The sequence below is a fragment of the Selaginella moellendorffii genome, unplaced genomic scaffold (genome assembly GCF_000143415.4).
Source record: "Selaginella moellendorffii unplaced genomic scaffold, v1.0 SELMOscaffold_37, whole genome shotgun sequence".
NCBI lineage: Eukaryota > Viridiplantae > Streptophyta > Lycopodiopsida > Selaginellales > Selaginellaceae > Selaginella > Selaginella moellendorffii.
The window spans coordinates 981,967-1,083,026 of NW_003314298.1; the positions used below are offsets into that span (position 1 = coordinate 981,967).

At 43.9% G+C, this 101,060-nt stretch overlaps 13 protein-coding genes, 1 long non-coding RNA gene and 1 pseudogene across 23 annotated transcripts; 6 read left to right on the plus strand and 9 right to left on the minus strand.

Annotated features, from left to right (window-relative positions):
- Positions 1-31,633: 31,633 nt before the first annotated feature.
- Positions 31,634-33,067, minus strand: LOC9653714 (probable sarcosine oxidase). The gene has a single exon (XM_024683278.1). The coding sequence runs from the start codon at positions 33,041-33,043 to the stop codon at positions 31,781-31,783; it is 1,263 nt and encodes a 420-aa protein (XP_024539046.1). The 5' UTR covers positions 33,044-33,067; the 3' UTR covers positions 31,634-31,780.
- Positions 33,068-42,820: 9,753 nt separating this feature from the next.
- Positions 42,821-43,517, minus strand: LOC112349285. The gene is made up of 2 exons (XR_002993341.1): positions 43,468-43,517; positions 42,821-43,104 (listed from the first exon to the last, which is right to left on the minus strand). It is a non-coding gene; the product is annotated as an uncharacterized LOC112349285 (long non-coding RNA).
- Positions 43,518-43,928: 411 nt separating this feature from the next.
- LOC9653715 (probable cysteine protease RD19B) lies at positions 43,929-45,996 on the minus strand. The gene is made up of 6 exons (XM_002978516.2): positions 45,977-45,996; positions 45,598-45,648; positions 44,691-44,991; positions 44,504-44,623; positions 44,220-44,454; positions 43,929-44,167 (listed from the first exon to the last, which is right to left on the minus strand). Exons 1-6 carry the CDS (start codon positions 45,994-45,996, stop codon positions 43,929-43,931), a joined length of 966 nt encoding a protein of 321 aa, XP_002978562.2.
- A 112-nt stretch (positions 45,997-46,108) lies between these two features.
- Positions 46,109-47,412, minus strand: LOC112349258 (annotated as a pseudogene).
- Positions 47,413-47,446: 34 nt separating this feature from the next.
- LOC9653716 lies at positions 47,447-48,416 on the minus strand. The gene is made up of 4 exons (XM_024683459.1): positions 48,374-48,416; positions 48,243-48,290; positions 48,120-48,176; positions 47,447-47,739 (listed from the first exon to the last, which is right to left on the minus strand). The coding sequence occupies exons 1-4, from the start codon at positions 48,396-48,398 to the stop codon at positions 47,519-47,521; spliced, it is 351 nt and encodes a 116-aa protein (XP_024539227.1). The 5' UTR covers positions 48,399-48,416; the 3' UTR covers positions 47,447-47,518.
- A 1,162-nt stretch (positions 48,417-49,578) lies between these two features.
- LOC9653717 (cytochrome P450 77A1) lies at positions 49,579-51,268 on the minus strand. Its single transcript, XM_024683277.1, has one exon. The coding sequence runs from the start codon at positions 51,263-51,265 to the stop codon at positions 49,658-49,660; it is 1,608 nt and encodes a 535-aa protein (XP_024539045.1). The 5' UTR covers positions 51,266-51,268; the 3' UTR covers positions 49,579-49,657.
- Positions 51,269-51,311: 43 nt separating this feature from the next.
- On the plus strand, positions 51,312-54,492 carry LOC9653718 (protein KINESIN LIGHT CHAIN-RELATED 3). Of its 2 annotated transcripts, XM_024683387.1 has the most exons (3): positions 51,312-54,043; positions 54,117-54,274; positions 54,379-54,492. In XM_024683387.1, the coding sequence occupies exons 1-2, from the start codon at positions 51,330-51,332 to the stop codon at positions 54,265-54,267; spliced, it is 2,865 nt and encodes a 954-aa protein (XP_024539155.1). In that variant the 5' UTR covers positions 51,312-51,329; the 3' UTR covers positions 54,268-54,274; positions 54,379-54,492. The 2 variants fall into 2 exon arrangements, with proteins under 2 accessions (XP_024539155.1, XP_002978401.2); XM_002978355.2 differs by lacking the exon at positions 54,379-54,492 and having other exon boundaries at positions 54,117-54,337.
- On the plus strand, positions 54,382-55,578 carry LOC9653525 (glutamic acid-rich protein). 2 transcript variants are annotated; one of them, XM_024683390.1, is made up of 3 exons: positions 54,382-54,494; positions 54,554-54,778; positions 54,882-55,578. In XM_024683390.1, the coding sequence occupies exons 2-3, from the start codon at positions 54,614-54,616 to the stop codon at positions 55,476-55,478; spliced, it is 762 nt and encodes a 253-aa protein (XP_024539158.1). In that variant the 5' UTR covers positions 54,382-54,494; positions 54,554-54,613; the 3' UTR covers positions 55,479-55,578. The 2 variants fall into 2 exon arrangements, with proteins under 2 accessions (XP_024539158.1, XP_002978402.1); XM_002978356.2 differs by having other exon boundaries at positions 54,429-54,778.
- LOC9653526 (AP-5 complex subunit zeta-1) lies at positions 54,780-58,222 on the minus strand. Of its 2 annotated transcripts, none has more exons than XM_002978519.2 (16): positions 58,005-58,222; positions 57,793-57,930; positions 57,638-57,729; positions 57,460-57,556; positions 57,354-57,397; positions 57,204-57,292; positions 57,054-57,142; positions 56,855-57,004; positions 56,656-56,803; positions 56,522-56,598; positions 56,403-56,474; positions 56,298-56,345; positions 56,118-56,245; positions 55,944-56,064; positions 55,680-55,872; positions 54,780-55,616 (listed from the first exon to the last, which is right to left on the minus strand). In XM_002978519.2, exons 1-16 carry the CDS (start codon positions 58,104-58,106, stop codon positions 55,558-55,560), a joined length of 1,647 nt encoding a protein of 548 aa, XP_002978565.1. In that variant the 5' UTR covers positions 58,107-58,222; the 3' UTR covers positions 54,780-55,557. The 2 variants fall into 2 exon arrangements, with proteins under 2 accessions (XP_002978565.1, XP_024539156.1); XM_024683388.1 differs by having other exon boundaries at positions 57,354-57,411; positions 58,005-58,102.
- On the minus strand, positions 58,126-58,878 carry LOC9653719 (ubiquitin-conjugating enzyme E2 E3). The gene is made up of 4 exons (XM_002978520.2): positions 58,668-58,878; positions 58,532-58,605; positions 58,328-58,475; positions 58,126-58,269 (listed from the first exon to the last, which is right to left on the minus strand). The coding sequence occupies exons 1-4, from the start codon at positions 58,858-58,860 to the stop codon at positions 58,172-58,174; spliced, it is 513 nt and encodes a 170-aa protein (XP_002978566.1). The 5' UTR covers positions 58,861-58,878; the 3' UTR covers positions 58,126-58,171.
- A 2,903-nt stretch (positions 58,879-61,781) lies between these two features.
- On the plus strand, positions 61,782-66,423 carry LOC9653720. 4 transcript variants are annotated; one of them, XM_024683422.1, is made up of 10 exons: positions 61,782-61,916; positions 62,778-63,107; positions 63,401-63,928; positions 63,998-64,066; positions 64,137-64,303; positions 64,363-64,561; positions 64,621-64,813; positions 64,874-65,364; positions 65,554-65,658; positions 65,730-66,423. In XM_024683422.1, the coding sequence occupies exons 2-10, from the start codon at positions 62,976-62,978 to the stop codon at positions 66,261-66,263; spliced, it is 2,418 nt and encodes an 805-aa protein (XP_024539190.1). In that variant the 5' UTR covers positions 61,782-61,916; positions 62,778-62,975; the 3' UTR covers positions 66,264-66,423. The 4 variants fall into 4 exon arrangements, with proteins under 4 accessions (XP_024539190.1, XP_024539192.1, XP_024539189.1 ...); XM_024683424.1 differs by having other exon boundaries at positions 62,781-63,107; XM_024683421.1 differs by lacking the exon at positions 61,782-61,916 and adding an exon at positions 62,124-62,587.
- Positions 66,424-66,527: 104 nt separating this feature from the next.
- On the plus strand, positions 66,528-68,198 carry LOC9653527 (probable WRKY transcription factor 11). 2 transcript variants are annotated; one of them, XM_002978358.2, is made up of 4 exons: positions 66,528-66,768; positions 67,021-67,645; positions 67,747-67,872; positions 67,951-68,198. In XM_002978358.2, the coding sequence occupies exons 2-4, from the start codon at positions 67,026-67,028 to the stop codon at positions 68,078-68,080; spliced, it is 876 nt and encodes a 291-aa protein (XP_002978404.1). In that variant the 5' UTR covers positions 66,528-66,768; positions 67,021-67,025; the 3' UTR covers positions 68,081-68,198. The 2 variants fall into 2 exon arrangements, with proteins under 2 accessions (XP_002978404.1, XP_024539193.1); XM_024683425.1 differs by having other exon boundaries at positions 66,528-66,750.
- Positions 68,199-76,753: 8,555 nt separating this feature from the next.
- Positions 76,754-79,111, plus strand: LOC9653528 (DNA (cytosine-5)-methyltransferase DRM1A). 2 transcript variants are annotated; one of them, XM_002978359.2, is made up of 7 exons: positions 76,754-76,880; positions 76,937-77,042; positions 77,088-77,134; positions 77,190-77,265; positions 77,364-77,434; positions 77,487-77,571; positions 77,620-79,111. In XM_002978359.2, exons 1-7 carry the CDS (start codon positions 76,791-76,793, stop codon positions 78,885-78,887), a joined length of 1,743 nt encoding a protein of 580 aa, XP_002978405.2. In that variant the 5' UTR covers positions 76,754-76,790; the 3' UTR covers positions 78,888-79,111. The 2 variants fall into 2 exon arrangements, with proteins under 2 accessions (XP_002978405.2, XP_024539212.1); XM_024683444.1 differs by having other exon boundaries at positions 76,776-76,880; positions 76,960-77,042.
- Positions 79,112-79,486: 375 nt separating this feature from the next.
- LOC9653529 (uncharacterized alpha-1,2-galactosyltransferase C1289.13c) lies at positions 79,487-81,856 on the minus strand. The gene is made up of 5 exons (XM_002978521.2): positions 80,953-81,856; positions 80,813-80,845; positions 80,596-80,686; positions 80,192-80,455; positions 79,487-80,132 (listed from the first exon to the last, which is right to left on the minus strand). The coding sequence occupies exons 1-5, from the start codon at positions 81,538-81,540 to the stop codon at positions 79,996-79,998; spliced, it is 1,113 nt and encodes a 370-aa protein (XP_002978567.1). The 5' UTR covers positions 81,541-81,856; the 3' UTR covers positions 79,487-79,995.
- A 581-nt stretch (positions 81,857-82,437) lies between these two features.
- LOC9653721 (2-methoxy-6-polyprenyl-1,4-benzoquinol methylase, mitochondrial) lies at positions 82,438-83,897 on the plus strand. 2 transcript variants are annotated; one of them, XM_024683464.1, is made up of 7 exons: positions 82,438-82,548; positions 82,655-82,781; positions 82,829-82,890; positions 82,958-83,122; positions 83,183-83,399; positions 83,453-83,561; positions 83,617-83,897. In XM_024683464.1, exons 1-7 carry the CDS (start codon positions 82,455-82,457, stop codon positions 83,716-83,718), a joined length of 876 nt encoding a protein of 291 aa, XP_024539232.1. In that variant the 5' UTR covers positions 82,438-82,454; the 3' UTR covers positions 83,719-83,897. The 2 variants fall into 2 exon arrangements, with proteins under 2 accessions (XP_024539232.1, XP_002978406.1); XM_002978360.2 differs by having other exon boundaries at positions 82,958-83,399.
- Positions 83,898-101,060: the final 17,163 nt, after the last annotated feature.

Consider the following 101,060-nt stretch of genomic DNA (forward strand, 5'->3'; position numbering starts at 1 on the left):
CAAAAGTATAGTAAGGGGGAGGACTGCAGTGGAGCCAGTTTGGCCAGGAAAGGCCAGTTTGGCCCAGAAAAGGCTAGCTTGGCCCAAGAAGGCCATACCTAGTGTTGGGTGAATACGAACCCGACAAGCAGGGTAGCTTGGTGCAGTGTTCAAGAGCCGGCTCTAGTTCCCCCGGGAGATCGACTGGCCGATGCTCCCAGTCTAAGTGTGGGTGGCACTACCTACTTGATACTAGGCGTGGCTCAACGGAATCTCGCTCATAGCCCATGGCTAGAGCACCCAAAGGCGGAAGGCAGGGAGAGTACCCAGGAGGCCCGCATAGGGCCACGGTGTTCTGAAATGTTGCCCCAAAGTCCCAAATTGTGAAAAGGAAGAGGAGCCATCCTCTAGTGTAGAGACCAAGGATACGGTCCTGTGAGGAGGAAGTCCCAGAGGACTGTGGGACTTAGTGGTCAAGCTTGTGGGCCTTGATCTAGTGGCAATGTTGGCAAGCATAGCCATGAACAGAAAGGGACTTGGTGGGGACTGGAAAAGGGATATTGGGGAAGGCTAATCCCCATGTCTGTGGGCATCCTAAGGATGCTAAGGAGTGGATCTGGAATGATCACTCATGGACGGATGGCCCAGTCCTTGAGAGACAGGACTGTGATGCAGGTGGTGTTAGACCACTAGTGTGACCAAGGTGAAGGGGCATGGCCTTAGCGTAACAGGCTGATATGTCAATGGTACCTTGAGGTGTCGGTCATGGGATTGGACACGTGGAGCACTTAGACCAAGTGCAAAGGTTGAGTGGCGGGGATGCCCTTCTTAGGGCTAGCAAGCCCAAGTCCGAAATAAAACTTATGGAGGTTGTGAGTGAGACTCCTCCAAGTGGTTAGAGGTGTGGTTAAGTGACTAAAGTAGAATGGAAAATTTAGTCGTTTACAGTTAATTTATTGCTTGTGTTGACATCATGCAATCAAGAGTCCCTATCTTGATGCATATTAGTTATGATGGTCTTATAAGTAGTGAGTCATGGGATGGATAGTAGTGAAGCACTAAATCATTTTGTTTAGGCTTGCTATTTGAAGACTTAGGTTATAATGTTTAATTCTTTTCTAGGGAACCTTGCTATTGCTCCTTAAGTAGCTTGGTGTTGGCTTACTTTTGAGTTTGGTTGAAAAAAGTGTGGCATGAGCTTGTTTGTGTTGTGAAAAAAAGTTAATGGTGTTAGGTGTTATAAATCTCTATCGGTGGGGTATGGCATTTATGTTGCATTTTGTTGAATAAAGTTGGCATTTGATACTCATGTAAACTTTTGAAGTAATAATGTAAGCTTGTTCGTAGTGTTGCTTGATTGATGATCAAGTCATTGTGATTTTTATATTATATCAATGCAATAGTGAGCAATGTGTTTACAAAATTGCTTGATTAAACGATGGTCAACTCTAAAGTGGTTGATAGTGAAATTAGTCTACTTGCAAAAAGTAGCATTGAAATAGCTTTAACTAAGTTCTTGATAGTGATCCATTGTGCTAATTTTAAATTGGTACCTTATTTCCTTGAGGGTTTGCCCATAAAATGATGTAAAAAGTTATAACATTCATTTGCTATGGCTTATTGGTTGATCTATTAGCACTTGGAGTAGATTATTGAATGGAAAAGGTGTGAGGTGGAGGCATTGACATTGCTAGCATTTGTGTTAGTGGAAGTGGCATTATAGTTTCAAGTGATGAAAAATGTTCCTTAGAGCTTAATTTTTAATATCATTTTTTTGTTAGTGTTTTGGCTTTATATCTTGAAGGTGATTGAAGAAAAGTGTTAATGCAATGTAGATATCTAAAGATAAGGCTTTCATGATCGAATCTTGGGTATGCATTTGCATTTTGTAGGTGTCAGTGTTGGATGTCAAAAATATGGGCATAATGTTCAATGCTTAAGCATAATATTGGATCATAACAATTTGTGTTAAGGTGAACTTATATGAAGTTGTAATTAGAAGGAAGTTGGTTAAGTCTTAAAGAATTTATATTCCTAGATTAAGAATCATTCTCTTTCTAAAATCACAAATTTTCTTAAACTTTTCCAATGGCTGATTTGTTGATCATTTTGCCTTTCATATTCATGAGCCAATACAAACTAGTGAAGGGGTTAAAGTTTCCTTTGATAGGTTTAGACCTTAATATCTAGTTTGTATAATACGATTTGAAAAGGATGTTGACTTTTGGGGTTAATGAAATTGAGTTGAATAGAGTTTGGAGATTGTGTAGAAAAATGGTTGTTGCGCTTTTCTAGAAATATGACCCTTGTGCCTTTCTTTTGTAGTATTATGCTTGGTGGCAGGTGGCATTTTGCATTTCATTAAACTCTATGAGAGTAGTGAGCTTTCATTAATCTTGACTTAGTTATAGTAGCTTTGCATCTTTGCTGAGGATGGTGATGTTTAACTTATTTATTTGATATTAAGGTGTTAGTATTTGTATTATAACTTTGTTTATAAGGAGGTTATGTACCAAAATGAGTCCATCTCATAGTCTTTACTTTAGTTTTGGTTAAGTGTTAGTTATGTATAAATAGCCTCTTCAAGGCATACTCAGAGTTGTTGACTAAATGTATTAGTGAGCTTATTGCAATTTGATAAATTCGAGTGGTCATTTAATCTATACTTATCCATGTTCATATATCTTATACCTGGGGTATTACTTTCATATTGGACAAATATATAACTTAATAACAAGAGTTTAGTGTTTAAGTTTTGTAAAGGCAAGTTGACAAATGATTACTGGTTGCTTTACAACTAGTGATTGCTTTATAGACTTCGTCAAAGATTGTTAACACTTATTTCGCTCGATGATGATTTAGCAGTGATGGGCTTACTTTATTGGATAGTGTTACGGAGGATTATATTATAGGTTTACATAGTTTTTCTATATTGGCATATTGATTTTTCCTTTGTTGATATCATTTAGTTGTGTTTAGTTCATAGTGTTGGATTTTATTGAGTTTTGGATATGGTGAATCACTTATCTATAAATGAGTATTATTGAAGGATTAATCTTAGATACTGACTAAAGTATCTTTGACCTTGATTAGTTTGGTTGCTAAAGAGTTTTGAGTGGTGATTTACTCTTGCTTTCTTTTAGCTTTGTTCTAATGTTGATAGTATTGAAGTGATGTTTTATTGTTGATATTGTTGATGTTGAGATTCAAGTGAAATGAAATGTCTCTTCGAGGATTGATATAAAATTTCATTAGTCTTGATATAGATAGTGTTGATGATTTTGCTGTATCTTTATGTTATTGGTATTCGTGCATTTGCTAGTTAACAATTATGTTAACATTCAAATGAGTTAAATGGCAAGTTAAGTTAATTATGTTCTAGATGAGATTATTTAGTAGGGGTTAAGCTTTGGCTTTTTTTTAAAAAGTGATTTAATCGTAGGCTATGCTAGCTTTATGAGAAAAGGAATTAGTGTTTGGTTTTCAAGTTATTAGTTCCTTATTGGATTTGAATTAGAGATTATTGATCATTGATTATTCTTTTTATACTTGTTATGAAGTGAGTGATGTCTTGACATAGAAAATGGATTCATAAAGGATCGTTTGATAATCATTTATTGAATATATCTTTATTTGGCTTGGCTTTTGGATTGATATAGATATGTTCTTCATCAACTTTTGCATTATAAAATTTAGCTTTTAGATATGCCAAGAAGAATATTATGGGTTGTACCATGATTTCCTCTTTAGTATTAAAATTAATTCATGTAAAACTCATAATCATTGTTAGGTGAGACTTAATTATAAACTTCTTCAAATCTTTTGGTTCTTTGAGTTTTATGCTCAATAGTCCATTTGTTAGGAGTTGTTAGGGAAGGCATTTTGGCTCATTAGCTTTGATGTTGAAGTAAATATTTGCATCTAGCAATCATTGCTAATAATTAATTATTATCTAGAATAGTTGATTGTCCTTGTCAAAAGTTTTGCTTGATTGTTGTTAATATAGAATAATTATTCTTTTTTCATTGATGATTATATATCTCTCTATTGATGGGATGATTGATGATATTTTATGATGGTTAATTATTATCTTAATAGCTTTTGGTTTCATGTGTTATCACAAGTTCTTTGTGGTTCACTTTGGATTAGTATCTTAGGTTTGAGATATTGGTAAGATATTGCTAATGCTTGATGAGTAACCATAGTTCCTTGGTATTATTGATCGGGATCTATTCAAATTGGCTAGTGCAATAGTTGGTATAAATAAGTGTTTGTTTACTTTACAATATTTATTTTGTTTTGTTGATTATTGTTATTGCTGGTTCTAATAGATTGAATGTTATTTCCTTTAAGTGATACATTTATGAGCATTTTTCTTGCCAATCAATAATACTTTATGTTCTTTTAGTTGTTTTTTATAAGTTGTTTGGCATGTTGTCTGCAATCTTTGACAATTAAGTTTTATCATTGAGTTTTCCTAATGATTTACTTGCTATTGACTTTTGTTGGATAGTTAATTTTATAACCTTAACCTTTAATGATCTTGATGGTTCCTATACTCTAATATTAGTTTATCAAATAATAACTTGGAATACTTTTATATTCTAATCTAAGATTTATTCACTAATAATTAAGTTTCTAAGATATTATTGTCTATGACTCTAATGTTGTCCATTTATTGATCTTTGAGTTTTGGCTAGTATAGGCAGATTGGCTTTGGCACTTTGTGTGCATAATGAAATCTTTAATCATGGGGTAATTACTATCGACTAGTCACATCACCCACCTCTCTTTCGATATTCTTTATTTCTTTTAAAAGGGAGTGACTATGTAAATAACTCTAACTACTTGTTTATAGTAGATAAACCTCTCTTTCGATATTCTTTATTTCTTTTAAAAAGGAGTGACTATGTAAATAACTCTAACTACTTGTTTATAGTGGTTTATTTAGTGGGTTTAGTTTCCTTACTTAAGATGGTTGGAGCCTTTAGTTTCTCTCTCTATATCCCTGCAAGTAAGAGCATATCACACTTTTGTAAGTTGGGTGAAACCTAGAGTAGCAAGGTGTAAGCTCCTGAATTTGGACTTCCCAGGATGTCACCCATCCTAGTACTATTCAAACCGAAGGACGCTTAACCCTAAATATCCCACGACCCTTAACCGATTGGAAAAGGGGGTGCACTCTTGTTCATGGGCCCTTTCCCTCTATATTTGAACCCTTATAAATCGCCTCTTGAGTCATTTTCTTTGGTTGCTTACATAAGGGTGGCTAACTTCATTGGTCATTTCCTTGTCGGCAATAGCCGGAAGGTATTTGAGTTGTAGCACATTTGCATTAGCTGGAGACGTTACCTTAACTCATGTAAGTTGATGCATTTCTCACATAGTGTGATCACCGTGAACTTTTTTTAGGTTTGTTTCTTTGGCGGTGGTCTAAATTAGAGTGTGTATCGACGAGGATATTGATTTTCTATAAGAGAGGGAGAGTATTGCGAATGTGACTGCAGGTATTGAAAGTTACTTATTGGCTAGTTCTTTCGGATATTCTTTCCTTACTGCTACGATGATAGGATGTCAATATTGCTAAAACCTTTATCAATCCCTCTTGTTTAGTGTTAGTAAACCTGACTTAGCATCTATACTTAGCCAACATAAGGTAGGGACTCCTATGTGTTTCTTATTGAGCATACTCAACTTGGCTCTTAGTTCTCTTTTGCTCTATCCTACACTGGCTTGACAAGAACCTTCGCATATTAAGACTAGTCCCTTAATATTGCCAGATGATAGCTTACCATGTTTGCCAAACACCTTTGGTATTATACCCTTTGTGTTAGTTCTGTGTGGTTTTAATTGCTATTTATGAAAAGTGTCTAGATCTGCTAATTTGGCATATCTATGGAATGTAGAAATTGTCTTGAACACAATGGTATTGGTCTCCTGACCAAATTCAAAATTTAACACTATTCCATATTTAATAAGTTTTGTGACTGTCCCAAAAATTAACTCTTGGTACTAAAGGAGACTAGGGGTGAATAAAGCATACATTCCTCAAGGGGGTGGAGGGATGTAAGGGGTTCTAAATATATAATAGGGATAGTGAGTAGGTTGAGTATAGTTGACCAACTTGAGGTATAGTTTAACTCCCGCTTATGTGCTTATCTTTATTCTTTGGGTTTAAGTCTAAGTTCCACACCAAGCTAACTAGTGGAGTACTTATATCCTTGCAGACCACTAATATGCTGAAATAGCACTAAACTTTGTTTGGCTCCGTTTTACGTATTGATTCTGGAAATGGGATATTGGATGCTTTAGGACTATTCCAACATTGCATTATGCTCCTGTCCTTTTACTCTTTGAGCAGAATGCTTAAAAGTCATTATGTGCTCCAATTCTTTTGCTCCTTGGTTGCAAGCTTGGGAGTTTGGCTAGGTTTCTTCATTCAATGGCCCAAGGCCCTAAAACTTAGGTTCCACTCCACTATTATAGTACACATGGCATATGACACGTGGCACATGGAAAGTTTAGGTTCTGGTTCGTGGTTATCCTATGGTAAATCACCATAGAATAAAGGGTGAAAACCATGTGTGCTACATAAAGTCACATTTAGCAAGATTGTGTTGCAACCAATCCATACCAAGAATGAGGTCAAAAGCTTAAATCAGCACCACCTGCAATGATTACAACTCAAACTCGAGATCACCCCATTTATTGGTGTTATTGGTGTTTTCTAGATTGACAACCTTTATTTTTTGGGTGGAGACCCTAATGTTAACAACATCCTATTTGTGGTACTGCAATGGAAGATTTAGAGACCAAGATATTATTGGGAAATGAGGAGTTGCATAAGTAACAAAGGCTTTTGTTTGAATAAACTAGTGATCTTTCCATCTTTCTTTCAAAAGTATCATCAAGGGATTCACTTGGCACCAGTTCATCCAATGTTTACTTTCTAAGTTCATTTTTATAACAAAAGGTTTTCTATTATTTTCTCTATAATAGTTGATATAAACTCAAGTTTATCTTTTATTGCTTGATCTATTGCCTCACATTTCTGTCTATATTTGTGTTGTGCTACAGAGCTAATTTTCATTCTTTATAGCAATGGCCATACACATGTATATGCATAGGGTAAGGCAAACCTAGTTGTATGTGTTGACTAACTTCATCACACACCTAGCAACAAACATCATATCTACAACCACATGATCACCCTTATCTTTCAACTCAAGCAGTAACCATTAATCTCCATTGGAACAAAATTATCTCTTATAGGAAGTGGAGCTGAAGGACATGTGGCAAGAAGTGGAAGAAGTGATATCTTATAATGTTGTGCCAAAAGAAGAACATCATTAAGGATGGCTAAAGCAAATGTATATACAAGTCCTACAAATCTTGATGAAATGTTGGCCACAACATTCTCAACTTGATTTGCTTTGACATATTTAGCTCCGCACAAAACAAGAGGCTTCAGAAACAAACGTCAAATAGCATCATCAACTTAGATGGCCTTTGATGAAGACGATACAATTGTTAAAAGGCATTATCACAATCATCAGCATGTCCAAATGGGTGTTCGAAGACATCTAAGAAAATGCTCCAATCCTCACAAGTGGCTGCACTTAGACCATTATACCATTATCATACCGTCATTTGAAGATACGTGGGAAATTCATACAAACACTAAACATCATCCCAAGAATAATATATAATAATCACTATAAAATAATCAAACCAATAATACATATCATCCCAAGGACTCCCACAAAAAAACTCCAACCAAACGCAAGGATTAACAGTAAGAGCAAAATAAGCTCTATTTCGTTAAAGTGTGATTTATTCAATAAAATGGGACTAGGTACAAATTTTCAAGTATTTGAAAATGATGTGAAATTATATGTTTTTTGTCCAGGGGCTAGACATATCTGGGGCATGGTGACTAGCACGGTGACTTTGTGTCCAGACTGAGTCTATCTGGTTGTATAATAAATCTCATTATCAAGGTGAACAAGCCGAATCTGAAGCTAAAGAAGAGCGATGGCATGCGCGCACACACTATTTGTTTGTTCATTGAGCGTGTGGTGAGCTTTCCAAGATGAACGTCATTCCTATTAGCCAGACATATAACTTAATGGTGAGAACATTTAGATATTATTCAATGTTATCTTTTTCTAAAATTTTATGCTGAAATGAAACTGAAGAGGCTTGGAGTGGCCAATCAGCGTTTCGGATCCGTCCCTGATGTAGCCTCTTACAAACCTCTTAAAGTCTGGAACCTCTGTCACAAGTGCAGCTTCAACAGTGCCTTTGATGCAATTTTGGAATTCATCGTAGAGTTGTGGGAGGGTGAGGACATTGGATCACCGGAGGGACTCTGCCAGGTGACTGAACATGGCATCGACGTCTTCATGAGTGTGCCCAACCATGAGAAAGCCAAGTGTAACCATTTCAAATATGCCTTTGGCAACAAGCATCGCCAAGTACGCGAAGACGTACATGTTTTTGTTCTCACTGCTAGCATTGTCTGTTTGGAGCAGAAGATGGGGTGGAAGGCCACATCAGCCGCAAGAACTTCCTTGAGATTCTGCTTCGTTTGGATGAGGCTGTGCATTCACCGGGCGACCAGCCTCGTCAGAATGGCATGAGGCCTCACGTGATAACCCTACAATCTGACGGCCAACATATTCACTGGGATGGCATGGGGCCCCACGCGATACTGCAAGCCTTTGCTCCTCCTCCAGCTGAACCCTGTATGGGGTTCGATCGACAAGGGCCTTATGCAAGGGTTGGCCGTTCAACTCAGTCTGCGCACTTTGCAAAGACCTTAAGTGTTTTGCTAAGGACGCAATCATCATATTTGCACCCCTACCACCCCATAGAGGTACAAAGAAGTTCCCATAGTTCTGGGCACCATGCCCATGAGCGATTATGCCAAACAGAGACATAGGCAGCTGCATGGATGAAGAGATTGCCTTGGGGGCAGGATTGAGTTGAGGTAAGCACGTCTTTTTCTGGTCCATTTTGTCGTGGATGATGCAAAGGTAAGAGTCAGGTCTCTCCATGGAGAGAATCCTGTTATGATAATATGCAGTCCTGCAGCTTCTCTGCTCGATGTTGTGGTCGAGCCGCCTTCTAACCAACGTCTCTCGCTCTTGAGCGCTGCAAGAATTCTTCGACAAAGCCATTTTGATAGCAGTGCACTCGTCACACTTTGAAAAGCTGGAGTACTTTCCTATACTCACATCCCTGAACCTGTTGCTCCACAATCTACTAAATCTAGATTGGCTCAGCTTCCTGTAGCCATTACTCTGGAGTTCCCGATTCACATCTTCCAATATGGCCCCCTTGGTATACATGGAAGGGAGAACTCGTTGGGTGTCTCGTGTTCCATCTTCCAAGAGGCGGGTTTTATGTGGTTGCTGCTCGCTACATGTCTCGACAAACCTCTTGAAGATTGCCTCTCCATATACAACATGACCCCTAGTTTTGTGCGTACCGTCGTTCACATGGACTGCCTGTTGAACCCTTTGTTCCTCGAACTCAGTTTTGATTCTGTAGAATGTGGTTCGAGGGACTCCATAAATGATTCTCCATGCCTTCATGCAGACCAAACCCCTCTGGAAGACCATGCCCCCCACCTGATGTTCTGAAGCATCAACAGATGACCGTAATGCCTCATACACAAAATTGCGAGCTACCTTCCAGGACAATGTCTTGTATCTTGCTCTCTCCTCTTCAATAGCATCCCAATCAGCATGTTGACAACACCTCCTCTTGCAACAAGCAACTGTCGAGACCATTCGAACCTCCATCGCCATTTTCTGCCTTTTCGGTTCGTTGCTCAGATCCCTTTGGCTGCACTTTAGGAAGATGTACTTTCTTTTCCCATGAAGAGATGTTCTGTCATCAGTTGTAGTGGTGTTTGATTGTGAATTCTTCACATTCTCAAACACTAAGTGCCTCAATTTCCACCGCATAATGCTTCCAATAGTCAGATTGTTTTCTTCTGTGTCAACAACCTCTAAAATCGCAACTCCAATATTATCCCAGCCCAATTCTTGATTAGCAACCGCATCTCTTGGATCGACAACTGTGGCTAAGCCCTCAGCTACCACCTCCCCCTCGGGGTTGTTTAGAAACACCTTTGCCTGAATCCATGTAGCACGGATCTTAAGATCCACGGAGGGAACATGCGTCGCACTTGCGCTGTCCCCAACATCTGCTTTCTTTTGAAGATTTTTCAAGGCAACAACAACATTTACCCCGACGACCATCTCTCCTCGTTCAATAGTGACCACATTCCCATCAAAGATAGTCTCTACTGATACAGCAGCATTGCCTTCCCCAAGCCTTTGACAGTGTATAACAAAGTTCCGATCCATAGACACAAGGGTCCCTTTTGCAACTCTCTTCCCACCATTCAAAATGTAAACCTTTTCCCCAACCTTGAAGGCCATTCTGAAAGTGCAGAAAAGAAGTTAAGACCATACAAAAAATGATTGGAGAATGGCCTAAATCATAACATACCAAACAACCTCAATAGCATGAGGCCACATGCCATTATTCAAACATGCTATTGACACCCACGTGAAATTTCGCATTCACAAAATTGGTATGAGCCCTTATGCCATTAGTGGTACCACTAATGGCATGAGGCCTCACGCTATCTTTGGCCCCTGCTAGCCTGTTGCTATATTCCTTTTGCCTTGCTGCAACTGTATATATTTTTGTGTGCGTGACTAGTCACCCATACAAAAATATATACAGTTGCAGCAAGGCAAAAGGAATATGGCAATAGGCTAGCAGGGGCCAAAGATGGCATGAGGCCTCATGCCATCTTGATATACACACAGCTGCAGGCAAGTAAAAACATAAATGACAATACGCTAGCCATGAAATTGCAAGGGCCCAAGATGGCATGTGGCCTAAGATGGCATGTGGCCTCATGCCATTTCTAAATGTGGTCCTAAGCCATTCCATGGTGAATATACCAGGAAGCACAAGTGCCGAATATCAAGAGGAAGCGGTAGCCACACCAAAGACAGTGCCGCTCGCAACACCGCAACTACTGGTAGTGCCGCTCGCAACACCGCAACTGCTTGTAGCGCCGCTCGCACAAACTGCCACTCGCATAAACTGCCGCTCGCAATGGCGCTCGCAATGCCGCAACCGCTTGTAAACGCATAAACCACAGCTCACAACGCTGCTTACACAAGCAGCGCTCATTGCGCTCAGCAGAACCAAGAACACGGCACACAAAAATGATAAACCTAGGAATGAGTTCGAGAATTCAAAAATAACACATGCTTGAACGTCACATCAAATCCTCTGACAAACCAGATCTTATGATTCCTCTAACAAATTTCAAACTGAGTAGCTTCTAGACTTTGCTGTGGGAGGTTAAACTTTGTCACATCATGTCCTTGCCTCGATCCAGCTGTGCCATGTCAGTGATTCGAACTTTGCCAACCACTCTCATCTCAAACACTTCATTTGGTGAGGCATTCCTCTTCTCTTCTTTTTCTTTTTCTTTTTCTTTTTCTTCCTTTCTTTCACTTTACTTTCATGGCTCTTTTGCTTACTTTCAGGGGGTGTTTCTCCATTGGACCATGGCCCTTGCCTTGGATTTCGTGCTCAGGCTGTATTGCCGTTTTTATGGAGGTTCCTCACTTGACTCAATCTCTATTCCAGGTTCTTTGGCCCTTCCCTTACCATTACTACACCCCACACATTCCCTTCACTCATTCCATATCATCTACACTTACAGTTCCATCACCACTCATTTCCAGCAGCGTTGCCCGCACTTATCTCTAGATGCCCGTCTTGCATCTTTCATTCTTTCACCATCATTCACATCTCCACTTGAGGTCACATTTACACCATACCATGGACACACATACATGCACCAGCAGCAAAAGACACCACCTCATTTGGACGTCCTGTTTCCAAGATGTCCTTAGGACCATTTGCCGACGACGCACTAGCTTTTTTGGAGCGACTTTCTTCCAACCGGGTGAGCCTGTTCACTCAAGGCACCTAGGTGGATCTTTAGGTGAGGCCACAGAAGCCGAAGCCACTTTCTTCTACTCCAGCACTCAGTGGACACATGCCACCTCCCTTTACCGACAACCCAACGACCATGCCGTCCTTTTCAGCTTCTACCTTCTTCGGTTACTCTTGTTTTAGAGACGGCCACCTTCTCAAAGTGCCACCACCATCTCGGCACTCCACCATATCACTCCATATCGGTGCTGGAGCAAGCGCAAGAGTAGGAGCGAGAGCAAGTGGTTACCGGTTACAAGTCCCTAGTTACTAGTTATCAGTTACTGGCTACTCTGAGTGGTCAGCACTTACTCTATAGGCCAACGGTTATCAATGGCCACCTTTTCAGAGTGCCACCACCATCTTGGTGCTCCACCATATTACTCCATCTTTCATCATTTCCACACTTACCACCCTTGGGCAACACATCCCTTATTCTACCTCCCTTTCTTTCTCGATTTCAGCCAATCCTTGGAGCATACCGGAAGTCATCAAGAGGCTGCATTTGCATATTACACTTTCCTGAGCCGAAATCCAGGTACAAATTAAATTCTTTGGGTGCTCACTCTTTTTTCCTCTATTTTCCTCCTCTTTTCAGACTTTTTCTACACTTTTCTTCTTCAACTTCAGGGTCTAGTTTAACTATAGGGTTTCCCACTGGGTTTTCCTCCCTATCTCCAAACTTCACACCTACCTCTTTTCTTTCCTTTCCACTTTGTTTTTTAGAGTTTCTACTATTTCATGCAGCTACCAGCACTTGGCATCAGTAGCAGAGGTACACTCTAGACTCTTCGGAGGGTTCTCGCGCATTTGGAGCCAGCAGGATCCACTATGGTTGCATATTAGGGCATGGCCATTGAGAGAAAGGGGGAATATTTTGGTTAGAATATTCCCCATCTTGCTTGTATAAAACCCTTGCCCCACAAGGGCAAGGGGGCATTTTGTGGAGAGCATTCAAGCATTTCTCATGTTTGAGCGAGCGTTGGGGGAGGCCCCTTCCTTGCCCCAACACTATTGGCCAAAGATGCAATGTGATGTTATCCGGTATGTGCATATCTGCGTTCGGTGCCAAGCCCGTAATACTCCCTCTTGTGCCTCGAAAGGACGGTTAGAGTCAATTGCAGTTTCTAGTTTGTTTGAGTTGGTGGCGTTTGATCTTATAGAACCTTTTTCACGATCAACTGTTGGCAATGAGTATGTTATTATTACTTTTGAATATTTGACTCGTTAGGTGGAAGTTGGTACTCTTGCTAGTGCGTTTGCAACTGCTATTGGATACTTCCTCCTTAATCAAGTGGTATTCTAGCATTCTTGTCTGGAGCGGATTCTTTAGGATAATGGTCTCACATTTATAACTGAGGCATTTCATGTTTTGATGTCTCAGTTGGGGATACACCACACTTTCACAAGTGCTTATCATCCATAGTCAAATGATTTGGTGGAATGGCTCATGCGGACATTCAAAGGAATGATCACGAAGTACATGAACTTTCAGCATTTGGATTGGGTGTAAGCAACTAAATTTTCCATTCTACTTTAGTCACTTAACCACACCTTCAACCACTTGGAGGAATCTCACGAACAACCTCCATAAATCCTATTATGGACTTAGGGACTTACTAGCCCCAAGAAAGGCATCTATGCCACTCAACCATTGCACTTGGTCCAAGTGCTCCACATGTCCGATCCCATGATCGACACTCCAAGGTACCACCAACATACCAGCCCATTATGGCCATGCCAATTCCCCTTGGTCACACCGGTGGTCCAACACCACCTGCATCGCAGTCCCGTCTCTCAAAGACTGGGCCATCCATCTGTGAGTGACCATCTTTGGTCCACTCTTTAGCATCCTTAAGATGCCTGTAGACATAGGGAACAACCTTCCCCAATATCCCTTTTATTGTCCCCACTAAGTCCCTTTTTTGTCCATGGCCATGTTCGCCAACACTACCACTGAGACAAGGCCCACAAGCCCGACCACTAAATCCCATTATCCTTTGGGACTTCCTCACCACATGACCGTATTATTGGTCACTACTCCAGAGGACCACTCCTCTTCCTTTCCATAGTCTGGGACTTTGGGACAACATTTCGAAACACCGTGGCCCTACACGAGTCTCATGGGTACTCTCCCCACCTTCCGCCTTTGGGTGCTCTAGCCATGGGCTTAGAGCAAGGTTCCATTGAGCCACACCAGGTATCCAAGTAGGTAGTGCCACCCACACTTAGACTAGGAGCATTGGCCATTCGATCTCCCGGGGGAACTAAAGCCAGCTCTTGAACACTTCACCAAGCTACCCCATTTATCGGTCCGTATTCACTCTAACCTTGGACTTCTTAGTGGTTATCCCATCACCCAACACCTGGGTACGGCCTTCCTGGGCCAAACTGACCTTTCCTGGCCAAACTGGCTCCACTGGAGTCCTCCCCCCTACTATACTTTTGGAGCTCACCAAACCCCTAGAGTCTAGGATACGAACACTTTGGGCTTTCACCCTCTTAGACTCAAACTTGGACTTGGACTTAGACTCAGACTCGGACTTAGACTCGGACTCGGACTCGGACTCGGACTCGGCCTCGGCCCCGGCCTTGGTCCCAGTCCCAATCCCGGTCCTGGTCTCAATCTTGGTCTTGGTTTTGATCTCAGTCACGGTCTTGACCTCAAACTCTATCTTGGATTCCATCTCAGGTCCATCTCGAAGCCCATCTCGGACTCCATCTTAGTCCATCTCAAACTCCATCTCGGACCCCTCTCGGACTCCATCTTGGGTCCATCTCGGACGCCATCTCAGTCTATCTTAGACTCCATCTCGGGTCCATCTCGGAATCCATCTTGGGTCCATCTCAAACTCTATCTCATGTCCATCTCGGACTCCATCTCATGTCCATCTCAGACTCCATCTCGGGTCCATCTCAGGTCCATCTCAGTCACTTCCACGTATCATGTGTTGGTCCTCTTGTGTCCCTTTCTAGAGACTCACTTATTGCTCGCTTCATGCTTGTTCCTTGAGCATTTCATTAGCAGTTCCACTCCCGCTCTTGACCTTTCAAGTCAGAGCTTTTAGTCCAAACGTATTATGCTCATTTGGCTTTCGCTTCAGCCACTACCACGTGGCACCCTTTCGGCTCCATTTTGGGGCTTAGGGATTTGTGTCTCACAACTCCACCACCCATAGACGAAGTTTGATGTCCTCATCAAACAATAAACTATTTTGTAAAGTAATACCAACATGTATTACCCTTCCCATCCTTGGCACTTAGTCAATATTTGTCAAGGGTTGGACACCGAAGGCTCACCTTGCATTGTCCATCCTCTATAGAGCATAGTCTCTCCAACATAAAGATTCGATTGACCACTTAGGGTGGTTCTTTCCCTTTTATTAGTTTAGCTCTTGCTAAACCCATTAGAGACACCTTCTCTATCTCAATCCCACTATTCATTCTCAAGTAGTCTCAACTTCTATCGATATAACCATTCCTTTTTGGAACTTTTAGTCTTGACTTCTTGAAATTAAATTCCTAAGTGTGTTCGACACCTTTCATTACATATATTGTGTAAACTCCACTTCCCCATCCTAAGAAGTTCTCTACTTAAAAGCACCATTCTCTTCTTTTCTATTTTGTGCCACCTTTAGCATTAAATTCCAATTATCATAAGTTGTGCTAAGGCTGTCCACGGCCCTATCATTTGGCTACCTTACCATTCCCTCCCTTGGAGCTTTCACTTTTGCTAAATTGGAGTATTTGGGAATTCATCCTTAGAAATATACTTCTTTTCCCATAATCCGTTAGTATTTAACACATTAGTGTTTCTTGCTTAACTTTCCCATTTGGATTCCTTCCAATAAATTCCATGGCCCACACTTGACCACTAGTGTTTTGCTTCTATCCATTAATTGTTGCACCAAGCAATATAGAATCACTACCTCCATTCTCGAGATATCTTTTTGGTTCCATGGCAAAAGCTCTACTTTGCTGAGTCCAAAAGGTGCTCACCCCTAATAGGCCTCTTTAGCATTTTCTGCTACAGGCTCCATCCACGGCTCAACTTTGTGACCCTCCTATGGGTCTTTCCTAGAGACTACTTTCTTGGACTCATTATACCATTGTTTTGGCACAATTAATTTCCATTTAGGTGTCCTTCCCACTTGGTAACCTTGACTAACCACACCATTATCAATAGTTCAAGTTAACACTTGAACTAGGAATTATATTCCTTAACCCAAACAAAGACTTTGTCCTTGTTTAGCCATAAGATCACCTAGTGATCTCATCTTGACCCCTTAACAAGTCTACCAATAGGAACTAGGTCTTCCAAACCTTTTAAATTGTTGACTATGACCCTAGGGGCATCCCCCACACATGGCGATGTGCCCAAGCCAGCTCTTCCAACCAAGGATCCATAGCCACTGAGACTGAGTGTCCCCATCTCATTCACCAACCTTGGTGCTACTTTGCACAAAAGTGTTCAAGTTAGATATACCGAGCTTTCACACTAGGCAATCTAACCGTACATCACGACTCTGAGGCATCCCTCGCTTGGCAGTGTGCCCAAACCAGTCTCCTCACTGAGAGTCCATGACCACCGAAAAATGAGTGTCTTTATATTCCAAACCATCACCACGCCCTAGTGATTTGGGACTCGAACCCAAACACTAGAGGGTCAGGACTCAAACCCAACCTCTGTATATGCATCTACAGACGGCATCACACATGATGCCTGATGTGACTCCCCACACCGATGCATCAACTTATACTCAAAGCATGCTACAGATCACAACTTAGGAACCTAGTTCCTCCATACTACCAAGTCCCCTCACTTGACACGTCTGTGATCATGCATAGACTCCTCCATGCTTAGCCCCATGGGCCACCCCTTTTGAAGTTAGCACTTTCAACTAGGGTATTTGTTCCCCCAACTTGCCAATCTCACCTAGCAAGTCATCCGGCCACCATAACATGGTTTATATGCAAGCGTGAAAGTCCTTAACCAACAACTTTCATATAAAGCCCTCTCTTTGAACACTTAGGAACTACTTTCCTAACCTTGATAGCCTCGCCTCGTGGCAAGCTTCAAGACCATACTTCTGTTGTGCCATTCTGATTTCGCACGCTCTATGAACCGTTTACACTTGGCTTTTTAGGTACTAAGCTGCCTAAATTTATCTTTGGGAACCTTGAAGGAACTTTATCCCTTAGCTTGCTAAGGCTTCTCCTTTCACAAGCTTTCTAATTGCCATATGGTCTAACATGGATAATTCTATGCTTTAGACTCTTTATGGCCTCCCGCTTGCTAGCAACAACAAGCTTGAGCACCCTTTTAATTCTCCACTCCCAACTTGCATAACCACCCTTGGTTATGCCCTTCAATTTAAATGGTTCGATTCTATCCCTTTACTACTTGCTTTTGGCCTCACACATTTCTTTCGGTTATTCTCCTTTGGACTAGGAGGATAGCTTTGCACTTTCTACCATGCCTTAGTAAGTATTCATAGGGATGAACCTACCTAATAGTCTAGGGAGTGGTTCCTCAATCCAAGTATTCTCACTTTATAATCCCACACACCGGGATTAATGTTGCTACTTATGGGCCTTTGTATGCCTATAACTAGCCTTGCCAAAATCCCAATTTTGGCTTTGTCCAATTTGAGTAGATGGAATTCTCCTATCTCTGTAACCTTGGACATTTGGATAGCACCTCCTATCCATCATTCACTAGAGACTTAGTCCCTTGGGCCTTATCTATTACCCTCACAATACTGAACATTACCTATTGGTGTTCTAGAATGTTTGGGTGTCTCAATGATGGCATTTTTTACAATGAGTATTTCCTTTATAACATTGACTTACTATATCGCAACATAAGCAATTTATCCCCCCATATGGGTATAATTAACTTTCTTATCCCAAAAGAAGTCTTGGGTAGTCACCTTCTACCAGTTTAACTAATCATTTTACATCTTTTGCTTAGTTGCCTCATAGTTGTCAAGTCCTACAACTCATTGTTGGTGCTTCCACACCTCCATCATTGTTTAGGTCCCCACACTCTACCACACGCCTTCTAAGTTAGGCTATGCTATTTCCATTTCCATTGGGATTCCCTTGGTAAGGGGTTCTCATGAACCCACTAACATAACTTCAAGGTATCACACCTTAGCACATTTGGTGTCTCCACACCATCGGCTCCACAAGCCTACCTTTATGACACTACTTATTAGTGTCTAAGTGTTTGCCAAGACCAATATAATGTTTCTCATGCCAACTATCCGTTAGCACTACACTATAATGTTCACACACAACTCTGAACCAAAGTTGTTTTCTTCTGGGAACACCTTTCCCATGACTTTAGTATGGCACTTTCTGTCATCAATAAAATACACACTGTTCCCATACTTGGACCTTATGATCCTCCCCATCCTCATGGGGCACAATACACCTCAGTCCAAATCCTTTCACCAGTCCTCTAAGACCATTCCTTGACTCCCCTCGAGTCATCCAACTCTTTGGACTTTGTTAATTTTACAACCCATAAAGTTCTACTTTTGAGGTGTTAGCTTGTTAGAATACAACTACTTGTATTCATGTCCTACCTATAAAGACCATTCATGTAAGTGTTACTCTGAAACTTGATTATTTTCCGTTTCTTGTGGGTTGCTTCTGCCCCTTATGACTACTTGTCCATGTGATGAGAATACGAACTCATCCTCTAAGTACACCCCCAACTCTTTGGGTTATTCCAGCATTTATTAAAGGTAGCCTCGGCTACCATTTCAAGGATTTGTGTCCTCTTCCATATTTGACCTCCCACGGTCATTAATTCTGGTCTTAAATGCATGAGCACTAACTTTAACTTTATGAGGATATTCTTGTGACTCCTTTATTGTTTAAGAGTCTCTATCTTTCCCGTGATCCCCATTATAGTTGTTTACCACAACTACATTAGCCAGTTTGCTAAGTCAAATGCTCATCTGGATCATATCCTCAACTTTCTGAGGAAAACTTTATACTGTTCCCAAAATCCCAAAGTCGTTCCATTATTGGCCCTTTTCTATCCACCACCTTACCTACAAGTTCACACATGAACTGTAGTGGAGAGCCATGTTTTCCCAACTTGTTACTTCCCAAGGATAGGCCCACTTCTAGGACCTTCCGATGCCAACACTAGTGGTGATATACTTGAGCACCAATAAAAGTCGGATTAAGGAACAACTCTGATACCAAATTGTAAGCGACTAAATTTTCCATTCTACTTTAGTCACTTAACCACACCTTCGACCACTTGGAAAAGTCTCACTCATAACCTCCGTAAATCCTGTTCTGAACTTAGGGACTAGCCCCAAGAAGCGCATCCATGCCACTCAACCATTGCACTTGGTCCAAGTGCTCCACATGTCCGATCCCATGATCGATACCCCAAGGTACCATTGATATACCAGCCCGTTACGCTAAGGCCATGCCCATTCACCTTGGTCACACCGGTGGTCCAACACCACATGCATCGCAATCCCGTCTCTCAAAGACTGGGCCATCCATCTGTAAGTGACCATCCTTGGTCCACTCCTTAGCATCCTTAAGATGCCCGTAGACATGGGGAACAGCCTTCCCCAATATCCCTTTTACTATTCCCACCAAGTCCCTTTTTTGTTCACGGCTATTGCCACTGAAACAAGGCCCACAAGCTCGACCACTAAATCCCATTGTCCTTTAGGACTTCTTCACCACATGACCGTATCATTAGTCATTACTCCAGAGGACCACTCCTCTTCCTTTCCATGGTCTGGGACTTTGGGACAACATTTCGAAACACCATAGCCCTACGCGAGTATCATAGATACTCTCCCCACCTTGTACTTTTGGGTGCTCTAGCCATGGGCTTAGAGCGAGGTTCCACTAAGCCATGCCAGGTATCCAAGTAGGTAGTGCCACCCACACTTGGATTGAGAGCATTGGCCATTCGATCTCCTAGGAGAACTAGAGTGAACTCCTGAACACTTCACTAAGTTACCCTGCTTGTCAATCCGTATTTACTCTAGCCTTGGAATTCCCAGTGGTTATCCCATCATCCAACACCTAAATACGGCCTTCCTGGGCCAAACTAGCCTATCCTAGCCAAACTAGCTCTACTGGAGTCCTCCCCCCTACTATACTTTTGGAGCTCACCAAACCCCTAGGGTCTGGGAGACAAATGCTTTGGGCTTTCACCCTCTTAGACTCAAACTCGGACTCTGCCTCGGCCTCAATCTCGGTCCCGGTCTCGGTCCCGGTCCCAGTCTCGGTCTTGGTCTCAGTCTCGGTTTCGGTCTCGGTCTTAGTCTCGGTCTCGGTCTCAACCTCGAACTCCATCTCGAGTCCTTCTCGGACTCCATCTTGGATTCCATCTCAAGTCCATCTCGAACACCATCTCGGACTCCATCTCAGTCCATCTAAGACTCCATCTTGGACCCATCTCAGACTCCATCTCGGGTCCATCTCGGACTCCATCTTGGTCCATCTCGGACTCCATCTCGGGTCCATCTCAGACTCCATCTCGGACTCCATCTCGGGTCCATCTCAGACTCCATCTCGGACTCCATCTCGGGTCCATCTTGGGTCCATCTCGGTCACTTCCACATGTCATGTGTTAGTCCTCTTGTGTCCCTTTTTTAAAGACTCACTTATTACTTGCTTCGTGCTTGTTTCTCAAGCATTTCATTGGGAGTTCTACTCCCGCTCTCAACCTTTCAAGTCGGAGCTTTTAGTCCAAACGTGTTATGCTTGTTTGGCTTTTGCTTCGACCACTACCACGTGGCACCCTTTCGGCTCCATTTTGGGGCTTAGGGATTTGTGTCTCACATTGGGATGGTTATTTACTGTCTCTTCGGTATGCATATGTCACAAGGGTGTAGAGTTTTCTTGGTGCTTCACCATATAAACTTTTATATGGCCATGATCCAATATTACCAACGAAGTTGGGTTTACCTTCGCAATTGCCACGAACTACTGATGCTAGGTCATGGGATCAGTATTTGATGAGCATTCTTCCAATTATCTGCTAAACACTTAGGCTGCATACAAGTGGAACAACAATGGCATTACAACTCCCATCATCGTCCACCTGTAGAGTATAAAGTAGATAACTTGGTGTTAATCAATTTCCCCATCTTACAGTACGTGGTTTATCTAAGGGGCTCCTTGCTCAGTGGAAAGGACCGTATCAAGTGTTGTAGCAAGTTGGACTGCAATGTAAGTAACCAAAGGGAATGATTTAAGAGACGATCCATGGGGCTCAAATATAAAGGGAAAGGGCTTATGAATAAGAGTGCACCTCTTTTCCAATTGGTTAAGGGTCTTGGGATATTTAGGGTTAATTGTGTTTGGGTTTGAATAGTATTGGGTTGGGTGACCTCTCAAGAAGTCCAAACTCAGGAGCTTATATTTGGTATCAGAGGGGTCTTGGGTCTGACTCTATTGGTTGGTTAAAGGAATCACACCACATATTAATTAACATCCGGTAGATCTAGTTTGCTTCCACTAAGCTCGACCCGAGGGGTAGCGTGTCAAGAGAGTGGGGCTCTTGGGAAAGTTGTAGCTCTCAACTTCTGTTCATGAAGGCATGAACTTACAGGGAAGTGTGATGGATTATAAGCAACTAAAGGGAATGATTTGAGAAATAATCTATACAACTCAAATATATAAGGAAATGGCCCATGAATAAGAGTGCAACCCCCTTTTCAAATCGGTTAAGGGTCTTAGGATATTTAGGGTTAAATATCCTTGGGTTTGAATAGTATTGGGTTAGGTGACCTCTCGGGAAGTCCAAACTCAAAAGTTTATATGCAAGTTTATGAGGTTTGGCATGACGTCTAGTAGGCCAATCCTCCAGAGATTGTGCATGTGCAGTGGTTGAAACGCTTCATACTGGGCTGGGTGACCTTTCAGGAAGTCCAAACTTAGAAGCTTACATGCAAGTTTATGAGGTTCGGCATGACGTCCAACAGGCCAATCCTCCAGAGATTGTGCATGTGCAGTGGTTAAAACACTTCATACCAAGGGATCAGGAGCAATTAATACCACCTATAGATCTGCCAATGCCTCCTCCCGATCCCGGCCCATCTACAAAAGAACCCTGATATTCTGAGAGGAGGGGAAGTATACGGCTACGATGTTGTATACTAATATAAGTGTAATAGGATTTTAGTAGCCGTCGGATTGGTTTCAATTTAGCACTCCTATATATAAGTTAAAGCTTTTAGGCTAATTGATAGGCATATTTTCTATATTCCCTTTCCATATTCCACACACTCACATGTTTATTTTTTAAAGACATGATAAGTACTTCTTAAATAATTTTTAAAATTTCTAGTTTACTTAAAAATATTTTAACTTAAATGAATAATGTTATATAAATTAAAAAAGTCAAGTCAAATCTATTACAACTTAAATTTTTTATAGGTTATATTTAGAAATAGATCACACAATTACAGTGTTTAAAATAGTTAATCAGTAATATAAATTGGTAGTAGTTTAATATGAAAATAAAATTATTAATCATATTCATTATTATGTGTTTAAAATTATTTAAATTTTAAAATCATATTCATTTTATATATTAATATGTTTATCTAAAAATATTAAATTATAACTATAAGTGTATGGAATATGAAAATGAAATACAGAAATGTGCATATCAATCAGCCCAAAAACCCTAGTTTATATACAGGAGTGAGTGGTCCAAATTGAAATCAATTCAATAACTATTAAAATCCCACTATGCTAATATTAGTATACAACATCACAGCCATACACTTAGACCTCATATACCTAATTTTAAAGAATAGTTTAAAATAATAATTATTACTCTAAAAGACTTCTAAAAACGAAACTAAATAGCTTATAAGAAGAATACTGGGAAAGTTTTAGTTAAATAATTTCAATTTTATGTTATTGCTAAAAAATTAATTATACATTATAGCACACCTAAATTTTAGAGCTGAACTTTAAGTCCATTACACTACAAAATAAAGGTCTAACAAGAACTTAATATCCCCTACAAATATTAACTCCTCATATTCAATTTTTATATCCAAAATAATGTTAGACGGCATTTAGCACACTTTTGATGTACCAATGGCCTAATGCAAGGACATGAGTACCCTATTGACTAGAGCAGTATGGAACTTATATTTAAACCCAAATTAGATGCAAAACAAAAAATGACATAACTTAATAGATGTTAAATTAGTGTCTCAAGTGGTTGGCTATGCTTTCAACAACTATCTCTACTACACATTTAAAACCCCCATAACAGCTTTGGATTTGGTGTCTGTGGATAAAGCCTCTGAGATACATTAATGGATTAGTGCTTGTATTGATTGCAAAAAAATCTTGAGGAAAATAACTCATTTTTCCTTCCTCATCGTTCACATTAACTAACTTATCAACCACATCAACTTTACTACCACCATCCTCCCTCATGAGGGTAATTTTGCACTTTCTACCATACATAAATCTACCTAATAGCCTAGGGAGTGATTCCTCAATTTGCATATACTCACTTTGTAATCCCACACACTAATATTAACATTTACTACTCATAGGCTCTTACATACTTGTTATTAATTGTGCCAAAAGCCTTTTGGTTTTATCCTCTTTAGATAGATAGATTTACCTTGTCTTTAGCTTTTATCAACTTTGATGCTTTATTATTGTCACAAATGTGATTGTAGGTATAAAAAGTTATTTGTCAGTGAGTCCTTTTGGATATTCTTTCCTTACTACTATAACGGTATGAGGTTAGTGACATTGGATAGCACCTTTTATCTATTATTCTTTAGAAACTTAGTCCCTTGGGCCTTATTTAATACCTTTATGATACTAAACACAATTTCTTTGGTGTTTTAAAGTGTTTATATATTTTGGTGATGGACTTCCAAAACAATAAGCATTTCTTGTTATCACATTAACTCACTATATTGCAACATAAACACATTATCTCTTAAGGGATATATTTAACTTCCTTTTTATCCCGACAAAAGTCTTATGAAGTTAGCTCTTAACCAATTACTCCAAAACTTTGCTTAGTTACCTTATAATTATCATGTCTTACAACTCATTATTGATGCTTCCACACCTCCCATCAATATTTAGTTCAAGCACATAAATCCCATGCTTTTTAGTTTATGCTAAGCCAATCCCATTTCTATTGAGGTTTATTTGGCAAGGGGTTTTCATGAATTAGCTAACTTGACTTCAAAGCACCTTCCCTTGAGATACTTGGTGTCTCCACATTATCAGCTTTACAAGGTTATCCATATGACATATTCCACTTGTGTCTATATTTTCGGCCAAGACTATACTTATCATTTCTTATATGCTAACCAATAGTTGGCATAAAAAATGACGAATACTATCATATTCACACACAACTATTTTCAAAAATTATTTTCTTTAGTAAACACTTTTTTTATGGCATTTTTTGCCATTGATAAGACACTTACTATTCTCATACTTGGATCTTATGATCCTCCTAGTGCATGATAGGGCATAACACATCTCACTCCTCACTCTAAATGTGTTTCATTCAAGCCTTTTGGACCATTCTTTGACTTTATAGAGTCATCCAACTTTTAAAATTTGCTTAGTCTCATGACCCCTAAGGTTTTAGCCTTTTAATGTGCCATTACACTTGAATATAACTTTTTATATTCATATATTATTCATAAGGACCATTCTCACATATGTTATTTCAACACTTGATTACCTTTTGTTCCATATAAATTACATTTGCCTCTTAGAACTTCTTTCAACTACACCCTCAATTCCTTGGGTTATTCTAGCATTTATTATAAGTAACCCCAACTACCACTTCAAGGATATATGTCCTCATCCATATTTAACCATCCACAATCATCACCTCCAATATCAAATTTATGAGTCATATCCTTGACTATATAAAGGTAATCTTATGACTCCTTCATTGTCTAAAAGTTTCTATCGTTTCCATGGTCCCAACTATGGTTGTTTACCACAACCACATTAGCTAATTTGTCAAGTTAAACATTTATATAGATCACTTTCTCAGCTTTTTAAGGAAAATTTTCTACTATTCCCAAGGTCCTAAAATCATTCTCTTATTAAGCACTTTTTATCCACCACATTACCTACATATTCATATATGAACTAAAGTGGAGAGCTATGTGTAAACAACCAAAGAGAACGACTCGAAAGATGGTCTATGGGATTCAAATATAGAGGGAAAAGGGCCCATGAATAAAAGTGCACCCCCTTTTCCAATCAGTTAATGGTCTTGGGATATTTGGGGTTAAGCGTCCTTGGGTTTGAATAGTATTGGGCTGGGTGACCTCTCGGGAAGTCCAAACTCAGGAGCTGACATTTGGTATCAGAGAGGTCTTGGGTCCGACTCTTGGGTCTGACTCTATTGGTTGGCTAGGGGAATCATACCACAAATTGATTGACATCTGGCTGGTCCAGTTTGCTCCCACTGGGCTCAACATGAGGGGTAGGGTGTCAAGAGAGCGGGGCTCTCAAGAGAGCTGCGGCTCTCAACTTCCGTTCACGATGGTGTGAACTTGCAGGGAAGCGTGGTGGATTATAAGCAACCAAAAAAATCATACCACAAATTGATTGACATCTAGCTGGTCCAGTTTGCTCCCACTGGGCTCGACCTGAGGGGTAGGGTGTCAAGAGAGTGGGGCTCTCAGGAGAGCTGCGGCTCTCAACTTCCATTCACGAGGGCGTGAACTTCCAGGGAAGCGTGGTGGATTGCAAGCAACCAAAGAGAACGACTCGAGAGACGGTCCATGGGGTTCAAATATAGAGGGAAAAGGGCCCATGAATAAGAGTGCACCCCCTTTTTCAATAGGTTAAAGGTCTTGGGATATTTGGGGTTAAGCATCCTTGGGTTTGAATAGTACTGGGCTGGGTGACCTCCCAGGGAGTCCAAACTCAGGAGCTTACACTATACCCTTTCTACAAGCTACTCCTCGAGGGTAGATCCACTTCTGGGGCATTCCAATATTAATCCTCGAGGGTAGATCCACTTCTGGGGCATTCCAATATTAATATTAAGTGGTGATATATTTTACCACTAATAATAGCTTGACTAAGGAACAAGTTGTAAGTGATTATATTTTTCATTTAACATTAATCACTTAACCATACATTTGACCACTTGGAGGAGTCTCACTCATAACCTCTGTAGGTCCTCATCTATCTTAGGGTACTTGCTTAGGCCCAAATGTAATCTTGAGACCACATCAACCTCACATTTAGTCCAAGTGTTTCGCATATTTAGTCTCACTTCCGACACCCAAAGATACCATAGTGTAGCGCATGTGATCATGGGATGAGATTTGGATATACTATCACTGTGGATCCTTGGAACCTTGGGGGATAAATGGGGATAAAATAGCCATTAAGAGCTCTCTCATCAAGCAATTGCCCTTTTTCCAGTTGGCTTAAGAGGAGAGAGATAAAGTGTGCTATAGTTAGTATTGGAGCAAATGGCACGGGTTCGATTCCCATTGATTAGTGGCTACTTAAAAATATAATATACCCTTGAGCAAGATATATTCCTACCCCTAAATTTAAAATTGTACATATTGAGCATCCATGTGTACGTCCTTCCTCTTGTGTGAAGTATCCATGGACGAAGGTATCCACCGTAGGACTGCGGTACAGGTGGATGACTAGTTGTCTCACATGGAATAGCTGGTCTACACAATGGAAGGATTAGTAGATTCAGTTCCTCTTGTGTGAAGTATCCATGGACGAAGGTATCCACCGTAGGACTGCAATACAGGTGGATGACTAGTTGTCTCACATAGAATAGCTGGTCTACACAATGGAAGGATTAGTAGATTCAGTGCGGGAATGGAGGTGCTGGTTCCCCTTGGCTCAGTAGAGGTTGTTAGTCAATAGTCAATGAGGACATTGACATCTCTGAAGGGGGGTGAGTGTAGCACATGGGATGAGATTTGGATATACTGTCACCGTGGAATAGCTAGTTTACACAATGGAAGGATTAGTAGATTCAGTGCGGGAATGGAGATTCAGTGCGGGAGGACATTGACATCTCTGAAGGGGGGTGAGTGTAGCACATGGGATGAGATTTGGATATACTGTCACCGTGGAATAGCTAGTCTACACAATGGAAGGATTAGTAGATTCAGTGCGGGAATGGAGATTCAGTGCGGGAATGGAGGTGCTGGTTCCCCTTGGCTTAGTAGAGGTTGTTAGTCAATAGTCAATGAAGACATTGACATCTCTGAAGGGGGGTGAGTGTAGCACATGGGATGAGATTTGGATATACTGTCACCGTGGAATAGCTGGTCTACACAATGGAAGGATTAGTAGATTCAGTGCGGGAATGGAGATTCAGTGCGGGAATGGAGGTGCTGGTTCCCCTTGGCTCAGTAGAGGTTGTTAGTCAATAGTCAATGAGGACATTGACATCTCTGAAGGGGATAAATAGGGGATAAAATAGCCACTAAGTGCTCTCTCATCAAGCAATTGCCCCTTTTTCAGTTGGCTTAAAAGGAGAAAGATAATGTGTGCTACACATAGATATCTCAACCTATTTCACTCTTGTCTCATTAATAGTCTAAGACTATCTGCAACACAATCTTGTTTTTATAAAACTAGGCCATCTATCCATGAGTGGTCTGTAAGCTTTTGAATTTAGACTTCCTGGGACGTCACCTAATGCAGTACCATTCAAACCCAAGAATGCTTAACCTTAAGTATTTCAAGATCCTTAATGAATTGAAATAGGGGGTGCACTCTTATTCATGGGCCATTTTCTTTTATATTTGAACCTTTATAAATTGTCTCTCGAGTCGTTCCCTTAGTTACTTACATAGCCATCCCATAACCACACTTTAGCATCTTTAAGATGCCCCAAGATATAAGGAACACCATCCTTCAATATCCCTACTTCAGTCTCCACCAAATCCCCTCCATCTATAGTAGTGCTTACAAACACCATTACCAATCTAGGGCTCGAAGGCTCATCCATTATACCCCATTAACCTTTAGGACTTCTTCACCACATAAACATACTCTTGGTTACTAAGTGAGAGGACCACTCCTTTTTCTTTCCATAGTTTAAGATTTTGGGACGACATTTTAAAACACCACAACCCAATGTGAGCCTCGTAGGTACTCCCCTCACCTTCCACCACTAAAGTGCCCTAACTATATAGCTAGAGCAAGGTTCTAATGAGCCACAGAAGGTATCCAAGTAAGTAGTACCACTCACATTTGGATTAAAAGCATTGATTATCTTATTTCCTAAAGGAGCTAAAGTCGACTCTTGAACAATTCACCCACTTGTCCATTTGTGTTCACTTTAACTTTGGACTCTACAATAGTTATATCATTATCCACCACATGAGTGTAACCTTCCTTAGTTATACTAACCTTTCTTAGCCAAATTAGTTCCATTGGAGTCCTTCCCCTCACTATCCCACAAGAACTCACTAAACCCCTTAAGCTTTGGGAGATGATTGCTTTGGGCTTTCACCTCCAGATGGACTCGGGCTTCAGATTCGGACTTGGACTTAAACTTGATCTCACGGTCTCAAACTCAATTTTGGTTTCGAACTCGGTCTCAATCTTAGTCTTGGTCTCAGTCTTAATCTTAGTCTTGGACTCCTTCTCAGACTCCATCTCGACTCCATCTCAGATTCCATCTGAGACTCCTTCTTGAACTTCATTTTAAACTTAGTCCCGATATTTTCATGTGTCACGACACTTACCATGTGTTAGTTTCTTTTATGTCCCTTTCTAGAGACTCACTTATTGATCACTTCGTGCTCTTTCCTTGAACACTTCATTAAAAATTTCACTTGACTTTTTGAATTAAAGCTTTTAGTCTAAACATATTGGACTTCCACTTTAGCCATTAGCATATGGCACCCTTTTAGCCACTTTGGGGCTTAGGGATTTATGGTTTACACTCAACTAGTTCAAGTGGGAAATATAAAGGGAATTAGTAGTATCAATCTCTTGCCATTATAGCAATAATGAGAAAGTGTTTGTAAGAATTAGCAAACAAATATTTTTCAATACCCAAGATCATATTGATTAATGATTGCTTGTCATGATGGCTTGCTCCTTTCAATAGAAGATTTGATTCCCAAATACAAGGTTTTCATGGGTTTTTTCAGAAAAGGGATTGATGTTGTTGGATACATGCTCAAATCCTCAAAGAGCGTGTTAGCTAGAATTCATGAAATAGCCATACATGCCACCCTTAAATTTGAGCTATAGCATAAGTTAGGTACATTGCTTGATTCAAAGTATTTTGTGCCAGATCTTGATGAATATCTTGAAGGTACTGAGCACTAACTAACCTCTAGGAATTTTGACAGTCTTTGTGCGCTAAAGTTCTATGGATTGGTTGCTCTATTGTGGGATTTATCAATACTAAATGGTAATACACTTTAGTTATTTTAATGTTCATTCGTTTCCTTTCATTGTGGGAGATTTACACAGTTCTTAAAAGGATGTGTGCCAACTTTGAAGAGCATTTACAAAATGAGATATACAATTTCTTTTCTATTGCATATTGATTGCTTTGTACCTTCTATCATGCTAAGATAACTTTTCTTATATTCAAGTGATTCATATTATTTTCATTGATTTGATCATTACTATCAAGTTTTATTCCATTCATATATTGTGCAAATTCAGAGTCATTTGGAATGACATTTGTGATCCCTTTCCAAATTCACTTCTATAACACGTGTTACCATTCTATTAATCCAAACAATGTCATAACCACTGTGACAACTATTGCATACACAACTGAAGCATACAAATGGGCATTAGATGTGCAATTGCAAAGCACTGCATGCCATATCATTGCCACATTTGCCAGATCACTATTGCCATGTCAGCCAATTAACATGTTTTGATACATAAGCAAAATTTAGTTTTAATGTTTAGCTAGGGAAAGGGTGGGTGATTGGCAAAACTATTGCTACTGTGAGGTAGAGGACAGTGAGATGCCATGGAGGAAGCTCTACATGCAATGGGGATGCCCACACATGAGAATGTGATAATGCTTAATGGCTAAAAGTGGGCAATTTCATTGCTGCAATTGGTGTGGATCAGAGTAGATTCGATTGGCATTTCAAGAGCATATGAAAGAGTGTATCTAATCGAGAGTGTAAAAAAATATCTAGGGAAGATGATGAAATTACTAAAATACTAAGCAATTAGAGACGAAAAAAAATTTATATTAAATATAAAACCTTATTTTTAGTCTAGAGCTCACTAAAGGATGAAAAACAATTGATTGAGGGTCCATCTGGGGGGATCCACGGCTTGACACTTGATCAATTAAACAGAAGTAGTGCTAGACACTTAGTGCAATGCCAAACTCAGCCATGTCCTGGAAATACCCATGCCACTGGTCGATCTCTCTGGTGTGGCTGCAAGCTGAGAGGATCCGCTGGCTCGGGCTTACAAGCTCTCGCCCCTCATTCTCTGGATCGAACTTCTTGAGACTCCAGTTGAGCTTTTCCGGTTTGACACTGAGTGAAGCAGTGGATCTTCTGGAGACTCTACAGCAGTAGTGCGACCAGTGCGGTCTTCAGCTCGTCCAGCAGTATCATTATATCAATGCAGGGGGAGTATCTTTAGGATGGATCAGATCGAGGGGGGAATCCAGGTGAAACTCACAGTGTTCATATATATGTAAGAATAGTGAGCAATACACAGTGTGTTTTTCGTATACAGTGGCTAGGTTCATCATTCTTGACTGTCGAGAAAGAGAGTGATAAAGTGGAGACGAGGTCATGACCGAGAGAGACATCGATAAACTCGTCTATAGTCAATTAAAGGTTTACAAAGTGCTTTTTCCTGGTTCTCTTCTCGTCCCCGCTGCCAGCTGAGTTACACGAAAAAAAATTCTTCAAGAATATAGGAGGCAATGCTTCATGTCCGCATATAACTTCAAAAAGATGCTCGAGATCATAATGCACCATCCCCTACCTTCGCATATGATCCAGGATTTTGAGGAAAATCTTGTATGCCGTGCTTTACCTTAGCGAGATCTTGGAGCGCTGGAGTGGATCTTATCTGGCACCCTTCTCAAACCTCACACCAACTTTTCTTATTTTCTAGATTGCTTAAATATTTGTTTTGGAAATGATTAGTTTGCATTTTAATCTTTTTCTTAGTTTGCATTATTGTTAAAATAATTTGGCAGATCGTAAAACATATATAGATCAACATTGTGAACCTGCTCGCGAGTGGCGGCTTATGCCTGGAATGACATATGGTCTTGATGGAGATGATGCTGCCACGGATGGAGATCCAAAACTTTGTGTTATAAAACATGCTCTGGATCAAAAAAGAACTTTCAGAAGATGTCGCAGCTCTGCCTCGACCTTATTGCGGCATTTGCCAGTGGAGGTATTTGGATAGATCTGGGATCCCGTGCCACAAGGCTGGGACCAATGGCTAGATAGAAGAAGTCGAAGTGTCTGTTTGAACGCGATGATCACTGCCTAGCAAGGCTTGATGTTGATCTCCTGGAACGTCTTGATTGGAGGGAGAGATCGATCAAACTGACACGGAGAGGAACACAATTTCACGAGCGATCTCTCCAACTTTCGCTTTATTGTCGGTCTTTAGTTGATTGGAACATCTATTGTTCTTATGTAAATAAGAACCTGAAAAAAAAAAAAAAAAAGAGGACAAATTAATACATTAGAAGGTTTACAAAGTTTACAAAGTAGGATAGCTTTGATCAGAGGCTCAAAGTCGACAGCTCTTTCACCGGATCAAAGCTCTTCTCGTTGCCAAAGGCGCTCCTCTGGAAACGCTGCAGCGAGAAGAGCTCGAGAGGCACTTCCGGCGACGCCCCACTCTCGGCCAGATCCGCCATCACCTTTCCAACCAACGGAGCCATCTTGAATCCATGCCCGGAGAACCCCGCCGCCACCAGCACTTGCTCCTGGGTTCCCGGAAGAACATCCAGGATGAAGTCCTGATCCGGGGTCATCGAGTACATGCAAGCCTCCGCCATGGCTGGAGCATCGCACCTCACATTCTTCCCGAAGGCCCTCTCCATCCATGGCGACATGATCCTCTTGAGCTCCTCCACGTCCGGGATGTAGCAGCGATCGTCGGCATCGCAAGGAGTTCCACCATGAATGGAGGCCTTGATCAATCCCGGGAACTCCAGCGATGGAGTTCCATAGAAGTACTTCTCGTTGTAGAAGGCAAAGGTTGGAAAGCCATTCCCTGCCAGGAACTCTGCGTGCTTGGATCGATCACTTACTTCCCAGTAGGCGATCGTCGTGTGTAGAGGCTGGACCGGAAGAACCAGCCCAAAGTTCTCCTCCACGATCCTTGGAACCCATGCACCACTCGCGATGATACACTTCTTTGCCAGCACTGATCCCTTGCCTGTCGCGACCAGCACCGATTTCTCCCCGCGCGAGTCCTTCCATCCGGGGGAGATCTTCGTGACCCTGGCATTGTCGCGGACGATCGCCCCGTGCCTGGTAGCCAGCGCCAAGAACATCGCGCACGCCTTGGTGGCGCGCAAAACCCCAGCTTCTTCCGTCCACACTCCGATGCAGCCCTCTGGAAGATCGAGAATCCCTGCGATCCGGGGCTGCTTCTGGCGAAATCCCTCGCGGCCGAAGACCTGGTGGTGGATCCCGTGCTCCCGGCACGCCGCGATTAGCTGCTGGAGCCCTGGATGGTCGGCGGCACCGAAATCTAGCTGCCCTGTGCGCTTGTAGACCTCAAATCCGGCCTCCCGCTGAGCGGATTTCCAGAGATCCAACGCCGATCGGGCCATGAGCGTGTAGTAGCTCTCCGGATAGGTGAGGCGCAGCGTGCGCGACTCGCCGTGTGACGAGCCCCTGCGGTGCAGCAGATCGAATTGCTCCAGTATGATCACGCTCTTACCTCTCCGGGCGAGCTCGTAGGCGGTGCACAGCCCCATGATCCCAGCTCCAACAATCGCAGCGTCGAAACATCCCTCTAACGCTTCCTCCATTGCTCTCTAGAACCCTTACGAACGAAGGATTAGGGTTCTTTCATATCATTACGTCTCACTAGAGCTCTTAAGCGGCCACATTTCTGTCTACCAATGGCCATGCACACGTCCAAGCAGCAGTATTGAATTAAGTTTCTGGTGTCACTAAATTTGAAATTTTTAAGATGGCTTCACACAATCAGATATTCTGAATGTCAACAGTATTGGATTTTGGGTTGAGTTTCTGTTGTTGCCAAATTTGGATATTTTTAAAGAAGTTGCAGATGGGTATCAGTTGGAGAGAAGATTAGATATTTTGAATGTTAACAGTTTTCCTCTTGCTATGATGTTGTAAATGCTTGAGCTAGTGGCCATCGGAATGCCTCCCTTGTGACACTGGATGATGTGGGGATCCAACCATCTTAGTGCAAACTTGGATGAAGGTGTGAAATCCTTGAGAAAAACTAAGTCATCTTAATGGTGTTAAAAAAGCCTGACAATCTCATTGAACCTTGAGTTAGACCTTTTGTGCATAGATGTTCTCCAAAGCTACAAGACATTATTCATCCAGCTCCAAAAGCTCCCAAGCTTATGCCTGGAGCCACTCCACCTTTCTACCACATATCATGACACAAAGTGGATGGACAGGATTTAAATCTCCACTAAAAAGATAGCCTCTCTCCCATAGACCAGAAAGTGGAAAGCCAATGGTAAGGTCAAAATATGCATGGACTTTAGATGATTAAACAATGTTTAATCATGGTGGATCCACTGGATAGAGATAAGAGAGCATTTTGCAATCTTTGGGGTATACACTAAATCTAATTATGCAGTTTAAACTCGTCCTTGAACGACTTTACTTTATAATGCTCCTTTTGAGTGGACTTACCACCACTAGACTGTTGAGTTGCTCAAACAAGCTATTCAATTGGCATCAATCTTGTGGCCATCAATATACACAAGACTATTTGAGATCTTTGTCATAATTGAGGAGGCTAGCATCAACACAACAAACTGGCACAATGCTGGACACCCAGTTTGAATGAGCCACGAGAGGGATCACAAAAAGCTTTTGAATATCCATGAGATAAAAAGCTGAGTTATATTGCCATAAACATTAACAAACAGGCCTTGTGTTGTCAAGGAGTTTAATCTTGTGCATAAGAGTGTCCACTTAGGAGCTGGTTGTAATCCCGCATGAACACATGAAGCTCTAGAGCAAAGAAATTATCGCAAATGTAATTACAGGTATCAAAAGTTACCTGTTAATGAGTCTTTTCATATATTTTTTTATTACTGCTATAATAGTAGAAGATTGATATTGTTAGACCCTTTATTAATTTCCACCTAAGCTAAGAAACTAGTCTTTGTATGTGCAATTGGTTAGAAGAGCATAAGAACGAAATTTCTAATGCTATTAATTGGTCTTCAAAATGTTGTTCCATGGACACTACCTACTGCCACAAGTCTCTGAAGTGCCTTGCCAAACTTAATATTCACCATTGAGTTGGCAAGTCATTAGTTGCAAATCTCTCGTGAATTAGACATGCCAAGGCTTGAGTTCTTTTGGCAATTGCATAGCACTGATCATGGTCAAGTACTCAACCTCATTCCTAGATGAAGCTGGCAAATATATGGAGAGCTTGACAACTTACTTCTCTTGATCATTGATGATCCATACACCAATGTTGCCTTGTCAATATCACAGACACTAGGCTCCATCAAAACCATAAAATGATGAGTGTAAACTTCTCTAAACAAAGGAGAAAGGTCCTTAATGTTGTCCTTTACCAAGCTCAATTAGATCTCTTAGTACTCTATATCCAAAGTCATAGGAGGCAAGGTTGGGAGAGTTGGTGTTGGCTCTTGGGCTGGATCTTCATTGTAAAAGCACGTGCCCACTGAAGGGAGGTCTTTTAGCATGTTAAGTTTTTGATCTTTCACTATGCTAAACTTTTGATCTTCTTGAACCAACGCTCCAAAAATTGTTTAGCCTAAAAAGGTGGCAACGTGGAAAGATAAATTATAGGTGATGATGGCAAGTTTGTATGATCCAGAAACTTATTATGGAGGTCTAGATGCTTAAGAGATCCAAGGGAGAGTAGTCAAAGATGCTACCCTCCAAAACCTCCAACTTGAAGCAGCTCTAGAAAAATGATTAGGTCAACTGTCCTTGATGAATAGGGATGGACTCTTTCTAAACAGCCCAAGGCTATGAATATAGTGCAGACTCAAGTCAATTGTAAAGGTCTTGCCATCCAAAATTGTTGTAGTGCACAGTGCCAACATATTTATAATCCATCACCTCATGCCAAATGTGACCAAGGATGATGCGGTCATTCCTTTGAGGTGCCCAATTGATCATAACTTTTATGCTCAAAATTCATGCAAGGAAATGATATTGCTCTCAAAACTAGAGTTTAAAAGCAGTCCATCTATCGCAGTCCTAATGATCATGATTGACATGACCAAGGCACTTAAATCTAGCTAAATTGAACAATCCACCAACTCTTTATGTTCACTATGAGAAGCTGGGGGAGCTTGCAAGTGAGAAAACTGGTCCAGCTGGTTGGCCAAGCCTGGGACACACTCAAGCAAGTCACAAAGAAAAACCTAGAGCTGAAGTGTCAAAATTTACTCCAACAAGTGTGTTAGAAGTGTAGGTATAATATCTTTAAAAATATGTCAAGACTCCTCCTAGTTGAAAAGTAATAGCTAGAACTTAAGATGCCACCACAAATACTAGTAGAAAGGGGAATTGTACTATTGCTAAAGTAAATGTAGTTTTTGAGCTTGGCTGAGTCTATGTTTGCTCCATGTCAACTATGGTAGGGATTTGCTTCTTCATCCTACCTTGTATGATCGTTACAATGGTGGTTATCATGTTAACCCTTGCGATCACCTTGTGACGTCAAGGGAGCCTCAAGAGCTTTCTGCTAAAGCACAGTTTAGTAACCATTTAAGTAGAGACTTGTGTTGTCTGTAAGTGGTTATGTCATAGCTTGCTATTGCTTCCTAGAATGTTGCTCTAGATTTAACTTTTGGCAATAATCATTATCATAAGTTTGGGAATTGCAATGTGCTAATGAGAAGAGGCTTATATCCTGAAAGTGCAAAGCTCCTCTAAAAGAAACTCTTCTTGTTGTTGCTAGAGTAAGGTTTTACTCCAATACTTGATACATAAAATGGGTTTAATAATAATAAAAGTTGATGAATCACATTTTTTTGGAGTCCTCACTTTCAAACTCTATCAAATCATACTAAGCAACCTCATCTTTTGTTGATGATGGCATACCATTTACTTCTCTTCTAACACCCTTCGGTGTTGCTAGAGAAGGTATACTATTAGAGCACTTAAAAGTGGTGGTTGCTATCACTCTTATTACTTTACAGGACTTCAAATTTCTACAAAGAAATGGTGTTGTGCTAAAATCTATACACACATCACGGCCCCTTATATTGTCTCCAAGTCTACAAAGATCTCTCCCCTTGGTTAATTCTACCCTAAGGAAAATCTAGTTTTTTACCTTAAAAGGATGGGTTTTAAAGGTGTATTATTTTTATGCCCAGCTCCCTGGAGTGGAGAAGATTTCTTGGATCATTAGAGATGACATCAATATTGGCTATGTGATTGATTTCCTAGAGCAAATGCACCACCACACCATGATCATGAGCTTCAACAAAGGATCATTGGAGAGGGGTGGAGGAATTATTCTTGCAAGAGGGAGATCACTGCCTTCCAAAAGAGTGAGTTTGTGATGGAGAGGGAGGAGGTATCCAATCAATTGGTGATCTGTTATGTCTCTCTTGAGATATAAAAGTAGTAGAATATTTATTTTTCTACTATAGTAATAAAGCGTTATATTGTTGAAGCTCTAGTATGACTATGTCCATAACAAGAATACAAGAATGGAAGAGCTCACAACTAGTATCAATGATGGCATCTGAGATACTTCTTCAAAGTAGTTGTTCTTTTAATCATTGGTATTGTGAGCTTGATATTACTAGTGAAGATGGGTGCACTCTAGGCACAAAGGGAGAATCTCCCTTTATGACCCATTTGTGTATAAATAATAATTTATTTAGATTTATGTGATGCTATGAATTATTACTTAAGGGATAAACTCACTATAAACCTTCTAGAATAACTTATAAATGAAACTTGATGTATGAAAACCAAGGAGAAAAACTAAGATAGTAAGATAGCTATAGAAACAAAGATGGAAAGATGTATATAGGGATGCAAACAAATGTAGGCTAAAAAACTTTTATTGTCCCAAATGCATATGTTTACACTATCTTGGCTTTTTTTTTTCATTTTTTGGCTCCTAATATAGCAAGTTAAATCTAGACAATCTTAGAGAAGGAATCCATTAAGAAGTGGCTCCAGACAATTTGAAAGAAGGAATTCATTAAGAAATGGCTAACACTTAGGGTTCTTGGGAGGTTTTTGATACAGAAAAACATGCTTAAGTAGGACCCAATAAGAGTTGGTATGGTAAGAGTGGACCTTGGCAAAAGGAACTTGATTAAAGCCAAGGTAAAAATACTTGTGGCAAATTGTAAAAAGAACATTTATAACTTACACTATATTCCCAACTGAAATCATATGTGACCACATACCATTGCATCTACCTAATGGACACTTCAAGCCTTGGGTGAGTTTACCTTTAATTCTGAAAAAAAAAGTGGGGTTTCTAAGTAAGAGATGCACTCAAGGCTTGGGATTTAGAGGGGACAATCCCAACTGTGTGGCTTTTGGTGAGGTTCACTTCATACTCCCAGGTGAGTTCTTTCCTATAAAGAAAAGAAAAGAAATGCTACACAAAGATCTTACCTAATTTACTTTTCTTTGGTTTTGTTCTTTTGTTCTTTTGTAATGTTGGAAAGGATTCCAAATGTCACCACTATTGCCAAGCCAATTGTGCTCATTGAGAAGATCATCAAGATGGACAAACTATTATCACCCTTTATTGCTATTGCAATTGGCTTGTTAGAACCATCCTCTATAATTAATCTTGTCATAGTTTATCAGCCACTTTAAAAGGTTATACCTGACTTTTCTATGTCCTTTGTTCGCACTAGTGTGGCTTGCTCTTGACTACCATCACTCCCCCAGAAAGCAATGGTCACACATTAGTCAAAGTAACAAATTTACATTAGTCACATAGGACGGAGCTTGGGCTTTTTGTGTAAGTGGGAGTATGGGCATCCATGATGTGTAGAAATACACTTATAATTTTGGAAATGCTGTAAAAAGAGTTGAGAGTGAAAATTGTCTTCAAGATCATCCTAGTGCAGGATTACTATATGAATGCTATGATATGAGGGTAAGCCAAGCTAGGTATTGTGGTGTTGTATTGGATTTTTGCCTTATGGCTGAGTCTTTTGAATGTCCAGCTCCACAATGAGAGCATCACAAACATTAGTGAAGATGGTGCTGTTCTAAAGGTCTACAAGAGCATGGGATGCTACAAGAAAGTGACTAGCAAGGTGCTAGCAAGTGCCATCTTTGACACCAAGTTCCTTTGCATGGACTGGCTCAAGAAAAACTTGTATCAGACTAGCTACCATTGTATTCTATCTGGAATTTGTGAGCTGGGGGATTCAAACCGATCCTATGTGCTGAGGTATGACTAGTTAGGCTGTGTGGAGATTGATCTACTAAAGGTTAGTCCCAACAATACACTACTCACAAAACAATCTCTACATTCAAAAATTAAGCCCATACCAAGGATAAGGTTAAAAGCTTGATTTGACACCACCAACAATAATTGCAACCCAAGCTCAAGATCGCCCACATGCACAACCAGGTCCACCTCATCCCATGCACATGCATATGTATGGCCATTGCCATAAAGAATGAAAACGGGTTCTGCCGCACGACACAAGTGTAACGGCAACGTATGGCAATAGGTCGAGCAATAGAAGATAAACTCGAACTTGTATCAACCAACACAGAGAGAATAATAAGAGACCTCTTGTTATAAAAACGAGCTTGGAAAGTAAACACTGCATGAACTGGTCCCAAGTGAACCCCTTGATAATACTCCTGAAAGAAAGATGAAGGGGTCACTGACTTATTCGCGCAAGGTCTCTCTATTACTCGCGTGACTCCTCATTTCCCAGATGCATCTCAGTGTCCAAACCTTCCACTACAACAGCACCAACAGGACATTGTTGACACCAAGGTCTCCACCCAGGAAATGGAGGTCGCCAATCCGAAAAACGCCAACAATGCCGATAAATGTGACCAACTTCATCATATGCCTAACAATGAACATCATGGCCACGACCACATCCTCATCCTTGTCCTTGGACTCAAGCAGCAGCAACATCAACCTCCATTGGAACATGACCATCGCTCACAGGAAGTAGAGCGGAAGGATGTGCAGCAAGAAGTGGAAGAGGCGACGTCTCATAACATTATGCCAAGCAAAGAGCATCGTCAAGGGTGGCTGGAGCAACTACATGCACAAGTCCAACAAGATCTTGACGAAGTGCTGGCCATAACATTCTTAGCTTGATCCGCTCCGAGGCTCTGCACGAAGCAAAGGGCTTTGGAAACGAATGCCAGATTGCATCACTGACTCAAATGGCCCTTGACGAAGATGATGCAATTGCTAAAAGGCATTATTACAATCGTCAGCATGTCCAAATACATGTTTGAAGACATCCAGGAGAACACTCCAATCCCCACGAGTGGCTACACTCAAATCATTGTACCACTGCAGCACCGTCCCTTAGAAACACGTAAGAAACTCACACAAATGTCAAACATCATCCCAAAAATGATATGTGGCAGATCAAACTAATGGTACATATCATCCCTAGGATTCCCACGAAAGAACTCCGGCCGAACGCAAGGATTGGTACCAAGAGCAAGAGAAGTTGGACCACGTGTCTTGAATACTGCCATCAATTGAGTTTGATTATTCAATTGCAAGCGCATAGCATCAAATAATTGTACCAACTACTACTCCATAGTCAAAGGAAAAGATTGCTAATCTACCATGAATATGAATGAAAAGGAAAGAGTAAATGAAGAGAAATGACAAAAAGCTAGAAGGAAAAGGAGATCTAAACAATGTAAAAAGCTAAATCAAAACCAAACTTCTGAAAGGAAAGAATAAAAGAAAGGAAATAGAAAAAGCTAAATCTAGACGATACAAAAACTAAATTTAAACCAAAATCCCAAATCTAAACACTATTTAAGATAATTAAAAGGTGCCTTTCACCTCCACCAATGTGAGTGCATGGAATATAGAAAAGGGAATACAGAAAATATGCTTATCAATTAGCCCAAAAGCCTTAGATTATATATAGGAGTGAATGGTCCAGATTGAAACCAATCTAACTACTACCAAAATCCCACTATACTAATATTAGTATATGGCATCGTATCCATACACTTGCCTCTCACAAACATTTATATATTAAACATATAATGAGAATAATGTTTATCCCTTAGCACAGTTTGTAATACTAAATAAAATTGTTAATATTTTTTAATAGACATGTCACTTTTGACTAAAGATGATTGCTATTGGAGCAAAATTCTTGGGTTTGCATTTGGAGCAAATTTTGGTTCTTTGGTTCTAAAAGAACAAGAAAATCCATTTCTTGGATATATGTTCTACTCGATCTCCCCCACAAATCATTGACAAGCTCCTCTAGGAAAGATCCACAAAGTGAAAGTAGGAGACATCGAGCCAATTGCATCGTGGAAACCACAAAGAAGTGTTCCTCTCCGGCATGGAGTTAAAGATCTTGCAGCTCTACTCCGCGGTTGTAAACACCAATAAAGACGCTCATAGCATGGATTGTGTTCAAACAGACACTTCGACCTCTTCTATCTATCTTGGCTTAAAAACGCTCAACAACGCAGAATAATCGAAGATCTCAAGCGCGGCATTCGATCAAAGATGGTCAAAAGCTTTCTTGGCTAGCCATCACCTGGAAGATCGAGTGGCTCTCTTCTACGAGCCCGAGCAATGAGCAGGAAGGAGCCAGAGGACGATCCCTCAAGCAGCATCGCGTGCAGCAGTGCCACGGAATCAACTCCATTGCGGAATTGTGTGTATGTGGCGATGATCACGTTCCAGGCCAGGAGATTGGAAGAAATGCATAATACAGCCTCACTCTTCTTTGCCACGCTCACTTCTCGCTTCCTCCGTGGCGCGCTTAGTCACGCCCAGCTCTACACCCTAAATGTTTAATGACTAACTCTAAATTAGTGATGTTAAACTTTAATTAGTAGATGTTGTTAATGGATATGTTAACGACTATAATTTTATAATTAGCCAGTGAATGAACAGCTATAATTTATAAGTATATAACCTACGATTGGTTTAGGTTTTTCCTCATTGTGTTTTATGTTTGTGCTCCTTATATTTTCTTTCTTATTTTATTCATTCTCTTTAATATTATGGCTAGATTGGAATATGTAGATCATGCTCAAGATAGTATTCTTTCTTTTTCTAATCTTATTGAGAGAATTAATAGTAAAGTAAATTCTTTTACTTTTTGTATTATAGTTGGTCTTCTTCCACAAGAGAGAGAATGTGAAAGATGCCATCAACCAATGAGATATTGATCTGATAATCTAGGTTGTAAAAATGGTTTAAAGTGGAATTGTAAAAATTGTAATACCACAAGATCTCTTAGAACTAATACATGATTTACAAATAGTAATCTCACATTTGCTCAAATGCTTAAAGTGATGTATTGTTGGTGCATTAAAATGCCACAAGATCAAGCTTGTATTGAGTGTAGTATTAAAAGTGAGCATACGACAACAAATTGGTATAACGTTTGTCGTGATATTTGTGTTATCACATTACAATAAGGTAGTCAAAAGATTGGTGGTCCAAGAAGAATTGTGGAAATTGATGAAAGTAAATTTGGTAAGCAGAAATATAATCGTGGTAGAAGAGTAGGTCAATGGGTCTTTGGAGGAATTGAATGTGATTCAGATCAAATGTTTATGGTTCTGATGGCCAATCGTACTGCACAAACTTTAACTGATATATTATATACACATGTTGAACTAGGTAAGTTCTATTTCTATTATTATTCTTAACTAATAATTATAATTAATTTTTTAGGAATAATTATATATAGTGATTGTTGGGCTGGTTATGATTCAGAGTGGTTGAATCAATTGAACTTCACTCATTATACAGTCAACCACTCCCAGAATTTTGTTGATCCCGTGACTGGAGTTCATATAAATCGTTTTGAATTAACATGGAATGCAGTGAAAAGATCCCTTCCTCGCTATAGTACAACAAAAAGATTATACAACTCTTACTTTCAAGAATATATTTGGCAAAAAATATATATTGAAAGAAAGGAAGCTGCATTTAATATTCTATGCAGTCATATTAAGCTATACAATCAAGATAATGCTGTTATAGTAGAATAAATAATATATTTGATTTTTTACTTTAAAATACTTTAAAATAGTTGAAAATAATATACTAGAACAATCTTTAATTTATAGTAATGAGGTGGCATGAGCAATGAGGTGGCATGCAAATCCAATAAGCAAATGGGGCCCACCCTAAATAAGGGGGGGTGCTCTACCCGGGAGATTTCGGTGGTTCTTGGCTCTGTGGCGCTTGGCAAGATCATTGTCCGCGAAATGATTCGAGGACTGGAGGAGAGTCTGAGCTCCACTCCACCACATCTCTTCCGGGCATTTGATCAAAAGCTTTTCTTCCTGATGATTGCCCAGGCATCCGAGCCGGCATGAGCGGATCTGTCCAGCGGCGACCACTGATCACTGCCTGGATCATGGCGCAAAAAAAAATTTATTCATGGAACAAAACAAACGATTGAGAAACAAAGAGCCTCCAGCTCAAAGGGATTTAGTGGAGAGGAGCTCCACCTTCCCCCCTTGTGATCAACGAAGAACGTGTCACAGACTGGATTTGCGCCACGGATCTGCTCACGCACGACGATGACAGAGCTGGTGAGCTCCATGAGCTCCCACGCAGAGACGACCAGAGATGGAGTGCATGCGCCGAGAAGGGCTCTCAGCTCGCCCTCAGTGATCCGGTTGAAACCGCCGCAAACTCCTGAGCAGGCAAGAAAGATAGTGAGCGACGATCGGGCGCAGAGAAAGAGGAGAGATCTGCAAAAACAGACAGAAAGATCCAGGCTCCAGAGATAATTTGCAAAACAAGAAGATTGAGCAAGACCGGCACGGCGCGGGAGAGAAATATTGCCAGACTGAACAAGAGAAAGGGCAGGACGCGAAGAGATGAAGGCGAGGAAGAGACGAAGAGACGATCGCGCGCGAGCATGAGAGAGAGAGAGAAAGAGAGAGAGAGATGACCCTGAAGAACATTGTCCGCCAGAACCCGCTAGAGCTGTGCTACAACAAAGAGGTGTGAGGGCAAGTCGAGAGAGAGAGAGAGAGAGAGAGAGAGAGAGGAAACCTTTCTCCTCGATCGATGTTCGCCATATCTCGTGTGAGACTTGGTGTGAGACGGGGGAGAAAGCCTTCGTGCTCTAGCTAATATATATAGGCCTTCATGTAGCAGCTGGATCGGCCCGGTGGGAGAATCTGAGAATCTTCATAGTAATTACGAGATTACCATTGAGCGTGATGGTGCGTCTTGCGAGCGAGACAACCGTGGGTCGCTATCCCGCTCGATGGTTACTTGATACGGTGCCACATCATCCCTCACGCGTAAATTTTAATAAAAAAATGTATAGCCGGACTCAAGAAATTATCTAATTATGTTTTCTTGATTTCATCATTCTACCTTCTCATCTACTTATTTGAAAAAGACCCGTAATATAATATTTTAAAAAGATTAGGCTGGACATTGAGATTACTTTATCAAACTAGAGACTAGTGATTTACAAGATTAAAGACCATATAATGATCTTTAAACTATGTAGAGACAGTGCCAACTTCAGAGGTCATGTCACAAACACCAACACCTCTACATAGCCTAAAGTAGCCATTTTCACCAAATTCATCAGTCCAAGAATTCTTGAAGGTCCAATAACGCAAACCATTCTCTACGCCATAGCCAACAAGCAGCACACCATGGTTTATCTCCCCAGGGCAAATGCGCGGGCAAGCAACCCCACCCTCGTAAGTAAATAAAACATTTCCTCTTAAAGCAACTGCAAAAACACCTGATTGTCAGCCTTTTTCTAGACCACAAAAGGTACTTACTTGACAATGGCCCATTTTTCACCAGATTGGCAGCGATTTGGTCCTCATCCTCAGACACCCTTGAGTAGTTTGCAATGGTGGCAACCACCTTGCTTGGCTGGTAACGGCACGGACCACGGACGGGTTTGTGTCTGTAGCCAAGTTCTTCATAAGGGTAATCTTCGTCAGCCTCAAGACCCCTGGCTTTTACATACTCGTATGCACTTAGCATGTCGCCACCCTCGCAGCCGTTATCCTGCAGGACAAATATTATATAACATCAACCTCAAGGGACCGTCACGTACCTTGTAATCACAATCTATCAACTGCTCCTCACTAAGGCTAATGAGTTTTCCAGTCTTTAGAAAGTTGGCGCCTTCCACTACTCCGGTGGTGCTAAAAGTCCAACAAGATCCGCAGCGTCCCTACAAGTAAGTTTCAAGCTTGTTTAATGAAAACCTATGATCAAATCGACATGAGCTAAGAGAAAACCTGGAACTTGACAGGGGTCACTGCACCATGCTCCCTCCAATCAAACGCCTCCGGCAAGTTGTCTGTGGGAAGAAGAGGAGCCTGGTTTACAACCCTATTGGAGTATGCCTTACGGAATCCCAGGAATCGCGATAACTCTTCAGGGGTGAGGTCTGCGAAGCTTGTGATCCCATGTATGGCAGTGGGATCCTGCTTCTTGAGGCTCATGACATGCACAAGATTTGCTTGAAACACCTTCAGCCGGTGGACATACTCCTCTGTAGTCCCGTAAACCTTACCAAACTTTTGCATAAAGTGTTTGAAGTGGCCCTCCACATCGTCTACTTCTAAATTGTCTGTCACCTGTCGAATTTTACCAATATCCAATCTGTTTGATGAAGAGCAGCAAATCACGAGAATGAGCAAGCCGACCAAGATGATCGCTAGAGCCTTTGCCATCTTTCTACTTATTAATTAGGGCTAGAAACCCTGCACAATATAGAAGTTCCTTTCCTTTTTGTTACACGCAAAGTATATTCTCTTTCAGAAGTGATCGAGATTTTGAACGGCTTCTAAGAAAAGTGGATGCCACGTCACTTTTCTCTTGTTCAGGTACGTGTGTAGAATGATGTATCGGATCACAATCCAATTTTCTCTGAAACTTCAAATAAATGGTCCTCCGTCAAGTTTTCACCTGATAAACTTGGAGTACCTGTTTCCATTTCTATTTCTTTTTTATCTTCTAACCTTTTTATGAAAGCAAGCAGAAAAGCCTGTAGAATCGGTGAGCAATTTTTTGCATGATAAAGTCCCTGATACGATAGCAAGCTAGTCGATCTAAACGCTGTATTCTAGTAGTGACTTCTCGTTCTCTTACTTTGTTGCAAGAAGAGCTGTCGTGAGGAGATTAGTACACATTAAGAATCAATGCTTTGCAGATATTGCGTGGCCCTTTTTCGCCTTGGCAGCAACATCAGCTCTTGCGTCTTACGATCATTCCGACACGCTCAATCGCGTTGTTAAGCTTTCTCGTTTTTGCGTAAAGTTTAGTGTTTGTCTCCTCTTTTTTACCAGTGCCTTCTTTATTTGAGCTTGTTTCTTCCTATAATTTCTTTCGGTTTTCTGTGAGTTTCAGTTTTGTTCTTTGTTGTTATTCCTCTCTTGAGACTTGGGAGCTCATCGTTTTACTGTTTTCTTCACATGTCGATCTTCTATTATGGATATCAAATTACAAATGGATAGATACTTCAGCTAAATACTATATATACATGGCAAAAAGGTGTTCTTTGCAGGTGGAAATGGAGTGCCTGGCCAGGAGTTGGGTCATGATTTGGAAACATAGTTGTATGCTTCTTGACTATAATATATATTAGAGGAGGCGGCTCAACACGGGCTCCATAGTTTAAATTGTCGGATTAAATACCTATTACCTCTTGAAACTATACAGAAACAGTAGAGACTCTGGTGTTCATGCCACAGACACCAAACCCTTAACACAGCCTAAGATATCCATCTTCACCAGACCAGGGCAAATGTGAGGGCAAGAAACTCCACCCATGTAGTCTTTTATGTAATCTGCATTGAGAGCAACTGCAAAAACCACAAACCACATTGTCTCGTCAACTTTTGCCAAAGAACAACATGCTACTTACTTGAAAGAGGCCCATTTTTCACAAGATTTGCAGCAATCTGGTTCTCATCCTCAGGCACTGTGGAGTAGTTCGCAATGATGGCAGCCACCCGGAAGTGGCATTGGTGACGGGGAAACATATACTTCTATAGCCTTCTTCATTGTAAGAATAATTTTCCTCAGCTTCAAGACCCTTGGCTTTAATTTACTTCTACACATTTAACATGTCACCACCTTTGCAGCAACCAATCAGCATTGCCATATATAATTCAAATCAAGAAAGAAATTACCATGTGATCACAGTCAATCAGCTGCTCCTCGATAGGCTACTGAGCTCTCCAGTCTTTAGAAAGTGGGCACCTTCCACTGCTCCTGTGCTGCTAAAAGTCCAGCAAGAGCCGCAACTTCCCTGGAACTTTAAAAGGTGAGACCTTAAGATCATCCAGAAAACTAACTTACCTGGTTTTTCACGGGGGTCACTGCACCATCCCAAACTCTCTGGCAAGTTATCTGTTGCAAGAAGTGGAGCCTGATCTACGGAAGGTACCCTTGTATGGAAACCCAAAAAAACTGTGGTGTGAGGTCCGAGAAGTGCGTGATCCCATGTACCGTGGTGGGATCTTGCTTCTGGTGCCTCAAAGCACGTACAGGATTTTTCTCAAGACCTGGAGCTTATACTCTTCATCTGTCAAGTAAACTTTGATAAAATGTTTGAAGTGGCTCTCCACGTTCTCCAATGCTGTTGCCACATCCACTTCCACATGATCTATCACTTGTCGGATTCCAGGCTCAAAATTGTTGCAACAACCAGTATCAAAAGACTTAGAACATAAATATATAACCGTAAAGAATATTCCTCTAAAATTTTGAGCCTGGAATCCGACAAGTGATATATATATATATATAAAATGCACGTTTTAACAACGCTTAAAATATAAATAGTCCATTTTATGATTAAAATGAGAACTAAATAACGCAACTCTTAAAAGTAGAATAAGCGTGAAAGCTTGTTCTACGAGCGGAGGACGATCTCGAGCAGCATCGCGTCGACTCCATTGCGGAATTGCGTTTGCGCGGCGATGATCGCGTTCCAGGCCGGGAGATTGTGGTCATTCCACGGGGACCACTGCCTGGATCACGCTGCTGCTTTCCAAAGGCAAAAAGAATGTTTATTCATCGATCAAACAGCAAAGAACATTCACTTCGAAAAGAATTCAGCTTAGAGGGATGTAGTGGAGACAAGCGCCACCTTCCCCCCGTTGGGATCAACCACGAACTTGTCACAGACAGGATTCGCACCAGGGATCTTCTCGCGCACCACGATGACATGGCCGGTCATCTCGAATTGACCCCAAGCAGCGACGACCAGAGACGGAGTGCATGCGCCGAGAATGGCCTTCAGCTCGCCCTCGCGCATCCTGTTAAATCCGCCACAAATTCCTAAGCAGCAAGAAAGATTGTAAGAACGAAGATCGTGCGCGCGCGAGAGAGAGAGAGAGAGAGAGAGAGAGAGAGAAGAGAGATCTGCGAAAGAAAGATACATGCTCCAGAGAAGATCTGCAAAACAAACGAATTGAGCAAGACCGCGGCGGCGCGCGATCTGCAAAACAAGCAGGACGAGAGACGCGCGCGCGCGAGAGAGAGAGAGATCTGCAAACAGAAAGAAAGATACATGCTCCAGAGAAGATCTGCAAAACAAACGGATTGAGCAAGACCGGGGCGGCGCGCAATCTGCAAAACAAGCAGGACGAGAGACTATCACCGCGCGCGCGCGCGCGAGAGAGAGAGAGAGAGAGAGAGAGAGAGAGAGAGAGCAAGACCCTGGAGCTGCGGATCACTCACGCCTCCCACTGCCACCAGAGCTTCTCCCGCAAGAGCTGCAAGACAGAAAGTGTGAGATTGAGAGAGCCGAAAAAGAGAGAGAGGGAGAGAGAGTAGCAAACCGTGGAGCTGAGGATCGCTCACTCCCGCCAGAGCTTCTCCCGTCAGAGCTGCAAGAAGAAAGTGTGAGATTGAGAGAGCCGAGAGAGAGAGAGAGAGAGAGAGAGATCCGAGAGAGAGAGAGAGGAGAAACCTTTCTCCTGCATGCTTGCCGCCATAGCCTAGCCGTAACTGCGTCGGAGGAGAAAGGGCAGTGCTAGCCGGGGCTGGGCTTAGGCCGCGTTTATATACACCATTACAGCTGAATCCGGACAAACCAGTAGCTTTCGCTCCATCATCATTACTCGTAGAGCGTAGAGAGCGTACTCCATCCATTTGAGAAGATTCTCACTAAAGTCGTATATTTTGTAAACCGCTTGAGATTATGTCAACGTCAACATTGGTAATGTGTGAAACGGCCACACCATATGGTTAGCCTAAAGTACCCATCTTTACCAAATTCATCAGTCCAAGAATTCTTCATGGTCCATTCTCTATGCACAGGGCAAATGCGCGGGCAAGCAAACACTTGACTGTTGTGACAATGGCCCGTTCTTCACCAGATTGGCAGCGATTTGCATCTCAGACACCCTTCAGTAGTTTGCAATGGTGGCAGCCACCTTGCTGGGCTGGTAAACAGTGTCTGTAGCCAAGTTCCTCACAGAGTTGCTGCAGCGAGGACGCATTATCCACTGAGATAATCTTCCTCAGCTTCCAGACCCCTGGCTTTGACATGTACTTAGCATGTCGCCTCTCTCGCAGCCGTTATCCTGGAGAATAAATATCATATGATATCACTGTAATCACAATCTATCAGCTGGTGGCTAATGAGAAAGTTGGCGCCTGCAAGACCAGCAGAAGTTTCAGGCTTGTTTAATAAAACCCTATGATCAAATCAACATGAGCTTATTGGAGTATGCCTTAGGGAATCCCATCGCGATAACACTTCAGGTGTGAGGTCTGAGAAGCATGCATATACTCCCCGTAAACCTTTAAGTGAGAGCAACATAATATCCCTTTTTGTTATTACTCGTATATTCTCTTTCAGAAGTGGCTCGTACAACTCTTTCTGTGCTGGACAAGAATAGCCACATCACTATCTGAATCAGATGCAATCACCACCCAGATCGTCCAGTATAAAGGCTCTATCATTGTACCACCATCTTGGCCAAAAGCTCCTCCAAAAAACTTCGATCCGCTTACTCTAGACAATGCAGAGATCCAGAAACTTTTTCCTAGCCTTGCCGTCAACCTTGGAAACCCGCTGCAAGCTCATCCACGCGGCTTGAAAGCTTGCAAAGAAGTCCGCCAGAGGTGATTTTTGGCTTCGGTAGCTTTTGATTGCATAAATGAGAAACCTTGAAGTATGATCTGCCCGTTTCAAATTAAAACCTACATACTATAAAACATAGGAAGCACTTACTATATACATGTTTCTTCACAGTCTTCTAGCTTTGAGAGTTGCTCTCAGTGGTTGTTTCATCACCACAGTAAACTCTTGTATGGGAGTTAGATCCACTGCTGTGTCGCCGGGCACTGTGTTCCACTCGAACTCTTGCACGAGACGAGCAAGGACGAGATGGACGTGGAGAGTCGCTAGGCCGAGCCCGGGACAGATCCTCCGCCCGGCTCCAAACGGGATCAAGTTTAGCACCCCGGACGAGGCCGTGAAGTCGGCACTGGCACCCGGCCCCTCAAGAAACCTCTCGGGCTTGTACTCGTCAGGATTCGTCCACAGCTCCGGATCGTTGTTGATGGCGTAGATGTTGAAGAGCAGCGTTGCATGGACCGGGATATCGTAGCCTCCGAGCTTGCAAGGCTCGGTCACTGCGTGAGGAAGAGTGGTGTAGCCCGGTGGATGCTTGCGTAGAGTTTCCTTGACGACGGCCTTGAGGTAGACGAGCTTGTCGATGTCTTTCTCGGTCACTGGCTTGTCTCCAACGCTGGAATGGATCTCCTCCAGGAGCTTCTTCTGGACGGCCGGGTGCTTGATCACGTTGGCGAGCGACCACTCGAGAGTGTTGGCGGTGGTGTCGGCTCCGGCGTTGAGAAACTCGGAGCACAGCACGATCAAGTCCTCGTCCGTGAGCTTGAGCTGATGATCCTCTTGCCGCTGGAGCGAGAACAGCGAGCTCAGGTAGGAGTTTTGATCGAGCTTGTCCTCGGCTGCCAGGAGCTTGGCCCTCTGGATCAGAGGCAGCAGGAGCTCCCTCCTCTCTCCGACGAGTTCCTCCAGCTTCAAATCCCTCGGCGATCGCTGGACAATCTTGAGAAGCGGGACAAAGTCGCTCATCCTCCCACCGCGTCCAGCACTGGTGATCAAGTGCCGCAGCATTCGTTCCACACCATTCACGGCATCCTTGTCCAGCCACTGCCCAAAGCACATGTAGGAAAGAAGCGAGAAGACGGTGAACCTGAGCGTTGCAAGAACCGGTACCGCGCTGCATGACGTGCTGTCCGCGCGGCACTCCTTATCTACGCGGTACACAGGACTATCCGCGCTGTACTCCTTGTCTACCGTGCGGTACGACGGGCCGTCCGGGCTGTCCGCGCGTTGTGACGTCTGGCGAAGCTTCTCCACGAGCTCACTGATAACGCGCTGCCTGGCGGGCTCAAAGGCGTGGACGCGGTGTGGGCTCAAGACGTGGCTTACCATGTTGCGCCGCACGGTACGCCAGTGATGACCATAGGGCGCCGCGTTGATACTGCGGCGGTCGTTGCTCAGCCGGACCTGCCGCTCGGACAAGGATGGCCGCGACGAGAAAATGGAGCCCTTCTCGATCAGGGCCTCGTGCGCGAGCTGCGAGCTCGAGATAACCACCAGGGGCACCGATCCAACGCGAAGTGTCATGATCGCGCCGTGCTGTCGGGCCAGATTTTGGAGATTCATGGGGCTCCCCAGCACCGATCGCATCTGGAGGAGATTGCCGAGGAGTGGGAAACCCCTTGGCCCCGGAGGGAGATGGGTTCGCCGCCTGGAGAGGAGAAGAAGCGAGGCGGCCAGGATCGCCACCGCCACAGCCAGGAATGCCACCATAAACGCCATAGTGACAAGATGCCCTAGCTAAGAGCCCTAAAAACAGAGGCCAAGAGGGTTTAGGGTTTTAGCGATGGTCGCTACACGCTTGCTGCTTCTGGCCAGGAATTCCTTCGCGGCTAGACGATCGCTCTGTTGTCACAGCAGTGCCGCATTCTTGGAGCACGAGATTTGGGAGATTTGTAGCCGGCGAAGCTCGGGATTTCCATCGCTGCTGCCTTCCAGGTATTTTGGTAGCAATGCCGGTGCTGGCAGCGGTAAGAAAGTGGCGAAGGAGGAGAAATCCGTGATCCCGGCCGCAGGTAATTCTCGTGCTTCGAGAAAAGGGGAAGATCACTCGAAAGCAAATGAGAATATGGAGGACAAGCCAAAGCGAACGAAGAAAGTGGAAGAACCGACGTTGCCGGCTTCGAGAAAAGGAGATGTCGAGGAGGTGGCCGATGGAGCGAAGGCTAAACCCAAGAAAACGAAGGTGGTGGAGACCGAGGCAAAGCTTTTAGCTGCCAGGAAAGGTCTTGGCAGTAACGAAGCGATCGAGGGAGCCAAACCAAAGCCAAAGCGATCGAGAAAAGTGAAGGGCGAGGAAGAAAAAGACTCCAGTGTTTCAGGAAATGGCAAAGAGGTGACTAAAGCGAAGTCGAAAGGGACGAAGAAAGTGCCAGTAGAGGAAGGAATGGAGTCCGAGCTATCAGCTCCAGGCCAGAGGAAAACATCTAAGCCAAGGACACAGTCTGCAAAGAAGGTGGAGGAAACTGTGAAGGCTGTCGGGACAGTTGGTTTAGTAGCAGAGAATAGTATGGAGTTGGAAAAGAAAGTTGAGAAGAGACCACCAAAGCCAGGGAGGCAAGCTGCAAAAAAGATGGAGCTACTGGATGAAGCTGCGAGGATTGCCGGGACAGATGGTTTAGTAGCAGAGGATTCAGAGAAAAGTATAGAGCTAGAAATGAAGGAACCGGATCGGGTCGTGGTGGTAGAATCATCGCCGCAAAGTTTGGACGTTCAAGGCAAGAGAGATACTAGTGGGACTAAAAGTCCAGAGTTCGTGGAAAACAATCTAGATTCGGAAATAAGCGTACCACTTGTGGAAGAGTCCGGGGCGTCGCAGCAAGCTTCGGACGATGCAGCGAAGCCAGAGACAACAGAGACTGTGAAGGTTGCTGAGACAGACAACGTGGTTGTAGAAAAAGATTCAAAGGTGGCAGAACCATCGCCAAATCAAGCGAAGACGCAGTATGAAAATGTGGTCACAGCGGGAGCAAAACAGGATGACTTTCTTGAGGTGGATGACGAGCTCAAGGAGTTTCTCATGGACAGAAAGCTACAGCAGGAGCAAGCCGAGGAGGACGAGGACGACGAAGGCGACCACGACTACGTATGGGACTACAGGGACATCAGGCAGCTGCCAAGCTCTGTGAAGCACCTCGAGAAGAAGCTCAAGGAGCTCTCCAGCACCGCTCCTTCAGACGACCGAAGGATCGCGGTGGTAAAGCTCAAACTTGGTCAGGAGCTGTGCTCGAGTGAGCACCTGTCGCCACAGAGAGCAGTGGACCTTGCGAACGAAGCTCTCAAAGTTCTCGGAGTTGGTGGCGATGGTTCCATCGAGCAGGGAATGTGCCTCGCGGTGCTGGGAGCTGGATACCGGGGGCTCGAGCAGTACGAGAAGAGTTTCTCTTACCTGAAACGAGCCTCGACGTGTTTCGACGAGATGAACGAGAAGGGCCAGGAAGTTGTCCGCGAGATGCAGTTCACTACGAACCAGCTCGGCGTCACGTACTTGTCTCTGGGCCGGATCAAGCAAGGCGTGGAGTCTCTGATAGAGGCGCTGGATCTCCAAGAGACGGTGCTACCATGCGACGATCCCGACCTCGGCAGCGACTTCCGCAAGGCCGCGGAGCACTTGTGTGACGTAGAGCAGTGGGAGGAGGCCAAGAAGCTGTGCGAGAAAGCCATTCGTATCCACAGCAAGATCAAAGGCTTTGACAACGAGGAAGTTGGCCACGACAGGAAAATCATGGCACGGATTTACAGGGGCTTGAGCCAGCACGAGAAGGCGCTGGAACAGTTTAGAATCGCGAGGCAGATCTTCAACGAGGACGAGGAGAACACCTACTGGGCCAACATGGGAATAGCGGACTCGCAGATGTGCATGGAGAGCTACAGCGAAGCCATCGCGACGATAGAAGGGGCGATGGAGTCGATTCCAAAGAAGCCAGTGACTTACAGAGGGACTGCTTATCTCAAGCTCGCCAAGGCGTTCTATCTCAAGAAGGACTTTAACGAAGGACTCAAGAGGTTGATGGCTGCTCTCGAGTTCTACAAAGCGAACCTTGGTGCCGGCTCCATGGACGAGACTGCCAGCCAGCTCCACGAGATCGCGGCGCTGTTTGACGCGATGGGAGACGTCAAAGGCTCCATCAGGACGCTGAAGATCGCCATCGCCGCCTACGACTGCGTCCCTGGAGCGGAGAAGCTAGTGATGAACGCAAAGATGGACCTTGGCTCGCAGCTTATACGGCACAAGAAGCCCGAGAGCGCGCTGCATTACTACGAGGAGGCCATGGAACTGTCCAGGAAGCTCGAGTTGCCGAGCCTCAACCTTCTCACCTTGACGGGGATAGCACACATGGAACTCTCGAATCACCAGGCCGCGCTGGAGGTGCTGCAAGAGGCTAAAGCTTTGCTCGAGAGCCCGGAACAGATGAAGCGCTCGGACCTGTCCAAGAAGATTTGCTTCCCGAAGCTCCCCGTCTATCACAACTTGGTCACGTGCTACCAGCATTTCGAAAGGTATGTCTTGCTTTTCTCGCTTTCTATCATTCTTTTCCATCTTTGCTAATGCTCGAGCGATCGCTTGGCGCAGATATGACGACGCTCTCGACTGCCAAAAGCTTTTGGTGGCGGAGCTGCGCATCGCCGGACGCGAAGCCGAGGAAAAGCTCCCCGACGCGACGCGAGTGCTCGAGGAACTCATGGAGAGGAGCAGCAAACTCCCCGTCCAAGCTCAAGCGTGACTCTCGGGTACCTTGTCCTCTTTTCACGATCACGAGAAGTTGATAAATAGATAGAGATGGTTTTAAAGCTTCGTGTGGAATTCTTACTGTTTTCTTCCATCGCGAATGCAGGCTTGAGTCTCGGGAGTCGTACTAACAAGCGCAAAAGTCCGTACGGGGGAGTTTACATTGTGGAAGATCCTTTGAGCAAAGAAACGAGGCGTTTTGGCACGTTATAGCGATTCCAGGTGGGCTTTTTGCTGTTTGGATCACGCATCCGGCTAGAGCGAGAGCTTGTGGGTCACAGGGTAGAGAGAGAGAGAGAGGCTTTCCTTTTAGGGAAGTGGAAAGAAGTGAGAGCCAAGAAATGGCGAGCTCCAGGAGCAAGATTCCGGCTTACACGCCGGCGCTCGTCATCGGCTTGGTGGTGGTGGCGCTCTTGGGTTTCCAGACGCTCCGGGAACGCAATTCCACCAGTGCTGCGCTATACCAGAAGGAGAGCGAGATCGTCAAGCTCCATCTAGAGCTCCAAGTAAGTGGTCTTTCTTTCTTTCGCTCTATCTTCTCTTAAGGACTTGATTAGTCGTCGAGGACGAACTTACACGAGTTTTTTCTTTTCCTTTTGCTCTTGGCAGGAGGTTCTCAAGTCGTCCGAGCAGCTGCAAAGAACAGTGTCTAGCCTCCGAGCCGAGAAGAGCAAGCTTGCGACTGATACCAGTAGCTTGAACTCGCAGCTTGCCCAGCTCGAGAAGTACCGGGGTTCCACCGAGGACAGGAAGAGGAACTTGGAGGAGACCGTGCAAAGCAAGGAGGAGGAGATCGAGGAGCTCAAGGAGCAGTTGGGGAAGATGCAGCACAGCGCCGAGGAGCTGCGGGAGCTCAAGCAGCAGATTCGTGAGCTCGAGGAGAAGCTGAAGTTGGCTCAAACGGGTGGTGGCGCTGGGGTGAAGAAACCGGAAGCGAAGGAATTCGTGTCGGGTCTGGAGGATGAGGATCCCAAGGCCCGAAACTCGACAGCTCTGGAAGACGAGAAAGAAGACGAGGAGGCGAGGACGACTGAGGAGTCTTCGAAAGATGAAGATGATTCAAAAGAGGAGGACGAGAAGAATTTGGAGGAAGGAGTCGAAGAGGACAACGAGCAGGATAAGTTGGACGAAGATAGCAAGTCTGCGGAGTTGGATCTGGAAGAAGGAAGTTTGGGTGGAGATAACAACCAGGAGGCCGCAGAATAGTTTGTTTGTTGGAAAAAGTTCCAACTCGAGAGCTTAGCTTCTCTTTTACCTTGAAGTCTGTAAAGAGTTTTTGCGTGTTTTAAGAAGCTACACTTTGGCCGATGATGTCTGAGAAGGAGAAGTCGTGGAATGGCAAACCTGACAAAATAAGACCAAGGAGCTTGAAACTTTTCTGAAAAGACGAGCTAAACCGAATCTTACCTTCTCGTTCGTCGAGGAGATAAAACGGGATGTTGGCGACTGCCAGTGTTTGAGCTTTGCTCCATTCCACCGTTCCAGGCCTGTGCTGGCCACCCAAGATTGACGAGCAAATCGCGTGGTCGTGCATCAGACCTAGGTAGTCACGAGCTCTTCTCCAGACGATCTTATCGAGTAGCTGATGTGATCGTGCCACCTTCGAAGCAATCAAGAACAGCAACTTAAACTCCCTCAGAGAAGGAGAAAAAATAAAAAAAAGAAACAAACCTTGGCAAGGCACACTCGAGCTCTAGGTGAGAGCTCTCGATGGCACGTTGCAAGCTTTGCTATGGCGGTTATGACAAAACATAGCAGCCGGGACTGGGCCGGGACGGCAGAAGTTTTACGCCTGGATGTTTGTAAAGATTAGACACAACGTAAGCTGTGAGAAACTTCAATTACCTTGACGAGAGGTTTTCGTAGAGAACCAGCTCCAGAGTTTCAAAGAGCTCTCTTGCAGCATCCTTAAAATGCGTACCACCACCTCCATGTTCTCCAATCGCCCAGCATAGTTGCAAAGCAAGCTCAGTCTAGCAAATGCAATGTAAGTTTAGCGCTCAAACATTGCGAAATCCATCTTACTTTGCCGTCACTTGTTTGAGGTTGACTGACGCTGTCCGTGATGGGCTTCTGCGATGTTTTTACTTCTTTTGGAATAACGATTTCAAATAGATAAGAAAGGCTTACCTTCAAAAGAGCAATGAATTGAGGAGATTTCTTAAAGCAAGCGTGAATAAACTGAAAACACGTTTGTTGGACCTGATTTAAGACACGAGTCAGCTTATGAGTTAACTAATCTTGCTTACCTCGATTGAAAATGCCTTATCCGGAAACATGGCATCGATTCTGAAGAATACCATAGGTAAAAGAGCGCAGAGTAGTGCTAAACATACAAAGAGCAGCGGGGATTAAATGCAAAAACCAAAGGCTTGGAACTTACAATCGCTCACGTCTCGCAATGCGATGTCGAAATAGACTTGCAAAAGCTGCGGGCTAAATTTCAGAGCGTGTTTAAGCTTGTTGGATTGTACAGACCCCATTGCTGCTTCCAACGTGGCCTTCATTCCAGGATACGACCAATGACGTTCCTGCAAGATGAACCTTCTTAACCTCAAAGCAATAGAGTCACTTCTTGTTACCGCTAAGCCTTCGTTTTCATCTTTCAAGAGGTCCGAAAACAGATCATCTGCCTCGTAATGCGAATTTCTTCCAGAGCCTTCTTTGCTGGAATCGTCGCCCCCATCAATGAAAGTTCCTGTGTAAGCTTCGTCCATCAATGCCAGAAGTGCCTGAGAAACGAATAAACAAATCGCACAACTTAATGAGCATGTATATCACCTCGGGTGCCGGGTTCTTTCGAATGTTTCCCATGTTTCCGTGTAGAGATCCAGTGCGTTGTTCTAGACTCTCCAGAGCCAGGACCAAAGCTGCATAAAAACTTCACACGCTTCAACTTCAGAAATCGACTCATAGCTCGGAGATACTCACTCGGCAGGTCCAGAAGAGCCAAGAACAGCTGCAAAAATGACGGCGGCCCCATGAGCGCGGGAAACAGCTGCAAAAATGGTGTGTCGAGGCTATAAAGCAACAGAAAATCAGAAGATGGAGATAAACTACCGCAAAAAAAAATTCACTCACGTTTCATCTCTCCAAGCAATCACCTTGAGGAGCAAAGGAAAGAACTGCGCAGTCAAAACTATAGCACATGAGATAGATGCGACAGCAATGAAAGTTCGATACCAACCTGAGGAAGAACACTCGAATAGGAAAGCAAAAGCTTCATCTTGTTGTGATTTAGGAAAGCCACAGTCGCAGCTGCTACAGCAGGATCTGCATATTGCCTGGAAAAAACAAAAATGCTCATCAAATAAAAGAAAAGAAAGAATGAATGAAAGAAAGAACAAAGAAACTCTAACACTTACTTGACGAGGCATGAGCGAAAAAAAGCTCGCAAACTTGGATCCGCATCGTGAAGAACAGTCTCTCCATGATCCAGAAAAAACTGTAATATAGCCTGTTGTGTGCAAGAAAATAAAAAGCTAAGAACTTTCCCAACCAAAAAATTCCAAGCTCGTACCAGCGCAACTAGAGCGGTGCTGGGACGTTGTGTCGACGAAGAACAGCATCGCTGGAAGAGCTTCGTCATGGCGGGATAAACTCTCGTCACCAAATCCTCGTTCCCTTCACTCTTACACATCGCATTGAGCCTTTCCACCTGAGAAACAGAAACACCCCATCTCCTCTTTAGAAATCACAGCAAAAGAAAAATCCAGCATCCTCGTTACTAACCGCATCGCGAACCGAGGTGTCGGCCGTGTCGATCGCCGAGGAATCCCGGCCGGCACCGAGCGAGAGAATCCGGAGACAAATCGCCCACTCCCTCTCCTCCATATCTCCTCAGTGCAAGAGATTTTAGGGCTCCTCCCGAAGCTTTTTAAAGATTTTTAAACTGTTAATCAGTGCGCGAATCTTCGAGTCCATTCCATGGCGGATTTGTCGTGGAGGTGACGATCGGACAAATATTCGTGGGCGATACTTCCCACCAAAGGATCGACTGCAAGGAAGAAAAAAAATAAAGAAATAAGTTCAAGAAAAACGAAGAGAAAACTCACAAGGATCTGGCTCGCCCAGCAATGCACAAATCGAAACAAGAACTTTGGAGATTGTAAGAGCTGGACTCCAATTCTCCTCGAGAATTTTCAGGAAGATCTGTCCGCTGGGATGAACGTTGCAGTGATAGATTCGCGTTCTAAACACCACCTACATTTTTCCAGCGAGAGATAGGATCATCGAATTTTTCCTCCTTTCCACATTACCTTGGGAGGCTTGAATGGATAATCGCTGGGGAAGCTAATGTCGAGGAAAAAAATCCCACCTTGATAAGGCGATCCTGCGACAAGAAGAAGATTTCCTTCAAAAGATGAAAGCATTTGCTTGATCTAAGAAGTGTACCAGAAGGACCAACGATTGTGGAGACCCACTCGTAGAGATTATCGCCCTTTGGACCGGCAGAGCAATTCTCTGGTGGATCAGCGCTAATCTCTGCGAGCTCCTTCTGGATCCGCTTGGCAGAGGCGGTGAGCGAAGTAGTGGAGTTCCAAGGCCGCCCCGCCGTGCCACTGCTTGTTGCCGCGCTGGCGCTCATCCCCAAACCCCTGTTTCTATGAAGAACCCTAAAAGTGTAAACTGAAGAACCCTAAAAATTTGATTAACGGTTTCATCAGCAAAGCTCACAAACCTTTGCATTTTTCATCCATCATTCTCATGCTTCAAGTTGGGCACTGCAAGACTATCAAAATAGCATATAGAGGATAAATTCTTTTTTTGAAATTTGAGAGATCGAGATTCTTGTGTGATTTGGTAGGGACCAAAGAACATGTTATGTTTGTGTGCTACATCATGTTTGGGTCCTTGTTTCTACAGGCAAGGGAAAAGGGTGGATGCAACACAGCCATCAGCATTGTAAGGAGAGCAAATAAATTATAACATCTTTGAAGAAATTTGGGAGGTCCTCTCCTGTCTGTGTGGGAGACACAAGACCATCCATCTACAATACCTGGAAACAAATTTGACATCCCTCCCTCCACTTCTTGCTTTTGAACATGGGTAGCACAATTTTTATGATAAAGGGATTGATCCAACCCTTTCAACAAACACATTTGTTTTCTCTCATTCTTTTATTTTTTATTTTGACCACTGGCCTATCAACTCCCTCCCTTTTCTTGGGCCACTTGAAGGACCAAACTCCCTCATTGTTGTGATAGTGTTCTCTTGGTTCCATGTACTAGAGATTTCTCTCCTTTTTATTTCTGCTCCTTTTTCTGATTATTTTAGGATTAAATTGCCTTTCCTCGTGAGGTGAGGCGATCCATCGCCAGCTAGTGTACAGACAAATCAAATAAAAAAGCTCATCCAATTTGATAGATATACGTATATGTATGCAATTATAAATACTATTAAGATATACCCGAATTTATGAATTACATATGCCTGAGTTCCTGCAAGCATTCTTTTCCAAGTGAAAACGACACTACCATGCTTATTTTTTGTATAAATCGATCAAAACGCACACCGAGCAGCGAGCCAACTTTATGGTTTTTATCAAAAGCCGAGGTGATCGAGAGGATCACTTTCACTTCACGGAGACGAAGTTAGGGAAGGACTCGATCCAGGATCTGACGCCCAATTTAAAACGCTGAGGCCCATGCTACCGCAATTCGTACGCTCTACGTATAACTCCTTTCTATATGTTTCTTAGCAGGGGTTCCTTGTTTCCCAAGAGAGGCGTAAGATTAGACACGGGGTCGCCATCTATCCAATCTCTTCCGGCCACCGAGCTGGCATTTTCATGGAATACTCTATCGCCATTGTCTTCATTAAAGCTTGTTTTTGAGATCTCAATCTCAGAAAATTGATGGGATTGGATTGAATTGATTGATTGGTGCAAGATGTTTTGATGGCTGAGTTGTGCTCCTCCTCTACTTTTGGTTCTTTTTCTTTTGTTCTTCCTGTGTGTTAGGTCTTAGCTTCCTCCTCCTCACCTTTTGCCTTCTCCTTTCATTCGCTGAAATTCAGACAAGTATCCAGATTATTTCATGAAATTCTCAAAGGAGAAGATCAACGAGGGTCGTTGTCCCAGAAAATATAGAAAGATTCTGTCTCACTCCATCTCTCTGGTGGTATTCAAGCTGGCATTCGTGTTGTAGGTGGTAGACATTTCAACTGTTTTTACCAAGCATGCTCAAAAGGGGTTTAAAACGACGTCAAAATCTTTTTCCGGTAAAAAGATGACATGTATTTCCCACGTATTCTTGTGGCGTACATACACGTCAACATATGCGCAGTCGAGTTGGTGAAAGATCGGGATGGGACATCGTTCCCTCCCCACTAACTAACTTAAGACTCTTTAGCGAAAACAAAAGGTGGCGGAGTGTAAAGAAAGGTGGTAAACTCAGTGGACTATGAGAGGCTACTTGCTGGGTTCAGAAAAAAGAATTGCACCACCTTTTGCCCCTCCCCATGTGCATGCGTTCAGAGGATCAAAGCTAAGGATCCAAAGACCCGAAAGCGCTAGGGTTTGAGGATTTTACAGTGACATTCCAACCTACCAGCCACCACCGCCACCTTCCAAAAGAAAGAAACAACAAGTTGGCGGCGCAAAAGAAGAAAAAAGTTTGGCCGCCTTTAAAAACTGGGGGAATTTAACGTAAAGGGTGGAATGAAACAGAGCGTTAACGGGATATGTAGCTCGCTTTCTAGGGTTTGTTTGTTCTGGCAGCCATTTTCTTTTTTTTTCTGGCGCTTTATATTTTACTATTATGATCGTGAAATAAAGAAATATTTGTTGGAAGTTTGTGCGTGTTGAGAGAGGGTAAAAAATCATCAGATGTTCTTGTCGTTGATGTTGGGGTGTTGGGAAGCATGCATGTTAGATTTGCCCGTTTGAATCCAACGGAGGGTTTTGTGTTTTTATTTTATGTTTTCCAAGACTTTTCAATCTTTTTTCCTGTTGTGTCACGGTTTTTGATCAAAGGAAAGCAGAGCTTACGAGAGCATTCATTTCATAGTTTTTTTGCATTCCATTCGATGCATTCCAAAAACCCTGTCCCCCTTTCGAGGTAAAGAACAAACAAAGAGAAGCAACAAAAACAACGCGGTGGGTGTTGGTGGCCTCTCGACGTCGATGGCTTCTTCGACCTTCAAACTTGCAAGAAGAAAAAAATCAACAGTAAATTGCTTTTCCTTTTCTTTCCAGCTTTCTTTTCTAGCTTTTCCTATATGGTGGTGTTGGTCCTCCAAAGTCCTTCACCACATTCAAGGCAGAGTATCGAGAAGGAAAAAAAAAATGCAGCAGGAGGAGAAGATGGTGACGATGACGAACTTCTTCTTGGCGATGGTGACCAATACGAGCGAGTACTCTTGCCTTAACACCCGTTAAGCTGGATCCATCCGTGCGTTTAAAGCTGAGATTTGTGGGGCATGGAGTGCGAGTACTCGAAGATCTCCCTGGATTTGTAACCATTTCAGGCAAATCTCCTCGATAAAAATCACACTTTTCTTTGTGTTCCATCTCACCAAGTTGGCACAAACACCATTTCTTTTTTGTTAGGTCAAAGGCAAGAGGCAATGAGAAGCGCAGCGATGCTCGTCTTGTTGGGTGGAGCTGGCATGGATTCCCAAGCAACTTTCGGTGCTCCATAGGTAAAGCTCTCATCTTTTCCTCCATAGTTTTGCCCAGCAGCAGTGTGGAAATGCGGGCTTAGCTTAGTGCTCATCACAAAGCCCCTCTTTCTTTTTGAGCTTGTGTAAGCTCCTGTTAGCACTATAACTCCACGAACAAAGCAAGCAAGCCACTGTGTCTCCGTGTGTGTCTTTGTGTCTTTGTGTCTGTGGTTTGAAAGCGAGACTTGATCTTCCTCCAGCTTTTTTTTTTCTTTGAGTTGAGGGAACTTTGGTTTTCTCTTTTTGTGTATGTGTGTAGCGGCTAGGATTGACAAATTCCCTTCACCAAATCCCTGGCACCCTGCCGCTCTGCTGGTTTGTTGGGTGCCCTTTCGTTCTCACCAGTTTTTAGAGCGTCTATGAGAGAGAGAGGAGTTCTTCCTCGTCATGGAGGACGGCGAGCAAAGCTTGCGAGCTTAAAACTGTGTTACGAGGGGTGAGAGCCGTCATATCCATCGCCACCGGCCTCTTTTGCCCTCTTGCTGTCTTCTAAATCGCTCTCTCTTTCCTCTCTCTCTTTCTCTTTGCATATAAGCCCAGCTTCTTTCCATTCCAAACTTGCAACTCAAAAACTCAGGGAGAGAGAACAAGAGGACGGAGAAGTTTTTGTGTCTCGGTTTCTTCTCTTCGATTTCGTGAGAGGCACGGAGGTAACTTTTCTTCTTTAGCTTCTTGGTTTCGACAAGTCCCTGTTTCTAGCATGAGTAATGTCTGTGTCTCTGTTCTTCTCTGGATGATATGATCCAATTTGGAGTTTTTTTTCTTTCTTTCAAAGTCGAGCGTGTGTTCTTGTAAACATTCCGTGCAATCTTTCATACTCTTTTTCTTGGTTCCTTGCAGCAGGCAGGCACGCTGGTAGAATGTTCCTTAGTGAAAACTAAATTCATTCGCAACTGAACCGAGTTTGGGAGAATTCATGATGACAGCTTGCAAGCATTTGCTCTAGAGGAGGAGCTCTCAAAGTACTTCCCAAAGGCCATCATTTTGTGTTTTGGTTCCCTTTGGCTTTGGAGCAAGCCAGATCGCCGCTCGCTCGCAATGGCCGCTCTCAAATTGGAAAATGTGGGGAAGAAAGCTGCTTGGGTGTATCCGGAAGTCCAAGGTGCAAATCCTCCCGAGAGATGGGGACACTCAGCTTGCTTCTCTCAAGGAATGCTCTACGTTTTCGGGGTAAGTCACAGTTTTCTCTTCGTTTTTTTTTCTTTCGTTGCTGAATTCGAGTTCTCACTGCTCACTTCTCGCTCATCCAAAAAGAACTCGTTTTTTTATCCATCCAGCTCAAACTCACTAGACTTGTTCCGAATTCCACCACTAGAGGAGCTGTTTTACTTTGTCCTTGCGTTCTTTTTTTCTTCCTCCAGCCGAATCGAAATTCGAAATCTCAGTGCTTGCTTCATATTTCGCTCTAAAAACGCGATTTTTTTCCTCGTTTCTAAAATAATTTACGTGCTTTTCTTTGACAGGGATGCCGAGGAGGCCTACATTTCAGTGACGTGATGAGCCTCGACTTGACGACCATGTCCTGGAGCTCTTTCGCTTGCACTGGCCAGCAGCCCGGCACCCGAGACAGCCACTCGGCCGTCCTCCACGGCCGCAAGATGGTCATCTTTGGCGGCACCAATGGCTCCAACAAGATCAACGACGTCCATATCCTCGACCTCGACACGCACGTCTGGTCGTGTCCCACGGTCGAAGGCCAGGCGCCTCCTCCTCGGGAAAGCCACAGCGCCACGCTCGTCGATGGCAACAGGGTGGTCATCTTTGGCGGAACCGGCGAAGGCGATGGAAACTATCTCAACGACATCCACATCCTGGAGCTGGACAGGATGCGCTGGGTTTCTCCGGCGGTGAACGGTGAGCTCCCGGTTTGTAGAGACAGCCACACCGCGGTGGCTGTCAAGGACCAGCTTGTTGTCTACGGTGGTGACTGTGGCGATCGCTATCTCAGTGAAGTTGATGTCTTCAATCTCAAAACCTTCACGTGGTCAAAGGTAATGCGCTTGTTTTGCTCGTCGACAATGACAGAAAAATCGTTTTTTTTTTTTTGTTTTTTGGCTCAGATAGATACTGCTGGGTCTCTACAGCCGGCTGTTCGAGCAGGCCATGTAGCTGTTGCTGCAGAGAACAAGGTAGGATTCTTGTGATTTCCTTGCTTTGTTTTTGTTGCTCTTCCTTGTTCTTACGAGATGGAGGTGACAGGTTTATGTTTTCGGAGGTGTTGGAGATAGAGCTTACTACAACGATGTTTGGGTTTTGGATCTTAGCTCTTGGAAGTGGTCGCAGGCTGAAGTTGCCGGACTCCAGCCGCAAGGACGTTTCTCTCACGTCGCTGTTCTGAGAGACGATGATATTGCGATTTATGGAGGGTACGTGTTTCTGTCTAGCGTTCTTTGGTCTAACTAAAGAATTGGTTTTTTATATGTAGATGTGGTGAAGATGAGAGACCTCTAGACGAGGTTCTAGTCCTCCACCTTGGAATCGAGCAACTCAATCCTGATTTTCCCAAATGCAAGTTCATCCAGACTGTCTACGACATGGAGCGGCGAAAGCCTTCGGTGGAAGTTATCAACGACGATGGTCTCTGCGATAGCGAGACCAAAGTCTCCAAAAAGGATCTAAACCTCGTAAGAATGGCTCTTCTCTTTCTCATTACAAACGCTGAGAGATTGTTCGTTTTTCACAGAACAAGACAACTTCTTTGCCCCCGTGCAAAGAAGATTTTCTCAAGCTCTCCAGCCCGAAGGTCCAAGGAGGTGGCTTCCCATTTCCTCGGAACCTCAACGACATGGCTGATAAATCCGGAGGAGCTTCAAGTATGAGGGCCAGAGCAAGAAAGTTGCCGTTCCAGTACATGGAGCATCTCACCAGCCTTGAAAGTAAGTAAACTTCTTCTATGTTCACAACTTTGGTTTCTTACAAACATCGGTCTCCACCAGATGGTTTTCACGCGAAGAAGCGAAAAACAACAAATCTCATGGGAAGAATGGAGGGCGGTGTCGAGTCGGAGCAAGACGAAGCATCACCGACGATGTCACAGCATCCATCTCCAACGCTGTCGGACCAAGATAAAGCTTGTCCAGTCCCGGTGATGGCGAAGCCATCGACGAGGCCACCAGCGATCTTTCTCCAGCACCAGCAGCACCAGCAGCAGCAACAAGATCACCACAATCAAGCTCACAAGAATCACCACCACCAAGACCAGCAGCAACAACACACTGTAAGGTTTCCAACTTTGCAGCTCCAGCTCCATCTCCCCGGCCACCCCCAGACAATCTCTCTCCCGGTTCACGAGTCATCTCACTTGCAACAGTCGTCCCATCATCTCGCCGAGCATTTCACGCAAAAGTCCATGCAGCACCTTCAGCAGCAGCAGCAGCAATCCAGTGACAAAGTTTCGAGAACCGCGACCGTGGGAGTGCCTAACATCGTAAGTTACCACACCCATTTCATCAAAATCCAGTTTTTCTTCGTTTGCTTGCATCAAAATCCACTTTTCTTCGTTTGCTTGCATCAAACTCCAGTTTTTCTTCGTTTGCTTGCATCAAAGACAAGTTTTTCATTGGTTTTCGCAGAGTATCAACCAAGACCCGGTTTTTTTTTCGTGTTTTTCTCGCAGGTGGGATCCGAAGTACGAGGAATCGTTGACGGTGCATTCGATTCTGGTTATCTTATGACTGCTCAAATCAACGGACAAGTCTTTCGTGGCGTTTTGTTCTGTCCTGTAAGTTCTTCCAAACCATTGTTCTTCGTTCTTTCTTTGTTCTCGAGTTTTTTCATCACTGTGTCACGCAGGGTCCAAGCCATGCTGCCGTCCATCGACCACCGCTCTGCAATTCCCACCCAAAACCAAGCTCTTCCACAGTCGTGATGGCCGCTCCCCAGAGCGCAAGCTCCACCCCTCCAAGCCCGGTAAGCGCCACTCTCGTCGGCTACCCCGTCCATTTCTCCAACGCAGTCGCGGTGGACTCGCCCAATCGGCCCAATTTCCCGGAGCCGCCCAAGAGCTTCCACCATCCTCCTCCTCCCGACACATCGCTATCAGTCCGCCCCGTCCAGATCATGGGCGGCTTCCCAGCGATCGTGGGCAATCAATCCGGGCGATGGGTGTGGCAGCCAGGATTCCCCCCCCAGCAGCAGCCAGAGAATGGATCGAATTTGAGCATCATCTCAGTCCCAGTTGCAGTCCCAGTTCCAGCAGCCTCCCCCAATGTCCCGCCCTTCCCCAGCAATCTCGTAACAAAGAACCCCGCGGCCCGCGAGCCCGATTCGTCGCAGCCGGCCGTGACGCTCAGCCTGGGCCAGTCGACGCACGCGCACAAGATCTAGGCAGGTCCCCTGTTTCTAGGGCTCTTGCTCCCTGTTTTTAGGGTTCCTGGGCAAGGTCAAAATTAGGGCAACGGTGGGACCCATTGGACCAGGACTGGTGGAAAGTTCCACATGTCAGAAAAACAAAATGGTAGTCAATGGCGCGCTTTGACATTTCTTTCGTCTTTGTTGACTTGGGCTTGTTTTTCCACGCTTCTCTCTACCACGTGTCACGCCGGTATTCGCAAAGCCCCCATTTTAATGTGAGGTTTTACCCTGCGCGTGGGTTGTTGTTTGGCAGAAAATGCGGGCAGTGGAGTGAGGGTCAAGGCGCCGCGTTTACTTCGCTCTTCCTCTCCTAGGTCGGGATTGCCCCTCGCCTCGCCCCAAGATCTCTGCGCGAGAGAGGGATCGCGGGACTGGCGCGCGGATCCGCGGCTGGAGTTTGGGATTCTTGGCGATTCTTGGCGATTTCTCGGCGGTTCTTGGCGGTTCTTAGCGATCCCTGGTGGATAATCTCTCTCCGGTGAGTGATCCTTGTGATCTAGGCCGCGGTAGCTCGATATTTCGGTGTGTGCTGAGAGATCTGGAGTGTTCTCGCCTGGCGTGTGTGTTTTGGGGGATTCTTGGCGTGTTCTTGGTCTTCTCTCGTATGTTTCCTCGCATTCTTGGGGATTTCGAAGCGCCGGAAATTTCTATAGCTTTTGGATGCTTGTTGACATTCCTGGGTTGGAAGTCTTGGCGATTAAGTCCACTTATTAACTTAAATTCCTTGCAGAAACCATGGATGTGGATGTTTTACACTATGGAGGCGGCAGCCATAGCCATACCAGGGATCACTATGTCCAAGTAGCGGCAAAAGCTGGCCTGGAGAACGTCCATCGATTGATCGACATTCTCTCCAGAGACAAGCCTCCGGTGTTACAGGAAGACAGCAGCCTCGCAGCGTCCTCGGCAATGTTGCAGTTCAAAAAGGTGAATTCGCTCTTGAGTCGGACTGGGCACGCTCGTTTCAGGAAAGGGCCAACACAACCCAACGCAATGACCACCTCGGTTTTCCTGGTGAATCACTCCTCCAAGGACGAGCAGCCGGAGAGCATTCAGAAACTCGCCAAAGAAGAGCCAGCAGCTGGGACGGAGCTCGCTCTTGGATCGATGTGCTTCAGCTCCGATAATTCCATGAGCTCCAGCCCGCCACCTTCGTCGTCCAGATCGTTCATCTCGTCCCTGAGCCTCGAGGGGAGCGTCACAAACGGCGGGCTCTTCGAGAACAGCGTCACCAATGGGACCATTTTCAAGCCGGTTCCTCCCAAGAGCAGCCATCCCGTTGAAAAATGCTCGGCCGCGAGCATTCTCGACAAGTGTCGAAGCGTTGGCAAGTGCCATTGCTTCAAGCGCACCAGGTCAGTAGCATCTCTCAAAAAGTCCACCCTCCGTAGGAAAAAAAAATGTTTTTAGGTGGTGGCAGAGTTGACTAACGCACATCTCTTGCTCGTGCTTCCAGAAAGCTTAGAGTCAAGCGAGTGATCAGCGTGCCTGCCGTCAGCAACAAGATCGCTGACATTCCCCAGGACGAGTACTCTTGGAGAAAATATGGTCAGAAGCCGATCAAAGGCTCTCCACATCCAAGGTAAGCTCTTGGAGGACGAGATTCTCTCGTTTTCTCTTTTCCTTTAGTGAAGAACAAGTATAAACAAGCTTCTTGCAGGGGCTACTACAAATGCAGCAGCTTGAGAGGCTGTCCCGCGCGAAAGCACGTAGAGCGGTGCCTGGACGATCCGACAATGCTGCGTGTGACGTACGAGGGAGAGCACAGTCATGGCGTGCAACCACGGTAGACTTTAATTTCTTTTTTTTTCGTTCTTCTCGGAAGCGAGCTTCACTTGGTTGAGTTCTCTTCTGGGATGTACATAACATACAAATCAACTTATTGGCCACAGCATTTACAGCGAAAAACTTACAACACTATTCTAAATGAATTAGAGTCTGAGCGACGCTTCTATCAGCAGTGACTCGCGATTGGAATGCCACCACGCGGCAACTCCATCGCCATCTTCCAGATGATGGACGAGATCACATTCACGGGAATTCTCTCGTCGTGCACCGCTTGGATGACTTCGCTGCGATCTTGCAGCACTCATGGTGATGCTCACTACACCGAGATAGCGGCGGATCGAGCAGCGATGCTAGACTCAACTCTTAAGCGATGCCTCGTCAGGCATCACACCGCAGAGAAGCGTCTCGTGGTAAAGGCCTCGAAGCCGTCAGTTTGGACCATAGCATTCCATGAAACAATCTCCCCCTTTGGAAGAGATTCGAACATCTCACGTGCTTTTCCATGAATCCTTGACCTGGCCATCCAGCCATGGAGCTGCACCATACATTTGGTGCTATGGTGCAATTTATCCTTCATTGTTTTTTAAAATAATGAACAACAAGTTCCTACTTTTGGACTAAAAATCGCAATCTGAGTATATCTTTTAAGCTAAATCCCTAAGAGAAATTTAGATTGCAAGTATATATATATAGAAAAAATAGAAGCTTCATCGTGCATCCTCGTGGTCCACTTGAACAAGAAACTGGCGCGTCTTCCGAAAATACTGCATTTCGTTTCCCATATACTCCATCTTTATTATTCTTGTATTGCTGCCATGGAAACGTCTCTTTTGGAACACACGACCACAACCTGTAGCTTGATCTCGTCAACACAGTATCCACCATTTCTAAGACACTCGCTTTAAAGACTTTAAAACCGTGTTTTCCATCCAGTCTCTTGGGAAGTCTCAGCACCAGAGGTTCCGTTGTTGCAAACTTGCTTGAAAATAAAATCACCACCCTCCAACAACAGCCTATCATAAAGCTTCCACCCAAGAGCAGCTGAATGTTTCTTTCAGGAATTCCACCACAAGCACAGCTCCAGCAAGCATATACTGATTCCCAAGCAAAACCTCACTTGCAAACTGAAATTACAACCACAAAGATGGCCGTGATTGTAGTGCAAGGTATATTCGTGGATTTTTTATAGTAATACTTAACTTATCACCGTTTTTTTTAAGGCTCGAAATTAAGGTACAAATTATTTAAGCTATTTGTAAATGAGTTATGCTAGATCAATAGACATAGAGACATTGCAGTCCAAAGTTTACAATGGATGTCAGAAATCAATAATCAATGGCTCATGAGATCATCAAAACATGGACAACAATTTCAACAGCTTTCATGAAGCCAGGTCATCAGTATTATGCTACAACTTACTATAATCTGTTGGTCTTATGCTTCATGGTGGGTGTCATGAAACCTTATAAACAGTTAATGAATGAATGAATGAATGAATAATACTCTAAAATGTAAATACCTTAATACTCTAAATTTATGGGTGAGCAGCACATGCTCATTCATTAAATTGACAAGTTGAAGGTTTCATTTTCCTAGCTAGTAAACAATAGAGAGGCTCACTGCTGACTGATTAGGGGTGGGTCAATCACCATAGACCATATGGAATGACCCACCCCCAATTGGACAGTTGCAATGACCCACCCACAATTGTAGGGACTTTCAAAACAAAAGTATATATTTGCAATTTTGATTATATTTTAATCATTTTGTGAGGTTGAAGTGTACAGTTATAATGTTGTATATTAATATTAGTGTAGTAGGATTTCAAATAGGATTAGTTTCAAACCAGACCACTCACTGTTATATATAAATTATAATTTTTGGGTTAATTTATATGCACATTTCTGTATTCTATTTTCATATTTCATGCATTAACATTGGTGGAGGTGAAGAGCTTGAGGAGTGCTTGAATTTAGGATTTTAATTTAGATTTAGCTTTTGCATTGTCTAGATCTTCCTCTCCTTATATCTTTTTTAATTTCTTCTCTTTTTCCTTTTCTTTTTCATTTATCTTCATAGTAGAGCAACAACTTTTTCTTCTTTTGACTTTAGAGCAGTAATTGGTGCATTTACTCAATGTTATGTGGTTGCAATTAAATAATTAAATTGAAGTTGATAATAAAATTTATAATCTATAGTATAACTCCTCTTACTCTTGTTGCCAATCCTCATGTTTAGTAGGAGTTATTTTGTGGGAGTTTTGGGGATGATATGCATTATTAATTTGATCACTTTATATTGATTGTAATATATCATTCTTAGAATGATACTTGGTATTTATATGAATTTCCCACATGTCTCCAAGGGATTACAATGATACAATAGTTTAAGTGCAACCACTTGTAAAGATTAGAGCATTCTTTTGGAAGTCTTTAAATATACATTTGGATATGTTGATAATTATAATGATACCTTCTAACAATTTCATCATTTTCATCAAAAACCATCTAAATCCGTGATGCAATTTGGCATTTTTTTTTCAAAGCTTCCTACTTTGTATAGAGCTAAATATGTTAGAGTGGATCAAGTTGGGAGTATTGTGGCTAATGCTTTATCAAAATTATGTAGGACTTTTGCATACATTTGCTCTAACCACTTTTAACAATGCATTCAATCTTCTATTTCTATGTTCCTATCATCCTTGTCCATTTTCTTGGTTATAAGCCATTAATTTTTCCACTTTTTGTTGCACGTCTTTCAACTCCCTTTTCTATGAGAGATGTGTGAGACACAAATCCCTAAACCCCAAAATGAAGCTGAAAATGTGCCATATAACAATGGTTAAAGTAGAAGTCTAACAAGAGTATCAAATTAGTCAATAGTAAATATAGTCAGATTGAAGTGCAGTACCAATATGCAAAAGTCAACTTGTTTCCCTTTGCCATAGTAGTGCTTTCTCAACAGCTGGCCTGAGTACCAAGGTGTGCTTCTTTGTTACAGTTACTTGATATATACTTCCATTGACAATGAAATCCCACTCCACATTCCTAGTTGAGAAAGGCTTGAAGAGTGCATTCTTATGGTCTAACAGAATATGTTGTGGAAAGACAACCTGATGTCCACCTCCTCTATGTTCCAGATGAAACCTTGGAACAACCTTAAGGGCGTCCAAATTTCCCATCTTGTTGCAACTCCTTGTACTGTAGCTTGCCACCCATGGGAATGAGTATGTTGCAAAATAAATTCTCTAGCAGCTTTCCCTGGATATCCCGGATACCATCTGGTTGCTCCACCGACAAAAAATGCTTCAATCCTGGTATTAGGAGATTTGACAACAGTTGCTCTTCGACATAGGCACTGGCGGGAACCAAACGGAAAGACGTGAACGTGTTCTCATCAACAACCATATGAAATGCCTTGTGAGTTGGATCTGGCAGTGCCTGAAGATTTCTAATCTTGTCAAAATCTCTGACCAGTACCATGGCATGGCTTATCTTTGCCTAGGCCTCCGGCCCCACCTTCGGCAGCACGTACCAAGGCGTACCACCCCACTTCAGGAAGTGTTTCCCCACTTCCTCTTGTCCGAAGTTCTGCTCGTTGAGGGCCAGAAGCTCATCTTCTGTCCAGATGGGATCGAACAGCATGTGCACGTTGCCAGCATTTGCAAACTCGTTGTAATTGCCCTCATTCAGTGAGCATGTGAGCAAAAACCTGCAGTACAAACTCCAATCACAGCTCGGTATGAACATATCGGCCAGATACCACCAGGGTGCCCCTTCACCACCGTCACTTAATGTATTCAGGACCTCCCTGTGCTCTTCCACTTTAAGTTGGTCGTTCTTCCAAGTGACAAATACGTAGTCATCCATGAGCTTTATGATGATGTTGTGCCTCTTGGCTAGTAGTTTCCACAGTGACAGCCACAAAAACCCCGTCTATGCTTTATTTCGTTAAAGTGGAATTTTTCATTATCCCACTTATGGTGTGTGGCCACATGCCATTTTTATAACAACAATAAAAAATTGAAGTTTTAGCTTTATAATTTATAAATTAAAAACTTTTCATATGATTTTGTGTTATAATATTGTGAAATATAAAAAATAAATTAAAAAACTGATAGAAATATTAATAAATATTAATTAAGCATTAGGAAATAGCATGTGGACACATGCTAATTAATGTCCCACTTTATTGAATAAGTTCCACTTTAACGAAATAAAGCATGTCTTCCCTATCCCTGGATTCCCCAGCAAGACTACTCCTGCCTTACGAGCATTTATGTTCTTCGCCTCAACCTCATTGTGCACCCACACGAGATTAAAGATGGGATCGTAGCAGCTGCGGACTAGAAGTTTCCGGTTCAGTTTCCCCACAGACCACCAGCCTTCACTAAGAGCGTCAGGCAGATCCAAAAACTTGGCCTGTGCAAGGGAACCTTGACTTGACTGCAAACTTCGACCTTAAGCTGGGTGCTTATAACTCTTACCAGATCCCGTTTAAAATGGTGCGGCTGTACATTTCTCCAAATTAATCTAGGGTTACAGGGGATTTTCTAATGATGCCCGGAGGGATCTGTGAACGGGCATTTGCAGTTGGGATCAGAATTCCTTGGGTAAGCTTGGTTGGGCAAAGCACTACAAAATCCCATACTACACAATATTATAAAATAACCTTACTGGATAAATTGATTTTTAGCCAGCTGCAATCTTTCATGAAAAATATATAAAGATTGATAATACGATGGAAGAACCAGATACATCTTTTCTTCCTTAACAATAATAATGTTAATATATGTGTTTAAATATGTTGGCTTTGGTCTCTATTGAAGACCAAGCAAACGATTTTAGCTGCGTTTTAATTATAGAATCGGATTTAGTTACCCTCCATCCAATGACCGCCCACAAAGTTAGGCAACCATCACAACAAAAAAAAAAATCACTTTCACGATTGCTATGGAGGGCAAGGCGCAAGTGTGGCTATGGATAGAGGTCACCCCTAGCAAGAGCATGACTCTCACCTAAGCTCACTTTCCACCGCCTAAGCCCTAAGACATTAAAAAATGTGGCGATGGTGCCGACGCGCTCCGCGAAGAGAAAGCTTCTAATCCGCAGCTGCTAGGATCCCATCTTTAATCTCGTTTGGGAGCACAATGAGGTGGAAGCGGAGAGCTTGGACGTTCCTAATGCAGGAGTAGTCTTGCTGGGGAATCCAGGGATAGGGAAGACGGGTGGCTGTCACTGTGGAAACTGCTGGCCAAGAGGTGCAACATCATCATAAAGCTCCCTACTATGGTATTTGTCACTTGGAAGGACGACCAGCTTAAAGTGGAAGGGCACAGTGAGGTCCCGAATACATTAAATGATGTGGTATGGTGGTACCTGGCTGATACGTTCATACCGAAAAGGGACTGGAGTTTGTACTGCAGGTTTTTGGTCACGTGCTCACCGAAGAAGGCCAATTACTACGAGTTTGCTAAGACCGGCAACGTGCGCATGCTGTTCGATCCCGTCTGGACAGAAGATGAGCTTCAACGAGCACAACTTCGGACGTGATCCAGAGGAAGTGCGGAAACGCTTCCTCAAATGGGGTGGTATGCCTCGGTACGCGCTGGAGAAGGTGTGGCCGGAAGCGCAGGCAGAGATAAGCGGAAATTGACAAGATTATAAAGCTCCAGGCACTGCCAGACGATCCAGCTCGCAGGGCGTTTCATACAGTTGTTGACGAGACGTTCACATTTTCCCGTTTGGCTCCTGCCAGTGCATACGTTGAAGAGCAACTGCTGTCAAATCTCCCATTACCCGGATTGAAGCGTTTCTTGTCAGTGGAGCAACCAGATGGTATCCGGAATATCCAGGCAAAGCTCCTAGAGTGCTTTGTTTGCAACGTACTCATTCCCAGGGGTGGCACAGTACAGGGAGCTGCAACAAGATGGGGAATTTGAACCTGTTTTGGCAGGGAGCTTCCCTAAGGTTGTTCCAAGGTATCATCTGGAACGTAGAGGAGGTGGACACGAGGCTGTCTTTCTGATGCAGATTCTATTAGACCATAAGAATGTGCTCTTCAAGCCTTCTTCAGCCAGGAATGCGGAGTGGGATTTCATCGTCAATGGAAGTATATATCAGGTAATTGTAACAAAGAAGCACGCCTTGGTACTCAGGCCAGCTGTTGAGAAAGCACTGGACTTCCTCCATGTTTACTATGGCAAAGGGAAACAAGTGGACTTCTGCATACTGGTACCGCACTTCAATTGGACATTGACTGGTTCGATACCATCAAGCTGGAAAAGAGACAGAACAAACCTTAATAATAAGAACGAAGGGCCCAGACCCAAGCAGCCATCCGATCCCGGGCCTGGGGCAACCTTGGAAGCCATGGTTCTCTGGGAGGGGAGTCCACCCCAGGCCCGGGCCAAGGTTGGTGGCCATGGTTAGCTGAAATATGGGCTCAATGTTGTGGCGGCTAATGGGCAGGATGCACGTGTGGTTGGGAAGAGAAGAGGGCATGGTGACAGGTGTTACACCATGCACTCCTAAGGCTCCATAGCTGCTCTGCTTGCTCGTGGTGCACAGCATTTGCTAGGCAAGTACTCGTGGTTGATGAAATGATGTACAGAATCAAGAAGCTGAACGTCAAGGTGAAGTTAGTGTTGCTAGACATTGGTGGCATTTGCCCGGCTTGCATAGGGACAGGTGTCACTGTTAAAGGAGACCACCAGGATGATATCATGTCTTTTATGTGCATGTCTAGGACTTAATACTCAAAGGCTATGTAGGACATCCATCCGGGCATGCACGATGATAATGGATGAGACATATGCGATTCAATGAGATGGTTTTCAGACTGTGGTATTGTGCCCGGGATTGAGCAATTGCATGATTAGGAAAGAACTTATCGAGACCATGCCCTATGAGCAGGAAGCAAGAATTTGGATGACTTTTTTCTCTTCCTGCAGGAAGCATATAAATGCTGAACACGGAAAATACGCTGCAGAGCAGATATTTACCATTGACCTAAATAATGGCACCCCGTACATTATCCTTCTAGAGATATATGGGAAAAGTGGAAGGATAGATGAAATTGCTAGGCTGAGAAAGATGGTGAAAGAGAAGGGCTTGAAGAAGCTTGGAGCTGTCCAAGTTGGTGGAAAGATGCACCCATTTCGTGTGGGGGATTGGTCTCATCCTAATATAAAAGAAATACAAGGTGAGCTCACGAGGTTGGTTGTGAAAGAACTTTTGGCACGCCAATTGCAACAAAGAGAAGGTTGCAATTGCCTATCATTGCTTCAAGAATCTCACAAACCGAATGTTCTTGTCAGTAATAACATATGGATGTGCAGAGTGATTGCCATGCCTCAGCAAAAGTGATTTCTGAAAAGAAAGAGGATCTTGGTCAAGATGGTCAGCAACTTCACTGTTTCAAAGGAGGTTGTTCAGCAACTTCACTGTTCTTGTGATGCATGGTAATTTTTGCTGTTTTATGTTCCACAATATATTTTAAATTTTATAAAGTTCAGTTTTGACAATCAAATGCTAAATTTGCCCAGTGGGTGGCTGTCGTAAACAGCAGATTGTAGCCAGGTCTCGAGAATTTTTACTCTCTGCGACCTATAATATTGAGAATAAGTGACAAAACACGTCACGGACTCCATTCTCGGTTGTTGCAGCATCCGACTCCTTACTCTCACCTCAATTCACTGGCCAGGTGCTCAATGGCGAGCACTTGCATTTGTTCAGAACTGGTGATGATCCTTGACATGGACCTCGACACTGGGCCTGGACTTACGTGAAATTCTCAAGACAACTTGGAATTCTGAACATGGAAAGCACTCCAGTGGTGCTTCATGTGCACCACTGAAAACGTCTTCTACAACATCCACATTTGCCACTGTCAACTTGCGGTTTTAAAGTATACAACCGCCAAGGAACAGGAGGATCCTTGGAACTTGCTGCATAGGCCGTCATCGCCTCCTCGTTGAACTTGGCTGGCAGGTTAAACCCCACTTTTGCCCGACGTGTCTCGAGAAAGTCAAAGATGTCGACCATGTTATCAACATGTGCCCCACATACAATCACACGCCAGTGCAATGGGGGTCAAATTTGCATGTCTGTGCTCTGTGCCAGGGCAACCATCATCCAGTTTGCACACCATAACCCCACTGCTCTAATGTGGGAGGGGGTGCGGCAAAACCATGTAAACATGAATGAATGAATAATTGGGTAGAATCACTATTTATCTGCTAGAGCTTGATGGGGGTCGGATAAATTTTGGTTGCAAAACCACATATGCAAAGATCTACTAATTTATGTAAACCTAGTTGACAATATAAACTTTGAGAAGCTGAGCAAATTAAATATATAATATATATCTCTTTTCTCTTTTCTTGTGTGGCACCTAGCTCTCCACTTCTTTTCAACCTGTCGGAAAGAAGTGTAAAATTAGGTGTCACATAGGAGAGAGAGAAAAGAGATATGTATTAAATTTTAAAGATACGGCGAAATAATACAATTTATTATTACAATTAATTAAGAGGGACTGAAGTGCAGGAAAAAATTAAAACGTGGTGTAAATTTGTAATTTTAATCATGTAATATTTTTTTGTAATGCAAGCCTAAATCAAAATTATTAACATTTGCACACTCGTTTGCGGTTCGAATCTCCCGCGACACCTCTTACTGGGAGCCGAGAGGTTTTGTTTTCGTCGCTCCAGCCATGCTTGTCGAGTATGGCTCCTCCTCCGAATCCGAGGACGAGTACGATGACTCGCTATCCTTCTCTTTCGATGTTGAGGACGGTTACAAGGTATTGGATTCTCCCTTGTATTCTTGCCCTCTTTTCAATCTCTTTTTCACGATCAGATGGCTGACGACACCGCGAGCAGCGCGATCCCTCGATCCAGCAGAAACGAGCTGCGGGCGATGGGGTTCTCATCATCGCTCATCGATCGCGCCATGGAGATTTCGGGTAATCCTCAGCTTTTTTTCTTCCTGGAGCTTGACTCTTCTCTAGATTGCGGCAGTGTGGAGGATCTCGCGTCAAAGATCCTCGCAATGCAGGTAGGCTCCAGAGTGTTTTTTCCTTCCTTTTCGATGGACAAGGTGATCATCGCAGGAGCACACCTCTCTCGAAGATATTTTCAGGGGCAAACTTTCGGAAGAGATGATCGCGAACGCTCGCAAGGAATGTGGTAAGCGAGCTTTTCTCTTACGTTGTTCTTTCTTTTCTTGTGCTTTGCAAGCGAAGCTTATGACTTACAGTCTTTTCCTCTATCTGTCTTTTTCATAGGTGCCAATGCCCAAGACTCAGCCATAGCTGATTACATTTTTTCGCAGCATCCAGATCTGCTTCGAGCAGAGGTAAGTTCGCGACAACGTTTTAGTCGTTCTTCATTTTTGTTTTTTTGCGTAGGAGGCATCGGACAAACATCTACATGGTAGACTCAAATCCATGGGCTTTTCAGACGAGCAGATAGCTAATGCGCTCGGATTGTTCGGTAACCGATGATTATGCTTGCTACTTTTGCATTCATTGATTTCTGTAGGAAACGATGCGAAGCTCGAGGACGTCGTCGAGCATATCTTCGCCAAGGAAGCCGCACCACGGCTTGAAGAAAAACCAGACCTTGCAAGGATCTACCGAGAGTGGGACGAAGAATCAAGGCCAGGAAGCAGCAGCCGGAGAGTTGACACCACGGACGGGAAAAGGAAACGAGAAGACGATACCTTCTTCGCCAACTTCGACGACTTGGAGGACAACTTCGATGGCTTCCTGCCGGAGCAGCGAAACCAAGGCGATGGGATGGGCTTTGGCATACCGGGGCAGCCACCAAGATCAAGAACGCTGCCATCTTCTAGTCTCCCTCCACCGTTCTTCTACTTCGAGAACGTAGCGATCATGCCTCGCGGGAGCTGGGAGGACATCACCAGGTTTCTCGACGGCATCGAGCCAGAGCTCGTCAACTCCAAATGGTTTTGCGCTGCGTCCAGGCCGCGAGGCTACGTCCACAACCTCCCCGTCAAAGGAAGAAGAGCGCTGCCTCCGGGACCGATGACGATCCAGGAGCTCGTCCCAGGGATGGAGAACGTCCGGCCGCCGTGGGACAAGCGCGTCAAGCTCAACTGCATCACCACCTCGAGCGACCGAGCTGCTCGCGTTCAGGCCAGCGCCGAGGCGTTCTACAACGACGACGACGTCGATCCTCAAGTCTTCCTCGACATGAAGAGAGCCAACCTCGTCTGGCGCGGCCGGGGGATCCTGGCGCCGCTCGAAGTCCAGGAGCTGGAAGTAGTGCAAGGCTTCGACGTCGGGCACACGAGCTCCGGCCAGTCACCGGCCGAGCGGATCAAAGCTCTCGGGAACGCCATGCAAGTCCACACGGTGGCATGGCATCTCTCGGTGCTGGCGGCGCTCTTCCCAACCGGTATCCGCGTCCTCTCGCTCTTCTCGGGGATCGGCGGCATCGAGGTGGCGTTGGAGAAGCTCGGTATTCCAATCAAGTTCCTCGTAAGCGTCGAAACCAACGCGGACTGCCACCGAGTTCTTCGCAGCTGGTGGCATAGAACCAGGCAGCGAGGAACACATATCGTCTTGGGCGACGTGACGGAGCTGTCTCGAGAGAGGATCGAGGAGCTCGCTGCTCGAGCCGGGGGTGGCTTCGATCTGGTGGCCGGTGGAAGCCCGTGCAACAACTTCTCGGGTAACAACAGGACTTCTCGGACTGGGATCACTGGCGATAAGTCGCGGCTCTTCTTCGACTACGTGAGGATTCTCACCACGGTGAGAAGCATCATGGCCAAGTCGGCGTCGTGATCGAATCCACCAGGCAAGTTCTTTTTTGGTCGTGGTCTTTGCTACAAGATTTTCCTTTTTTCAGCATGGCTGCAAAATCGTTTTTTGATCTAACTTTGACAGATTTTCCGGCTTTGTGGCAATACTTTGATAACAAGATCTTTTCTTTGGTTTGATCTTCGAGATTCGGATTGATCTGATCACAGAGACGCATAGAAAAGTCGTGTTTTCGTCCAGGCCGACTCTTTGACGAAATTTTCTTTTTTTTTCATCATGTGATCTTTGCAAAATCGTTTTATGATCATAGCGAATTTGACGCAATTTTCGCACTGAATCTTTTCTTTGGTTTGATCTTCAAGAATTTGATTGATGTGATCATAGAGACGCATGGACAAGTCGTGGGTTTTGCGAATCCAAGCGGTTCTTGACGAGATTTTCTTTTTCTCACCACGGCAAAGTCGCGATCCCTTCAGAAAAATCGTTTTTTGATCACTAGTAAACTAACATTAATTTTCGAGCTTGGTGACAAACTTTGATCACTAAATCAAAGAATTTTCTTGAGTGGAACCATGTGAAGCACAGCTACGAACTTCTTGTACTTTGCTCTGTCAATCAATCAATCATGCGAATCGATCCAAGCGCTTTTTATCATTGTTTTCTTCAGTGTGCTCCAATTCATCTATAACTTTACAAAAGAAAGAGAGGAAAAGAGAGTAATAAAACAAACGAGCAGCCACTGCACGCTTCTTCTTCTCCTACAACATGAATGAATCAAAAATGGAACCTGGGTGGATCAAACTGTCGCGTATCTTCGTCTTCACCATCTTCTCGCTGAGAGAAATCTCTCCACCAAGCTCAGTAGCTGCTCAGCGTAATCGCTCGTCATTGTTCGTAGTCGTCATCATCGTACAAATCCCTGGCCCTGTCGTCCCCGGCAGCTCTGCGAGCGAAGAAATCCACCATAGAATAGTGTGAGCTATGCCGCAAAACGAAATGGCCCGACCGAAAAGAAAGAAAGGAGAAGAAAAGAAAAAAAGAATAGTATGTGCCTCGAATCCAAAATGCTTTCCCGTGCTCTGTACTGTGTGTGGGTGTGTGTAGTTTTGGCCATGCGCTGCCTGTTCGAAGTTTAAGGAGGACCTGCTCGACGATTTCCTGTGCTCCAAATTCTCTCTTCGTCCAGTTCTTTGAGAATCTTCTTCATCCAAGTCTTCTTGTCGCTTAAACCTGCTAGATGGACCATGAAGTCCCCCTTGGCATAAACTCCTGGACGAAGAAAGTGTCATGAGAATCTCGCAATGAAAGAAAAGAGAGAAAGCTCTTACCATGCCAGACCGACTTTGTCCACGAGATCAAGCGATGGCCGTTCTTCCAGGAAGGTCTCCACAAGTTGGAGTTGAAGAGGCACTGCATAGGCGCTACGCGTACGTGAGTCCTTTTCTCTGCTGCATCCATGCTCCGGATTAAATGCTTCAGGGCGTCGTTGTCGCCGCTTTTACTGTGGCCGAAGGGCTTAATAAACGACGTCTGGTTCCACCACAGTTCCAGAAACTGTTGACTCCACTCCGAGTTGCGGAAGAAAAACATGCCTGCACGGGAAGAAACAGTGAGCTTCAGGACACGGTCTTCGAGAAAAGAGGCAGCGTAAGAACAGTGCAGAAGGTAAAACAATAAAAGGAAAGTGGTGTGATGCTACTATCGCGACGAGACATAAAGGAAACAATTTTACCTGCATTGACGCCAGTAACGTCTTCCGTAACGATGAAATCTGGCATGTCTTGAAACTCCACGTCGCCAACGACCGAATTCACAATATCCTCCTGGTAAGTTACGCAGAAAGGTCAGTTAAGTTTCTTAGCAAGCCAGAAAAAAAAAAAAAGCTAGCGCGTTGTGCTTGCTTGATCACACTAAAACAAAGACTTGAGTTGCGAGATCATGATGCTTACCAGAGAAATCGTCGGATTAGTCACTAGAGAATCCTGGAAGAAATCCATCACCAGCACGGCAGCGAGCACGAAGAAAAAAAAGAAAACATTAATATCAGTAAGACACGAGTCGCGAGAGATAAAGCAAGAATCATTCTCACCGCGTCATTCCAGAAGACCCACTCATAGCTCGCCAAGTGCTTGCGTACTGCGAGGATCTTGCTCCAGCTGGGAGGCCGGCTCCTGTCCAGGCAATCGCTCGCATCGATGAAGTCATAACCGTGAAGATCCACATACGCCCTCTTGTTTGGCGTCACCAGCTCCATGAGCCCCTCGAACGATCTGTGCGGGACGCTGGAGGAGCCATCGGAGCACGTCACCATGGCGAACCTATACGTGCGTGAAGAAGGAGGAATCATCGAGGACGAGGAAGCGGCGACGCACTGGCGCCCCAGATCGTTGGCCCTGAGCAGCAGCACGCCCGATCCATAGATGAAGGCCGAGGAGAGGAGGAAGGCCACGGCGGCGAAGAGCAGCAGCAGGCGCGCAAAATTGAGCGACGAGACGAACCAGCTATGCCGGAAATCCGCGTCTTGGAGGAGGAGCCTCTTGGTGTCGGCGTCGGTGTAGCGCGTGCTGGCGCAGTCCTTGAGGACCTTCTTCTGGAAGAAGATCGTGGATTCCCCCGGGGAGTCGGATTCATTCCCTGTGACATTCCTCCGCTGGGGGCAAATCCCACTCACGCCCATTCCAGGAAGAGCCCAAAAAGGCCCAAAATATTTCCACCAGGAAGGGGGGGAGAAATCACTGCCGCGCTGCTGCCCGGCCGCGCAATCGATGCCGCCGCCGCTCCTCCTGTGCAATCTTTGCCCCGCTAGGAACCATAAATCGCGAAATCGAGCAGGAAATCCCGATGAACAATGCCCCCCGGGAGCTGCGAATGCTAGATCCAATGTGGAAGCGATGGAGCTGCTTATAGGCGGATAGACGCCAAAAATCACACCTTGGAGACTCCGAGCTATGGCGGAAGCGTCGATCCTGTCGCTGGGATCCCGGAAAACCCTATAGCCCTAAAGGGGAAATAAGAGAAGGCAAGGAAAATAAAGATGGAAGAAATATTCGTCTGGGCGTGGCCGAATATGCTCCAATACCACGTTGGCACGCTGACGCGGCATAGCGCCCAACGGTAGGATCCAATTAGGGCGTGACTAGGTCAAGAAAGAACAGGCTCACGACATGGATTTACACGCAGTCTCGTCTATGTTGTAGGCGAAGACCAAGCAAAAGCTTTGGGAATTTTCAAAGCTTTTAAAAGTTTTACGCAACCATTTCCACGAGGCTAGGAAGAAGAGAAGATTCAACGCGTGTCTGACAGACACGTGGCCGGTAAATAGTCCGCGCCGTATACGTCAGCGTGTCCACTACGCCGGGCTAACAAAACAAGGAGAAATCTGTATTGTTTGGGGATTGTTTTGTTTATTAGCGCGCTCATGCATGGTTTCTTTGGATTGCCCGCCAATGAATGTGAGTTGGAGGAAGATGCCAAAGGCATGCTAGGCTGGGACAGCCAAGAGCATATTCCTGGCATTGTCCACCTGGCGTTTTAGGGCAATTCCGTGGTCTAGGGTTTAAGCCCGGGATTTTAGTGTTCTTGGACAGGGGCATGAGGGGGGCGCTCCTGCGAGCTGCCGCCGGGAAGGCGTTGCGCGGTCGCTGGATCCACAGCGAGAGATCCAGCTCTGGCGTCGCGAATTTCGGTGAGCGCCGTGTTTTTCAGGTGGATTTTTCTGTCGCGCTTTTGCTTCTTGTTCTTGCGTTGGTTTCGTTGCTGTTGTAACGAGGAATGGAAATGGTGGTGTGTAGGATTTAGGGAAGTTCCAGAGGATGAGAAGGCGGGGATGGTTGGGGCGGTTTTCAGCAGCGTAGCTTCCAATTATGATCTCATGAATGATATCATGAGTGGAGGGCTTCATCGGCTCTGGAAGGACAGGTTTGCTCGAAGATTTTCCTGTCTATCCTTCACGTTTTCTCGTGTAGATTAGTCTCGGAGCTTCAACCATTTCCGGGCATGCAACACCTCGATGTTGCTGGTGGAACAGGTAAACGCAGTTTGGTTTTGTTTTCTTTTTGTCTTGCGCGACTGATTTTCTGTGCCTGGATTTGTAGGAGACATTGCGTTTCGCGTCTTAGACACGATTTATTCCAAGGAACAACGCAGTCCACAGAAAAAGGAAGTAAACGAGAAAGAAGTGGTCGACGAAACGCGAGTCTACGTGTGTGATATCAATGCATCGATGCTCGATGTGGGAAGGCAGCGAGCCAAAACAAGGGGTGAGCCAGGAATTTCCGTTTGTGGACAAATCCGATTTAAGTTCTTGATGGTGAAAGCAGGCCTTGGAGAGCTGCCATCGCTTGTATGGGTCGAAGGCGATGCGGAGGCTCTCACTTTCGCTGACGACTCCATGGATGGCTACACCATCGCATTCGGTATTAGAAACGTGACTCACATTGACAAGGCTCTCAGGGAAGCTCATAGGGTGCTAAAACGCGGTGGAAGATTTCTCTGCCTGGAGCTCAGCCATGTCGAGACGCCAATCTTCAAACAAATGTAAGACTGCAAGAGCTTCGCTTTCCTGTTTCTTACCTCTCGATCTTTCGCAGCTACGACTTCTACTCGTTCTCAGTAATACCGGCAATCGGGCAAATGGTTGCGAAGGACCGGAACTCGTATCAATACCTGGTTGAGAGCATTAGAAGGTTCCCAAAACAGGTAAAATGGAAGACTTTTTCTTTTTCTTCTTTCATCTTATAGCAAGGCCTTGCAGGATGACTTTGCGAGAATGATCATCAACGCGGGCTTCTCCAACGTGCAATACGAGAACTTAGTGCAGGGAGTTGTGGCAATACACTCTGGATTCAAGCTTTGATATTTTCTAGACAAAGTTTTGGAATAGTCGGTTAGATTTCATTTACGTTAGAGACGACTGTTAAGGGACAAAATTTCGTGGGTCTCGAGAAATTCTCTGACTGGTCTCCAATTCTTGGAGAGCTGCTGGAGTGATGGCTGCTCTACCTTGTTTTACATACAACAATTGTTGTTGAAGAAGACACAATGTAGAGGAGCATGAAATATTTGAACTAGTGATATAGTTGAGTAAGTTAGCATCTATTGACAAGTTATGCCGCTCCACAATAGCATCGCTCATGGTTAACTGCCAGACAAAGTCATAGTCAATAAAAGTCAAGGTGTTGAATTCAACTGAGCTACAAGCCTTGTAGCAAGTGGCTCCATAATCGGGGATAACCATCACTTTGTCAAATGGAGAATGAGCCCCAACAGGCGCTGTGGTGAGTGCTCCATCTTTTCGAGTCAGTGTTGGATCTGTTTGTTTGTCGCGCTTAAAAGGGGTGAGTATGCAGATCATCCGGGACGTGCTCTTGAGAGATTCCGAGGCTGGCCAGGTTGTGGGAGTGAGAACACACTTGAGGGCGCTAAACCAAAGTAAGTCTTCTTCATAAGGATGCGAGTCATGACGTTGTTCAACATCATGGATCACATCCTTATGAAGAAGACTGACATTGGATCCAAGGCCTTGGTTTTCATTGCAGTGGTTGATGAGTTCCTCGAGGTGAGAGCGCATTCTTGATCACTGACTACTTGAGCTAGCTCGATTTGGTTGCCCACGGGAAAGGATGCACAGTTTTTTGCAAAAATTTCCTAATTTCGTGGAGATCACAAGGTCTCACATTGAGTTTTGCTCCTGGTATGTACGGGAACTTCGAGACTTCGTATTTTTCTATGAACTTGTGATTCTTTTGTGATCCTAAGGATCTACCTGTTGCTGGATCTGAACATCACCACAGTGATCGAGTGGGCTTTGGCTGAACTTCTTCACCACCCAGATTGGATTATCAAAGCTCGTCGTTGGACGCAAACACATGGTCGAAGAGGCATACATGATGTTTTAAATGCCATCATTAACTTCCTTATTTTCTTGCTCATCATGACGCATCAATCGACGCCTACAAAGTTGCCCGGCTATGTGAATGCCTATGCAAGACTCAAGTTTGAGTTTGGAGTGACCATATGGAGTTCTCGCCCCATAGATTCAGACTGCGAGCTGTTTCCATTCCTCCGGGTCTTTGTTTTTTCTTGGAAAGTTGGAAATAAAAGATTCGAATTAGAAGACCGCCCTCGGGTGATTCCGATAAACTCATGCTTTTTCAGGTGGATTTTTCTGTCGCGCTTTTGCTTCTCTCCCGTTTCTTTGTTCGTTTCGTTGCTGTTGTGACGAGAAATGCTGGTGTATAGGATTCAAGGAAATGAGAAGGCGGGAATGGTCGGTGCGGTTTTCAGCGCCATAGATCTGATGAGAGTGGACAAGTTTGTTGTAAGATTTTGTTCTACTTTTCACGTTTTCTCGTGTAGATTAGTTTTGGGCATGCAACAATGTTGGTGGTGGATTTTTCTTGCGTAGACTGGTTTTCTACCTGGATTTGTAGGAGACATTGCGTTTCGCGTCTTAGACGCGATCTATTCCAAGCAACAGCGCAGTCCGCAGGAAAAGGAAGTGAACGAGAAGAAGTGGTCATCGAAACTCGAGGTTTCGTGTGTGATGCATAATGCAATATGAGAACTTGGCAATACACTCTGAACCTTTGATCTTTGGAAGTTCCTTTTTAATTTCCTTTTTAATGGGGAGACAATAATTTTCTTAAGCATTAATTCAGTGCAAGTAGGCCGACAATGACAATGACTCTCGACAGGAGAGAGAAACACCAAAGCAACACGCCTTTATTTCTTACTAGCACTTGCCCAGTATATGCTGTCCTATTAGCAAAATACTGTTTTGATTATAAAAAATTATATTCCACTTTGAAATAAGAATTGAGGGAATTATGTGAACACAAAAATCAATTCTTGTAAACTTAATAATATAAATACTTAGAACAAAATATATTCTTAGGCAAAAGTAAGAATAAATATTCATTAATACAAATATTAGATACAAATTATTATTTGGAAATATGAATATATTTTAAAAAACCAACCCAGGAAAAAGTAAAAATAAAAATTCCATATTAATAATATGTTATATTTAAATTATATTTTTACTTGGGATAAAATTATATTAAGATTTTATTTAAAAAAAGATAATAATTACTACTCATTTTTATTAGCAAGACATTATTTAATTATGTGGTTTACTTAGAATATAAAACAAAAAGTTTTTAGGAACATTAATATATTACTACCCAGATTTAGTCAAGAAAATAATTACTAACAAAATCTTTTGTAAATATATTTGTTGTAGAAACTGTAATTCTATAGTATTTTGTACTAATAAACTATATTTACAGTTAGGAAAAAGATTTTAAAATATTACTGCTTAATCAAATATTGCATACATTATTTTAGTATTCCTGCCACCTATAAGCCCCAAGGTGGCGGGATTGGGAAATGCCCTTTGTCTTGTGGCTCACTATGCAATTGCTAAATTCGTCCACCACCTTGTTCTTGAAAATGTCTCCATATTTTATTTGAAAGTATTAATGAATCACAACAATCGATTGATCCAAAAGAAGTTTTACACAAAATCTCGAGACTTACCTGGCACTTGGTCTTGTCAAGTCGATCATTACAAGTTTGCAAGCACAAAGGATCTAGAATGCATTGAGCAAGCTCTAATCTAGAGGGAAAAAAAAACACTCATCTTTCTTGAAGGACAAAAGAGAAGAATAAAATTACCAACATTCTTTCAGAAGACAGGACCATGTCTTGAGAGCATGGGTTGCAAATGTAGGAGTTGTGAGCAAATCATGCCAACAAAAACCATAGTTATATATGTTTTTGTCATGAATGTGACTTCGGGTATTGAAAGTTACTTGTCGGCCAGTCCTTATAGACACTCTTTCCTTACTGCCATGATGGCAAGAGGTCGATATTGCTAGTTCCCTTTATCAGCCCCTCTTGTTCAAGTGTTAGTAAACTGGGCTTAGCACCTGTACTTAGCCAAATGGACATAAGGTAAGAACTCCTATGTGTTTCTAGCTAAGCATACTTGATCTGGCTCTTAGTTCTCTTCTGCTTTGTCTTGCACTAGCTTGACAAAAACCCTTGCATATTGAGATTGGTCCCTTAATGCTCACCGTGTCTGCCAAACACCCTCACTATCATGCCCTTTGTGTTAGTCTCATTTCGGTTCTAAATGTTATTTATGGAAAGTGTCTAAATTTGCTCATTTGGCATATCTACGGAATGTAGAGATTGTTCTGAACATAATGGTGTTCGTCCTGTGTCCAAAATCACAATCTAACACCATTCCATATTTAATAAAATTTGAGCTTGTCCTAGATACTAACTCCTGATACTAAAGGAGGCTTAGGGTGAAAGCCCAAAGCGTGTGTTCCTCAAAGGGGGGGCTGTGGGGGGTTCCAAATATATAGTATGGATAGTGGGTATGTCGGGCATGGCCGACTAACTTGAGGCATAGTCTAGCTCCCGCTTGCGTGCCTATCTTTGTTTTGCATCTGGCTTAGATCTAAGCCCAAGTTCCATTCCATGTTAGCTAGTGGAGTACTCATATCCTTGCATTAGGCCACCGATATGCGTAAATAGCACCATACTCCATTTGGCTCCGTTTTGCGTGCTAGTCTTGGTATTGGGATGTTAGTTGTTCTAGGATTGTTCCAAGTCGCTCCAGGCTCCTGTCCCTTCACTCCTTGGGCTGTATACTCGGGAGTTGCTCCGTGGTTTGATTCTATTGCTTCTAGGCTTCATGCTTGGGAGTTTGGCACTGTTCCTTCCTTCAGTGGCCCAAGGCTCTGAACCTCGGGTTTCGCAACAGTCCTTTGGACACGTGTCATGTGACATGTGGCATGTGTCATGTGGCACAAGGAGGGTTAGGTTTTGCTTCGTGGTGTTATCCTATGGTAAATCATTATAGGATAAAGGGTCAAAACCACGTGTGCTACATTTGGTATCAGAGGATGAGTCTCGGTGAGTACTATCCAATGAGATTGGGCAATTAGTCTCATTGCATATACAGAGTGAAAACGATGATCCGAGTGGGTATACGTTTGGGTGCAAAGGCTTCGCAATTGTTCCTTGGGTATGGATTTGGTTACCTTGTTGTACCTTATGATGTGAGCTTGCTCTTGGGCTCATAAGATGGATTGAGGTGTACCATTTTGCATGAGTTTTCGCTTGGGCTCATGAGTGAGGTGCATTAGCAACTCAAGGTTGCATTTTGAGTTGGCAAGACTAATGTTTGCCTATTGGTAGTTCCATGAGTTATTCCAATGGTTCCATGAGTTGTTCCTTGTACCATGGGTAAAAGTAAACCTTCCCTGGGTTTGTTATGAGTGGCAAACAGGCTTGTTCATAGCTGTTTAGCACGGTGCTAGTGGATCCTTCCTAGGTATGATTATAAGTGGATCAATCAAGATTGTAGGGAAGAGTCTATTGATTTAAGTAATCATTGCTGTGCTCTCTCATAAATTTTTCTTGGATTGGACTGAAAGTAGTGTGAACGCAAGCTTGAGGTTTAGTCAAAGATGAGGCCAAAAAGAGGGTTGTCAGGGACGAAGAATCAAACACGTAAATCATCTTCTCTTCTTGGAGAGATGATCTGCAACGAGGTGTTAACTCATTGTTTGTGTTCACAATATGCAATCAAGAGTCCCTACCTTGATGCATGTTGGAAATGATAGTCTTGCAAATGGTGAGTCATGGGATGGATAGTAATGAAGTGTTATACCATTTTGTCTAGACTTGCTATTGAAAGACTTAGGTTATAATTCTCAATTCTTTTGCGGGGAACTTTGCTATTGTTTCTTAAATAGCTTGGTGTTGGATTAATGTTGAGTTTGGTTGGAAAGAGAGTGGCATGAGTTTGTCCATGTTGTGAACAAAAGTTAGTGGTGTTAAGTGTTGTAAATTGCTATCAGTGGGGTGTGGTATTTATGTTGCATTTTGTTGAATTGAGTTAGCACTTGATAATCACATAAACCTTTGAAATAGTGATATAAGCATTGCTCGTGGTGTTGCTCAATTGATGATCAAGTCATTGTGATTATTGTATCATATCCATGTGATAATGAGTAATGTGTTTACGAAGTTACTTAGTCAAATGATGATCAACCCCAAAGTGGTTGATGGTGAAGCTAGTCTACTTGCACGAAGTAGCATTGTAGTAGCTTTGACTGGATTCTCGATGGTGGTCCATTATGCTAAGCTTGAGTGGTATGTTGTTTCCTTGAGAGTTTGCCCATAAAATGTTGGGAAAAAGGGTTGTAACATTCATTTGTTATAGCTCATTGATTGATCCGTTAACACTTGGAGTAGATTGTTGGATAGAGAAGGTGTGTAATTGATGCATTGACATCACTAGCACTTGTGTTAGTGGAAGTGGCATTATTGTTCAAGTGATGAGGGATTTTCCTTAGAGTTTAATTTTCCATATCATTTTTCGTGTTAGTGTTTTGGCTTCACATTAATCTTGAAGATGGTTGAAGAAGAGTGTTAATGCAATATGGATATCTGAAGATATAGTCTTCATGATCAAGCCTTGGATGTTCATTTTGCATTTACGGATGTCGGTGTTGAATTTAGAGATATGGGCAAAGATGTTCGATGCTTAAACATACTATGGGTCATGAGAATTTGTGTTGAAGTGAACCTATGTGAAGTTGTTTGTAGGAGAAAGTTGGTTGAGTTTTGAAACTTTGCAATCCTGGATTGAGAGTCATTCTTTCTCTAGGATGGAAAATTTTTCCACAATTTTTTTTAGACTTTTCCAATGGCTGATCTGTTGATCACTTTACCCGAAAACCATTATATTTTCGTAAGCCAATACAAACTAATGAAGGGGTTAAAGTTGACTTTGGTTACTTTAATAGGTAGTTTGTATGATGTGTCATGGAAAAGATGCTAACTTTTAGGCTAAGGCAATTGAGTTGGATAGAGTCTAGAGTTGGTGTAAAAGAGTGGCCGTTGCACTTTTCTAAAAAGGGTGACCCTTGTACCTTTCTTCTATAGCATTTTGCTTGGTGGTAGGTTGCACTTTGCATTTCATTAGACTTTATGAGAGTAGTGAGCTCTCACTAATCTTGACTTAGTTTTGGTGGCCCTGTGCTTTGGTTGAGGATAGTGATGTCCAACTTAGTTGTTTGAGGTTGAAATATTGGTACCGTACTATAGATTGAGGTTGTGTACCAATATGAGTTCATCTCATAGTCTTCACTTTAGTTTCGGCTGAGTGTTAGTCATGCATGGTTAGCCTCTTCAAGGCATGCTCAAAGCTGTTGGATAAACGCATTGATGAGCTTATTGCAGTTAAGTTGGATTCGAGTGGTCATTTAGTTTGTGATTGTCCATAAACCTTTATCTCATACTTGGGGTATTACATTCATGTTGGAGAAGTATATGACTTGATGGCATGAGTTTAGTGTTGGGTCTGGTGAAGGCAAGTTGAAGAGTGATTGTTAGCTACTTTGCGACTAGTGATTACTTGCAAACTTAGTCAAGAACTATTGACACTTGCTTCACTCAATGATGATTTAGCAATGATGGGTTTGCTTTGCCAGATAGTGTTGCAAAGGATTGTGTCATTAAACTTACATGGGTTTTCCATGTTGGCATGTCAACTTTACCTTTGTCAATATCATTTGGTTGCGTTTAGTTTGTAGTGTTAGATTTCATTGAGTCTTGGATGTGGTGATTCACTCATAAGGAAGTGTTATCTGTAACTAAGTTTTGCTGAAGGATTAGTTTCAGATACTGAGTATAATATCTTTGACTTTGGTTAGCTTGGTTGCTAGAGAGTTTTGAGTGGTGATTCACTCTTGCTTTTTTTTAGATTTGTTATGGTGTTGATGGCATTGAAGTGATGCTTTGTCGTTGACATTATTGATGTTGAGATTTGAGTGAAATGAGATGTCTCTTCGAAATATTGATATTGAGTTTCATTAGTTTTGATGAAGATAGTGTTGATGGTTTGGCTATGGCTTTGTGTTATTGGCATTCGTGCATTTGCTAATTAGTAACTAATATATTGACGTTCAAATGAACTGAGTGACAAATTGAGTTAGTTGTGTTCTAGATTAGGTTATTTAGTAGGGGTCTGTAAGCCACAAATTTTTCCTTTCAATTTGCCAGCTACCTCGTCTATCCGACCAACACTGCCTTGGTTTGTGCTAAGTTCCCTCGGCAAGGTTCTCGCCTATTGTACCAGCTTCTACTTGGTCCTACTTGGTTTCAGCTACTCACTGCACGAGCAATGGAGCGTTAGCCTTCCATCCACGGATTCCCAAATCTCTCCCAATCCCCCTCCCCGGGTTAGACTGGACTTAAGGTTCGGCTACACTCCCCACAGGCACAAGCAGCCAAGCACACCAAGCCTCCAAGTTTTTAACACCCCTTGGTACAACAAGACTTGATCATGGGACCCTCTAAATCCCAAGCCTTGGGTGCAACACTTGCTTCGGGATATCGAGGTGAAACACCGTGGCCTAACGGCCCGATATGGGTACCTCTACCCCCCCACTTCCATCCTGAAGGGAAGGCCCAAGCCCCTAGGAAGGGCGAGGACCATGAGCCACGAGGTACTCAAGTGGGGCACCACTCCACATGAGCCGGGAGCACCGCAGTTGGTTTCCCTTTTGGGAGTGGGAGCTGCTCTTGAGCACTTCTCTGGGTGGCCCCTTTGGCACCACCCAAGCCCATGCTCACTCCCACCCAAGGCCCCTCAGCCCCAGTCTCAACCTCAAGTCAGTTTGGAAGCACCACTGGAGAGTTCCTTCAAGACTGGTTCCTGGACCTCACTATCCCTACTATACTTTTGGAACCCCCTGCAACCCCCTCCCCCCCCCCCCCCCCTGGGAGACACACGCTTTGGGCTTTCACCCCTTGACCCGTATTAGTATTTGGACTTAGTCTCAAATTCGATCTCGGACCCGACTTCGGATTCGGTCTTGGACTCGATCTCGCACTCAATCTCGGACCCGATCTCGGACTAGACCTCGGACTCGGTCTCGGACCCGATTTGGATCTCGAACTCGGTCTTGAACTCATTCTTGATCTCAGTCTCCGATTTGGCCTCTACTCGATCCCAGACTCTATCTCGAACTCGGTCTCAGAGTTGGTCTTGGACTCGATCTTCGACTCGGTCCCATCCGATGAACTCTTTGTCATTTTGGTCAAGCTTTCGGGGATCCTTTAGCCTACGACATCTTGGGGAGTTGGTTCCTTACAACTCCACCACCCATAGAAGAAGTTCGATGCCCACATCGAACGTCTCTTTTCATCCTACTGTAAGCAACCAAAGGGAACGACTTGAGAGACGATCCATGGGGTTCACATATAGAGGGAAAGGGCCCATGAATAAGAGTGCACCCCCTTTTCCAATCGGTTAAGGGTCTTGGGATAGTTGGAGTTAAGCGTCCTTGGGTTTGAGTAGTACTGGGATGGGTGACCTCTGGGAAATCCAAACTCAGGAGCTTACACCTACGTCTTGTTGACCATGTCTCCGGGGGCATCCCCCCACTTAGCGGTGTGCTTAAGTTAGCCTCCCTGGCCAAGAGCCCATGACAATGGAATATAGGTGTCCCTATACCCCTCACCTCACCACGCCCTAGTATGGGGTAGGGACTTGAACCCAGCCTTGCTTTACTAGGGGGTTGGGACTTGAACCCAACCTCCATAGAATACGTCTACGGATTCGACATCCTCGCGGGGAGTCGGGTGTAATGCCCTACGCCTGGTCGACCTAGCAAACCCATGCTAATTAGCTTACCTTCGGCACGCCTTCGAGTCCCAACATATGCCACTTGCTCAACTTTGCAAATTGATATTTTTAATTGAACTTTGCATAAGTACATAGAGTTCTGCCTTACAGAAATTCCTCCACTAGATCCCGCACGTTCGCTAGGTTCTCCTCCGATTCCCATGTTGCTTTGCAGTGTGGAAATCCTTTCCACTTCACATGGAACTCTCTCACCTCGCGTCCTCGTCGCTTGCTCTTGCGCGCATTAAGGATGGCCTCGACTTTGTATTCCTCTTCCCCTTGGATAACCTCAAGTAAAGGTCTTACTTGGTCCTTGCAAAGCGGATCCTCAAAGTACGGCTTGAGTAAGTTCACGTGGAACACTGGGTGCATCTTCCCCATCTCTTGAGGAAGTCGGAGTCGGTAAGCAACTTTACCGATTCATGCCTCAATCTTGTAAGGCCCCGCGAACCTGCTTAAGGAACTCAAGATCAATTCATTTACAGGAATACATGCATTTTTACCTTTGGGTCAACTTCCGGTTGATCCCACTTGGTAGCCTGAGATTCATGGTGTTCAGCCACACCTTCTCCCCAGCTTGGAACTCTACATCCCGGCACTTTTGGTTCGCGAACTTGGTTTGCCTTTGTTAAGCCTGTTCCAAGGAATCCCTCACTAGATTCCAAATGTTGAGTCTTTCCGCCGTGAATGCCTCCACTGCGAGTAGCTCTCCATGATACTCGGCCACGCAGAGTTCCACAGGACCTTCAATAGCTCGCCCATTGATGACTTCCCATGGACTCACCCCGATACTCGAATGTGGTGAGTTGTTATAACACATTTCCGCAAGTCCCAAATGACTTACCCAATCGGTCTGGTCTCCCAAGACATAGCATCGCAAATAATCCTCTAGCTGCCTATTCACCCTTTCCTTTTGTCCGTCTATCAAGAAGTGTTAGTGCCACCAAACTTGACTTAATACCCCATACCTGTCTATGGGTGATAGGCTGTGCTGAATTTCAACTTGGTGCGATACTGTTCCAGGAGAGTCCTCCAGAACCTATTAGTGAAGATCTTATCTCGATCTGAGATGATCTCTTCTGGCCTTCCCCACACTCGAACCACTTGTTCAAAGAACAGCTTCGCCACACCTTCCGCATCCACTTCCGTTGTGGTGGGTATGAAATGTGCCATTTTTGAAAATTGGTCCACCACCACGAATATCACATCAAACCCCTCGCTTGGGGGGAGTCCCGTGATGAAGTCCATCATAAGACATTTCCACGGGCAATCTGGAATTGGGATGCTTTGCAACAAGCCCCCACTAGCCTTAGTCACGGCTTTGACCTGTTAACATGTTGGACATGTCTTTACATAATCTTGGACGTCCTTAGCCATATCTGGCCAATGGTACTTCCTCTTGAGTAAGCCCATTGTCTTGGGCACTCCGCCGTGTCCCGCAAGAGGTCCGTCATGACACTCTTCTAAGGCTACCTTCCTTAGTTCCCCTTCTGGAACATACACCCTTGTTTGCTTGTAATAGATGAGTCCATTGCGTTCTGCATAGCCCGTTTTCTCTTCCGTTGGCAGCTCACCTCTCTGGTGAGCTTCCCGTGCCTCTATATTCCTCAGCAAAACTTCTTGTGCTAGACCATCGTTCTCATATGCTGTCCGCACATTGTCCCAGAAGGTTGCTGTTGCGCTGGATATCGCCAACCTCAAGCTTGCTTTTTGACTTAGCGCATCTGCCACGATGTTGCTCTTCCCAGGCTTGTATAGAATCTTGCAATCAAACTCGGCCAAGGCATTGGCTCACCGACCTTGTTTCCCTCTTAGGTCAGGCTGTGACAAGAAGTGTTTTGTTGCCACATTGTCCGTGTAAACCTTGAAGTGTCTCCCAAGGTAGTGTCGCCACTCCTTGAGTGCCTTGACCACTGTAAACAATTCCTTCTCATGGGCAGGCCACTTCCTTTGAGCATTGTCCAACTTCTTCAAGAAGAACACTACTAGATGGTTGTTTTGCTTCAAAACTGTGCCCAATGCAAAGTCCGAAGCATCCGTTTCTACCTCAAAGTCCTTACCAAAGTCTGGTAATGCCAACACAGAAGCCTTCCTCAACTTCCCTTTGAGGTGGACGAATGTTGCCTCGCATTCCACTGTCCATACCATCTTCCCTTTTCCTATTTGGTTCGTTAAGGGCAGGGCTACTTTTGAATAGTGTCTGATAAACTTTCGATAGTAGTTGCATAGCCCCAAGAATGCCCTCAACTCATGTACATTCGATGGTCGCTCCCATTCCTGGATCGCTTGGACCTTCTCCGGGTCCACCTTGAGCCCGTCCTGGCCCACCACATGCTCGAGAAACTTTACCTCTTGTTGAGCAAAGTCACATTTGCTCTCTTTAGCATACAGTTTGTGTTCCCTTAGTTTCTCAAACACCTTCGCCAAATGTTTGGCATACTCCTCTAGCGTCTCGCTATAGATAAGGATGTCATCGATATAGACAACCATGAAGTGATCCAGATAGGGTACAAAGATGTGGTTCATCAGCACCGAAAATGTTGCCGGCGCATTATATAGCCCGAAGGGCATCACCAGAAACTCAAAGCTCCCATACCTCGTTCGACAAGTTGTCTTCTCGACATCTTCCTCGGCTACCCTAATCTGGTAGTATCCTGACCTTAGGTCAATCCTCAAAAAGTATTTTGCTTTTCCCAACCTATCGAACAGGTCCTCAATCCTTGGCAAAGGGTATTTGTTCTTCTTTGTATACTTGTTGAGCAATCGGTAGTCTATGCACATGCGCATAAATCCATCTTTCTTTTTCACAAATAACATCGGCGCCCCATACGGCGACTTGCTCAACCTAACATACCCTTTGTCCACCAACTCCTTTAGTTGGCACTTGAGCTCCTTGAGTTCTTTTTCGTTCAAACGATAGGGGGGACGAACCACCGCCTCAGCAACCTCGACTAACTCAATTTTATGCTCTATCGGTCATGTGGGGGGCAACCCGCCGGTAGCTCCTCCGACATGGTATCCTGGAATGGGTCTAACACCTACTGGATCACTAAAGGTACTTCTTCCGTTCTTGTCTTTTTGTCATTCTTCACCAAGAGTAAGCACAAAAATGCTGCCTTAGTTCCTTTAGTGAGTTGTCCTCTCGTGGACACAAGGTTTAAAGAGGAATCTTTAGCCTTGCTTTGCCCTACCTTTAGATCCTGGGCCTCCACCCTAGATCTTCTTCCTTGGGCATTCGCCAATACCACAAGGTTTCTACCTTGTCCATGCAAAGCTACCACGAACCGATTGAACCAATCCATTCTGAAGATCACGTCAAATCCCGCCATGTCCAACATGGTGAAATCCATGTCCACCTTCCAAGTCCCCACTTCGACTCTCACTTGTCGAAGTACCTCATCGGTGCTTTGGCTACCTTGAACAAACTCTATAGTCCTTGGTTCGCCTAGCCGCTGCACCGTTAGTCTGGCTTGTCGGACTATGTCTGCAGCCACAAAATTATCTAAAGCACCCGTGTCAATAAGGATCTTAACAAAGCTACCTCCGAGCTTCCCTTGGAGGGCTAGTAGATGTTGCGAACGACTCTCTACCAAAGTTGCTCGTGTAATGAGTAACTTTGAGTTAGGGACTGGATCACATACCTCAATTTGGACTTCACCCGACTTGATGGCCATATTGGCTCTGGCCTTCTTCGAGTAGGGACATTCCCTCAAAAAGTGTCCCGCTTCACCGCAATTATAGCATACGTTGTTTCCCATGCTGCTATACGACTTGACCTTCTTATCCGTAGGTTTGTCTCTTTTCGCTTGACTCCCCCATGTACTCGCTCGCTGGCCACCGGATTTGCCTTTCCGGAACCCCGAGGACTCATTCTTAGAGAAACTCTTCTTGAATTTCCCTCGGCTATACGTTCCCCTTGGTTTGGGCCCTTTGCTAAATGTGGACCCTGACCCCGTCGTGTTTCCCTTTCGCAGGTTATCGTTAAAATGCACCTTGATGGCCGCATCCAGCGCTTCCTTGTAGTTGGTCGGGTTCCACCGCATCACCTCACTATGAGCCCAGGTTTGCAAACCTGATATGAAGGCATGGAACACATCCATATCCCCCATGTCCATGACAAGTATCCTCTTTGCCATAAACCTATTCACATACTCCTGAATGGTTCCGGTCTGCTTCAGCCTACTCAGCTCGTCTCCTAGATGTAGAGTAGCATTCGGAGGAACGTAAGTCGTGCAGATCCTCGCCTTCATCATTTCCCAAGTGGCCACCAGTCCTTCATTGGCCTCTGTTGTTCTCCACCAAGATTTGGCATTATCTGCCAAGTATGGTTTTGCACATGGGACCTTCTCCGAGCTTGGTAACCGCAATGCTCGAAAGTAATCCTCCATATCATAAAACCAATCCTCCACCACCTTATAGTCATTCACTCCCTTGAAGACCGGTGGGGGCTTTGGTTTGTACTTGGGAACTGCCTGAGGGACTGATTCCACTTCGGTCTGTTTGACCTTGTTTGGTTCTACCTCAGTCCCTACCGAAGGGTCTGCACCCTCTACGCTGCCAACATCCGTAGTCTTTCGCTTTTTCTTCCGCTTCTCGTCACACTTTAGCTTGCGTACGAGAGTCTCCAGTAGGGCATTGGTCTGCGCCAATTGTCCTTCTAGAACATCCAATCGAGCCTTGGACAACCGAACCTTGCCACCGGACTCCTGTTTGGAAGTTTCCTCACTGGAGTCCTCCTCATGCATGGATTCCTCATCCATAGCCTCTTGTTCAACCGGAGGCTCCAACTCTGGCGAAGATTCCGTCTCCGCCTGGGTTCGCTTACGCCCTACCTTTGCCATCTCCCAGCAATCCGCCTCTATCCTTCGTTAGAACTGAGGAAAAAGCTATGATACCAAATTGTAAGCCACAAATTTTTCCTTTCTAATTTGCCAGCTTACCTCGTTTATCCGACCAACACTGCCTTGGCTTGTGCTAAGTTCCCTCGCCAAGGTTCTCGCCTATTGTACCAGCTCCTACTTGGTCTTACTTGGTTTCAGCTACTCACTGCACGAGCAATGGAGCGTTAGCCTTCCATCCATGGATTCCCAAATCTCTCCCAATCCCCCTCCCCGGGTTAGACTGGACTTAAAGTTCGGCTACACTCCCCATAGGCACAAGCAGCCAAGCACACCAAGCCTCCAGGTTCCTAACACCCCTTGGTACAACAAGACTTGATCATGGGACCCTCTAAATCCCAAGCCTTGGGTGCAACACTTGCTTTGGGATATCGAGGCGAAACATTGTGGCCTAACGGCCCGGTATGGGTACCTCTACCCCCCCACTTCCATCATGAAGGGAAGGCCCAAGCCCCTAGGAAGGGCGAGGACCAATGAGCCACAAGGTACTCAAGTGGGGCACCACTCCATATGAGCCGGGAGCACCGCAGTCGGTTTCCCTTTCGGGAGTGGGAGCTGCTCTTGAGCACTTCTCTGGGTGGCTCTTCCGGCACCACCCAAGCCCATGCTCACTCCCACCCAAGGCCCCTCGGCCCCAATCTCAACCTCAAGTCAGTTTGGAAGCACCACTGGAGAGTTCCTTCAAGACTGGTTCCTGGACCTCACTATCCCTACTATACTTTTGGAACCCCCTGCAGCCCCCCCCTCCCTGGGAGATGCACACTTTGGGCTTTCACCCCCTTGACCCGTATTAGTATTTGGACTTAGTCTCAAATTCGATCTCGGACTCGATCTCGGACCCGACTTCGGATTTGGTCTCGGACTCGATCTCGCACTCGATCTTAGACCCGATCTCGGACTCGACCTTGGACTCGGTCTCGGACCCGATTTGGATCTCAAACTCGGTCTCCGATTCGGCCTCGGCTCGATCCCGGACTCTATCTCGAACTCGGTCTCAAAGTCGGTCTTGGACTCGATCTTTGACTCGGTCCCATCTGATGAACTCTTTGTCATTTTGGTCAAGCTTTTGGGGATCCTTTAGCCTACGACATCTCGGGGAGTAGGTTCCTTACAGGGTTGAGTTTTGAGCTTTTCCTTGAAAAGTGATTTAGTCATGGACTATGTTAACTTTACAAGAGGAAGAGTTAGTGATCAATATTGAAGATGTTGGTCATTTGTTGGATTTGCGTTGGGATATATTAATCATTAATGTTTTTTTTTGTGCTTGTTATGACATGAGTTATGTCTTGCTATAGATGGATTCATAAAGGATTGTTTAGTGATCACTTGTTAAGCATAGCTTCATTATGCTTGGCTTTTGGATTGATGCAAATATACTCTTCATTAACTTTGCATTATGAAGTTTAGCTTTTGGATGTGTTGAGGAGGATGTTATGGGTTATACCATGATTTTCTTTTTAACATTGAAGTTAGTTCATGTGAGACTCGTGATCATTATTAAGCAAGAAAAGTTGTTGGGGAAGACATTTTGGCTTGTTAGCTTTGATGTTGAAATTAGTATTTGCATCTGGCAATCATTGGTGATGATTGACTATCATCTAGGATAATTGATCATTCGTGTCAACAGTTTTGCTTGATTATTATTGATATAGAATGATTTGCTGTTCTTCGGGATGGTGGATTCTTTCTTCAATGATGGGATGATTGGTGATCTTCATGATAGTTAGTTATTCTCTTTGGTGGCTTTTGGTTTTTTGCAATACCACATATTTTTTATGGTTTGCTTTGAATTGATCTCTTGGGTTCGAGATATTGGTAGGATATTGCTGATGTTTGCTTGAGCAACTCTGGTTCCTTTATATTATTGACCAGAATCTATTTAGATTGGCTAGTGCAATAGTTGGTATGAATGAGTGTTTGTTAGTTTTGCCACATTCATTTTGTTTTGTTGATTATTGTTCGAGTTAGTTTTAATAGATTAGAATGTTATTTCCTTCATTCGCAAGCATTTTGTTTGTTAGTTAATAATACTTTATGTTCTTTGAGTTGTCTTTTATGAGTTGTTTAGCATACTCTCTACAATCTTCGGTAGTTAAGTTTTCTCATTGAGTTTCCTTGATGATATACTTGCTATTGAATTTTGTTGGATGGTGATTCCTATATTTACTAATTATGATGATCTTAGTGGTTCCTATACTATAATGTTGGTTTATCGGATGATAACTTACTTGGAATACTTTGTGTTCTAATCTAAGATTTATTCACTGATAATTCCGACTCTAAGGTATTATTGTCTATTGACTTTGATATTGTCCATCTATTGATCTTTAAGTTTGGGCCAGTATAGGTAGACTGACTTTGGCACTTAGTGTGCATAGTGAAATCTTTAGTCATGGGGTAGCTACTGTCGACAAGTCATATAACCTGCCTCTCTGTCGATGTTCCTTATTCCATTAAAAGGCCGTGACCGTGTAAACAACTCTAACTACCTATTTACAGTAGTTTATCCAAACCTTACCGATGGGTTTGATTTCTTTGCTCAGGAGGGCTGGGGCCTTTGGCTTCTCTCTCTATGCCACTTGCAGGCAAGGGTGTATCACACTTTTGTAAGCTGCGTGACACCCATAGCAGCAAGGGTGGCTAACTCCGTTGGTCATTTCCTTATTGGCGACGGCCGAAAGGTGTTTGAGATGGTAGCGCTTCCGCGTTAGATAAAGAGGTTGCTTCCTAACTCATTTAATTTAGTGCATTTCTCATATAGTGTGAGTACAGTGAACTTTTTCTGGAGTTGTTTCCTTGGCGGTATTCTAGACTCGAGTATGCATTGACGAGGACGTTGATCTTCCCTAGGGGGGGAGAGTGTCGCGAATGTGACTTCGATATCAAAAGTTATGTACTGGCCAATCTTTATAGACACTCTTTCCTTACTGCCACGATGACAAGAGGTCGGTATTGCTAGTTCCCTTTATCAGCCCCTCTTGTTTAAGTGTTAGTAAACTGGGCTTAGCACCTGTACTTAGCCAAATGGACATAAGGTAAGAACTCCTATGTGTTTCTAGCTAAGCATACTCGATCTGAGTTCTCTTTTGCTCTGTCTTGCACTAGCTTGACAAAAACCCTTGCATATTGAGATTGGTCCCTCAATGCTTACCGTGTCTACCAAACACCCTCACTATCATGCCTTTTGTGTTAGTCTCATTTCGGTTCTAAATGTTATTTATGGAAAGTATTTAGATTTGCTCATTTGGTATATCTACGGAATGTAGAGATTGTTCTGAACATAATGGTGTTCATCCCGTGTCCAAAATCACAATCTAACGCTATTCCATATTTAGTAAGTTTTGAGCTTGTCCTAGAGACTAACTCTTGATACTAAGGGAGGCTTGGGGTGAAAGCCCAAAGCGTGTGTTCCTCAAGGGAACGGGGGGCGGGGGGGGGGGGGGGGGGGGGTTTTTTGGGGGGGGGGGGGGTTTTTGGGGGGGCCTTGGGGGGGTTTTACTTTGGGCTAAAAACAAATTTTTTTTTTTCCCTTTGTTTAGCCCCCGGGAATTTTAAAAAAGGCCCAACCCCCCTTGGGCCCCCTTT

Bases quoted from the DNA above. Each gene is read 5' to 3' on its own strand.
- LOC9653714 (XM_024683278.1), bottom strand. From the start codon at position 33,043: ATGGAGGAAGCGTTAGAGGGATGTTTCGACGCTGCGATTGTTGGAGCT.
- LOC9653715 (XM_002978516.2), bottom strand. From the start codon at position 45,996: ATGACCCAACTCCTGGCCAG. The intron at 44,624-44,690 runs GTTTTCTCTTAG...ACTTACTTGTAG, and splicing joins TGACCCCTGTCAAGTTCCAG to GGACGCTGCGGATCTTGTTG. The intron at 44,455-44,503 runs GTACGTGACGGT...TTTGTCCTGCAG, and splicing joins TGATAGATTGTGATTACAAG to GATAACGGCTGCGAGGGTGG.
- LOC9653716 (XM_024683459.1), bottom strand. From the start codon at position 48,398: ATGGCGGCAAGCATGCAGGAGAAAG. The intron at 48,291-48,373 runs GTTTCTCCTCTC...TTCTTCTTGCAG, and splicing joins GGCAAGCATGCAGGAGAAAG to CTCTGACGGGAGAAGCTCTG. The intron at 47,740-48,119 runs GTCTTGCTCTCT...CTTGCTGCTTAG, and splicing joins GAGTGATCCGCAGCTCCAGG to GAATTTGTGGCGGATTTAAC.
- LOC9653717 (XM_024683277.1), bottom strand. From the start codon at position 51,265: ATGGCGTTTATGGTGGCATTCCTGGCTGTGGCGGTGGCGATCCTGGCC.
- LOC9653718 (XM_024683387.1), top strand. From the start codon at position 51,330: ATGGTCGCTACACGCTTGCTGCTTCTGGCCAGGAATTCCTTCGCGGCT. The intron at 54,044-54,116 runs GTATGTCTTGCT...CGCTTGGCGCAG, and splicing joins TGCTACCAGCATTTCGAAAG to ATATGACGACGCTCTCGACT.
- LOC9653525 (XM_024683390.1), top strand. From the start codon at position 54,614: ATGGCGAGCTCCAGGAGCAAGATTCCGGCTTACACGCCGGCGCTCGTC. The intron at 54,779-54,881 runs GTAAGTGGTCTT...TGCTCTTGGCAG, and splicing joins AGCTCCATCTAGAGCTCCAA to GAGGTTCTCAAGTCGTCCGA.
- LOC9653526 (XM_002978519.2), bottom strand. From the start codon at position 58,106: ATGGAGGAGAGGGAGTGGGCGATTTGTCTCCGGATTCTCTCGCTCGGT. The intron at 56,599-56,655 runs GTAAGTTCCAAG...TTGTATGTTTAG, and splicing joins ATTGCGAGACGTGAGCGATT to CACTACTCTGCGCTCTTTTA. The intron at 55,617-55,679 runs GTAAGATTCGGT...TTATTTTGTCAG, and splicing joins TCTCCTCGACGAACGAGAAG to GTTTGCCATTCCACGACTTC.
- LOC9653719 (XM_002978520.2), bottom strand. From the start codon at position 58,860: ATGAGCGCCAGCGCGGCAACAAGCAGTGGCACGGCGGGGCGGCCTTGG. The intron at 58,606-58,667 runs GTACACTTCTTA...TTCTTGTCGCAG, and splicing joins CACAATCGTTGGTCCTTCTG to GATCGCCTTATCAAGGTGGG. The intron at 58,270-58,327 runs GTGAGTTTTCTC...TCTTCCTTGCAG, and splicing joins GCTGGGCGAGCCAGATCCTT to TCGATCCTTTGGTGGGAAGT.
- LOC9653720 (XM_024683422.1), top strand. From the start codon at position 62,976: ATGGCCGCTCTCAAATTGGAAAATGTGGGGAAGAAAGCTGCTTGGGTG. The intron at 64,067-64,136 runs GTAGGATTCTTG...TGGAGGTGACAG, and splicing joins CTGTTGCTGCAGAGAACAAG to GTTTATGTTTTCGGAGGTGT. The intron at 65,659-65,729 runs GTAAGTTCTTCC...TGTGTCACGCAG, and splicing joins GTGGCGTTTTGTTCTGTCCT to GGTCCAAGCCATGCTGCCGT.
- LOC9653527 (XM_002978358.2), top strand. From the start codon at position 67,026: ATGGATGTGGATGTTTTACACTATGGAGGCGGCAGCCATAGCCATACC. The intron at 67,646-67,746 runs GTCAGTAGCATC...TCGTGCTTCCAG, and splicing joins CATTGCTTCAAGCGCACCAG to AAAGCTTAGAGTCAAGCGAG. The intron at 67,873-67,950 runs GTAAGCTCTTGG...AGCTTCTTGCAG, and splicing joins AAAGGCTCTCCACATCCAAG to GGGCTACTACAAATGCAGCA.
- LOC9653528 (XM_002978359.2), top strand. From the start codon at position 76,791: ATGCTTGTCGAGTATGGCTCCTCCTCCGAATCCGAGGACGAGTACGAT. The intron at 76,881-76,936 runs GTATTGGATTCT...TTTCACGATCAG, and splicing joins ATGTTGAGGACGGTTACAAG to ATGGCTGACGACACCGCGAG. The intron at 77,572-77,619 runs GTAACCGATGAT...TGATTTCTGTAG, and splicing joins TAATGCGCTCGGATTGTTCG to GAAACGATGCGAAGCTCGAG.
- LOC9653529 (XM_002978521.2), bottom strand. From the start codon at position 81,540: ATGGGCGTGAGTGGGATTTGCCCCCAGCGGAGGAATGTCACAGGGAAT. The intron at 80,687-80,812 runs GTAAGCATCATG...GTAACTTACCAG, and splicing joins CTAATCCGACGATTTCTCTG to GAGGATATTGTGAATTCGGT. The intron at 80,133-80,191 runs GTAAGAGCTTTC...TTCTTCGTCCAG, and splicing joins GACAAAGTCGGTCTGGCATG to GAGTTTATGCCAAGGGGGAC.
- LOC9653721 (XM_002978360.2), top strand. From the start codon at position 82,455: ATGAGGGGGGCGCTCCTGCGAGCTGCCGCCGGGAAGGCGTTGCGCGGT. The intron at 82,549-82,654 runs GTGAGCGCCGTG...GGTGGTGTGTAG, and splicing joins CTCTGGCGTCGCGAATTTCG to GATTTAGGGAAGTTCCAGAG. The intron at 82,782-82,828 runs GTTTGCTCGAAG...TTTCTCGTGTAG, and splicing joins CATCGGCTCTGGAAGGACAG to ATTAGTCTCGGAGCTTCAAC.